This window comes from Marmota monax, unplaced genomic scaffold (assembly GCF_021218885.2).
Source record: "Marmota monax isolate L192 unplaced genomic scaffold, Marmota_monax_Labrador192_F-V1.1 WCK01_AAM20220418_F8-fsc00006, whole genome shotgun sequence".
NCBI classification, from domain to species: Eukaryota; Metazoa; Chordata; class Mammalia; order Rodentia; family Sciuridae; genus Marmota; species Marmota monax.
In genome coordinates, this window is record NW_026693712.1 from 16638997 (window position 1) to 16783175 (window position 144179).

At 39.9% G+C, this 144179-nt stretch overlaps 3 protein-coding genes and 1 non-coding gene across 5 annotated transcripts in view; 2 read left to right on the forward strand and 2 right to left on the reverse strand.

Moving 5' to 3' along the window:
• Positions 1 to 3723: 3723 nt before the first annotated feature.
• On the reverse strand, positions 3724 to 55565 carry Ndfip1 (Nedd4 family interacting protein 1). Its single transcript, XM_046460166.2, has 8 exons — positions 55355 to 55565; positions 31346 to 31433; positions 25257 to 25387; positions 21020 to 21107; positions 19967 to 20091; positions 15800 to 15866; positions 12322 to 12427; positions 3724 to 4708 (listed from the first exon to the last, which is right to left on the reverse strand). Exons 1-7 carry the CDS (start codon positions 55415 to 55417, stop codon positions 12324 to 12326), a joined length of 666 nt encoding a protein of 221 aa, XP_046316122.1. The 5' UTR covers positions 55418 to 55565; the 3' UTR covers positions 3724 to 4708; positions 12322 to 12323.
• LOC131424768 (10 kDa heat shock protein, mitochondrial-like) lies at positions 4715 to 12282 on the reverse strand. Its single transcript, XM_058584262.1, has one exon. The coding sequence runs from the start codon at positions 8623 to 8625 to the stop codon at positions 8329 to 8331; it is 297 nt and encodes a 98-aa protein (XP_058440245.1). The 5' UTR covers positions 8626 to 12282; the 3' UTR covers positions 4715 to 8328.
• On the forward strand, positions 16007 to 16079 carry Trnaa-ugc (transfer RNA alanine (anticodon UGC)). Its single transcript has one exon. It is a non-coding gene; the product is annotated as a tRNA-Ala (tRNA).
• A 79297-nt stretch (positions 55566 to 134862) lies between the features above and the next one.
• The window catches only part of Gnpda1 (glucosamine-6-phosphate deaminase 1), an 11169-nt gene continuing 1852 nt past the window's right edge, over positions 134863 to 144179 (forward strand). The window contains exons 1-6 of one of the 2 annotated variants that reach the window (XM_046460084.1): positions 134863 to 134972; positions 135763 to 135892; positions 138069 to 138170; positions 140093 to 140275; positions 141245 to 141429; positions 143267 to 143441. In XM_046460084.1, coding sequence (XP_046316040.1) covers positions 135769 to 135892; positions 138069 to 138170; positions 140093 to 140275; positions 141245 to 141429; positions 143267 to 143441 — 769 coding nt within the window. In that variant the 5' untranslated portion in view covers positions 134863 to 134972; positions 135763 to 135768. The remainder of the gene's footprint in view (positions 134973 to 135762; positions 135893 to 138068; positions 138171 to 140092; positions 140276 to 141244; positions 141430 to 143266; positions 143442 to 144179) is intronic. The other variant, XM_046460085.2, reaches the window with a different exon arrangement.

The following is a 144179-nucleotide window of genomic DNA, read 5'->3' on the forward strand; positions in this document are numbered from 1 at the left end:
CTAGGAAATGTTCTGTCAAAATAAAGATGTGAAACCAGGAAGCAGATGGCAAAATTCTTTCTAAAACCTTAAGGAACATTTTAGGCACTGCTGACTGTTCTCCAAATAAAAAGAGATGTTTCATCAAGGGTAACTGAAGCTAGTCACCATAATAACTGCTCCAAGCCTCTCTACTTGGCTCACGTGGCTGGCCTGGGAGGGGAAGTGGCCCTCGTCAGGGCGTGAATGCGCACCCTGCAAGGTGAGACTGAGGCAGCTCGCTGGCATTCTGGAGGAACTCCAGAGGCCTGGGCTGGGTTTCAGTCAGAGGCAAGGAATCCTCAACTCTACTTTTTGTAATGATGCTTTGTTAGGCAATCACCTTCTCCATTTGAGATTTCTTTTACGTTCTTGCCCCATTTTCTTGTTTTCTAGGCTGTGTACACATCTGAACCTTTCTAGACAACTGGGGAGTAATAGTGTATACTTGTATGCTGCCTTTTCCCCAGACCTACTACACTGATGTTTAGAAGACTCAAAGGAAACCATTAAATGGGAATATTTCATATTTTATAGACAGGGAAACTGGCTCAGGAGGACAGCTCTTCATTCATATAATTTACATGAAAGCAGTTCTTTCTATAGGTCATAAAGTTGTAGGTGATACGATAAAATGGGCTAGAAAAAAGGATTTTTTAAGAATGGGAATTATATAAGATCGATTTCTGTAACTACCTTTTTATTCCTGAAAACTTTTTATTTTCAACCTAAACCTAACTCTACCTCTGGGGACTTCCCAGTATATTTCTTTATGTCTTCCAGAGGCCACATGTTAACAACACCTTTTGTGATCTACATGAGTACAAACAACTATATACATATGCAAAAGTATACAGGTATATGCCAAAGAGAAAGTTAAACCAAGAGCACTTTTAATTTTAGGTGGGGAGCAGGGGGCGCTTGCTGGCAATTAAACCCTAGCCTTATGCATGCTAGGCAAGTACTCTATCTCTAGCTATACCATCAGCCACAAAAGTACTTTAATACTGGCTTAATAAATGCTCTCTTATCTACCTTACAGACTATAAATAGTATTTAGGCTTAAAAATATGCAAAACAAAATTCTACATTCTGGCTTTTTTTTTGGTGCCGGGGATTAAACTCAGGGCTTCACACATGGCCAGGCAAGCACTTTATCACTGAGCTACAAAATAATTTTTAATATAATCTATAGAAATATTATCCCTTTTCATTCCTCAAATCATCTTCAGAAAGCAGAAAAATGAAAATCTTGTAGCTGAAAGACAGGGACCAGTTAAAAACACCAGAATTATTTTGTCATAAACAATATTCTTCTACTTTATATAAATGTACAGTTCTACATCTAATCTTAGCATAATTTAAAAGTGATTATTGATATTTACAAAAATCATGTCTGTTTTTCTCATTTTGTCTCTATTTAATCTTATGCCAATCCTCAAGAAGGATGGTGTGAAAGTGGGAAGAGAGGATGTAAACGTGGATCCAGAGCTGAGGCCAGGGCTCCATTTGTGGGGGCCTACTTTTGCTGAGTCTCACCCAGAATCTTGTCATTTTAGGCAATCATTCAAAATTGAATTATCACTTCCACTGGCCCTGACACTCCATGTCAATAGTTATTTCTTGACTTATTCCCCTCAGTAAATATAAACAATTTATAGCTAAGCTGAGTGTAAGAAAACAGTTAAGGCCAAAAGAAACTTCATGTGTGCTACTACTGACTCATGATAGGCAGAGCTCAAATCATATACTTAGTCTTAACAAGAAAGAGGGAGGGAGGGAGAGAGGGATGTTATCTTTTGATTAACTAAATATCTTGACTGAGGCTGTAGCTCAGTAACACTTGCCTAGCATGCACAAGGCCCTGGGTTCAATTTCCAGTACCACAATGAAAAAAAAAATTGTTTATTTAGAAAAATTCTAAACAAAATTAGTAAATATATTTATTTTTATAATTTAACAAGCACATTTTAATAATCTTTTTGTTTCCATACAAAGCAATCTAGAGCTTTCTGAAGAAAAAAGAAAAAAAATGGCTACAGAGAAACTACAGAGAACCCTTTAAACATAAACATGCATGGTTCAAATAGCAACCAGAGACAGGGCCTTCGTCATCACTGGTGAGCCAGTTTATTCCAAAACTTTAAGCAAATAACAGTGGTTCTTCTGTATCTTTTCCCCAAAAAACTTTATTATAAAGACCCATCCTTCATCCCAAAGGGTCATTCTTACTAATGAACCATGCCAGGCTCAGTAGCACACACCTGTACTCCCAGCTACTTGGGAGGTTGAGACACAGGGATCATTCGAAGGAGGAAGATCACTTGAGCCCATGAATTCAAGGCCAGCCTGAATAACACAATAAAACCCTGTTCTCAACCACAAAACATATGACAGAGGAGAACCCTATGGAAGAAAGAAAATGAGAGAGAAAAATAAAAAATAACAGAATAGCATAAATATTTTTACCCTGAATAGCAAGGACTTTAGATAACATGTGGTAATACTTTTATGTACCTCAAAGGTACATAAAATTTTAACAATATTTAAAAGAATAAAAAAAAATCATCCTCTTGACTAAGTGTTTCAAGGTATGTCAAACTGCAGGTTTACATATGACAAAGTATTATGGACCACCAAATATGTACAAATAGGAATTACAAGCATTTCAGTTCACTGAATATCCAAACCAAATAAGATGCAAGGACCTACAGAATAAACACAAAGTCAGTCTACAGTGTTTGAGTTAATGGGATTTAAGACCCTTCTATTTTGTTCTGCGAGATAATTTTGAATAGTTCTGTTTTGTGTGTCCACAGTTATTCAGATAGAGATTTTTTTATTCTGGAACTCAGAATATTATAGGCCATAAAAAGTTTCAAACTCTAATGTTGGTATAATATGATTCAAACATTTAAAAATAGATCCACAGCTTTCATAAAAGTCCCTTGTCTATTGCAAAATATAACTTTTAAACAAGAATGTACCATACTAATACTTGTAGTTATCAATAAAACTGACTGAAATAATCACTGAAATGTCAGTCCAGGAGACCCTTGATCTTCCTGTTTGGCTGGCATAACAACCTACATTTCTGTGCATTATATACTGACACCCCTAATAGACTTCCTATGCTGATTCTGGATGTTCGTGGGAGGCAGATGAATGAATTTACAGTTATTTTACTGTGCCAGTGTTGGTTTGTCAATAATTTGACTCTTAAATATTTCATTTGAGTACGTGGAAAATGCAAAACTCAAATGGCTGATGTTAATACAACTAAGACAAGAATAGAGACTAGGAGGAATGAGAAAGCTTTAGCCTTAACTGAGTGCAACACAGGATTTAAAACACAGGCTGTGTTCAACTGAGAAAAGAAGCAAATACAGGGAACATGCAGAAAAAACACTGGTTGAAAGTAAGTAACCTAAGAGTACATCTAAAGAATGAAACATAATTAGAAATTCCAGAATAATTTATGTATGATCTCTAGAACTTTTCCCCATTTTTGTCCATAAAATGCTCACATATATTTTTAGGAATATACTGAGTAGGATATGAAAGAAAGAGATTTCATGTGCTGAAAACTGACCCATGACCAGTTTTTTTTTTTAATATTTACAGAATGAGTCTGTTAAGATTAGAAAAATTTGTTTTAGCAATCAACAAATGCAAGCCAAAAAAATTAAACACTAATCTACAGTAAAAGGTGCTACACAAGAGACATTTATTAATGTTCTGTTGTATTTACAGTTTTAATATAGCAAACCAAGGTGAATTACCACTTGGGCAGAAAGCACACCATTCTACATTTATAACGCATCAGTTTCTGCTAACACTTTGTAAAAGCAAGTAGTACAGTATGTTAGGGATCATCTCAAAAGTTCCAAGCTAATTCTTTCTTTGCTCTTCGTACCTAATCCTCTGGGACTCTAATTATACAGTGTCAAGAATTACATTTTAGTAATTAAGTTGCATTTCTTCTTACACTTTCTATTTTATACAGTGACAATACCTTTAGAATTCCTTAGGTACACACCACATAACAATAAGGTACTGCAAAAATTCAAATACAGACCATAAAAATTAATATTTATTTATCAATTAAGAACATACTTTTTTGACCACACCTTAAATGTATTTTTGTACTATAATTTTGCTTCCAGGTGTTCACACACAGTACAATAAATTTCTAGATTAATTTTAACAGCAAATATGGATTATGTGCAGAAATGCAGTCATAACAAAAAATTTAACTTTTGAGAAAACCCCTTTAAAATAGCCAGCCTTAAACATATCTTACACTAAAATCTTTTAATTCCAAATTTTCTTTGAGATGGAGGATGACTAAAGCAAGACTGCCCCCTACTGACTAAAGGGACAAGGCTCCATGCTATTTAAAATGACTACAAACAATACATAAGGCATTATTAATACATCACAGACTTGATTGCAAGAGCTTTTTCAAACATTAACCACTAATGATTCAATGATTACAGAATTTTGCATTAACTATTAAAATTTTACACCTAGGAACAAATAGAGAGAAATGATCTTTTCAACAGTACTTTATTTTTTAAAGCAGGTGATTATTCCTCTGTGTTCTGCGTCTTGATTCACTTCCTGCAGGTGTTCTCTTGCTTCTTGAGAGAGAATTCATAAATGCAGGAAGGCCTTTGCCAGAAAACATCTGCCAGAGAAGGATATTGAATATTGAAACTCTAGTTAGCTTGTTATTTTGGCTGAGAGAAGGATGTAGTCACAAAAGAAAGCAGGATGTTTGGAGACACGAGAAGTGCATTTTAACATAGTTTTCAGATTACTATATAATGACATCATGGTATTCAATAAACATTCAATTTTTAGTCCTTAACATTATCAAGGCCTCAAAAACTAGAAAGAACTGGTCTGCTTTCTCTAAAAACCTTTGAGGGTAGGGGTTTCTCTCTTCTGTTCTAACAAAAGAACAGAATGAAGTAACAATTCATTCTACCTTTAACCCTGTCAGGAATGACTAAAACTTAGAACAGAATTCACATGCTCAAGTAATCTTCCTAACACACCTGAGCTACTGTTTACCCAGACAATTCTGTCAATCTCACTTCCATTGAGGATGTTGATGATATCATGCTATATTTAAACAGACCAAGGCAAAATTTTAAAAACACACTGTAAACTCACAATTTCCATAAATACTTTTTAAAAATAAATTTTATAAAAAGCCAAAGTATTCTGGGGGTTTCTCTGAAAATAATAAATATATGTAATCCTGAAATATTTTAGGAAAGTTATATGATTGAAATATAGGCTATCAGAATAAAGTCAATAGTGCGCCTCTCACCTTTTTTGGTGGTATTGGGGTTTGAACTCAGGGCCTTGCTTATACTGGGCAAGCACTCTACCATTGAGCAATATCCCCATCCTGTTTATATATTTTGTTAAATGCCTGTTTTAATTTAATACTTTGAGGCAATTCCATACTGGCATAGCAAATTGTTCTGATTCTCATGGAAATAACTTGGGAAAAACTACCAGTTACTCCCTATTTTAATGCTAAAAGACAAAACACTAAAGAGATAACATTGATTAATTTAATAAACATTTATTGAGAAACCACTTCTAGTACCCAGAACCAAGTGACAACTTAATGGGATCAACTGACAATTGGATGGGCTCATACACAGGCCTTTAGTTTACCTTTCTCTCTCCATGTTACTATAAAAGCCACAGGAACTCCACCCCAGGCGCTTTTTAAAATATTTTGCTTAGATTATTGGATACATCTTTAAAAGGCTGTCCAAATGCAGACAAGGTACAATACTGGAGGAAATTAACATAGCTTTTAAAAACCATCAACATTTTTCCAAACTCCAAATTCAGTTAATATTCAGTCAACCAATGATACTGACTACAAGAGCAACTGTTATTTAGATTAAGAGACATAAAAGATTTGAAGATCTCAGAATATACAGAGACATCAGAGACAAGGAATTATAAGGAACTATAAAAACCAAGAAGAAAAAAGAAAATTGGCAGACTGTTACCAAATGGAGGCTTTTGTAACAAGGCCAGACTCATTACAAACCAAAGTGATTTCTGTTTTATCCATTTTGATTAATGATGAAAACTAATGAAACAATGCCTCTTAGGTCAAAACACTAGTTTGCAAGAACATTATGATAGAGTACAGGCAACATTTGTTAGTTCATGCTACTTCATCAATAGCCTCAACTGTTAAACCACTTTAACTCATGCAAAGATAAAGCCTGACACTCAACAATCATTTAAAATCCCTAAGAGGCTGGGAGCAGTGGCTCATGCCTATAATCCAGCTACTGGGAAGGCCAAGGCAAGAGGATCACAAGCTCAAGGCAGTTTGGGCAATTTAGTGAGACCCTGTCTTAAAAAATTAATAAAGTGTTGGGGCTGTGGCTCAGTGGTAGAATACCTACCTTCCTAGCAAGTTCAAGTACTTAAATTTATCCCCAACACCACACACCAAAATAAACAAAAACATCCCCAAAGAGGACCTAGATAGGTTACCATAGGTAATCTCAATGACCGTACAAACTCCAAATGAAAGATTCTTCTAAAAGGCACTGCTGTCTAAGACCCAGAGGCATGTTCACATCCACTTGACTAGCAGTATCACATAAACACTGGTGGACTACATGAGCTGAAGGACAAACAGATCTTGAAGACTGTGGATATCATTATACTAAATTATGATCTGACCACTTTGGAAACAAAAGGGATCCAAAAGCCTATATATCATTTAACTGAAGAAGGAAGACAACCAAACCAGTTCTTACGTATGTTTGTGAATTTTTAAAAATAGAAAATCCACTGTAAACACCATTGGTACTGTCTTGCCACTCAAAACAAGAGTCCATTAAATCAAACTTTACCTTGAGAAGAAATTCCTTTAATAAAATGAGAGGTATTAAAGGAACTGGAAGAGGTGAAGTGTGTGCTATCATATAGAAAAAATTAAAATATTTGTTCCCTCAGGTATAGCTTACCAAGATAAAGGAATCACTTACAAAAGGGCCCTAGCTCATTAATGCCAGGGCTTAAAGACAATTTTCCTTCTATTTCAAAAGACTTCTAAATACATTATACTTCATATGTACAAGTGCTTTTGGTACAACACAAACAGTGTTAGATATAATCAACTAAGTTACTACCTTATAGTTACTGTAGCGTATGCCTCATTTACCTGGCAGCATCAGAGAAGGTAGTGGTCCATAAAAATGTACTTTTCAGTGAACATAGTACATTTATTTTTTATTTTTTAAACAGTGCTAGGGATCAAACTCAGGGAGGTCTCTGCATCCTAGGTAAGAGCTCTACCACTGAGCTACATCCCCAGCCCTGAACAGAGTAAATAAGTGTGAGTAATTTTTATTTTTTACCATATCAAGTACAGATGTTTTTAAAAGGTATGCTTCTTTTTGAACAACAATAAGGAACATTTGCTTCCTCTCAGTCACACAGTAGATGACACTGTGTCCACCTTTAGCAGTTTCTTCTGGTTTTTGTTATCAAGTGGGAAACCAGTTAAACTGAGGTAATTAATGTACCTTCCCTGCCGGCCTTCCAGAGCCTCCATGGGCTCTAATGGGGTACTTGACAGGACTACATGAGTGTCAATAGGCTTTTGTAACATCTGCTTTGGTCTCTGGGGGATCATTTCCAGGTTGGTTTTTTATTTTGGGTAGCCAAAACTGAAAAGTCACTACTCTACTCTCCTCTAGTAAAATGCTGAATCTTAATACAGTGTGGAAGGTGTGTTACTTTTCTGCTATGATTATTTTTAAAATTTTAAATTTCCTTTCTGTGGTCTTTCTGACAAAAAGAAAGCCTATAGTTAGCTTTTTTTTTTTTTCTTTTTTCTTGAGGGGTGGGGATACCAGGGATTGAAGCTAGAGGTGCTTAACCACTGAGCCACATCCCCAGCCCTTTATATTTTGAGACAGGTTCTCACTAAATTGCTTAGAGCCTCACTAAATGGCTGAAGCTGTCTTTGAACTTGTGATCCTCCTATCTCAGCTTCCCCAATCACTGGGATTATAGCATGTGCCACAGCGCCTGGCTATAGTTAGCTTTTTTTTTCCATTTACACATTTTATTTGGAAATGTTTACACAAGTACAGAGAAACTAAATTTTTGAGATAGTGGATGCTATTAGATTATCAGTTTATTATAAAAGAGACATGGAAATTATTTACATGATGAAAGATTTCAGAGCTTGAGTGGAGTGGGCAGCTTCATAGGACGCCATTTCAACAGAGATTCGTTTCAGTCTACCTACTTTCCAAGAATGTCTCCATCTCTAAATAAGAAATAATCCTTGTCATCTAGAATTACTTTGGTGCCTCCATACTTTGGGAGAACTTTACCTCCAACCTTCATGCTAACTGGCTGAATCTCTCTACTCTTTCCTTTAGAGCCTGATCCCACAGCTACTACTGGTGCTTGCAAAACTTTTCCTTGAAATTTTTCTGGAAGCATAATGCCTTCTTTGGTTACAGTTTCAGCTGCACTCCTTTCAACCAATACTCTGTCAAAAAGTGGAAGAAACTTTCTAAATACTTGTCCAGCCATGACTCTGCACCATCGCAGCTCGGACTTCACTCTTGGTTAGCTTTTAACAAGTGATAGTACCATCAAAGAAAGCAGGAGTCAATAAAAGAAAAGCTTTTTCACTTGATGGGTTTCCAGTACATCTTCTAACTAAATTTACTCTGAACTAGAGAAAGAAAGCTATACGCATTTGGATCTGAATGGAAAGTTCTTATCCATCCCCTTCAATGGACAAAGGACATTCAATCCCATGGTATGTTATGGCTTTTCAGGCTCCCTCTGGAGATCCTGAGAATTAATAAGAATATCATTAGAATTCTAAACGCTACTTTAAGTCCCCAAAACTCTTACTTTGAAGTTTTGAATCCTCTAAGTATGTTAAGAATGATTTTCAAATCAACTAGGATGTCAATGCTGGGCAGAAAAAGTAAACAAATGCTATCATGCCCTCTACTGGGGGATATGAATTTACTATACATAAATTTTTTTTCTTGCAGTGCTAGGCATTGAACTCAGGGCCTTGTATATGCTAGGCAAGTATGCTGTACCACTGACCTATTTCCCCAGAGCTGAAGCACTGTCAACAGTCCTGATTTCAAATAAGCTCCTCAACAGTTCTCACAGCATTATTATCAAGGACTGCCTGCTTCATATCATAACCCTAAAGACTTTTATTTTTATTCATTCATTCATTTATTATTTAATTATTTATTTTATAGCCCCAAGGGGCTATATCCCCAGCTCTTTTTTTAATGGTGCTGGGGACTGAACCCAGGGCCTTGTGCATGTGAGGCAAGCACTCTACCAACTGAGCTATATCCTCAGCCCCTCCCCAGCTCTTTTTACTTTTTAAAATTTTGAGATAGGGCCTCACTAAATTTCTGAGGCTGACCTCAAACTTGCTATCCTCCCATCTTAACTTCCTCAGCCTCTGGAGTTGCTGGGATTACAGATGTGTTCACCATGCCTAGCTAGATGTATTGTTTTAAATTTAGAACACTCATAAAACATTTCAAATTTTTAGAAAATAAAAAAATTTTCATTAAAGTCCCTAACAATCTAGGAAATCTGACTATTTCAGGCTTTCTATGCTATTTGTTATAGATAAAAAGCAAGATTAAATGCATGCCCCTATTAAAGATTCAAATTTTTATCCAGCTGATAAAACGTAGAGAACAGAGAACGTAGAGAACAGAGGGGTGATGTCAGTCCACTGAGAAATTCACTGCTGCCTACAGAATTCATTATTTAAAAGAAGAGAGAAATCTATCCCCTCTGGATCTTTTGCACAGCAATGTTTTAGGGGAAATTTGTGGTGATTTCAGCCCTGTTTGTAAAGAACCCTGTAAATGCATTAACTTTTGATCTTTGCTATGTGAGAATTAACCCCAAGGCTAACTGAATATTATAATCAGATATGCAGATGAAAGATGACAACAGTAATTGAATAAAACAGCACAGAACATCTGATAGGCCTCTTAAAGTTAGAATGTCCTAGACACAAAGACACACCACAGGCCTTAGGGCCCAAGCCAGTGTTAATCCATGTCCAGATTTTGTGACCATAATCAAATTCATAACATGCTACACATTTTTAAACATGTAATATTAAGATTGTCCCTTTAAAAAAAAATAAACACAAAGTACATAATCCCTTGGAGAAATAACTTTAACACAGTTTAAGCCATCTGTTACTTACGTACGTATATTTAATTCTACATGTAAAATGTTTAATACAGTATCTGACACATGGAAAACTTTATAATGGTAAGATTATATCACGCTTGAAAAAAATTTTTGTTATATTCAAGAAGGTATAATCATATTATTCTCTTGCTTAAAAGCTTTTAACACTGCCTCATAACCTGGCAAATTAAATACAGTACTTAATTTTCTTGAAGCTTACACCATATACCTGAGACCACCATAAGCCTTTAAAACTGAGAAACCCACTCTTAGTACATCATTACCTACATAAACTATGATACCAGACAGCAAATACAAACTCATGTTCTCATGGGCTTAGCTTGCACCCAGTCAACATGTCAGTAGGTTAAAGGGCAGCTCTATGAACTTGATGCTTCCCTTTGTGCATGTGAGGCAAGCACTCTACCAACTGAACTATATCAGTTGAAAATGGGCTTAATACTCAAGATCGTTAAGAACACTGATTGAACCTGTTTTCTAGTCTCAACTCTTTATACTCCTTTATGTTCCCATTGAGCTGCTATCATTTGTATTTCCTTGCCTCTATTTCTTTTCTTTTTTTTGGCGGGGGTGTGTGGCACTGGGGATTGAACTCAGGGGCACTGGATCACTGAGCCACATCCCCAGCCCTGTTGTGTATTTTATTTAGAGACAGGGTCTCACTGAGTTGCTTAGTGCCTTGCTTTTTCACGGAGACTGGCTTTGAATTCTCGATCCTCCTGCCTCAGCCTCCCAAGCCTCTGGGTCCCTGCCTCTATTTCTGCTCTGTACTCTGCCTTAAGTGACTCTGAAATTCGTTCCCACGCTATCCAAATTTCCACTTGCTAAAACTCTGTCATTTAACATTTGTCACTACTGCTACACACATGTTGTTGTAAACCTTGTGTACTGACCTCTGAGTGGTACTCAACATTCCTCTCTTATCATCCACACAGCTCCCAAAAAACCCAAGGAATAGAGTCACGAGGGCCTAGATTGTCTTACCAGAGAGCTTTATCTGGTATATTCTTTTCCCAAGGTTCCCTATCTCTTCCTTTAGGTAGCTCTGTCTGTCTACCGCTGTAAGATGGAGTCAGCCTCTTGGGAAAACCATGTGTGAATCAAAGAGCTTTGGCAGGGCTTAGTCCTCCTGTTCTAAGCCAGGAGAAAGGTCCTTTCTCCCCTTCCTTCTGTGGGTTTGACTCTCCTCACCACAACAGTGATAATATATGGGTGTGATGCGAAAGAAGGCACCAGGGAAGTTGTAAGATATAAGCCTGTTGGGCATAGTGGCACATGCTTGTAATCCCAACGACTACGGAGGCCGAGGCAGAAAGATCACAAGAACAAAGCCAGCTTCAGCAACTTAATGAGACCCTCAGCAACTTAGAGAGAGCCTGTTTCAAAATTAAAAAAAAAAAAAATTAAAAGGACTGGGGACATAGATCAGTGGTAAAACACCCCTGGGTCTCATCCCCAGTGGGGAGAGAGAGAGAGAGAGAGAGAGAGAGAGAGAGAGAGAGAGAGAGAGAGAGAAAAGCCTTGTTGAGCTTATTAGTAGCCCAGGCAAATGGAATTCCTAAAGTACTCTTATAGTCTCTCCTCCTCCTCTGGCCTTAGGGACTCTACATGATTAGAGAAGAGTGATTAGGCATGAAGGGTTCCTTCTGAATGCTGTCCTCTGGAACTGGAACAACACTAAGAGGATGTGGGATTCAATCAAGCAATGAAGCTTCCTGATGACAGCATTAAGACCATTCCTTCCTTGGTATAATTAAAGCATGAGATGATGTTTTCTCCTATGGCAGTTTGCTCACTTGCCCTTATCAATGTTCTTTTGTAGACCACCCCTTAATAAAGTAGAAACTACAAAAAGACAGGGACTGTGCCTTCCTTACCTTCTATTTACCCCCTACCACCAACACTTACTCTAAAACTGAATAGAAATCTTCAATGTAGCGTGATTACACTGGGATAAGAACACAACCTCCCCAACACCATCCCCACCCCCACCCCACCCCGCCCTCATACCTTTAATAAATAAAGAGAACTCTGGTCCTGGGGAGATTTGAGAAAGTTTCTGGCATCTTCCGGACTTTTGCATAATTGATAAATCCTCTGAGAAACAGGAGAAAGCCTAATTTAAAAAAGAAAAGTCAAGTGAATTTATAATTTCCATGTTAAGTCCCCATCCCAGAAATATCCCTCTTGATAGCAATTCTTTGTCATTTTTCTGCTAAAGGATATTAAAGCATGAGCAATTTCCAGAATCTCCAAAAGATTTTTTTATACCAAATTATCCATTCATCAATGAGAAGGCATAATCTCATGAGCCAAGAGTCTATTTTGCATATTGAGAATCTAATAGGTCTAAAAAGGAAAAAGAAAAGATGAGGCCAGACATTTATATTTGAAGGCCTCACTATCTACTGAGTTTAAAAAAAAAAAAAAGAAAGAAAGAAATCCAAGATAATAAGTTCCAAAACAGGGAGAAGTTAGAACAGAGTTTTTCTCAGGTAAAAAATATTCTAAACTTTCTTGAGATTTTTTTGTTGTTGATGACAGTACATAAAGCTGTCCACTAGATGTCAGGATGCCTCCACCTATTACAGCATTTCTCATATTCTCTGCTATTAAGCTCTTCTTTCTCTACTCTCATTAATGCTGTTTTTGTTTGTTTGTTTGTTTGTTTTTATGACTATACCAGAGTCTACTCATTTACAGAAGTCTGCACTTCTTGAAATGGTTTGTGGGGAGGTGATGCTACCCCTCCAATGGAAACCATACACTCCTGACTCTCCTTCAGAGATGGTCCCTGAGTTTTGAGTACATTTTAAACACTGCTATTGAAAGATACATAAAGTTTACTGTATACAGTAAGCTGGGCTCCAGTTTACTTACTGACTTGTACAACCATAACCACAATCTAATTTTAAAACATGTTTCTTACTCCCCCAAACCCTGTGCCCATTAGCAGTCACTACCCTTTCACCTGTTCCCTCCTCCCTCTTTTTTATTAGTCCATCACTTTCTTTTGGACACATGTTTAAGTATACTCAGAGGTGGAAAACTTTGTACTCAGGAGAAATGATTTGGGCAATAAGCAAGAGTTGTAGTGGCTGGGCTCAGTGAATACGATTCTGTTTGGCATCAAAAGCACACAGTAGGGTTGGAGTTGTGGCTCAGTGGTAGAGCACTTGCCTAGCATGTATGAGGTACTAGGTTTGATTCTCAGCACTGCATATAAATGAATAAAGGTCCAACATCTAAAAAAATTTTTTTTAAAAAAACAAGCACACAACAGTAAATTAAGGGTTACCCTTCCAAATGCTGGGATGGGCGAGGGGGGAGGCAGAGTCCTTCTAAAAGGGAGAGCATGTGACGTGTGTATGGAAGGGATAGCTACAAATCAGCTCAGATCCAACCAAAGGGTGCTGTGTGGGATGAGAATATAGACCAGTTTTGCTGGATACTCCAACTTTTAAGAAAAGTAAAACAAAACAAACAAAAAACTCATGGATGATTTCTATGAAAAATTTTGATTTTTAAATGTTGACAACTACAAGGAAAAAAAAACAAACTGTGGTATAGCTGGACATAGTAACATAATCCCAGCAACTCAGGAGGCTGAGGCAGAAAGACTGCAAGTTCAAGGCCAGCCTGAGTAGCTCAGTAAGTCCCTGTCTCAAAATAAAAAAAATTTAAAAAGAGCTGGGGATATATCTCAGTGGTAGAGTGCCCCCTGGGTTTATTTCCCAGTATTGCAAAAATAAACAAACAAAACAAAGAGTTGAAACAAACCACAACCACAGGCTAGATGTAGTTCATGAGCTTCCAGTCTGAGACCCATGCCAAATCCCTTGCAGAAGAAACTCCATAAAACAAGTTCTTCTCGATAAAAGTTCCAAAAATGACCAAAACATTGGGTGCAAAAGCATATAAGTATAACCAATGTCTTAATATGTTTTGCATATAAGAAAACAGTACACAGCAGGAATGATCAATGATAAAGTATCATAAATCCATCTTCCATGAAACTTTTATATAAAAAGAAAATCTATCCATTAAATTTCTTTAAATAATTTATGCTGCAATCAACGAGTCTGCACACATACTTAAAAACTCTGCTTTGGTTCATTCAGGATTCGATTTAACCTTAGGCTTAGTCAGGCTTTCTTTTGAAAATACAATTTAGAGAATAAGCAAATCAAAGAATTATTCTCCCTAAGTTATTGTCTTATTGGTAATTTTTATTATTAAACTTCTCAGTAATCAATGGAGGGGGAAAAAAAATCACTTTCTCTCTCTTCAATTACTGGAATTCCAATGACCAACAGCACAGTGAATGATGCTGCTTGCAGAAAAGGACAGGGAATAAAGTGATAAATGACTTGTATTTTCTATGTAAAATTTAGGGTCAGCAACACATGACTCTGTCAAACTAAGCAAAGCACGTCCTGAATCTATTAAACCTATTAAGCACCTATTGGGTATAGTCACTAGGTTGTGCCAGGTCCATGAGCAGAATACCACCAAGAATCTTTAATACAGAGGCAACAAGAGAGCCCAAACCTGGAGGTAGGAGAAAATGGTGTCACCAATGGGGAACGTGGCAATCACATCAAACAGCTGCAAACAGCCCAGCTCTTGCTTCTAAGATGTAACAACAGTTATGATGGCCTCTCTTACTGTATCACATACATTTTATTTATGAATAATGAAGAAGCCACATTAAAACAATTCACCCAGTGGGCTTGTCTATTTGTTTGCTTAGTCTTTTTTTTTTTTTACTTCTAAAGGAAATATTTAGAGTAAAAAAATAAAATCTTAAAACTGATAATCTGGGCTGAGGATGTAGCTCCATGGGTGCAGTGCTTGCCTTACATGCACAAGGCCCTGGGTTTAATCCCTAGCACTATACACATAAAACACACACACACACACACACACACACATACCACCACCACCAACAACAAAAACTCATAGTCTGTACTACCTGGATTTTTTTTTTAAAGTTTCCTCCCCACTATAAAATAATTCTTAAATGGTAAACTAAAGAATTCTAGAAAACCAATAACAGTCATTTCAGAAGTTATGTCTAATAAGGCTATCCATTTCTGTTGTCTACTGAGATCTAACCAAAAATGAACTACATACACTCAGGAGTTTAATACACGGCTGAGTTTGTGAACACTTTGTGGCAATAACAGGGAGGAAACTCCACAGATTATCCAGTCTTCTCATGAATAATGCCCTACTGATCAAATGGGGAAGAAGTATCCATAAATGGGTTAAGAAAAACCACTACAGACTCATCATTAACATGCACATTACTCTGATGGTGACAACAGCCTAATCTTTAAGAAAGAAACATTTTTAAAATTATACTTTTAATGGATAATTATTATATTGCTATGTAATAAGTGAGATGATGGTTTACTAAAAGTAATTTTACTTTTAAAATTTAACATAAATTTTTCTCTCCTTTTCTTATATTAGAAGTGCTTACCTAAAACCAGGAACACCCACCAGAGCCAGTACTGACCATCAAAGTATCCAGGGAAATAGGTGGAAAACTAAAAAATAAGGAAAACACTTTATATCAGCTTAACAAATACAATTTTACCCAGTAATTTAATGGCGCATAATATACAAGGCATTTGTTAAACCACTGCTGACATTTAGCCCTTATAAAAGTTTAGAAAGTGCAAGTTGAGGGGATGTAGCTCAGTTGGTAGAGTGTTTGCCTTGCGTGCACAAAGCCCTGGGTTCAATCCCTAGCACTCCCCCACAAAAAAAAAGGCAAGTTGAAGTATGTTAATGTGTTACTGATTTGAAATGATCTGATAAATGTAAATCTATTTCCTTTCATGAAAAGCAGTCCTTTTATAGCTTTAGTTTTATGGCCTCCTTGTTTTTGTTTTTTGTTTCGTATTATTATGGGGCAGGATGTGCAATGACCAAACAGACTTCATTTGATCCTGAGACTCCATATCATGTAAGAAATGCTTCTCCTGTGGGAAAGCCCCACCTCTGTACCCATTAATAGTTACCTAGCAATTCTTATACAATATAAAATTGTTTTCTTTGCTTTCCATCTTTCTTGGGCAATGTCCCTTGTCAGAGATTGATTGTCTAGATGTTAGTAACCATTCTCTTACACTCAATTAAGGTCATTTTGACCCACTTCCTTTCTGCTTGCTTGCTGCTATGCCAATCTGGAAAGTCCTGTGGGAAATACCAATGTACCCATTGCATTGTCTCGTTAACTGCCCAATTCAGCTTCTGTACTTGCTTGCTTACATTGGCTAAACCTCCAAACATCCCTTTTGTGGTTTTTTGGCTTAAATATGAGGCCAGCTGAAGGTGGGCACGTTACTCTGACCATCTTCCTTTTAGAGAGTAGAGTGTCTGCCACTGGCCAGCAATAAAAGCTTAACTGGAATGGCAATGTGTGGTCTGAGAGTTATTTGAGGGTCTTGGTATCAGTTTAACAGTACCAGGGATTGAACTCAGGGGCAGTGGACCACTAAGCCACATCCCCAACCCTATTTTGTATTTTATTTAGAGACAGGGTTTCACTGAGTTGCTTAGTGCCTCACTTTCTCTGAGGGGCTGGCTTTGAACTTGCGAACCTCCCAAGCTGCTGGGATTACAGGCGTGCGCCCCTCCGCCCGACCACCTCCCTTGTTTTTAAAGTATATAAAAATTTGATTTTTAAAAAATACTCCCCCCAACACAGTATTTGCCCTTCTTAAAACATGCTTCAATGAGAGTTTTACTTGATTTATGCAGTGCTAAAACTAATTGTTTTCCTAATATTGCCTCTTTTCTACAAGGCCCAGTTTTGTTCCTACTCCTCCAGCCTTGCCTTCACCTTGGTTAATCCTATGCTTTTGCTAGTAACTGGTTTAGAAATGAACACAGGGTGTCATTCTGGCCAACAGAAATTCAGGATTTCTGAAAACGCTTACTTGCTCTTACAGAAGAATGGGGAAAAAACTACCAACAACAAGAAATACAGATAGGCCAACAAGTTTTTCAACTTAAAAATTTTCAATTTTAAGATGTGTGAAAGCAATAAGAATTCAGTAGAAACCATACTTCAAAGTACTGCTCTTTTCCTGCACTAGTCACATGCAACGTTCTCTGTTGGGCAGCAGCAGTGAACCACAGCTCTCAGTCAGCCATGTAATCATGAGGGGAAACTGGCACTCTACTGTATACTCTGATGCTACTCTACATTTGGTAGGTTAGGTGTTATCAAATGCATTTTTTTACTTAATAATATTTTCAACTTACAAAATAAGTTTATCAGGACATGACTCCATTACAAATGGAGAAACCACCTGTAACTCCCTTTCTCCTGCTGAGTGCCGTTGTGTTTCAATGTAGTATCTGAAACTGCCATCTTTAGTGAGAATGATAGCAACATGCTAAATATCAGCTCTCCCTCATGATGTTCATGAACTACTGATTTAACTAACCTCCATGTCAGGACTCATTTTCATGGAAAATAAACTTTCTCCATTGTTTTTCTGATTTTCTAAGCCACTTGGAGCTGGGTTTTCAGTTATTCACATTCAAAAAGCATCCTAACTGATTTAAGCTGATCATTTGAATCAGTTAAAAATCAGTCAAAAATTTAGTTTCAAAGAAAGATTAGTAACTAATTCTATTTGTTTTGTTTGGAGGTTTTGATATCAAAGAATTTACTGTAGTTTGAGAATTCATATATAGCAATCCCCCACCCGTCCATACAGAATGACTTTCAAGACCCCCCAGTGGATGCTTGAAACTGCAGATAGTGCCAAACCCTACGTATAAAATGTTTTTTTTTCCTATACATACCTACCTCCAATAAGGTTTAATTTATAAATTAGGCACAGGAAGAGATTAACAATAACTAATATTAAAACAATTTTAATATACTGTGAAAAAAAGTTATGTGAGCTTGGTTTTGCTCTCAAAATATCATATTGTATTATAAATCTTAGAAACTTCAGTAAATAGCTAGGTGTGGAGGTATACTCCTGTAATCCCAGAGAGACAGGAAGATTGCAAGTCTGAGGCCAGGCTGGGCATCTTAGTGAGATCCTGTCTCAAAAATAAAATAAAAAAGTGTTGGGGATGTAGCTCAGTGGTAGAGAACTTGCCTAACATTAAAAGGCCCTGGGTTCAATCCTCAGTACTGCCAAAAAGAAAGGAAGAAAAAGGAAGAGGAGGAAGAGGAAGAAGGGAGGAAGGGAGAAAGGAAGAGGAACCCCAGTCTATGATTCTTGCCCATTTATTATCAAGAACTGACCTTTTCACAAAAAGAAAGCACTTTATGGCTTCTTTTTGACATATCCAAATTATGAATTATACTTTGGGGCCATTATTAAGTAAAATAAGGATGACCTGGACCCAAGGGTTTTGATAACCTGATAATCTGATAACTGAGATGGCTACTAAGTGACTACAGTGGAAAGTTTATTCCACATGAGTACACCAGCAGAACAATCCTTCAGGTCTTCAGTAGGATGTTTCATTTCATCACACTGTTCAGGATGGTATGCAATTCAGAATGAACAAATTGTTTATTTCTAAAATTTTCCATTTAATATTTTCAGACTTGGATTGATCACAGGGAACTGAAACCATGGAAAGCAAAACTGAAAATAAGGGAGGCCTATGATATAGTATTTTACTTATTAATAAAGTATAACAAGATTTAGAGAAGGAATGAAAACTTCTTTGTGGCCTAACTAAGTTCTTAACTTAAAGCCGAAGTTTTAGATGAATGTACATTAGCTGCCTAGGGGGAAAGCTCCTGTTTTTTATCAGATTCTTAAAGGATTCTGGAAACCTAAAAATGCTAAAAGTGTTCCAGAATAAATAAAATGGAACTACTTTGAAGAACTGAGTATTTAAGTATGCCAACTTACAATGAGTAAATTGATTTGCTCTATAAGGAAGACAACAACAATAATAAACTTAACGGAAATCAGAGAATATTTTAAAAGTTGGGATGTTTTATAACTTTAAATAACTTCGTATGATTTTAACTGGCAACTCCCAAATCACTGAAGGAACACACATCTCTCTAATTTGATCCCTAATGGAACAATATTGTTAAATATTGTTGTCTCCACAAATATTTTGGCCTAACCAATCCCAGAAGGAAGGAAAACAAACAGAAGAAGAAGAAATTAAGATTAACAATTCAGAAGAATTAATGAGAGGAATGCCTGTTTTTGATGAAACACCAAAGAAGTGATATCCTTTTTATTATACAAATAACTAATTTTGGATTGTACATACACATTACCTTAAGTATTAAAAACAAGAAGGCAGAGCTACGGTGTAGCTCAGTGGTAAAGTGCTTGCCTAGCATGCATGAAGCCTACATTCAATCTTCAGCACCATGAAAAATAAATAAATAAAAACAAAGAAAGCAGCTGGTGAACAACCGGTAGAATAAACCAATATTCATTAGATTTAACTACAAAAATTGGATGCAGGAACCACTTGCAACTGATTTTGGTTCAACTACATTATAAAACCAGAAACAAAGATTAGTATAATTTTAAATGTTGAGATAACTTCGAAAATGCAAATGAAAAAAGTCAAACATTCAAAATAATTCTGATTATTGTCTCTCTGGAGGATCTATCTTTCCTGTTGTACAACTTACCCTGACAATCAGGATCCACTTAATTAGAGAGAGACCAAATCCTGAGATGGCCCCATACCTTCCTGCAGCTGAGGTGGTCAGGCAAAAAGACAGGAAAAACCCAATCCAGTTGAAGAGGAATGCCACTGAAAAAGGAGAAGGGGAAAAAAAAATGCCAACCAGGTCTTATTGGAGAAGAAGCAGGAATGCCCTTTACATCTGCCTCTGCTTTGGTGACTTTCCCAAGGATAAAAGACAGCCTGGCCTTCACAACCCTTACCCCACCTCTCCCAAACAACCATCCTCTTGTCTTCTCCTAAAAGCAATAAAAAAAAATCCTCTTTGAATATCATTTTATACTATTATGTTTATTTCTATTCATGCCCAAAATGCCTTAACAGTCACCAAAACTGCATACGCACGACCTGTGCTCTTCACTGTATGTTATATACTTCAGCAAATAAAATAAATGCTTGGGGCTGGGGTGGTGGCTCAGTGGTAGAGTGCTCGCCTAGTATGCATGAGGCACTGGGTTCGATCCTCGGCACCATATAAAAACAAACTAATGTATCCACCTAAAAATCTAAAGATACATAAATAAATATTTAAATAAATAAATAAATACCTTGGCCATTAAATTGGTGCCCCCAAATAATCTGATTCATGTTACTCATCCTGCTGTGAATTCTAACAGTTTATATAACATTACCTCTAAAAACATTGCATTTTCTTTGTTTTTAATAGAGAGAGGAAAAAAAATAGTTGCTCATTCTAAATGAGACTCATGAAAAGATAAATGAACAATAATATCAAAGGGAAAAAATCAGGTTGATTTTGACTTATCAAAAAATAGACGCTTATAGAAGACAATTTATCAGACAAGGGCATTTAATTCCTACTCTACAGATTAGGTGTGAGTAGGAATAATGTAAAGAGACTCTGTGGACTTGGAAAATGAAGCTTAGCTCATGTAAAAATGCAGCCCTCCCATAACTGCTTTAATTATATTTTCTACATATTAATCCAAAGCACCCTGGTTTGTAAGAAGTGACTCTGCTGTGTGTATATACTTACTGAAAAAAGTTAACATGAAAATCCCATCATTTCCTATCCTCAGCTGGTCAGCATCATCAAAATCATCCCGGCCCACAAAATCTTCATCCTAATTGAAAAGAAAAAGGTAAATGAATAATTTCATTTTGCATCATAAAGTAAAAGATATAATTAGAGTTGAAATAAATCTTTTTTTTAATCTCCATGGTTTTCTAAATAAATTTTTCATTTTATAACCCAAATTCTTGCCTGCCTGCTAAGGACACACTATATCACTTAGCTGCACACCCAGCCCCAGTGGAAAGTCTTTTAACAATATATTTTAATAATTTAAAAGTTCAAAATGAGAAATTATATCCCATCTAATTCAAATGTAAAAAATAATAATAATAATAATAATTTAAAAGTTCACAGGCAGGCGCAGTGATGCCTACCTGTAATCCCAGCAATTTGGAAGGCTGAGAAAGAAGGTTTGAAAGTTCAAGGTCAGCCTCAGCAATTTAATAAGACCCTCACCAACTTAATGCAACCCTGTCTCAAAAAATATAAAAGGCTGGGAATGTAGTTCAGTGGTAAAGTGGGAAAAAATATTTTTTAAAGTTCACAAAGAACTATTTTCTTTTTCAAAATTATCTTAAAAAATTGTTTACACATTTGACTTAAATTCTAGAAAATCAGTAATCAAGGGCCTGTTTAGGGCCTATAATATAATAGTAATCTAGGACCGTACTAAGGGGATAGGAGGAAGACAGCATGATACATGAAGAGTCTCTAGAGCTGCCCACTGCTCAACTTGTCCATAAGCATTTGTTTGTGTTGGTATATAAGTCTGAAACAAATTCACCTACAGTCTTACTTGCATACAGGATCTTTTCTATTCTAACTTGAAAACACAATATTGCAGATTTAAAAGGAACATGATCTTGACCAACACCAACTTATGTGGCTTATCTTTTCAACTGATGTAGGTATGTACTGAGATATTTAAAGGTAATTGAGTATAACTTAAAACTGAAAGTAACAAGCTCTACATAGCTCAAGAAAGACACTAAAATTAAAAAAAAAAAAAATCAAAACTTGTCCTACACAGAAAAGGGTCTGGAGAGGAACATCTATACCAAACTGTTACTGGTGGTTACCCTGGAGAAGGGAACTAAAGAAAGGGAAGTGTCAGTGGCAGCTGTTTTTTCTAACTGAACACACTTCCCCTATCATTTTAAATCTTTATAAGAATGTTTGTTTTACAGTTGTGTTTTGTTTTTTTGGTGGTGCCATGAACTGAACCCAGAGGTACTCTATCACTAAGCTACACCCCCAACCCTTATTAATTTTTTATTTTGAAACAGGGTCTTGCACCTAGTTGCCTAGATTGGCCTTGAATTTGAGATACTCTTGCCTCAGGCTTCCTAGTCACTATGGTTATAGACATGTACCACAATGCCTAGCTTAAAACAAATTTTTCAAAAATATTAAATATCTAAGTTAATATTAGCAGAATAAGATCTTGTCTTTTTTTTTTTTTTTTTTAAAGGAGAGTGGAAGGGTATTGGGAATTAAACCCAGGGGCACTTTACCGCTGAGCTACTTCCTTAGCTCTTTTTATTTTGAAACAGTCTCACAAAGTTACTGAGGGTCAGTAAATTGCTGGGACTGGCCTCAAACTTGCATTCCTCCTGCTCCAGCCTCCAGAGTCACTGGGATTATGCATCATTACACCCAGCTCATCCCCAGCCTTTTAAATTTTATTTTGAGACAGGATCTCACTAAATCCAGGCTGACTTAGAACTCATGATCCTCCTGCCTAAGACTCCTGAGTAGCTGGAATTACAGGTGCGCAAGACTGGCAGAAACAAACTGTTTTTTGCATAGCTGCTCAAAGTTATACACCAAAAATACATGAAGTAACTTATTCTGTATATGCTTTCTAAATGTTCTTCCTGTCCTTGGGATCTTTTCTGTCATGATTTCTCCCATAAATAGTTGCCAGATTAATGTTTCCAAAATATTAGACTATTCCTTCAATACTCCTGATTTGAAAGGACTCCACATGAGCCAGATACAAAATTTAAATGCCTCAGTCTAGCATTCCAAGAATCATACAAATGAGAGCTCTGGTCACATCTTTCTATTTCCCTTTAGAAGGTCCTTGGCTCATGAAAAACCCAATGACTACATCCACAAAACTGCCCCTTATACTGGGTTAAATTTACATCTGCTTTCTGGGCTTTTTCCCTCTGGAATGCTCTTAATTCATCAAAACTCTGGGCTTCCTACAAATCCCATCTTTCGCCATGATAACCTAGTAAAAAGTCAATTCTTGATGCTCATTGCTCATCTCAGAGTAGATATGAATATCTGTGGGCCTTTTAACCTAGCTGGATTTTAAGCTCTGTATCCTAATATATACAAAGCTCTTTACTCATCCACTACAGAATATGTAGCACCTTATACAAAAAAGTGATCTATGCATATCTCCTGAATAAGACAGCATTAAGAAACTCTTAGGCTGGGTATAGAGGTACATGCCTATAATACCAGCTACTAGGAAGAATAAGGCAAGAGGATTCCAAGTTCAAGGACAGCCTGGGAGAGATATCCAGTCTCCAATAAGGGGGTGGGGGTGTAATTCAGTGATAGAGTGCTTTCCTAGCATGTGTGAGGCCCTGGGTTCAATCCCCAATATTATACCCCACCCCCCAAAAAAAGCTCTTAACTATGCATACTTTTCAAATAAAAGAATTCTGAAGTGGACTCCAGATGAGCCAGATACAAATTTTAAATGCCTCAGTCTAGCATTATACCCCCACAAATGGTATTAATCATCTCCAGAGTGCTCTAGTTACCATCTATTCCAACAGGTTTGTAGAGTACACTGAACATACTAGGAAGGACTCTGGAGTCTAGAATATCTAGGGTTGACTTTCACTTCTGCTACTTATTAGCCAAATGACTTCAGGCAAGTTAGTTCATCTCTTTGGACCTAAATTTTTACATCAATACAATGAAGATAATATACTATCTACTTTGAGAGGTTATTTGAGGGTTGAAAACAATATACAAAATATATAAAAGCACCAAGCACAGTACCAAACACATTTTTTGCTTCCAGTAAATACGGCAGGTCAGGACTGTTTTTTGTGTTTAGACAATAAACTCCACAAGGGTTCTTAAGTTTTTCCTTAGCACCAACAAGATCTGAATGCATTTATCATGTAGGATCAGCTTTTACTGGGCTTATAAACTATTTCTTTCAAGCAGTGGTTTTAGGAGCTCCACTCCTTATAGCAGGCACAGCCTATAAACAGCCCACTATCCTAAAGTCAGGGGAACTTCTTTCTCTGCCCCTCCCCCACTACTAGAGATTGAACACACTGGGTGCTCTACCACTGAGCTTCAACCTTCAGCTGTTCCGGGTGTCCACCCCACCCCACCCCTACCCCCAGCCAGAGTTTCGCTAAGTTGTTGAGGCTGGCCTCTAACTTACAGTCCTCCTGCCTCAGCTTCCCAAGTAGCTAGTGTTAAAAGTGTGCACCACTATGCCTAGGGGGACTTTTCTTCTTATTTTACCACTCCCTCCAGTTTCTTGCCAGGCCTAGACCCTGAAACCCTGATTGCCCCAACTTTCCTAATATGAGGCCCAAGGTTCTACATGCATGATCTTGACCTGCATGAATATTTATGAAACTATATGTATACTGCTTACAAAAACATCAAGAGCCAAGAGTACCCTAAAATCTCTGCTGGCTTATCTCATCTCATTCTCATGAATCAACATCAGGCTAGATGAGATCTGAACTCATTATACCCCCACAAATGGTATTATCTGGACTACTAGAGGAAGTTCAATTCTATGAACTTGCACATATTTATTCTTTCTATAGACCTCCCTAGCTACTACCTACCTAACACCAATCTATTAATTGTGCAGAATCAAGGCAGTCGGAGTGTTTCCTAAATCAGCTCCTGCTCCAAGATGTTTCAATCACCCTCAGAGACTTAAGAAAGCTGTGGCAGCAGTTTTAGAGACAGAAAAAATAAGCTGACTTTTGTAGTGATTGATTATCTGCTCATTCATACTTCTATAACTTATTATTTTTCAGGAAGAAATATTTATTATCCCAAAAGAAAACGTACTTGTTTAAAATTAGCTATACTTTTACTAATCAATACTATCCCAAGGAATAACAAAATTGGATAACGAAAATAACAATTCCCATAAAACAGTCCATCATGTGTCAGAATGGCAAACTACACTTACTCTTCCAGGGACCAAAGGGATGGTAGCTTCAGCCTTGGTTCTTTCAGCCTCATCATAACTGGGCAGCGTTGTAGCCACGTTATAAGATGGGGGCTTTGGAAACCCAGATTCATCTTTGTAGTCAAAATAGGCTGCAGGAAAAAAAAAGTCACATTGTCTGATGAGTCGCTGAACTAAAGGAATAAAAGGATTTCCATTAATTGTGGCAAATAAAATCCATTCTTTTCCTAAGATACATATAGAATAACTGAATCAAGAAATACATGTAAGGCTGGGTGGTAGAGCGCTTGACCAGTAAGCCTGAGGCCCTGGGTTCAATCAGTACTGCAAAAAAACAAAACAAAAAAACCCCAAGACTTTTAGAAATGAATGTTAAGAGCTGGGTGCAGCGGTGCACACCTATAATCCCAGCAGCTCAGGAGGCTGGAGGATGGAGGGTTCAAAGCCAGCCTCAGCAACTTAGTGAGGTTCTAAGAAACTTAGCAAGACCCTATCTTTAAATAAAATATAAAAAGGGCTGGGGATATGGCTCAGTGGTAGAGTGCCTCTGGGTTTAATCCCCAGTACCAAAAAAAAAGAATGTAAGAGACTACGGATGATTTTTAAATTTATTCAATTCTCAGTTATTTGAAATCTAGACTCACTTTGGACCCTTATTTCCAAATGCTTTTTTTTTTTTTTTTAAGAGAGAGAGAATTTTTTAATATTTATTTTTTAGTTTTCGGTGGACACAACATCTTTGTTTGTATGAGGTGCTGAGGATCGAACCCCGGCCGCATGCATGCCAGGAGAGCGCACTACCGCTTGAGCCACATCCCTAGCCCCTCCAACTGCTTTTTTTTTTTTTTTTTAATATTTATTTATTTATTTTTTAGTTTCTGGCGGACACAACATCTTTGTTTGTATGTGGTGCTGAGGATCAAACCCGGGCCACACGCATGCCAGGCGAGCGCGCTACCGCTTGAGCCACATCCCCAGCCCCCCCTCCAACTGCTTTTCAAACACTATTTGAGAACGCCATCGTGTAGGTTCTCAAAAGGCACGTAAGTTTAATAGTAGAATAAGGAAAACAGTTCAGCTAAAAATACTTCACATGTGTATATATAAATCTGTATTGTGGTTTCCTCCTATTAACAACGCGTAAATCAACTGGAAAGAAAAAAAAGCCAAAGCTTAAAATTCATTTCTTATTTTGGTACTTTAACTCTTTCACATGATTTTTTACCACATATTATTTCCTTCGGTACGCTTAATTAAGCTAACTAATTCAGTAACAGAACAATTACTTATCTCTATTAAAATTTTCATTTCCTCTTTTTAACACTGCACCTCCATTCTCATTGACCTCTATTATGAAAGATCCAATACAAGCAGAAAATATATAGCTGTAAGTGGATTAAATTTCTACATAATTCTTCCAAAAAATTTAAAAATTTGAAAAAATATTACCATTCATCAAGTTTTAAACATTTTTAATTTAATTATAATTAACTTTCAAAATTTTACTGTAATCTATTACTATAATGGTGAATCAACATAATGCACATCATTAATAAAAAAGGAAAAATATTCTACTATCATGACATAGGCATAAAAGGTATTCGATAAAATTCATCCATAAAACACTTAGTAAAACAAGAAAAAAAAAAAAAAAACTTCATTAATCTGGTCACAAATCTCTACCAAAAAAAAAAAAGTGTGAACATCATAGTTAATGATAAATTATTAAAAGTTTTCTTTCCTAAGATTAGAGAATGAAACAAAATTATGCACTATTACCTCTTCTAACTAAACATTTCTTAAAAGTCCTAGGCTGGTACAATATGACAAGAAAAAGAAAAAAAAAGATTTAAAAATTAAAAAAAAAAAAATCTGTCAATTACAGATGACATTACTGCATATGTAGAATATCCAAAATTATCTATAAACTATTAAAATATGAGAATTTAGCAAAGTCTCTGGATATACAGTTAATATAAAACATGAATCATATTTGTATATACCAGCAACAAATGGAAAATGAAATCATTTACAATAGCACCAATAGATATCAAACACCTAAAAATAAATAGAATAAAAACTTGCAGGACCTTCTACAATGAAACCTACAAAATATGGAAAGAAGTTAAAGGTCTTAATAAATAAATCATGTTCATAAACTCGAAGACAACATTATATATAAAGATGTTAATTCTCTTCAAACTGATCCACAAATACAGTGTAATATGAACTAAAATTCTAGCAGGGCTTTTGTTTTGTCCATTTTATGGAAACTGACAACCTGATTCTAAAATATACATGGAGGCTGGGGATGTGGCTCAAGCAGTAGCATGCTCGCCTGTCATGCGTGGAGTGCTAGATTCGATCCCCAATATCACATAAAAAAAATAAAAAATAAAGATATTGTATCTACCTAAAAAAAAATAAATTGAAAAAAATATATACATGGAAATATAAAAGGTCAAGAATAGTCAAAGCAATTATGAAAAGCTAAAAAACTGAAGGAACCCAGTACAGTGGCTCAAACCTGTAAGCCAAGCTACTCTGGAGGCTGAGGCAGGAGGATCATCAAGTTCGAGGCTGGTCTGGGCAACTTAGCAAACCCGATCTCCAAAGTAAAACATTAAAGGAGTTGGCATTAAATAATAATAATAATAATAATTGAATGGGTGCACAGGGCTGACACTGTGGCTCAGAACACTTGCTAAGCATGCACAAGACCCTGGGTTCAATCCCCAGTAACAAAAAAATAAAAAATAAAAAAAAATTTAAAGCTGAGGGACCCATAATCAGACATCAAATTTATAAAACAGCAGGATACTCAAGGATAAATAAATCAAAGAACACAATAGTGAGGCATAAAGAGATCTACACAAATATGGTCACCTGAATTAGAACAATGGTAATACTACAGAAGAGTGGAGAAAGATGGTCTTTTCAATAACAGTGCTGAAGCCAAATAGATGTCCAAACTAGAACAAAATTAATCTTGCACATTACTTTATACTATATAGAAAAATCAACTGCAGATGGAATGCAGATCTTAATGTGAGAAGCAAAATAATAAAACTTTTAAAAGAAAATGGAGGCTGGTTGTGGTAGCACATGTCTGTAATCCCAGCAACTAAGGAGGCTGAGGCAGGAGGATAGCAAGTTCAAGGCCAGCCTCAGCAACCTAACAAGACCCTGTCTCAAAATAAAAAACAGAAAAGACTAGAGATATAGCTCAGTACCCTGGGCTTAATACCCAGTACCAAAAAAAAAAAAAAAAAAAAAAAGGTCATGAAAATTAAATAGAAACTGCCATGTAATCCAGTTTAAAGAGTTTACTTAAGGAGCTGAGGATGTGGCTCAAGCGGTACCGCGCTCGCCTGGCATGCGTGCGGCCCGGGTTCAATCCTCAACAACACATACAAACAAAGATGTTGTGTCCGCCGAAAACTAAAAAATAAATATTATTAAAAAAAGAGTTTACTTAAAAAAAAAAAGCTCACTTTGTTCCACATTAAAATAACTATTCATGTACATACACACATAACAAAATATAAAAAAACACATGTATGTACATCATTTATTATAAATACTCCATATATAATTTATTTTTCTTCTAACCTAGTTATATGAAGATATTACAAAAACCTATACTTTAATCTGCTGGCATAGTCATTTTTTTAAAATGTCATTTTTTAAAAAATATACTACAAAATAAAGTAACAATAGGTTAAGTGAGTATACCTAATAATGACTTGTGCTTTTTCCCCCATCAACACGTACATATGCCCTCCAGTCTTTAATCATTTTTTCATAAATGGACTAATAGGTATGAATAGTTAACATTCATCTCAAAAAAAAAGAAAGGCCCCTTCAACAAGGAGAGAAAGGTTATGTTAAAGGTCTCCTTTTTTCAAAAAGGAAAACTCTTGCTCAAATCATTAAAAAATTGATATTCTTGTATAATTCACAATCTACAAATAAACACATTTTCTTGACACTTCATTTAATAGGAACTAAAAAGATCTAGAGATGTAGGAAGTAAGTTCCTCCCTCCCTGCTTCCTTCCTTCTCTTTATTTTCAAGGCCTGAATATTAAGCTAGCTCGCTCCCTCCCCGCCTCACCCCTCTCTTTTTTGGTAGTTGGGATGAACCCAGGGGTACTTTAATCACTGAGCCACATCTCCAGTCCTTTATTTTATTTAAATTTTGAGACAAGGTCTCACTAAGTTGTTTAGGGCCTTGATAAGTTACTGAGGCTGGCCTCAAAACTTGTGGTCCTCCTGCCTCAGCCCACTGAGTTGCTGGGATTACAGGTGTGCACTACCATGCTTAGCTTCAAGGCCCGAGTATTAAGATGAAATACCACAAACCCCAAAGACTATATACTTAAGAGAGAGTTCATCAGGCCTGTATTCCAGAAACAGTCTACCTTGACTTTATACCCAGTCTTAAGAAGCTTTGTTATTTACTGTTCAGGCCCACAGTCAGATAAACAAACACATGAGAAAGAGGTGAAAGGACCTCAAGCTGGTGGCAACAAGGTATATCATCTAACAATGGGGTGGGGGAGAGACAAATATGGAGAACCTATTCTTTAATCACAAAGTTCTATAAATCTCAATGAAGTACCTGTATGAATATCTTACAATGAACCCCACTATTTTATATAATGAATCTCCCTCTATAATAATAATAAAAAAAAACCTCATTGAAGCCATCACAATACTAGGACATCTACCAGAGACTGTTTCTAACTGTAATCCCTAAACCATATAGAAAAATTTAAACAAAGAATATAAGATGTAAGTAAGACCGAGAAGTGTTTGAGAGAGTTCTATCTAAAATGGTCTAAAGTTTTACAACACAGAAGACAGAAACTCAGATACTATTCAGGAAAAAAAAAATCACATTCTGATGATTTGGGCTAGCTAAACATAACGGACTTTTATCATTAATAAAAAATTCTTATTAATTTAATGAGCTGTGATTTAATGGAAGACCAGAATTTATGGTCTAGAGAGAAAAAAGGATGATGGCATTATGATTTCTTTTCCAAGTCTTGATGTTCCAGGCTTAACTTGGTTCTAGAAAATAATCTAGAAATTTTCCAAAACCTTATATTAGCAGGATTGGTTTCCAGGTATTTACAAATGAAAGAATCATAACTAGTAAAAGGCAATAGAACTACAAAGAGTTCAGAGACTGAAGACAGAATAGAGAAATGACTGACCTGTTTCGTGTAACTATAATGGCAACCTCAGAGACACAGAGATTATCAATCTTATATCAACTGACAATAACTGCCTAAACTGCTGTATTGAAATGAGGCTGTGTCTGAGCTCTGCAGGTTCAATGATGTCCCAATTCACCTATAGTATCTATCTTGGAAGCAGGCTGAATTCAGTCATGGCACATGGGTCATGTGTATGCCACTCTACCATAGTTCTGTTTTAGAGAATATGGAAGAGTTTCTATCAAAACTGGTCAACTTTGAGAAATTAGAGCAGAACTGGTATTCAGAAACTAGTTACCAAAAGACATCAATTACTGACATTTTCTTTCTCCTTCCCCAACTTGTCCACACATACATAACAGATAATTTGGCATGAGAAGACTAAGCAAAGAAAGTTTAAGCTATGAGAAGCAAAATGGAATGAAAGGGTTTGAAGATTTCTAGTTTTCTTCATTAAGGATTTACTAGCATAAAATACATTTAATACAGTATATTACTATATTATTGGTATTACTGGCTATAAGTATCAGGTATTATTGGCTATAAGTACCAGTACAGCTAATGAAGAATTCAATCCTAAAACTGAAAGTGATCACCCAATTCCTCATTTTCTACTTTTTTAAATTTCAAGAGTCAGCTGGAATAAAATTAAGCTCTATACAAAAGTCACAATGAAATGGGCTTTTATCTGTTTTTCAGTTTGTAAAGTGAATTTTTTTCATCTTTGACTACAAACTAAAAATAAAGCCAAAGATAACTTAAGAAAAGCTGATGCAAAGGCAAATAGCAATAAACATATACTAGACAAGGTCTAAGTGTATTTTATTTAAGAATTCAGTAACCACCTTGCCCCATTACCTACCTGCACTCTCTGCAGAGATGCTGCTATAAGGCGGTGGAGCATCACCTGCAGCCTGTTCAGGTTCCCCAGGCTCTTCTTCATTCTGCAACTATAAAAATTTCAGATATTAATGCACATATAAAAATAATTAGAGAGAAGAGAACCTGAAGATGGGAATAGCCTTTCTGGAAAGCTGGTGGTATGTTTCAAAGCCTTAAAATGTGCAAATCCTTTAAAAAATATATTCTACTCCCAGGAAATTATTTTATGGAATTAATCAAAGAGAAAATGTTAGATAAAAATGTTATTGCAGCAAAAAAATTGAAGCAATCTAAATTCCAATCTTAGAGAATTTACTATAGTACTTTTCACAAAGGACTATTAGGCAGTCATGAAAAATAAAAAAAGATTTGACAACTAAGACAGATATTCAAACCATTGCATGAAAAAAAAAAAAAAAGAAAGAAAAAGAAAAAAGCTAAATTTACCAAAGAGGATACATCAAATAATTTATTTTTTAAAGACAGATATAAACCGGGTATGTGGTGCATGCCTGTAATCTCAGCTTTGAGAGGCTGAGGCCGGGGAATCTCAAGTTTGAGGCCAGTTTGGGCAACTCAGTGAAACACTGTCTCAAAATAAAAAAATTACAAAAGAAATGTTAAAGGTCTGTGGGTGTAGCTTAAGAGTGCTTGCTTAATATGTGCAAGGCCCTGGGATCAATCCTCAGTACTACACACACACAGAAGACTGATTCATAATGCAAAGAATATCTAGAATGCTGGACATCTACAATTCAACACTATTATCTCTAAGCAATGGAAGTACAGCATTTTTTCCTTTTTGTTGTTTATACGTATGTTCTATTTTTCTGATGAACATTTATCACTTATATAATTTTATAGTTAGAAAAATAATTTGTTAGGACAAACACAAATCAAGGAAAACCAACATTTATCATTTTATTCAGTTTACACATAGAAATCAAATCTTAAATAAGAGAGAATTTTAATATTTATTTTTTAGTTATTGGCGGACACAACATCTTTGTTTGTATGTGATGCTGAGGATCAAACCCGGGCTGCACGCATGCCAGGCGAGCGTGCTACCGCTTGAGCCACATCCCCAGCCCAAAAAACATAAAATTCTAACCTCTGTTTAGACATCTCCCTTTTCTCCATCTCAGCAACTTTCTTAATAGCCAAATTTTCTGGTACGTTATTTTAATGTTATTTATATTTTTAGTGTGGGGGTTCGAACTCTGGGCCTTGGGCATGCCAAGCACATGTTCTACCACTAAGTAAATACCCCAGCCCTTCTTCAGTTATTTTAAATAACATACTGAAAGTGTCTGCCTGCTGTTGCTGGTATGGACAGTCTACCCAAGTTACCATCATAGAAAAAAGACTTCTCTTAATTTTTCCAGTGTGATTTGCAGCCCATATTTATTTAAAAGATGAATTTGCTGGAACTGGGAGCCAATCTGTAAAGTACTAACAAATATTCATTGATGTAACTAATTTAGGGGTCTGGCCCTGGCTTCAGTATCATAATGTATAGAGTCAACTGAGATACTTACAAAACACACACCACTTCGAATCAATAGTGTTATACTAACTCTATCACAGACTGAGACAGAACAAGACCTAAGGTGTCATAACATGAAGCAGAGCTCCCTAATCCATTAAATTCTAATTAGCCATCTCAATCTCTACGCCCCATGCTATTAAAAACCAGATTCCCAACAAACTTTTCCAATTACTATTGCAAAGCATTCAACTTCAAATGAATTATCATACTTTGTTCTCATCAGCATATATCATTTGGGCATATTTTTTGAGTCCTAGTAATCTAAATCGAAGGCACTCTCCAAATAATTGTGTTATAACCTAAGATAATTTTTTCTTATAAATGAAAGTGTAAGAGCAAAATAGCTATAGGAAAGTCAAACATTCTTGGGATGCCAAATCAGTGATTATTTGATGAAGTTCCTGAACCATGATTTATCTGTATTAGTGACTTTAATATAATCTGAAGCCCTCAAAAGGGAATTCTCAGCTGCCCTAATAACCACTCTTGTGCCAAGGGAAGGTCACAAAACTCAGCAACAAAAGTACCAGCCACAAGAACAGAAGCAAAAACAGCTTTCCAAAAATGTTACCTTACTGTAAGGCAGCCAGGAATGTCCCTTATTTAAGATTTGTCTGATTTCTGACCTGTTTTATATTTCCTGATCTAGGTCAAAGTAATCATGTTTCCTCTGTATAATTTAGGTTTCAGAAAGGAAACATGGCAATTCTAAGAAATACAGATGTTCAAAGACTAAAGAGGTTTTACATGCCTGTGTCTATAAGATATGCTGCCAGTCTCCTAGCAACCTGGTAATGTGAAATTTGATCACTGGCCATCACAGTAACAGATAACAGATCGAAGAAATTCCAACATTCTCAGAAACCCCAATTTTCTCTTTGGTGAGGAAAAAAGAAAGATTGCTCCATTAAAAATCATTACTTTAAAATCATGTAAAAATATTTCCATCTTTTAAAAAAGGAAAAACAAGCTGGGTATAGTAGCATATGCCTGTAATTCCAATGACTTGGGAGACTGAGGGAGAAGGATTCCAAGTTCAAGGCCAGCTTTAGCAACTTTGGCAAGACCCTCAACACCTTAGTGAGAGCCTATCTCAAAATAAAAAGTTAAAAGGACTGGGGGGGCGGGTGGACTGGCGTAGATGTAGCCCAGTGGAAGAGCACCCTTGGGTTCAATAATCCTCAGCACAAAAAATAAAACATTATGACTCTATGATAATAGTGGAGGCTCTATACCACTGGGGTGATCCCAAGATCTCACCTCACCTTCCCACTCTGGCTTACTTCTATAATGTTGGTGCTAAAATTAGACTTGTTTTTAAAAATAAAACTATAATGTGTGTGTGGGGGGGGAGCAATGACCTTTTTAAAAAAGATACTTAGTGATCCCTATTATGTTCAATGATAACTTGCTGGACATCAAAATTGGTTTGTTTTTGTTTTTATATCGGAAATTGAATTCAGGGGCACTCAACCACTGAGCTATATCCCCAGCCCTATTTTGTATTTTATTTAGAGACAGGGTCTTGCTGAGTTACTTAGGGGCCTCACTTTTGCTGAGGCTGGCTTTGAACTCAGGATCCTCGTGCCTCAGCCTCCCGAACTATTGGGATGAGGTGTGCGCCACAGCGCCCATCCCCTAAAATCTTAAACATACACATTTTTACACTTTGGGAACCACAGGTCAGGTACTCACTAATAAAGGAGAGGGAATGTGTATAGTAAAACTAGAGCGGGCAATGAATTATTTACCTGGTTCCTTTTTTTTTTTTTTTTTTAATGCTACTGGGAGATTGAACCCAAGGCCACTCTAGCTCTAAGCTATACCCCGAGCCCTTTTAATTTTTGAAACAGTCTTGCTAATTTGCTGAGGTTGGACTTGAACTTGCCATTCACATGCCTCAACCTCTCAAGCAACTGGAATTACATGTGTGCACCACCTAAACACAACTCAAAAAATTATTTTTTAAGATTTTCTTTTTCTGTGTCTGGGAACACTTCCAGAGGTCAAGGATCTCTTCAGCCTCTCTTCAGAGCTCTGAGAATTAAGTATATCATTGTCACTTTAGGTTGCAGTTGGAAAGGCTCACAGTCTCATATCAATTAGATCAGTAGGAGCCTACCCCAGTCCATCTTAACAGTCACAGAAGCTGAATTGTAGGTGATCCTCTAAGAGGCAGGTCTAAAAGCAATAGGAATTTCTGTTCTCAGTGCAAAGTGCTACAGGATAACTGTGATACTAGCTGTTGGGGACTGGATTCTTTTCATCATATTTTTGTTAAAATTTGACCAATTTTACTTAACTCTACTTTTAATTAATTAATTAATTTCATTAATTATTTATTGTGGTTCTGGGGCTTGAAATTGATCCATGGCCTAGAGCATGCTAGGCACTAAGCCAAACACTTAGCTTTACCACTAAGCTAAACCTCAGCTCCTCTACTATGATTATGGCACTACTTTTTCCAAACAGAATTATTCAACTGCTTACACATAATAGAAAATACTGAGTTTAATACAAAATTGTCTGTAACTACCTTTGTCTCTATCACTGAAATAAGAACAATAATCATCTTAAAATTCAGGTGGCCTTTCATTTTACTGCACTCTACAGTATTACTTTACTTTCTTTTCTATGTTCCCACTTTAGATATATCATAATCTATAGTTGTACCTCTTGGCCTTGATCACCTTCAAATCCCACCCCCCATACCCAAACCCACACAGTACTGAGGTTCAACCCAGGTGCGCTCTAACACTGAGCTTCATTCTCAACCCTTTTTATTTTTATTTTAAGAGGAAGTTTCATTAAGTTGCCCAGGTTGGCCTTGAACTTGGGATGCTCTTGCCTCAGCCACAGTCTCTGGGATTACAGGATGCACTACCATGCCCAGCTTTACTCTAAATTTTAAAAAATATTTATTTACCAACAAATGCTACTCAAGATTAAGCCTGCAAATAAAATAAAGGATTCTCACCCTTCTCATTTCCTCTGCATCCAACTACTACTGCTATTAAAAATAAATATGATCTTTTAAAGACCCCCCCAAGAGCCAGGGTACAGTGGTACATGTCTGTATTCCCAACAACTCAGGAGGCTGAGGCTAGAGAATCATTTGAGCCCAAGAGATAGAGGCAATTTTGATTAATATAGTGAGATCCTTTCTCAAAAGAAAAAAAAAATCTCCAGTGTGTAGTTCTAGTTCTAAAAGAAACAAACCTGAATTTAACAAGTTTAAAGACATTTATACCACAGGCTTTAATTTGTACTTGAGTTCCCACCCCAGCAAGAAGGTTTTACTACCACCTTCCCCTAAGAAGTTTTAAAGATAATCTTCAGTTTAGAAACAAGCTGTTTTTGAGCAACAGCAGAGCTAAGCCTAGGATTAGTGCTCAATAAGGGGCAACAATTTATAACTGCATCAAATGTCAGTACCTACAGGCACTAAAAAGTCATTCTTCAATTCTCTATATTTACTAAGAATGGGAAAACAACAAAAAAAAATCTTACTAAATACAAGCTGGGCACAGCAGCGCATACCTAAATCCCAGCAACTCAGTAGGCTGAGGCAGGAAGATCTCAAGTTTGAGGCCAGCATGGGCAACATTAGAAGACTCTGTCTCAAAATAAAAAATAAAATAAAAAGAGCTGGGGACGTAGCTTGGTGGTAGAGTACCTGCTTTGCATGTGCAGAGCCCTGGGTTCAAATCCCACTACTGAAAATCAAACAAACAACCCCATAAATAATATGCTCCAAGATAGGTACCAACACATGTTAGTTTTTCATTGCTGTGACCAAAACATCTGACAAGAACAACTTAGAGGAGAAAGCATTTCTTTTGGCTCATGGTTTCACAGGTTCAGTCCATGGTTGGCTGGCTCCAAGACAGAAATAGCACAGCAAAGGGTGTGGCAGAGAAAAGCTGCTGAGGTCATGGCGACCAGGAAGGGGGATGGGTGGTACAGGGAAAAGATAAACCTTCCAGGGTACACTACCACTGAACTATTTCCTTCAGTTGAAGTCCCGCCTCTCTGCAGTTCACTCAGCTATCAATGATCCATCCCTAATGGCTCAGTGGTACAACGCTTCAATCCTCAGTTCTACAAAATAAGTAAATAAATAATTCTTGCAATTTCAAGTCCCTTCTTTAAGTTGCCAACTTAAAATAAATCTCATAAAATCCTGGGTCAATGCCTAAACTCTAGTTTTAAAAGTTAATTACCATTTTAAATTCTACAATTTGTAAAACTTTCACCTTAAAATGTAATTTTTAAACCTTTCATTAGCAACCCACTACTTCTGTATACTCTAAATCCTACCAAAGGAGACGGTATAATTACCAGGAAGTAACAAGCACATTCCTTTAGATAAACAACTGAGTATGCAATTTTACTGTTATTCAAAAAGAGCCACAATGTTTGTGAAGACTATAAATTCTTTATTGTATATAATGTAACTATAAATCGTGTCACCCTAACATCCCCAAATTCTTCCCATTCAAAAACAGTTCTCTGTTAAATGCTTTTCCCCATTCTGGATGGAACCCAGGGCCTTGTGTGTGCCCAGCAAGTGCTCTACCACTGAGTTCCAGCCCGTTTTCTACTAAATTGCTATAAATCAGGGGATTATATTTTATTTAATTTTGACAAAGTAGGTTATACTCAGCAATAAAAAGGCAACCCTATTTAAAAATGGACAAAGAATCAGAATGGATATTTCTCCAAAGAGAATACACAAATGGTCAATAGACATAAAATGCTCAAAATCAGTAAGTAATCAGGGAAATTCAAGTCAAAACCTTATCATTTCACAAGACAGCTCAAATAAAAAAGACCATAAGGATGTTGCTGCCTATATGGAAAAAGTGGAACCTTAATACACTGCTGGTGAGATGTAAATAGTGCAGCTGCTATAGAAAAGTTTGGCAGTTTCTCAAAAAAGTTAAAACAGAGTTACAATAAGACCCAGCAAATCTACTCCTAGGTGCATACACACACACACACACACACACACACACACACACAAGAGAAATGAAAACATGTTCACACAAAATCTTGCACATGAAAATTTACAGCAGCATTATTCATAGTAGCCAAAACGTCAAAGGATAAATAATATGTGGTATATTTCATTTTTTAGCCCAAAAAAGTACAAACTACTAATACATGCTATGAACCCAATACATAAATGAATCTTGAAAACACTGTACTAAGAGAAAGAAGTCACTAGTAAAAAAGACCATATGCTGAACTCTTCCATTTATATAACATTTTCAAAAAATGCAAAAATCCATAGAGAAAGATCAGATGTTGCCAAGTTCTGACAAAGTGGAATAGAAAGAAAGCATCTAACTGCTAATAGATCTGAGTTTCTTTGGGGGTCATCCCAGCTCTTTAATTTTTTTTTTTTTTTAAACAGAGTCTTGCTAAATTGCTGAAGCTGGCCTCAAACTTCTGATCCTCCTGCCTTAGCTTTCCTAGTCACTGGGATTACACATGTTTGTAATTACAACACCCAGTTGGGCTGATAAAAAATGTTTTGAGAGCTGGGTGCTGTGGCTCACACCTATAATCTCAGTTTCCGAGGAGCCTGAGGTAGAAGAATTGAGAGTTCTATGCAACATAGTGAGACCCTGATAAAAACGAAAAAAGTTTTTAAATTAGACAGCTGTAATAACTGTACAACCTTGTGGATATAACAAAAATTACTAAACTGAACTGTACATGCTTTTTTGTTGTTGTTTATTTATTGGAACCAGAGATTGAACCCAGATCCTCCCACACAGTAGGCAAGTACTCTTTACTACTGAGCTACAAGATCTACAAGATCTCCCTAAATCACCCAGGCTGGCTTTAAAATTGTGATCTGCCTCAGCCTCCTGAGTAGTTGGGATTATAAGCATGCAATGCCAAATCTGGCTAACTTTATGCTTCTCTTTTGGTGGTATTGAGGATAAACCCAGGGGCGCTTTACCACTGAGCTACATTCCCAGCCTGTTTTATTTTTTATTTTGAGCCAGGGTCTCACTAAGTTGTTTGGGACCTCACTAAATTGCTAAACTTAAATTTCCTGCCTCAGCCTCCCAAATTGCTGGAATTACAGGCACATGCCACTACACCAGGCCCAGTTAACTTTACACTTTTAAAAGATTATTTCAGGGGGCTGGGGTTGTAGCTCAGTGGTAGAACACACGCCTCACATGTGTGAGGTACTGGGTTCAATCCTCTGCACCACATAAACCACATGCAACTAAAAAAAAAAAAATTAAAAAACAAAAGAATATTTCAGGGTTGGGGATGTAGCTGAGTGGTAGAATACTTTTATGGTATGTGAATTTTATGCCCCCCAAAACAGGGTAAGAGTATTTCTTAATTTTGAAAAAGGAAAACTATATTATATAAATTTTACTTAAAACAAAACCCAAAATTAACTACTCCAAATTATGATATCTTGCTAAGTTAATAACTATGCCCCTCAACAAAAAGGAAAGGATTTTGATCCCATCAACATCCCAGTGGCTAAGGCAGAAGGATAACAAGTTCAAGGGCAGCCTGTCTCAAAAGATAAAAAGGGCTATGGATGTAGCTCAGTGAGCAGCCTGGGTTCAATTCCCGTACTAGGGGGGAAAAAATACACTGAATTTAGACAATCCCTAATAGTGTCACTCATGTTAGAAAGAAAAGATAAATACGAATTTTCTTAATGCCAAAATGAAAATAAGAAAATATTAAAATTCACCCAAACAGAGGAAAATCAAGTAATTAGAATGATTTTTAAATCAACACAACATATGAAAAAAACAATATTGCAGTAAATCCTCTTAGAAAACCCATTAGTTTGTAAAGCTTTCTATTTAAAGATTTTTGTGGTTGTCACTATTAACATAAATACAACTGATGAACACTTGGTTTGGCAGGAGAGAAAATATTCTCAGTATTTATATAAGTCCTTAGAGATGAGAAAGCAAATCCTGTGAACTATGATCATCATTCTGATTGTCTTCCTTAACTTTCTAATCCTTATTTTAGGTTCAAATTAACAAGAAAGAAAAGAAGGTAACAACATAGTAGGCATGCATCTCCTCCAACCTCAACTTTCCTTAGCCAAGGCATTTGGAGAAATGACTCCACATCCATGAAGATAATAAATTAGCCAACTATGGCTATGGTATTAGCACTGTGAGATGTTTGAGCAGCATTAGAAATTTGTTAACCTGCCAACCTTTGGGATCTGTACCTTACATCCAAGTATTTCTATCACTGATAGCTCCACCAAAATACCTTCAAGGAAATGGTCCCCAATGTTTCCTGGCACCAAGCTTCAGTAAAACCTGCAATCAAGAGCCTTCCAGGTTAATGGTTTGACCTCAGTGGGTCATGATTTTCCAAAAACTGAGGAAATAAAGAGACACTTGCCCGAATGTTTTAAATAGGAAATAGCAGATCTCTCTGCCACTGAACATAGCATCTTTTAATAGCATTCAAGCTAATAACCAGACTGTGTCCTTGAGTCCATCCTTTTCTAATTGGTTCCATTAAAAAAAAAAAAAAAAATCAGGCTTACTTCAGACCTCAAGGGCTACTTGGGAAAAAAAAAAAAATTTAAAAGTCCTAAAGCAAGAAAGGTTGAAATGGAGACTCGTCACTGGTTTGTTCCCCTGAATTTGACAAGATAGCAGAAACTGTACATCTTTTGTTTACAAAGTAAATAATATTAAAAATAGTAGCTATGTAAAATCTAGTCTATAAGGTAAATTTGAAGGTGGTAAATACAATCTATTTTTTAAAACTCTATAAAATCTTCAACTAAGATACATTAAACTCTAAAACAGAAACATGAAAGCAAACCAAGCTCCTAATTAGTCACCATTTAAAATGATACATGAGCAACCCATTTCCAACCCTTTTGTTGGACAAATAAATTTTCACAATAAAGCATGAACTATAAATGGCATTCAAGAATTCAAGAATTCTTTTAGATTTTAAGAACAATATTAAAAATTATTTGTTTCTACTTATAAATTCAAAATAGAGCAAAAATGATCCTGGGCTTGACTAAAGGACATTTCTAGCCCACATCAAGATTTTATACAAGCATAGCCAAATAGGATGGTGCACACCTGTTAACCAAGCTACTTGGAAGGCTGATGCAGGAGGATCGCTGGTTAGTCTGAGTAGCTCAGTGAGATCCTCCCTCAAAATAAAAAATAAAAAGGGATGAGGGTGTAGCTCAATGGCAGAGCACTTGCCTAGCATACATGGAGCCCTGGGTTCATACCCTATACCACACGTACCCACAAAAGAAAGTTTAAAAAAATCATACAAGATGTTCAAAGAAACACTATCCATAAAACTGGAAATCACTCAAGTGCCTGTCAATAGTAGAATGGGTAACTAAATTGTTATAACTTCACAGAATGGAATAGTATCCAATGATGTAAATTAATAAATTGTAACTACATACAAACATAATGTTGATCAAACTAGTCAAAGTATAAATGTTTATATTTATAAAAAAAGATTAAAACACACATACACACACAGACAAACCTAACACACCAGTTAGTGGTTACCCTGGAGAAGTGGATAACTAGAAGAGCATTGAAAGGAGCCCTTGGAGGGGTGGTAATGTTCTTTGTTGACCTAAGCCTTCTGCCGAATGGAAACTTAGCATGGTTTATTGGTGTATTCACCCCACATTACACAGTGAGTAGCACATCATTAATACATTACTAGCACATATTAACCAAAAGAGGCATGGAGATACAGTTCTACCAAAAACCTACTCAGAAAAGGCAGCTAGATTGGGATTGGCAGCAGCTCAGCAGGCTGAGGCAGGAGGATCTCAAGTTCAAAACCAGCTTCAGCAAATTAGTGAGGCCCTAAGCAACTAAGTGAGACCCTGACTCCAAATAAAAAAATAAAAAGGCTAGGGATATGGCTCAGTGGATAAGTCTATCTGGGTTTGATCCCTGGTATAAAAAAAAGAAAGAAAGAGGAGAAACAGACATCTCCAATCTTTATCTCTTAAAAATACAAAACATATAACATTTAGTATTCAACCTATAACACTTAGCATAGCATACTGTGTTCAAATAGACTTTATGGCTTAATTAAAGAAAAAATGATATTTGATCACACTAAAATTCCTAAAATGTTTTTCCTTATTAAAATAACCAATTGGCACAAATAGAATAGTCCAACAAATAGAATATTCTACATTGAAAAGACAGTGGAATACACTGAAAAGACAATCAGAGCCATGCCTAGGACCCAAATACAAACACTGACTGCAGCATGTGCTACCAGAGCTAGCCCTATAGCTGAGAAGTTATGCTTGCTTATTAGCCTGGTATAATAGTACACTCAGGCAGAAATCATGGGTGAAAAAAGGTCCACATGGACACAGGCCTGCACATGAGGTCCTCTTCTCTGGCAAGAACACTAAGAGCAAAGAAATGGATGCAGACATTTCCACAATCCCTATTATCAAAGAACATTTCATTTTTCCATGCTTATTACTAGATTAATTTAACCCTACTGTACAAGTATGTAGAAAAAAATTTAAAAAGGAAAAAAAAATATGGAGCTAGAGACCAGTTCAGAAGTTGCTATAGTAATTGAATAAAGATTATCGAGGCCAAAAAAAAAAAAAAAAGTGCCAGGCCTTGACTGATATTGGTTTGGCCAAGGTGAATGTGGCTGATGTTTTTTACCTCATCAACCCTACAGTTTAGTGAATAAAAAAGACAAAGAAACAGTTGCACACACATTTGCCACTAATAATAAAGGTTAAACACACACATTTGCCACTAATCCTTCCAAAGCCCTCTTAAATGTAGACATTAGTAAAATGTTGTTCATTTAAAGGCAAATATCTACAAAGATAAGCAAAGGGAGAGGAAGCAATAAAATTCTGAAAGCCAAAAGTTGGATGACAAGTGGTAATTGACTCATGAGACCCAAGAAAGCAGAATCCTAGAAAAAGAAAGCAGAAAAACAGCCTGTTGTCACCAAAATAAGGTCAGAAATCTGTGGCAGCAGTTAAGTAGGAGTGAAAATGGGCTTTAAAAACAGGAAGTTTGGAGGAGCAATTAAACATATACAGCTCTCAGGATTTCCATTAGAAGAATACAGATTTATTCTCAGGAGACGTAAAGCTGAGCGCTCTTGACCTAAGACACTGGAGTTTAAGGGAAAGGGTAACATACAGAAAACAGTGAGAGATTTCTACACTAAATGTTGAGAGCTCCCTGCCTTCTTTTTCTAGTCACTCCCAAACTCCTAGCAGCCAGACCTATTCTTGAAGAAACTGACCAGTCCATGAGAAAAGATCCAAAGACAATGACACAAAGAACAGCCTAGTGGGTACAGGCCACAGTGAGAAGCTCCATCAAACATACTGAGCTTCCAAACTGCTTTCCTGGTGGAGCACTCTGTTAATGTGCAGTCAAAGGATTACCACAGAAAGCTTCTAACACAAAGGGTTCATAAAAGACCAACCAGGGAGAAAAAAGCAATGAGGAGCAAACAACCACACCGGCAAATGGAAAGTTAATGGGGAAAAGGAGCTAGGAGCGTAGCTCCCTGGTAGAGCATGTGCTTATTAGCAGGTACAAGACCCTGGGTTCAAAGCCCAGCACCAAAAGGGAAAAAGATACGGATAGGGAAGAGGAAGAAGAGGGTGAAAAGGAAGCAGAAGAAGGGAAAGAGAAGGAAGAAAGGAAGAACTGCTTATTAAGGCAAAAATACAAAAGTCTGAATCCTATAACATACAGTGCCTAAAACCAAAGCTTCAAAATACTAAGACTACTATTGCTCATTTCCCTAGTCCACAAAATTTCATCAAAATTTTAGAAGGGTAGGGCAGGGGATGTAGCTCAGTGGTATAGTGCTAGTAGGCATGAGGTCCTTGGTTCAATCCCTGGCACCACAAAAAAATAAAAAAGGTAAGGGCAAAGTAAAAAAGTTTTGTGAAAAAAAGTATATAAATTATATATATATATATACATACATATATATTACATATAAATATATAAATATATATCTCCCCCCCAAAAATGCCTGTAATCAGTGGTGCATGAAGGTCCGTAAGTTCAAAACCAGCCTCAGCAATGTTATAGAATACTATAACATTCAGTATTTAACCTATAACAATTAGCATATTGTGTTCAAATAGTCTTTGTGGCTTAATTAAAGAAAAATTGTTATTTTGATCACACTAAAATTCCTAAAATGTTTTAGCAACTTGGTGAGACCCTGTCTCTAAATAAAACACAAAATAGGGCTGGGGATGTGGCTCAGTGGTTGAGTGCCCCTGAGTTCAATCCACAGTACCAAAAAAAAAAAAAAAAAAAAAAAAGAAAAAGAAAAGCATACTGTTTTCCTTAAGATGTATTGTTTAGTTAAAAAGCAGGGGAAAATAAGGATAAAGTCAAAACTTATAGAACTTTGCAGGAGAGTGAATTTAATGTATGCAAATGTTATAAATTCATTTAGGTGACCAGGAAGACCCAGCATAGTATGCAGAATGTGAGAAAACTATATAAATGTATGGAAGAATATAATCAAGAGTATGGGAGAGGGGCTGGAGTTGTGGCTCAGTGGCATGTGTGAGGCCCTGGGTTCGATTCTCAGCACCGCATTTAATATATGAATAAAATAAAGATCCATCAACATCTTAAAAAAAAAAAGAGTACGGGGAAAATGTAGGGTGAAGGGGAAGGGAGAGGGTATAGGGGTAGAAATGACAGTGTTAGAATAAGATAGACATCATTACCCTAAGTACATGTATGAAGACACGAATGGTGTGAATATACTTTGTATACAACCAAAGATATGAAAAATTGTACTCTATATGTGTAATGTGAATTGTAATAAGCATTCTGCTGTCATATATAACAAACTAGAATTTTTTAAAAAAGAGTATAGGAGAAAGGTGCTGACCTAAGTAACTCTGGAAATGAGTAGTCTGCAACCAAATATATATCCTGTCCTCTAGTGAATAAGACTGTTTCCCACACAGGCATGGGTTAACAAGTCTAATGCCACTCTACATGCATATCAGAACTGAAGAATTAAGTAAATGAATGCCAGATGGTGGGAGCCAAATTTATCACTGTTGGAAAGGGAGTTTATAGATAAGGGAAATAGGCTAGATTGATTCATGTGGTAATGGATTAGAGCAGAGATATTAGTATGAACTTATGTTTAGCTTCATATAGACAGATGGTAACATACAGAAATATTTATAGGGCTGGGGGTATAGTTAAATGGTAGTATTCATACTTAACAGACTTAATTTTTTTAACAATAAAAAAAGCAAAAAAATATTTATAGATGGATATAACCACAGGGTAATATATACACATATATTTCCTTGCTTTGTCAGCTTACAAGGCCTGGAAGAAACAACAGCCCAGTAGAAATGAATGTAGATATGGCTTCTAGTATTATTCTCCAATAAAAGGAATTTTCCCTGGAGAAATGCCCAATTCTAGGAATTGAGGAAATACATAAGATGAGTCTGGTACCAAAAAGCAAATGAGTGCTTTAAAAAGAAAAAAAAAAAAAAGGAAAGAAAGAAACAAAAGCACAATGATGGTCAAGGGGACACAGGCACTACCTCAAGAGTTCCCACTAGCCAAAGCTGGAATAATTTTTTAGTGACAAAATAAATTGCTATTGAATTATGACCCAAATAATTATAAGTATTTGAGTACATACAGATATAAATTTTTATGAATCTATTCAGATATAAACCAAAATTTAGAAATTAATAGAGAAAAGACATCTCATACAGATAAATTCTGCATTATTTATGCAAATACCCTGCCTTTTGTGTTAAGTCCCCACTCCTTATGTATGGGATGTTGCATATTGACTTCCTCACAAACAGTATAGTATGGGAAGAGGGTAAAAGAGTATTTTTATGAGAAAGAAACCTGCCGAACATTACGACAGCAATAAGTCATATTGATAGCATGTGTTTTAGTCAGTGTTTTGCTGCTGAGACTAAAAGACTGACAAGGATAATTTTAGAGAAGGAAAAGTTTATTTGGGGCTCATGGTTTCAGAGGTCTCAGTCCACAGAAAACTAGCTCCACTAGCTCCATTCTTCAGGGCTCAAGGTGAGGCAAAACATCCTGGCGGAAGAGTGTGGTGGAGAGAAGGGGCTCATAGGATGATCAGCAAGCAGAGACAGACTAAGCTCAGCTCACCAAATATATACTCCAAAAGCACCCCCAGTGTGACTCACCTCCAGCTATTAACCTCCAGTTAATCCCTGTCAGGGAATTAATTCACTGATTGAGTTAAGGTTCTCACAATCCAATCATTTCACCTTTAAACCTTCTTGCACTGTCTCACACATGAGCTTTTGGGGGACACCTAAAATCTAAACAATAACAGCAGATATTCTTGATAGAATGTAATGAGAATGGCACTTTACCTCTGTGGTCTTACTCCTCAAAATCCACAACTCCAGTCTAACATTAAGAAAAACATTAAAACAATCTAAATTTAGGAATACTCTACAAATATCTAACCTGTACTAATTTAACTGTCTAGATTATCAAAAACAAGGGAAGTTGGGCTACCACAGACAAGAATCATGAGGACTACATGTAATGTAGTATATGAGAGGGGACCTGGGGTGGGGGGGTGGGGAACAAAACTTAGAAAATCTGAGCTAGGCACAGTGGTGCACATCTGTGATCCCAGCTACTCACAGGGCTGAGACAGAAGGACTACAAATTCAAGGGTAGCCTGTGCAACTTGGTGCCACTTTGTTTCAAAATAAAAAGTAAAAAAGGGGGGGGGAGGGAATGTAGTTCAATGGTAGATGGCCCCTGGGTTCAACCCCTGGTACTGCAAATAGTGTTATCAATATTTTATCATTAATTATGAAAGTTTTATCATACTAATGTAAAATATTAACAGAAGAAAGTAGGTGTGGGTATATGGAAACTGAGTATTGTCTTCTTACTGTTTCCATAAACATAAAAATGTTCTAAAAAGCACACTTAAAAGTATGAAATGGAGGGGCTGCAGTTATAGCTCAGTGGTAGAACACTTGCTTGAGGCACTGGGTTCGATCCTCAGCCCCACATAAAAATAAAAAAATCAAATAAAGTTATTGTGTCCATCTACAACTAAAAAAGAAAAAAAAATACTAACTAGAACTGCACGTGATAATGCACAGCTGTAATTCCAGGTATTCAGGGAGCTAAAGCAAGAAAATCACAATGTTCAAAGAACAACCTCAGCAACTTCGCAAGACTTTGTCTCAAAATTAAATGAAAGGACTAAGGATGTTGCAGTTCAGTGTCAAGAGTATGTGTGAGGCCTCAGGTTCAAGTCTCAATGCCACCAAAAAAGAAAAAAAAAGAAAGAAAACAAAAACAAAAGAAGAAGGGGTAGGAGAGTAACTCAATGGTAAAATGAATGTTTAGCACACCCAAAGCTCTGGGTCCAATATCCAACACGTGTGCATACACGCTCACATTTGCACGCATACACATGAATAAAAAAATAAAAACTTTTCAACAGCAAAGGAAAGGTAAGAAAGTCTAAAGAATACATACCAAACTTGAGAAGTTAATACTTCTGGATAGGGACTGGAAGAAAAAGGAAAATGAAATTTTCCTTTAGAAATTTACTGCTTGAATCTAGCACTTGAAGAATTTATCTATGTATTATTGTATAAATTGAAAAGTTTTAATTTCTTATTTTTATTATTACTATTATTTGCAGTACTTGGGATTGAACACAGGGAGACCTACCACCGAGCTACATCCCCAGCCCTTTTTAAAAATTTTCTATTTTGATTACAGGCTGGGTTCAAACTTACAATCCTCCTGCCTCATTCTTCCAAGTAGCTAGGATTAAAAGCATAACCCACTCTGGTGACATGTTTAACTTTAAATGTCACATTTAAACACTGAATGTTAAGTTATTATTAAAAAAAAAGCCAATCTCTGAATACTTTTTTTGGGGGGAGGGGGGTATCAGGGATTAAACTCAGGGGCACTCAACCACTGAGCCACGTCCCCAGACCTTTTTGTATTTTATTTAGAGACCCGGTCTCACTGAGTTGCTTAGCACCTTTACCAAGTTGCTGAAGCTGGCTTTGAACTCACAATCCTCCTGCCTCAGCCTCCTGAGCCACTGGAATTAGAGGCGTCCCTAAACACTTCTATTTCTATTCATAAACTGTCCAATCTTCAGAATCACCTCCAAATTGCATTCAAGCCTCTACTTATGGTAACTACTACTTGATCATTCTCATACATTAAAGGCAAAGTAGAAAAATTGTCAAAAGAATATGCTAAATTGCCAAGGGAGATAAGAAATTAATATTACTATTAAAATTATACATGTGAAGGGAACTGCTATAAGCACTAAGATAATGCTTCATTAAAAATATTGTTAAACTTGGGACTTTTAATATAAACTATGTTATTCAGAACAATAAGAGCCTAACTGTAACAGCAGAATGTGTTAAGTGGTGTCTGACAATACTTGGCTTTGTATTACTACACTTGATGAAGTTAACAATACATACTATACTTCCACCTAGCCAGTCCCTCCAAGCAATTACAAATGGAAAGTTCATAAAGCCCAAAAAATTTAATATGATGTTTACCAACGGCTTAGGTTACCGGCAACAGTAACTTGAGAAAAAAGGACTATCAACATGATTTTCAACATAAATCTGTAAGATAACAATCTTCATCTAAATGGGCACTGTTCACCATTACAAGAATATGGTTCTGCTAAGCAGTTGTACTTATTCAAAAGTAACATAAAAATAAATTAAGGAACCAAAGCATTTATTTTGAAGCCCTAAGAACAAATAAATCAGAGGATGTAACTTGAATCTCTTCAAGCCCTTTTTTTTCCATAAAAAATTCAAAGTCATCTTCATGATAGGATTTTTAAATAATATAATTTACTATAATGTACTATAATTGATGTCTAGGATAAAGTAATTTGGAGTTATGTAGAGAATAAGTGGGTGGCACATCCTTAAGAGCAGGATTCCCTAGAGCAGCTCACTTGGATCTTGGTTTCAGCCCAAAGCAGGAAATCCTGCCCTGTTTCCAAGGGACAGACAAAATGAGTAAACCAAACAAATTTCCTCTAACAAAGAATCATCAGTGAGATCAGGCAAGAAAATAAAGATGGATCGATAAGAATCCACCACTGCTACAAAACAACATGAGGAACAAGGTTTACCAAGAGTGAGTCAAATCAAATACAAACGACAGTTACAGATCTGCAACTCCTGACTTTGACAAATCCTGCTTCCATATCCCTAACATTACAAAAGAGCTTTCATGATATATTCATCAGTGGTAATATCTGCTTTAAGTATCATACCACTTGTTATTTTTAGATAGTTAACCCAGAAATATTTATAAATAAAATGATATTATTTCTAGGATTTGCTTCAAAATACAAGGAACAGCATAAATGAAACAAGATTGACTGTCATGATAATTACTGAACTTGGGGTGATGGGTTCATAATGTTTACTACACTATGTTTTTTAACTTCTTTTTATTTTTAGTTACATATGACAGTAGAATGTATTTTGGCAGAATATACATAACATAGAATATAACTTATTCTATGTAGGATCCCACTCTTGTGATTGTACATGATGTGGTGTTACCCTGGTCGTATTTACAAATACAAGGCTAGAAAAGTTATGATCAATTAATTCTACTGTCTTTTCTATTCCCCTCCCCCTAATCTATTTTTGTATGTCTGAAATCCTGATAGTAAAAAGTTGAAAATATAAATATCATTAAGAAATAACTCTATCCCTACAACTTAAGAAAACAAAAACCCAATTCAAAACTGAGCTAAGGACTTGAATAGACATTTCTTCAGAGAAGATATACAATGGTCAATGCAATGAAAACATGTTCAACATCACTTATCATTAGGGAAATGGAAATCAGTACTGCAAGGAGATACTACTTCACACCCATTAAATGATCACTATCAAAAAAAAAAAAAAAAGAACAGGAACAAGAGTTTCCAAGGATATGCAGAAACTGCAACCCTCGTGCACCATTGATGGGAATGTAAAATGGTGCAGCGCTATGAAAAACAGTATGGCAATTCCTCAAATAATTTAAAATAGAATTATCATATCACCCAGGAATTGCACTACTGGGTATAAAGAATTAAAAGCATAAACTCAGAGTACACCCATGTTCATAGCAGCATTATGCATAACAGCCAAAAGGTGAAGGCAAAGCCAGGTCCATCAACAGATGACTAGATAAAAGCAAATTTAGTATACACATACAACAGGAAATCATTCAGCTTTAAAGAAGAAATTCTGACACCTGCTACAATATGGATGAAACTTTAAGACATTATGGTAAATGAAATAAGCCACTCAACAAAAGTACAAATATTGATTGTATTTATAAGAGATACCTAGAGTAGAATGGTAGTTGAAAGGAGCTAGGGCAGGAATAATGGAAAGTTACTGTTTAATGAGTACAGATTTTCAGTTTTGTAAAGATAGAGACTGGTTGCATAAATGTGAAGGTACTTTATGCCACTGAACTATATACTATGGTTCAGGGTAGAGGACGTGCTGAGCATGTATGAGGCCCTGGGTTCAATCAATAGCATCAAGAAAAATAAGTTAACAGTATATTTTGTATGTATTTTACCACATTTTTTAAAAGTTTTCAAAGAAACAATTTACTCATCTTCTCAATCTTTTGCAAAAAATATTTTACAAAAGTTTTTTGAAAAAGTTTTCTTTGATCACTGACAATTGTAGGCCACTTATATAGAAGTAACCTTAAAAATCTTGATAAAACATTGTATAGGGTATTCCATGATACAATTATGACTTATAAAACTAAAAAAAATAAAAAATAAAACAAATCACATGGGCACTATTCAGTCCATCCTCCAAGATCATGACTTCATCTAATACTTTAATGCAAATGATTCAACCTGTTAAAATATGAGACTCCCTGGGTACAGTGGTGCATGCCTATAATCCCAGAAGCTTGGAAAGCTGAAGCAAGAGGATCATGAGCTCAAAACCAGCCTCAAGCAACTGAGCAAGGCCCTAAGCAACTCAGCAAGACCCTATCTCTAAATAAAATATTTAAAAAGGGGCTGGGGATGTGGCTCAGTGGTTAATTGCCCCTGAGTTCAATCTCAGGTGCCAAAAAATATATGTGTATGTGCACATGTATGACTCATTTCCTGACCTATCAAACTGTTCCTCCAAAATCTTAAGAGAACTTACCTCAAAAGGTGTCATTCCTGAAACTGCTCTACATTCTTATCAGACAACAATATAAACTTACCAGTGATGCTCTCAATGCACACGCTCACTAGTAGGCCATGAGTTAAGTATGAAATCGAACATTCTGCAGTTTATTTTTCAACCTATATGGCAGTATCATCATCACCCACTGGATTCTCAAAACATCTGGCATGAAGACTAAAATTCACGACATAAGCAAAGACCTATTTCTGTAAAGCAGAGGGTTTGGAATAGATAAACAGGAGTTAACGATCTCAGAAAGCTACACACAGCAAACTTCTCAACACTAGGTATGGGTCCACTTAGAACTTTTCAAAATAATGCATTCGCATGGTTGGACGCATAGCTGCAGTTTCAAAATGTAAAAAGGAAAAAAAATAAAATAAATTATGTCACAGGAAACCTATTAGCCAAGTGTTTCTTTATGGTCTGTCACTATGCTAAATTCCAGTTGTGCACATATTAAAATACTGATTTAGGGGCTGGGGATGTGGCTCAAGCGGTAGCGCGCTCGCCTGGCATGCGCGCGGCCCAGGTTCAATCCTCAGCACCACGTACAAACAAAGATGTTGTGTCTGCCGAAAACTAAAAAATAAATATTAAAAAATTAAAAAAAAAAAAAAGACAAAGGAGGTCTGAGGATGTAGCTCAGTGGAAGAGTGCCTGCCTACCATATGTAAAGCGCTGGATTCAATCCCCAGTATCGAGGGGGGGAAAAAAAGACTGATCCTAAAACAACCATAAAGGGGCTGGCAGTGTAGCTCAATGGTAGAACACTTGCCTAGCTTGTGTGAGACCAGAATTTGATTCCCAGCCCTGCAAACAAACAAACACCATAAAGGCAAATAAAACAGTTTGCGATTATGAATATCACATCATTTCCTGTTACATTTACTTTGCTTGAGATCATCTCATTTTGATTAACCAGATCAAATAGAAGAGAGAACACCTCTGTGACAACCCAGGGCATGTTCTTATCAAGTTGCTGGGACAATTCACCAACATTCTATAATTAAAAAGCCCTTTTAAGTATGTATATTCTTTGATCAAGCATCGTGACACCTAGAAATTTACATAGTTGAAGATATATGTATGGAAGCTTCAGTGGATGAAAAAATTTATAAATTCTCAGTGGCTACCAACGGACAATTGATTACATTATGGTGAGCATATAATTACATGCCATGCAGACATTAAAAACATTTAATACAGCCAGACACAATGGTGCAAACCTATAATCCCAACAGCTCAAAAGACTGAGACAGGAGGATCAAGAGTTCAAAGCCAGCCTGAGCAATTTAGCAAGGCCCTAAGCAACTCAGTGAGACCCTGTCTCTACATAAAATATAAAAAAGGGCTGGGGATGTGGCTTAGTGGTTAAGTGCTTCTGGGTTAAATTCCCAGTACCAAAAAAAATAAAATAGTTGATGCAGGAATGTATTCATACTAAGCAATTATGTGAAAACGCACATTACAAAATAGTACTAAAATATGAACCCATTTTAATATATTCTTTGTACACACATACAAATTTATAAATGTATATGCCTGAAAACATGATAAACATGGACACATGCAAAAGTGAGCACAAATACTATCAGAAGTGGACAGAATCAAACATTAACACATGAGGATGTGCTTGTATATATATGTATGGATATAAAAGAGTACACATGTATACATCTATCTGCTAATGCCTGTGCCTATGATTGAATCATAAGCCTGTTGTTTTTTAGTTTTATATATTTATTTTATGGTACTGGGATTGAACCCAGGGATGCTTTACTGCTGAGCTACATCCTCGGTACTTTCTAGTTTTTATTTTGAGACAGGGTGTCACTAAGTTACTGAGGCAGGCCTCAAACTTTCAATCATCCTGACTCAACCTCTCGCATCACTGGGATTACAGGCAAGCACCACCATACCTAGTCCCTTTCTCTTTTTTGAGACAGAGTCTTCCTAAATTGCTTAAACTGGCCTTGAACTTCCTATACTCCAGTCTCAGTCTTCCAAGTAGCAGGATTATAGACTGAGATTATAGGCATGCACTGCCACACCCAACAAGCCCTGTGTTTTAAGTAGGTATGTGTTTATTCTTGTAATCATAATTTAGCAGCTTTGTGACCTTGAAAAAGTTACTGAGCCTCCCTGAGACTGCTTTATCTATACAATGAGAACAACCCCTGACACATAAGGATTTTGTAAGAATTAAATGAAAAAAATGGATGTAAACCACTTAGTGCTGTTATTGGTGCAGAGTAAATCAATATTAGCTTTCCTTATCTGCACACATGTATTCTGATCTATACTTGTGTATATTTACATGACTATAAGTCCACAAAAATACACAGTAAAGTAATAGCTCTGGTTATCTATGAGTGATAGATTAATGTTTGGGGAGGTATTTTTGGCTTTCATATTTGATAAATTTTCTAGATTATGTTTTCATTTTTTTAAAAGATTATTTCTTGAAAATAATTATTTTCAAAAGAATGAAATAAAGATAGCCTACCCCTGACATAGCTCAATTCTGCAGAATTGAAAGCTATTAAATACTTCACCACAGAATCCATAATTGTGACACTCCAACAAATTCTCTATTCTAGCAGTACATCAGCATTAACCAATAGCTCAGAAGATGGCAGTACAAAGAAAACAGCTCTTTTGCTTGTTTTCCTTAGCCAAGACAGGATGAAAAAAAATGAATCAGATGACCCTGCAGGGTACAAGTGATTTGCAAACACCTTGGTGACAGTTAAGTGACATCTGTGATTCGCATTTTATTAAAGCAGGTAAGATCTCAAGAGTCTTGTCCAAGGTCATACAGAAAAACATGGGCTACACCCCAGGCTGTTAAGAGATTCGAGAATTAGACTGCACTGCCACAATCTGGGGTGTGTTTATGGAACCAAGAGGCTAAATTCTTAACCAGTCATTTCAGGAGTCCAAGCTGGAGGCGGGGGCGGAAGGCGGCGGGGCGGGGGGATGGGGGAGGCGGATTACAACACTGGGCTGAAGACAGCAAAACAGAACAGTAACTGGCTGCGCCAATGTTAATCTACACGTTTTAATCACGCCTGTTTTCCTTAGTTCTAAAACATAAAGTTGCAAATCATCTAAGAAAGAATCTTCTATTTCATAGAACCAGAACATCGTATGCGAATTATAACCGAAAGCGTTTGAACCGAGACAAAACACGAGGAATTATTTGAGGTTCCAATCAACATCAGTCACTACCTGGCTCAATTCCCAAAATTACGAGGTGTTAGATTCATACCTCGTAGAAGGTCTCTAAATTTCCGAGGGAAAGCCAGTGCAGACCGTGTGTAAGACTAGCAGCTCTTTTCCCTGGGGCCTCAATTTACAAATCACACCCGCGAGATAATAATCCAATCATCTCTTATACACGTCCTCCCTAGCTATGCTGTTAAATTTCTTTAAACGTCACTTCCAAGCGTTTAAAATACACCCAGGCACACGCCCTGTGGCTCCACTGTAGCTCTACATTGGGGGCATCACCCCAGTAAAACATCGCCTCTGCCAAATGTACTGCAAACTGCGGGGCTGTCTCTCGCTGCGTTTTTTACTTTTGTCTTAAAACCGAGGCGAGGGGGATGGGTTTCGACCAACAGACGAGGCTCTGAAACCCTGAGTAATCGCATCCCGCTGCGGGGAGCAGTCGGCGGCAGCACCAGCGATTTTATCTTTCTCTTCACCCCGTTTCCCTTTCCACTTCACGTCTTCCCCCACCCCTTACTTTTTTTTTTTTTCCAATGACATCAAACCAAAAGGTGAAAAGGGGGAAAATGTCCCCAGATCGATGCCACCTCAAAGTCGCGAGTTCTGACTCCGAGATCCGCCCGCCAGGGAAAATGCGGGCGACAAGACAGGCGTCGGGTTTTTCACCGCCAGGTTCCGCCCCGGCCCGCGGCGGCCTCGAACCGAGACCAGGGCCCGCGGACCCGCCCCAGGCCCAGCGCGGCCTGCCAAGCCCCGGCGTCGAGTAGACCAGGCCGGGAGAGGCCTGAAGCAACCGGCGGGTACAGCCGGACCGGGGTCCCGGATCCCGAATCCGGGATCCGGGGTCTGGGGTCCAGGATCTGGGGCTAGACTCGGGTGCTGCTCACCTGCTGGTATCGGCTGCCGCAGGCCGGCTCCACCGCCGCCAGCGCCGCCAACGCCAACGCCATGGCGCAGCCGGCCGCAGGGAAGGAAGGCAAGCGAGCGAGCTGAAGGGGCGCGGGCGCTGCGGCCTGGGAGCGCTGCGAGGCCGAGGGGGACGCGCCTCGCGTGGGTCTCGATGGTCGCCGCTCCCGCAGAGACGCTCTGCTCAGGTTGTGAGCGCCGCCGCCGCCAAGGCTCCGCCGCGGCCCCTGGGGAGGAGGCGGGGACCAAGACGACGACGCGGCGCCGCCGCCCCGCCCCCGACTCGCGCCGCCCTGCCCGGCCGGGCCTCGCCCTGCGCCGCCGCTGCCTCATCGCCACCGGGGGCGGAGAGGCCACAGCCCGGTCCTAGAGGCCGTTGGCCCAGCCGAGGCTGACCGTCTTACACAGCGGTGGTCCGGTGCCCGGTATCGGGCAGCAGCATTTCTTATCCACTCCCGGTACTTATCCCCTTAGGTCCGGGGGCAGCCAGCCACAGGGCGGCCGCTAAATCAAGTCATTGTGACCCTGATGAAAAGTACATGAAATGAAAATGTCACTGTCCATAAATAAAGTTTTATTGGAACACTGCAGCTCTCTTTTGATTGGTATAGCCTTGCAAATCCTAAACTACTTGCCATCTGCTTTTACAGAAAAAGTTTGCTGATCCTAAACCCTACTTGAGAGGGGGTTATTTATAAGGGCAGCCTAATGTCTATGCAGTCCTTTACCTGTGGATACAGAAATCATATTTTCTGAAACAAAGATCTCAGAACATGAAAGTCAGAACTTGAAGGATTTAGCCTCGCTAGGAGTTTTCCAAGGAACAGGAACATGTGCAAGGCCAGTAAGGAGAGAGCTTGCATCGTGGGAGAACTGAAAGGAGTCTGGCGTAGCTGCCAAATAGGAGATAAATTATCAGTGGTGCACAGATGAGGAAATTATGCCTGAAGAGATTAAATATTTTACCCAGTGACACAGAGCTAGTAAAGGATAAAGTTGGAATGCAAGCTCATTAAGCCAGCTCTCTTAGCCATAATCAAGCAACTAAATTATAAGGTTTGTGAAGAAAGAATATTTTTCTTTCCAGTCTTTAATGGTCCACAACATCTAGTACACTACAGTTATGCAGGCATTCAGGGTCTGTTTCCTCTTATCACATCCAGCCATCTGGAATTGCTTCTAACCACATGTCCAACACAGAGGGGAATATCAAAAACAAAAACCACCCTTAGTCTTTGAAGCTTGTTGCACTTCCCATTTCTTCTTGATTGCCTTTCCAAATTGCAAGTCTAGAGTTGATATTAATATGATTATCTTAACTTCTAATTTTCAAGTTTAGTTAACCACATAAAACATAACTGTGATTTGTATTGCCCTGAGGTTTATGTAGCAGCAAATTGCAATCATTAAAAGTTCTAGACACTTACCTTCCTTACTTAGAAGTTACTGTTAGCATCCACACTCCTCCATATTTGTCCCTACTTCCAAGTGTTAGCCTTATACTTCATTAAGTATATGTGTGTGTGTGTGTGTGTGTACACACTGGGAGAGTAACAAATTCAAAAACATGCTAAATGGTAAGGTCTCCTTATCTCAGAGGCTCCTCACTCCTTTTTTATTTTTGTTTTTTTAACCCAGAGAAACAACATTTAAATGTAATAAGGTACAGTGAATTGAACAAAGATAATGTCCTTCCCCTGGTCTTATATAAGGGGGGAAAGACTAACTTGAAATTAAAAAAAAAAAAATCATCAGTAGAAAATAGAAATCCAGGCTTCTTTGTCCAGATTGTCTAAATTTATATACAAGAAGGAATAAAAAAGAATATGTCTGTCTTGCTACATATGGCTATTGGAGCAACAACTGCCATCTTTATGCATGTCTGCAGTGCTGTGGCTTTTTTTGGAAAAGGAATTGCTGCCCTTCCATCTATTTCTTTCCTAAATTACTTTCTTCCTCCGTATCTATAAACTTCTTGCATGTGGACCCAAGTCTTTACCACAGTATAACTAATAGGCTTTCTCATGGGAATATTTTCTCCCAAAAGCAAAAGAAAGTTGATTTCTAACTTCCAATTTCCCTTTCCTGCTCCTTTTCTGATGTCCTCAAATTAAAATCTTTTGCAGTAACAATAAAGACCTTGGGTGTGTTCACCCCTCTTTTTCCTCTGAATTCCCCAAAGTTTGTAATAATAAGTAAGTTGATATTTTTTTTTGCCTTGATTCAATGGGTGGAAAAACTGGAGAATTGAGAAATTAAATCACCACTGTATAAGGCCTTCAGTTGGCAAGCAAACTGTAAAATGAAGGGGAAAACTGAATTTCTTATACCCGGGATCCATGCCTGGTACAAGCGAAGCAGACAGAGAAGATAATCCAAGGCTGTAAAAATTGTACCCTGGCTTCATCTCTAGATGTTGTCAAGAGAGTTTCCACAGAGAAAGTTATTAATTTCAGATTGCTGCACTTAGAAACTTATTTCCCCACAGAATAACAGTAATACTTTCCATGTGCAGTATTTTTATGTGAGAATTGCTGATTCTGAATCATCCATCCTAAGAGAGAGGAAACATTATGGACAAGTAAGAGCACAGCCTGTGTCTGTATTGCTTTTTTTCTGCAAGTTTAGATAAAAATCTCCAGAATAGATTGGCCATCTTTCTTTCACATCCACACAAGGCTTGACCTAGGCAGTGCTCAGTTTAGTAATTAAACAAGAAGTGTTTGTTCAATTTGTTCAAAGCCTCACTAGTGTAACTTCTCATCTGAGCCCTTGAACTTTTCCAGCTAATCATAACAGGGCTCCAGTGGAACCATGCAGTTTCATTTCTACTCACTTACCACTTCTTTCAATTCTCATTGCACTACCAGGAGCTTCATTAAGAGCAATAGGTAATTTCTTCGTATTACCAATAAAACTTTTCCACTGATAATCACTGCTGTGTGGAACACCTCCTGGGGCTTGTACTCTATCACTAACTCCATAATCCTCATAACAAACCATTTGCAGATAAAGTGATTGAGGAAATTGACAACACTTGCTCAGCTAGGGAGTGGTGGAAATGCAAATCTTCCTGACTCCAAAATGTGAGAACTGCTCTGTTCTTGGAAAGAAATAGAGGACATGGAAGGACCACTCCCAACCTTTGGGTCTTCACAATGAAATAGAGAAAATAGTAATCAGGTATTCAAGACATCTTGAAATATAATAATTGCAAATGGGAGCTGGGAGCAGTGGCACATGCCTAAAATCCCAGTGACTCCAGAGGCTGAGACAGGAGGATCATAAGTTTGAGGACAGTATCAATAACTAAGAGAGACCCTAAGCAACTAAGCAAGACCTGTCTCAAAAAGCAGGGTGTACTGTGTGTTTGTGTGTATGTGTGTGTGTGTGTGTGTGTGTGCGCGCGCGCTGGGGATGTAATTCAGTGGTAAAGCATCCTGGTTTCAATCCCTAGTATAAAAATTACAAAACAAAACCAAAAAAACAAAAATTGTGGGTTGGAGCTGGGAAAATAGCAGTGGCAGAGTACTTGCCTACATGGGTGAGGTGCTTGGTTTTGTGTTTGTAAAAAGCAAGTCAACTGCAGCTGTGTTGAGCTTTATTAACAAATACTGAGAGATATGGAGAGAATGACAGGTCAGGTGGGGTAATCAGGTAAGGATTGGGGAGAGAGGATTTAATATTAGAAAAAGATTTTATTCTGATGGGAAGATGAGAAGGTCTACCAAGTCGTGAGTATTGCTTGTACAAAAGCTTTACCAAAAGTTCACAGAGAGGGTTAGATAGTAAATATTTTAGGCTGTAAGTTGTCACAGACAACAGCAAACAAATTGGGCAAGGCTGTTGCTGTGGAATTGTTCACCCAAACTTCATTCCCAAAGCAACAGAGTTGGAAGGTGGAGCCGAATAAGAGGTGATTAAGTCATGAATGGATTAAGGTTATCTCAGGAGCCAGTTAGTTATTGCAAGAGCAAGTTGTTATAAAAGAAAATTGCCCACTCTTGCTTGCTTGTCCTCTCTTGCCCTCTCTATTCTGCCATGGAATGACGCAGCAAGAAGAGAGGATGCCGGCACCTTAATATAGGACTTTTCAGCCTCCAGAACTGTGATAAATTCCTCTTCTATATAAGTTACCCAGACTCTATTATTCTGTCACAGCAGCACAAAATGGACTAAGACAGATGTGTTTCAGGGAAATTTTATCTTATGGACATTGAAATGTGAATGCCACATGATTTTCATAAATTTTGAAATGTTATTCTTTCCATTTTTTTTCAACTATATAAAAATGTAAAACCCTTCTTAATTCTTAGGCCACACAAAATTAGGCCATGAGGTACATCTGCCCACCCCCGCCCCCATAGTTTGCCAACCCCTGGCTTAGTAGCAAGACAAAGGAAATTATTTGCTAAGAGTTTGAGAAGGAAGTTTAAGCCAGAGAGTAATGTAGAAGACCTATTGGAAAGGGAAGGGGTGCCAATGTCTGGCTGGGCACAAATGCCGCAGTCTGGCTGGGCACACAATCACGAGCCACCACACAGCTTGTAAATTCAAACAGCAACTCTTTATTCCCGAACTCACACCAGCCGTCTACAATCACGTTCTGGGGAAATCCACGTTCTCTTCCCAAATCCACGTTCTCTGCCCAAATCCACGTTCTCTGTCCAAATCCACGTTCTCTGCCCAAATCCACGTTCTCTGCCCAAATCCACCTCCACTGGGCTTCTATCTCCAAAATATACTGTCTAAATCCCGTGAGAACTCAAGGGGAACTCAGGCAGCAGGATACGCCCTATTCCCAGCAGGAATAATCTTAAACCTTAAACCTGGAACCTAAACTGGGAACGCCCTAAACAAGATTATCTTAAAACCGGGAACACCCTAATCTGCCTTGGTCCTTGAGCAAGGTTAAGTACATTCAATGTCACTGCAACATGGGGTACGCTGGCAAGGAAATTGTCATACCTACTTGGCTAATGGCTCCCAGCATCTCCCCCCTTCTGATTAATTAAACAACAAGCAATGTGGCTTAAGGACCGTGCCTGGTAGGTTGTCCAATTCAACATATGGTTCTTACCCGTCATCGGAAAACTGACCTTTAGGCGTCAGCCTCCTGTCTTAGGTTGATACCACTGCAATTGAATCATACCCGTCACTGACTACCGGTCCAGCATACAGCCATACTTGTGGATAGGTCTATGCACCAGTGGGGGGGTGAGGTTCTTTGCCTCACCTCTGTTGGCCCCCAAATTTGGCCTTGGTGCCAGTGGGGGAGTGAGGTTAATGTGGCTTATGGACCGTGCCTGGTAGGTTGTCCAATTCAACATATGGTTCTTACCCGTCATCGGAAAACTGACCTTTAGGCGTCAGCCTCCTGTCTTAGGTTGATACCACTGCAATTGGATCATACCCGTCACTGACTACTGGTCCAGCATAAGCCATTGGCCCCCAAATTTTAGACCATCACTAGCAGAAGGGAGGAGGATACAGAAATGCCACGACACCAAGCCAATTGACGGCTCCTTGGGAAAAATTGCATCACTGGTGACACCTTCAGCAAAGATATGCCAGCATTACCACAATTCGCTGCACCAAACGATAGTTACATAGTCCAGGCAAGTTCTGCAAGCAGTTCAAAGCAGAGGAATCTATCAATATGTCCATTTCCTCCCAAAATCCGTTTCCTCCCAAAGTAAGTTAACTCCTTGATTGAGCATTACTTGTTGAGTTCTTCACCGGCACTGGGATGGAGATAGGAATTCTGGCAATGATGCTAAAGAGACATTATCCTGGGTGAAATCTCCATTGCAATGTTTAAAAACTCCACAGTCAAAAAATAAAACTGATCAGAAAAACATTAACCTAGGTTTGTATGAGCTCAAAAAATAAAAATAGAACCTTATGATGTGGAAAAATGCAATAATAAAATAGCTATTGAAAAAAGCATCCTGGTTAATCACTGTCGCAGATGTAAGAATGGCCAAGCTGGAGCTCTGGATATCAGCTGTTATGGATTTGAGTCAAATCATCTTTTTTTCGATCTGTAGAAACTGTTTTAGTTAATCTCTCTGGAATCCAAATGGGCTGCTGTTTTCCCTGTGGAAAAACACAAACAGACCCCGACTCCAGACAATCACTGGGTCAGGACCTTTCCATTGTCGTGTTAGAATACTTTCCAAAGTACCTTAGGCTCATGTACATTTTTTGGATACATGTGTCTTTCCGCAGCACTAAGTCCTGATGAATCCAAATTTAAAAATTTTAGAGTAAAAAGCGTTATTTTAAGTTTATCTTTGGGGGATATATACCCCCTTCCAATTCCCTCTTTTTGCTTTAATAAGTATATGTCTGTATCTAATAGTTGTCTTAGCTTTTTGCATTTTCTATCTGTGTAATACCTTACTTGACATTTTCAACCATTTTCTATCTTATTTACTATAATACTATAATTGAAACCCAACTGAAAATTTTTCTACTCTTTGTATATAAATTACACGATAGAATCTTAACTCTTAGTAACCTTGTTTCAGCAAAGACACAGACCAAAGCAATATTAAACTTTTTTCCATTTACCAATTTATGAAAACACACATAATGTTTAAATATATTACCTTATGGAACTTAATAAGTAAAGAGTACTTGATCTTATATTTAGTGGTTGATATTTTAACACTTTAGCTTTGTAAATTAATCAGATGTCTGTAAAAACCAAGATCTTAGACAAATGTAGTAAACAGAATTAGCCATCTCTTGTTGAAGAAAAATCCTTCTACAGGATACCATGATGGTCCCATTGGTATACTTAATAACTCGTCTTTAAAAGGCCATGTGCTACATTTTTGTATTGTATCAACATATGCCCTAACTGTTGTTGGTCTTACTGGGGTGCCTCCTTCCTCTAACAATTTCTCTTCCTCGGAGGCGAACAACTTCAAATCTTGAGTCAACCATTTTCCCCAGTTTGCCTGAGAAAGTTCTAAGAACAGGCAGCTCAAAACAAAAACAAAATAAATCAAAACAATAACACATTGTTTTTTGAATTGGTCACCCATTCTTTCGCTCTTCCTCAGGGGCGAGCAATTTCACTTACCTCCAGGCTTCAGAAGTTCCCCGTACGGGCCACCAAATGCCAATGTCTGGCTGGGCACAAATGCCGCAGTCTGGCTGGGCACACAATCACGAGCCACCACACAGCTTGTAAATTCAAACAGCAACTCTTTATTCCCGAACTCACACCAGCCGTCTACAATCACGTTCTGGGGAAATCCACGTTCTCTTCCCAAATCCACGTTCTCTGCCCAAATCCACGTTCTCTGTCCAAATCCACGTTCTCTGCCCAAATCCACGTTCTCTGCCCAAATCCACCTCCACTGGGCTTCTATCTCCAAAATATACTGTCTAAATCCCGTGAGAACTCAAGGGGAACTCAGGCAGCAGGATACGCCCTATTCCCAGCAGGAATAATCTTAAACCTTAAACCTGGAACCTAAACTGGGAACGCCCTAAACAAGATTATCTTAAAACCGGGAACACCCTAATCTGCCTTGGTCCTTGAGCAAGGTTAAGTACATTCAATGTCACTGCAACATGGGGTACGCTGGCAAGGAAATTGTCATACCTACTTGGCTAATGGCTCCCAGCAAAGGGGATAAGAGAGGAGAATAAGAATGAATAAAAGATCCTAAAATACAGGCAGATAAATGGTTTCTGGGGAAAAAGAAAAAAAAAACATGAAAGAAATCAAATAGAAATCCAACATGGGACTCTGAATTCTTTGTCTTACCTTTCTGCCACTAGAATCCAACTGATTCATTCATTCAAACAAATATTAAGTTAGCACCACTGTGAAGGGAGATCAAAAAAGACCACCACGCCTCAAATTTTTTAATAAGTGGGAGGAGCTGGGTGGGGATGGAGCTCAGAGGTAGAGCCATAATGGATTCTATCTTCAACAACACACACACACACTCACACACACACACACACACCTACACACACACACATCTGCATGCTGACTTTATTTTTTCTGGTTCCCTTTCCATAATTTACCTCCCTAATCCTCTCTTTCTACAGCCGAAGATGGTAGTTAAGCCCAAGTCCTAAACCACCTCTTTGAGAGTTACTGATTTCCCTTGATGTCTACCATATGTATATGAGTTATATGTCAGCAAGCTTCTGTTTGTTTTTCTCTTGTTAATCTGTCTTTTGTTACAGGTGCTTAGCCAAGAATTTAGAAGAGTGAAGGGGAAATTGTTTTTCCCTTCCCTCCAAGGTGCTATGGGTGGCCAAGAAATGAGGAACAGCACAAATGTCCATCCACAAGGAAATCAAGTCTCTGTGCCTCATCTTTGGATGCAATGTTCCAATCAGTTAACTAAGCTCCTTGAATAAAGTAAACAGGAGTAGGGAAAATGCTCAACTCCTCCAGTCCTCCAGCTCATCCATGAGGTGATCAAGGGCTTCTCGCATTTCCCAAGGTGACAGTTTTTTCACTGTTTAGGGAGCATCATAAGAAACAAAATTACACAAGGGAAATGCTAAACTTAGAGCTCTGTACTGCCTGGGGTGTGGCAAGGGAAAAGCAATATGTGCTAATTATGACACACAAGAGAAGTCACCTGCAGGGGCCCCCACTGGAAGAAGCTGGTGCTGGCTGGTGGAAACAGCAGAGCCTGTGGGCATGCAGATTGGTTCACACAGGTCTGTAGCCAACTCTGCCCAAGTGACTTAGAGCAGGTCTCAGGCAACATGTAAAAGCAGATCTCCAGTCTAAATAAGATTACCCTAGAGCCAGGGGACAAGACCATACTTTTAAAGGAAGATTGAAATCCTGGCCAAATTATTCAGGAATATATATATATATATATACAACTTCCATAAATCTACTAATAATTTCTTGAGTTCATACTATTTTTTTTATTTTTTAGTATTTATTTTTTAGTATTTATTTTTTTAGTTGTAGTTGAACACAATACTTTTTATTTTATTTTATTTATTTATTTCTATTTGGTGCTGAGGATCAAACCCAGGGCCTCACACGTGCTAGGCGAGCTTTCAACTGTTGAGCCACAACCCCAGCCCCAGGACTTCTCTTTTAACAGGAGGGACTATCCTTCATCCCGCATCTTTAATAACAAAGCCCACAGATAAGGACACGCTCCGTTTGATGCCAAATTCCTCCTTTATTCCACCATAAAGTTTATGACATATTTCTAATTGTCCAATGTCCTAACCAAAGGTGATATCGCTGGCCCCAAGAACACTGCTTTAAAAACAACATGTGCAAGGCGCACTTTCTTTACATCACAGGCTGCTGGGCAATTTAAATTTATTATCTTTTTCACCACTCACAATACACACAAGAGGTAGAGTCAATATCTCATTTTATAGATAAGGGAACAAATAATATGAAGGTTAATTACTGTGTACATGTGTGTACGTGTGTGAAAAAGAGAGATTAGGGCTAAAAGAAATTCATAAATCAATTAGTTTGAGATTTAATTTTGTTGATGAGGAAACTGAGCTCAGAGAGGTTAAGCCACGTGCTCATGATCACACAGCCAAGAACTGGCTTTGGGTTAACCTATATCACCATGTCCTCCTGTTCTCTGTGAGTCTGTACCCTAGCCTGTCATGATTTGAGGATTTGTACCATCCTCAGGTGTGTTGGTACAACCAAGCTATGATTTAAAAAAAAAAAATGGTGGTGTGTTTTCTCTGTATCAGACTGGTAACTTGGAGTAAAGTCAAAATAGGCAACTCTTCCCCTTAATCCCCTCCCCTCAGGACCTGCCTGGTGCTTGGTTATCTTTTGAATTCCTCACCAGCGTCAGGAAACATATCTAAAAATATGTGGGTCCCCAGCTTTCCCAGAAGAGGCTTGTAACCTAAAAATGTCACTCCTTCCAAAACACAGCCTTTGCGCCGGGCGTGGTGGCAAACACCTGTAACCCCAGCAGACTCTGGAGACTGAGACAAGAGGATTGCAAGTTCAAGACCATCCTCAGCAACTTAGCAAGACCCTGTCTCAGAAATCAAATGTAAAAAGCGGGGCCTGGGAATATAGCTAGGGGGTAGAATTCCCTTGGGTTCAATTCCCAGTACCTAAAATAAAAAAAAAATAAATAAATAAAAGATGCAAAACACAGTCTTGTGTGTGTGTTCTCCTTCCCACTCCAGGGAGCATGCTTTCCTCTACCTGGAGACTGGGTTACCTTCTTGTGGAAGGGAGAAGAATGTCTCCTGCCAGGGAGAAAAGACTTTTTCTAGGAACTTTGGCAAAAATGGCTTTCTCTAAAGCAGGATGACTTCAAGGAGGAAGAGAGGTGTGAGTCTCTGGCCTCCTCTTACACCTCCTGAAGAGCATCTAAATGGGACAATGTATGTAAAAGTGCTTTGTAATCTGCAAATACCAGAACCTAGCACATACTCTGCTCACATTTCCTGCCTCTTCAAAATCTCAGTGGGTGGGAGGGATTTCACTAGTGGATACCTCCAGGTTTTCCAGCCAAACAACCCAGGGAGACTTCCTGTCCAGGCTGTTTGAGGGTAACATTTTGTGTGCTGTGCTGAGATTAGAACCACTGCAGAAAGCAGGCATGAGGCTGGGTTTATGCCAGATAAAATCGAGTTTTGAGCAAGCCAACAGAGTTGGGCAGACAGGGAAAGGTTTTTGCTCCGTCTGGGATGATCTGGCAATGGATTCGGTCGCCGCATCAGCCTGGAGTTGGTCTTCATACAAAGACTGGTCTGCAGGCTACTTGCCAGAGCCAGGCGGTGCTTGATTTCCGTGGAACCTTGTCCTGTTAGAAATGTTTTCAGTTCTTTTATTCACGCATTCACTCTTCTAACAGATATTTAATTCTTACACCACAGGCAGCTTTCTCTGTTTAAAAAAACGCCTCCACTTGCTGCCCACATACAGGGAGTATAGTTTGAAGATAAGCAGTTTACACACAAAAGGTAAAAATGTGCCTATTACCATTGCGTCCACTCCTTACCATTTTTGTTACCCTGACTATAAACCAGAGGTCCCTTTGGGGATATTTTCTATTTCTGGAAACCATCATGCTCTAGAAAGTACTATTTTCACAAGGCCATCATACGGTTTATAATTTTTGAATGGCATTTTTACAGTATTTATTGAGTACTTCTATGCCTAGCTTATGCCAGAGTAGGAAGGAACGTGAAAGGAATAACATAAATCATTAAGAAGAACATGATCAGCGCTTCTTGCTTGGTTGACAAAAACAAACAACCAAACTAAAAGATGAACAAGCCATATAACACGTCTTGTCATCTAACTCAAGTGAGGGTGGGTATAAGAAATGTCAATGCCTAATCCTGGCAAGGAAAATGCAAGTGATTCCTAGTTCCCACACTCACGACAAACATCAGTAATCAATCATGATGCTCTCGATGAGGTCAGATGCAGACAAGAACCTGCTCATCACTGTGCTCTGAGTGGCCACTGCCAGTCATCTAGAGTGGGCAGGTAAACTACAATCAACCCAACCACCAACAGAAGTTCACGAAAGGAAAAATATGGCCCTATGTGCTGAAGCGGCTACAAAAGAAGCCATAGGGGAGGGCAATTTTAGCCCCGTCCTGTAGGCTTTGATCATATTTGGGTAGAATGAGTAAATAGGGAAGAAAAGGGAGGAAGAATGAGCTCAGTGCCCTGCTATGGCCCATCAGAGTCAAAAAAGGAGAGTAACCTGTCCCTGAATGGATGTTTCTGTTTTTGTTTTGGTAGTGAGGACTACTACTCAGGGGTGCTCTACCACTGAGCTACATCCCCAGACATTTTCTTATTTTTTTATTTTGAGACAGGTTCTTGCTAAATTGCTGAGGCTGGCCTCAAACTTGTGATCCTCCTGTATCAGCCTCCTGAGTCACTGGGATTACAGGCATGCACCACCACATCTGGCAGAGTGGATGCTTTAAAAGACCATATTATGAATGGATAATGAAACTGTGATATATATATATATATATATATATATATATATATATATATACACAATGAAATACTACTCAGCCTTAAAGAAGAATGAAATTATGACATTTACAGGTAAATGGATAGATTGGAGAATATTATGCTAAGCGATGTAAGCCAATCCCAAAAAACCAAAGGCCAAATGTTTTCTCTGATAAGTGGATACTGATACATAATGGGTTGGGGGGCAAGGGAAGAATGGAGGAACTTTGAATGGAGCAGAACCTCAAAATGGGGGGAGAAGATGATAGTATGAGATGGACATTATTACCCCTATAGATGGGTAAGACTGCACAAATGGCGGGACTCTACCTCATGTACAACCAGAGAAATGAAAAGTTGTGCTCCATGTGTGTAAAAAGTAAAATGAATAAATAAAAAAAGGCTATCTCATGGCTAGGGATGGTGCTGCACACATGTAATCCCATCTGGGAAGCTAAGGTAGTATGACCCTAAGCTCAAGGCCACCTGGGCAACAGGGCAAGACTCTGATTCAAAATCAAAAGAATGAAAAAGGGCTGGAAATGTAATTCAGAGGTAGAACAATCCTGGGTTCAATCTCCAATACTGGGGAATGAGGGGGAACCATGCACTTTTCTATCATTGTTTCAAAATTTATTTTTATTTATTTATACTATTTTTTATTTTTCTTTATTTTTATCTTATTCCATTCTAAATACTTATTACACAAGCTTTGGGGCCATCATGAACACTGTGCATATTGTTCTGGTACAAAGGTATCCACTTGAAGGGGCAAATGGAAGAATTCCAGTTGGGGGGCTGGGGATGTGGCTCAAGCGGTAGCGCGCTCGCCTGGCATGCGTGCGGCCCAGGTTCAATCCTCAGCACCACATACAAACAAAAATGTTGTGTCGGCCGAAAACTAAAAATAAATAAATAAATATTTAAAAAAAAAAAAAAGAATTCCAGTTGGCACCCCAGTGGCCAGACATTTCCCCTGGTATAGTGCTGCACCCTTAGCAAGAGAGACACCCATTCCTATTCTGCGCAGTCTCCACAGGAGCTAGCAGTAGGCCTCCGAGTAACCAATACTGATTGTAGAAAAATTAGAAAACACAGCTGGTTGTAATGAAAAAGAAAATAAAACCAACCTGAAATTCCACTATTAAAATATAAACACCTTTAATATTTCCAAGATTTTTTTATGTCCAGATGGTTTTTTTTATGCATATACACACACTTTTTGGTTGTGGTGGTGGTGGTGCTGCAGATCAAACCCAGGGCCTTGCGCATGCTAGGTAGGCTCTTCACCCCCAGCCTAGTTTCAATTTATGTATTTATTTGGTACTGGGGATTGAACCCAGGAGCACATAACCACCGAGTCACATCCCCAGCCCTTTTCAAAATATTTAGAGGCAGAGTCTCTCTGGATTGCATAGGGCCTGGCTAAATTGCTGAGGTTGGCTTTGAACTCACGATCCTCCTGCCTCAGTCTCTTGAGCCGCTGGGATTGCAGGCTTGCACCACCATGCCTGGCCAGTTCAATTTTTAAAAAACTTTAATGTTTTTATATTCTTTCTATTATTATAGCTTTATTGACATAATTTCCACACCATATAATTCACCCATTTAAAATGTTTGATTTGATGGCTTTCAATATATTCTCCATTGTGCAACATTTACTACAATCAATTTTAGAACTGTGATAGAAAAGACAGCAGGTGCAACATGGTATCATTTATGTTTCTTGTCACCAAACCAAAACCTGAATTGTTTATTTGTGAAATCTGACCTTCCAAAAATTCAGGAGAGAGATGATTACCAAATCCCATTGAGCCAACAGATTTTTTTTCACACTACTATAAGGAAAATATTCTTGAAACAACCCAGTTGTTCATTGTTCCTGCTGTAGGGGAGGGGGGGGAAAGCATCCTTCTACCTTTCTAGGTTTTTGTTTATTTATTTATTTTGTGCTGGGGATTAAACCCAGAGCTTTGTGCAAATTACACAAATACTCTACCACTGAGTTACACCCCCAGCCTTCTAGGCTCTTTGGTCTACAAATTAAATGGAATGAGACAAATTAACAGGAGAAAAAAATCTAATTTCATATATATATGAAATTTCATATATATGAATTTGGGGGGAATATATACATACATATATATACATATATATTCCCCCAAACGTGAGACTTTTAAAGAAAGTCAGATGGTTAGAGTTTATTTATGTTCATGTATGGGGATGGTGACAAAAATTATGGGATGGTGAGGAGAGGGAAACATGGTGAGTAACAACAGTTGTCTTGTTCTGCAGAAAAATCTCTCAGGTAATTAAAGTTGTCTCAGAGCAGCCCACAGAGGATGATGGATATGGAGTCAACCTCCAGTCTCTCTCCTGTGATTGAGTTAGTCTTTCCTGGTTGATGAGATTCCTGGGAAGGGAATTCATGGCACCTGAGTTCCTTTTGGAGGATGTATCTTTAGGCAGATAAAGGGGGCTCAGAGAAAGCCTGTACCCCTCTTCCCCAAAAGTCCTCAATTTAATGTAATAAGCACATGAGAGCAAGCATGGTTTGGGGGGTCTTTGGGGGTGGTGTTTTCTCTATTCCTTCATCGCTTTCCTCCACCTCATTTTTTTTTTAATAGTGCTGAGAATTGAATCCAGGGGCGCTCTATCACTGAGCCACATCCCCAGCCCTTTTTTTTTTTTATTTTGAGACAGGGTCTCAGTAAATTGTTTAGAGCCTTGATAAATTGCTGAGGCTGGCCATAAACTTGCAATCTTCCTGCCTCAGGCTTTTAAATCACTGGGATTAGAGGTGAGGGCCATGGTGCCAGCTCTTCTATATTACTCTACTAGTAAAACTCACCAGCTCTTCCTATCTCATCAGAGCTCCCCTGTATCTTTAAATGCTGCCCTGTTTATGAATCACTAATAAAAACAATTTGATCTTTGAAACTAGGGAATGTAACTCAGTGGTAGAGCCCTTGCCTAGCACGTGTACAACCCTGGATTTGATTCCCAGCAACACACACACACACATATACACGGGTGTGCACACACTCACATGACCTTTGAAATCAAATTTTTTGAAATTTGCTCTTTAACAGAACCTTTCCATGACCTCACAAGAGAGTCTGTACCAATAAACAATCACTCCCCATTTCCTCCTGACCCTTCCAGCTGGAGGCAACCACAAAACTCCTTTCTGCCTCTATAGATTTGCCTGTTATAGAGAGAGACTATGTGATCTTTTGTATCTGGATTCTTTCACTGAGCATATTTTCAAAGTTCATCCATAGTATTTTTTTATTGGAGTAAAATTCATATGGCATGAAATTAACCATTTTAAAGCATACAACTCAGTGACATTTACTATGTTATGTTGTCCAGCCATCACCTCTAACTACTCACCTAGCAGTCCCTCCCCACTCCTCTCTGCCAGCCCCTGGCCACCACTAATCAATTCTCTGTCTCTATGGATTTTCCTGTTATGCATGTTTCATGTAAATGGAATCATACAATATGTGACCTTTTGTGACTGGCTTCATTTACTTAGCATAATGTTTTCAAAACGGTTCCATAATTTCATTGCATGTATCTACAATTAATTTCCTTTTATTGTCAAATATTCCCTTGTATGGATATGCCACACTTTGTGTATCCATTCATCAGTTGCTGGACATTTTGGTCATTTCCACTTTTTGCTATTATGAATAATGCTGCTACAAAGTTTGTGTATAAGTTCTTGAGTGTACTATATACTTGTTTCAAAAGGAACTTTATCAGGGCTGAGGGTGTAGGTCAGTGGTAGAACACTTGCCTTTATATCCCCAGGACCACCCAAAACAAATAAACAAAAGCATTAACTTTTGCATGTAGTTATATACTTTATGCAAATACCAGTTATATCCTTATGTAAGAACCAGCTCTTTAAAATGATTAAGAAGTTTATTTGCTCACAGCCTTGTTTCTTTAAATCCAAATGCAACTGCATTTGTACGTTCTTTAATCCGTTAGTCTATGCTATTCAAACCACCAATACAAAAATTAAATGAAGAAATTACTTAAGAAAACAGCAATCTGGTGAGGGTCATGACTAGGTGGGCATTCAAAAGGATCCAGTGATAATGAAGGTGAAGGGAAGTTTAAATTTTCCCTCTGAAAGTTCTGTGATTGAGCCTGATGAAATAACCTCACAGAGGACAGATTAAAAGGAAAAAAGGTATACAAATTTATTAACATGAACATGTGCATGAGAGCCATGCAAAATATAAAACTCAAAGGAGGGGTCAGCTAGGGGTGTGGCTCAGTGGTAGGACACATGCTGTGTGAGTCCTGGATTCAATCCCAGCACCACACAAAGGAGGAGGAGGAAGAGGAAGAGGAGGAGAGGGAGGGAGGGAGGGAGAGAGGAAGGAAGGAAGGAAGGAAGGAAAAAAGTTAGATGTTGAATCTTAAATACCCTCTCTACAGTGGAAAAGGGAAAAGCAAATGTGGGGTAAGTGATTTTAGAGGGGTAGTAAAAGAGTTTTAGGAGAGGGCTGGGATTGTGGCTCAGTAGTAGAGCGCTTGCCTCACACGTGTGAGGCACTGGATTCAATCCTGAGCACCATATAAAATTAAATAAAGATATTGTGTCCATCTACAAGTAAAATACACACACACACACACACACACACACACACACACTGGGTTGGAGCTCATTGGTAGAGTGCTCGCCTAGCATGTGCCAGGCCCTGGGTTCAATCCCCAGTACTGTAAAAAGAAAAAAGAAGTACTCAATAAATAGCAATATTTAAAAAATATTTAGGAGAAATGAATGAGCCTAGTGGACAAATAATGGGCTGGGACAAAGTTCCTCTGGGTTCTAGGTGTAATGTTTGATTTTCAATCTCTTCCTCTGTGATATGAATTTAATCTTCCTTGATTAATGAAATTTCAGTAAGAAGAGTTGGAGAAAATCGTGCTCCTTGGCAGATCCCATCTTTTGGTAGATAAGGGAAATTCAGAGAAAGCCCTTTTCTATACTTCAGGAGAGAAAAGGAGTCAAAGATAATTGAAAGGCTGGGCATGGCATCACAAGTACTAAGGAGACTGAGGCAGGAGAATTGAAAATTCAAGGCCAGCCTTGACAACTTAGCAAGACCCTGTTCCAAAATGGAATGCAAGCCTCCGCAGTGGCATACTCCTGTAATTCCAGCAGCTCTGGAGGCGAAGGCAGGAAGATCAAGAGTTCAAAGCTAGCCTCAGCAATTTAGTGAGGTCCTAAGCAACTCAGCAAGACCCTGTCTCTAAATAAAATACAAAATAGGGAATCTTAAATACCCTCTCTACAGTGGATGTGACTCAGTGGTCAAGTGCCCCTGAGTTCAATCCCTGGTACCAAAAAAAAAAAAAAAAAAGAGGCAAGATAGACACCCTATTTCAAAATAGAATAAAATAAAGTACTGGGTTGGAGCTCATTGGTAGAGTACTCGCCTAGCATGTGCCAGGCCCTGGGTTCAATCCCCAGTACTGTAAAAAGAAAAAAGAAAGAAGTACTCAATAAATAGCAATATTGATATCCAAAAAAAAAAAAAGAAAGAAAAAGAAAGAAAGAAAAAATTGAAAGGCAGGGATCTGAGACTATTTTTCCAGCTCAGCATGTCCAAGTGCATTCTGAGTCCCAACATTGGCAGTGGTGCTAAAGTAACTCCATTCATCTGTTTATATACTTTTGAGATTTAATGTTTAAATTGGCATAAACACTTGATGGGTTTTTCCTATGAATTCTGCCATTAACAAGATTGCTACAGATAAGGTTCAATAAAAACCAAAGAAGCAAAACATAGGACAGTTTTTAAAGAACTTGATTTCCTCATTAGACCGAGTTCTTTTTTAAATTTACTATACTAGCTTTATTGTTATTTCAGAGTTTACTCCTTCAAATTACATTTTTAAATTTTTTTATTTGTTCTTTTTAGTTATACGTGACAGTAGAAAGTGTTTTGACATATCATACATTGTATACCTTCCCATTCCTGGGGTTGTACCTGATGTGGAGTTTCACTGGTGGTATATTCATATATGAACATAGGAAAGTTATGACTGATTCATTAGACTCTGAGTTCTTGAAAACAAAGACTGTCTGTTGTTTGTGATAAGGTGGGTGGTGCACCATAAATATACTGTACTCACTAAAAAAAGAATGAAGGACCACACAGTGGTACACACCTGTAATCCCAGCAATTCTAGAGGCTGAGGCAAGAGGATCGTGAGTTCAAAGCCAGCCTCAGCAAAAGCAAAGTGCTAAGCAACTCAGTGAGACCCTGTCTCTAAATAAAATACAAAATAAGGCTGGGGATGTGGTTCAGTTGTTGAGGGCCCCTGAGTTCATTCCCTGGTACCCTCTCCATCAAAAAAAGGATTGGGGATGTAGCTCAGTGGTGAAGTGTGGGTTCAATATCCAGTATCAAAAAGAAGAAGGAGGAGGAGGAGGGGAAAGAGGAGGGGGAGAAAGGAAGAGGGGGAGAGGGGGAAAGGGGGAGTATAGGCGAGGGGGAGAGGGACAGGGAGGAGAGGGGGAGTATGGGAGAGGGGGAGGGAGATAGGGAGAGAGGGAAAGATGGGGAAGGGGAAAGGGGAAGGGGGGGAAGTGGGAGAGGGAGCAGAAGAAGGGGAAGGAAAGGAGTATGTGTTCAGGTTCAAAATCAGATTTTCTAACCTTTGTCTTTTCCTCTTCCCCTACTGTTTACTCCTCCCAACCCCCAGCCACATCCAGTTCTGAGGCTGTGCCCCTGTAATCCCAGTACTCAGGAGGCTAAAGCAAGAGGATCACTTGAGGCCGGGAATTAGAGGCCAGCATAATGAGACTCCTATCTCAGAAAGAAAAAAGGGCAGGGGCATATTCCAAAGTCTCAATTTACCCGTGTATTTATCAGTGTGGGGAAGGGAGGGGCGTAGCGTCGACAATAGAAAACCTAACGCTCCTGTCAGTCATTCTACCTCATCTGCCAATTTTGGAAGAAGAGTAATTTCTTCATACTTTGAAATTTGTACTAAGAAGCAAAAGGGAGCAGGGGAGGGCAAGGAAAACATGCACTTTAATACTGAATCCAAATGATTTACCTGTTCAAAGGTGGCCATGAAGGATCCAGCCCTCCACCCAAGGCTCCCTGACCCCTCAGGATCATGTAATTGCAGCTGTTTTCAGCTCCAAGGAGAAAGAGAATAAGCAGACAGGTCAATGCCACCATTTCTGGCAAACCATCTGCTTAGTCAGTGCAGATAGCATTGGGCTTGGCGTAAGAAGCACCTTTCCTACCAGGCAGCCTTGTACTCCGTCAGACACACTGAAGACAAACTGCCTGCAGGTTCCAAAAACTCTTTACAGAAAAAGGCCTCTTTTCCCTTAGTTAGTTCAGCCTTGGTGGACACATCAGGTCAGAGATGATATAGTTGGTTGCCAAGTGCCTGAAAAATCCCACAGTGTTCCAAAGACCCACCCCCACTGGAAGTGTTATTTGGGGATCTGCCGTGCTGGCTTCTTTGTAACCCTTGGTAATCACTTCAGATGTTACCCCCTACCCAAGAAGTACCTTCCCTGGAACCTCAAAACATCTTGAGATGCCTAGGTTAAAAGACCAAGCCAGCCTGGCCTAACATGGAGGCAGTAGGATTATAAATTCAATGGGCCCCTTGATCCACTGTCTTCCTGTTGGTGACACAGGAGGACACTACGGGTGACCCATGGTAGCGATACCACCTGAAAGGTATCCATTAGTTGGTACTCAGTTTTTCCCTGTTTTTAGCTTCTAGTCTGATGGAATTGTGACTCTGGTACCCCAGTGTTCACTGCCAATTTCACACACTGTTAGGTTTCCTGTTCTTTCCTGCTTCCATCAGACTTTGCTTCCCCTCTGGGAAGCTGGAACGGAGTGGAAAGCACAGTGTGATGTGGCAGCATGCTGGGGTGGGAGAGGCTGTAATTGCCTGGGGAGACCATGTCCCTTGGTGACTCCCACCCACAGAAAGCTTGCTCTGCAGACTGGAGAAATCGACTCACTCCATCCTCACCATCAGGCCCATGGCAGCCTGGCTCACCCATCATAGCTAAGCTCAAGATGGCCTCCGGGTTCTTCACACAGCCACTCCAGGCAGCTGCCACCAATGGAACTTAACTGCAGTAGTTGGCAGTCCTACCTGATTTATTATAATAATGGAAAAAGAAAAGATGAATCTGTTTCCTGAACTGGATTTGGTTGTGCTATTGCTCAGAGCCTTTGTATCATTCAGAACCCTGTAGGTATAGTGCAGTTTTATAAATTTCTCCTAACACCAAAAGTCTATAAGATGAAAGGTCTCCTTGTTTCTGTAAAGAAAAAGAAAATCTCTCCAAAATCATCTTTTAAAAGCAAAATTTAAGTCAGGTGTGATGCCACCTGCCTGTAATCCCAGCAGCTCTGAATGATAAGGCAGGAGGACCGAAAGTTTCAGGCCAGCTTCAGCAACTTAACAAGAACCTGTCTCAAAAAAATAAAAAGCCTGGGAATGTAACTCAGTGGTAGAGCATGTGCTTAGCATGTGCTTAGCAATGCCCCTCCCAAAAATTAAAATAAGATAATAAATGATATTTAGTGGGTTTTTAAAATATTTTTTTTAGTTGTAGTTGGACACAATACTTTTATTTATTTATTTTTTGTGGTATTGAGGATCGAACCCAGAGCCTCACACATGCTAGGATAGTACCCTACCGCTGAGCCACAACCCCAGCCCTGATATTTAATGTTTTTTAAGCATGGATAATTACAAAGAAGAAAATAATTAATGGCTACATTCTCATTGCTCAGATTATTCCTGTCAGTGTCAGATAATTTTGACATCACAGTAATAATAAATACAGTTAAAATTTAAAGTGTGAAAAATAACAACTGATATCTTTTATTCTTGCCCTTCCTATAGTAATAATATTAATTATTAATAGTTTTTTATGGATTGTTCTAGAAAAGTATATGTATTATTAAATAAAACTTATAGGAGTTTTGGATCAGTCTCTTTTACTGAACTCCAACAGATCAGTCCAAATGAAGTCACCCAGGAATGGGATATAGCTCAGTGGTAGAGAACTTGCCTAGTATGAGCAAGGCCCTGGGTTCAATCCCTAGGACCACCAAAAAAAAAATAGTCACTCTTTTTAGATTCCTCATCACTGAACCAAATCAGCTGGCCAGCCTTTCAAGAAACCAGGACAAATGAGAGATAACTACCAAATTTCCCAAATAGGCTCACTTCAACTGGCATAATAATGAAATTTCCTCTGCCTTAATCGTTACACACACACATACACACACACACAAAGGTAACCTGAAGTAACCTGATGTTAACCAATCAGTTATTTCTCAATTGTTAACCAACCAGTTGTTTCTCATTTTTTTCCTTATAAGGAAAAGTAACTGAAATGACCAATGTGTCTTGTGTTCTCAGTTACTGCCTTTCAGGCTTTCTTGTCTACAAAACCAACCTCCACTGCTCAGCTGGTGGGAACACTTATTCTATTATATGTAATATAATGAAGTGCTACACTATTCTAGAATAAAAATAAAGCAATTAAGATCAAAATAAATTGTTGTGATTTTGTCCTTTGACAGACCATACATATATTTTTTTAAATGTACCAAAAAGGAGGGGAAGGGAGAAACATGCTCTACAATTTGTTCTGTACCTTGGCATTTTCTCTTCTTACTAAATAATAGTTTTGGGCATTCCTTCCTGATCCACCTCATTCATTCATTCACATGATTTTCCAAAATTATGGATGCACCATAATTTATTTAATTAGTGTACTATTAATAGTAAAACCTCTTTTCAAAACTTCAGTGGGCCCCTTGACCCATTTGAAATGCTACTCATCAATATGGGAGAAGGGATCCTATTTTTTTCATTTGTTCAAAATCCTGCCTCTCTGAAGATCAGCTCAATCCTCAATATCTAGCAAATCAACTATAAAGCAAACCATCAGCAGAGCTGGGGTAGGGCGGGGGCCATTTGAACAAAGTCATTTGTAATGCACCAGAATGTAGACCTCTTGCAAGTATCCTGAGGAGTGACCACTGACAGTCCTTGAAGACTCATCATATGATGGGGCCAAGTGGCCTTGTCCTGGGAAAAATCAATGCATCATTGCTTCACACAGAAGCTTCAGACTCACAATGTTTCCCACAAGACTTGCAACCCTGAAGATGCTTTATTTTATTCATGATGGGTATTCCACTACAGCTGCTGAATTTACTGGTTTCCTATTTCCAAGATGCCTTAATAGGCAGGCCATCTTAATACCTGTATTTTAAAAAATTCTCTAAGGAAAGAAATCTTCACTGATACAATTCTGCAGGGGAACTGGGGTGGTCAGTTCAGATCAAATGGAAACTAGCCTCATTTGACCCCTCTGTTAGCTGTGTATCCTGGGGCCTGTCACCAAACCATTCCAAGCCCATAAAATGAAGATAACAATACCTACTCCTCAGTGTTGTTGGGGTGATTGGCTAGGACAGCTTATGTCTTTAAAAAACCCTGTATATGGTATTCTCTCACCTCTATAGTTAAACATGTATCCATGTGTTTATGTATAAAGAAATATTTGAAAAGATGTTTACCAAAATATTAACTTTGTGGTTTTTTTTTACCCCTAGGGGTGATACTATTAGGATTTTTACTTATTTATTTTTTCCTAGTTAATTTCCATATGGCTTGTATTTGTTTTTTTTTTTTTTTATACAATGATTAGGCATGATACTTATAAAAAATACAAAGCCATTTTCAAGATGAGTTAATGTATGAATATGAAGAAAATCTCACACAGTAAATGCGGTGGTAAATGTTATCACTGTGAAAAGCTATCAGGAAAGAATGACTCATTTGATCCCCCCAAAATTCCATCTAACTATATTTAAGACCCACCAAAACTCAATCCTTAGGAATATGGGCTTTGGAATTAGACAATCCTGGGTTTGAATTACAGTTTTTTTCTGTATTTTTCGTCCCTTCATCTGCAAAAATGCTACACCTTAAGGAAAACACTTTACCACTTGTAATCTGAGTCCCTCCTCTATAAACTATGATGTTTTCCCCTCTATTCAATTGCCTAAATTTTATATAACCTTCAGAATTTTTCATATTTCCATCTGCCCTGAACACATGGTATTCCTAGGGTACTGACAGTCTTGGTCATTCTTCAGAACCCTGTATGTATCACTTTTCAGCCTTTTGGCTAAAATCAAATGCAGAACCCTGGATGTAAAAACAAAACCTACTTGTGGCCAACACAACTATTTCCACATGCAATATCAATCTTCCCTTTCTTTGTACCAAAAGAACTTGGATTCCATGCAGGGCAGCAATATGTCTATTTAAAAATAATCACCTCCCAGACTTCTTTGCAGCTAGGAGTGGCCATATGGCCCAGTTGGATCAAGGAACTATAGCCATATTCTTATATAATAGACTTCCAGGAAAACAGCTGTATCCCTGAACAGAAGGGAGCTATTCAGCTGATACTCTTTACCCTCCACTCTTTTCCCTGTTCCTGTCTAAAGAAAGGAAATGACACCTAGAGTCACAGTAGCTGTCTTAGCAACTGAGAATATAAGATCTCCACACTAAGAATGACAGAGCAGGAACACAGAAGAAACCAGGTCTTTGATGGCTTCATAAGGGCGTTTACAAATCCAAGACCCTAGACTTCTTGCTACCTGACAAAAATAAATCCTTAGTGGGTCAAGCTATTATGCTCGGACTCAATTCCATGCAGCTGAACCCAGACCCAAATGGAAACACTGCCTTAAGATGTTGCTGTGAGGATTCACTTGTAATAATGGTTATGTGTTTGTTTTCAGTTTCAGTTTTTGTTTTTGTTGCTAAGGATTGAACCCAGGGCCTCTCAAATGCTAAGCATGTACACTACCATCCAGTTATATCCCGGGTCACAATTTCAATGCTTGGCAAACACTTAGTCCAATGCCTGAATACAGAGAGAGATTAATAAATGTTTATAGATGAGTTCCAACTAGGAATTGAAATTTTGTCAGAGTACAGGCTATCATAGTACCTTGGGAACTTGAACTCTATTTATTCATTCATCAAGGTCTTAGAGAATTATGCCCAACATATAAGAATATTTGTAAATATTATCCTAACAAATGTTCCTTGAGTACCTATAGTGTACCAGACATTGTTCTAGATGGGGCTACTGCATTGAATAAGACAGATAGAAGCTGGGTACAGTGGTGCATGCTTGTAATCCAGCAACTGGGAAGGCTGAGGCAGGAGGATCATGAGTTCAAAGACTGCCTCAGCAATTTAGAGAGGTTCTAAGCAATTTAGAGAGGCCCTGTCTCAAAATAGAAACATTATGTATATAAATAAATAAATAGACAATTTAAATTTAATTTGTTTATTTAAATAAACAAATGTGTGTGTGTGTATTCCTAAGAAAGTATCAATTGTGCAAAGATCTGGGGCAAAACATTACAGACAGAGGAAGGCTCATCAAGGCTTTAAAATGACTATGCATTTAGTGTTATTTCCCTGTTATCTCCAAAGGAATTCAGAGGCAAGGAAATCCACATTTTATGTGTCCTAGAAGTATACAATTTGGGTGACCCTCTTTAAGAAAAAGAATACAAAATTATAAATACAAAATGGAGCTTTGAAAGAGGTCTTTGCAAGTGAGAGGCCTTGAAGTTTAAGCTTCAGGAACTTCATAGAAAATCTATTCTTGTTTAGATGTGAGGTGATAAAGACAAGGAGATTTGAAATATGAATTACTCAGACTCTTTGGGTAGCTTGAGACTGGAACCACTACGATGTGTACATGTAGCAGCATTAACCAGATCTTAGTCAAGAAATTTAGACCTGCAGTTTCACTATATGTACCTATGGAGCATTTGAAATGTGCTTAATCTAAACTGAGACATGCTATAAGAAAGGGGAAAAAAGTTGACATTTATAACAAGGATCCACAAAGGGTCACGAAATTGAAGGAAGAGAATTTAGCTGGATCAAATACATATAGCACCACAGACTTAAATACCCCAACTTCCATCTCAACCTCTCTAAACTCACACATGTGCTCCGTTTTTATCTTTCTCGTTGCAGATCAGCTCCATCTGCTTTTCTGAGCCATGGGGCAGAAAACTACAACAACCTGAAGCACTGCAGTTTGACACTGCAGATTCAACCACCAATTTCGGGTGCAAATTCCCAGGGAAGCATCTGATTGACAGGCTTGAGTCACTGTCCATTCTCGGGTCAGATACCTGCACCATGGCAACTAGAAGACCGATCAACGCTGGGATCAGGACAAAAGCAGTCACCTGAAAATGAGAAATCACTCAGCTCTGTCTAAAAGAAATACAGAGCAAGCTGCAGATGTCATTTTAAATTTTCTGACAAACACACTAAAGAAATACAAAGAAACTGGTGAGATTAATTTTAATGATATATTTAATTATTCCCACCACATCCAAAATATCTTTACTTTAACATGAAATCAATACAAAAACAAGATAGTTTATATTCTTTTCTACATACTGTCTTTAAAATGCATTGTGCAGGGCTGGAGATGTAGTTCAGTAGTAGAGTGCTTTCCTAGTATGTGCGAGGACCTGGATTTTGTCCCCTACCACTGAAAAAAATAATGATCTTTAAAAATTCAGTATGTGTCTTATAGCATGTCTCAGTTTAGATTAGTCACATTTCAAATGCTCCGTAGGTACATATAGTGGACCTGCAGGTCTAAATTTCTTGACTAAGATCTGGGTAATGCTGCTACATGTACACATCGTAGTAGTTCCAGTACGCAGTAATCAAATAAAAGAACTGTCCTGCCTAATGCAGTTATCATTATTGTGTGTCTCCTTTTGAGCTCAGATAAATATGCAGGATTAATCATCTTTGGCTTTCATAGTGCACACAGCAGAAGCACATTTGCTGCCAAATTGCAATTATACAGTTTTTTCTTTGATGGACTCAGAGTTAATGTCTTTGTACTTCCTTTATTCGAGAAATGAAATTAAAGCCACACACACACAAGGCCCATAGAAAACTGCAGCTCCATCAGCAAATTGTTCAGGCTCAGAGAGAAGGTCATTAGACTGGTTTTATATGGAGCCCATAAAGCATCGGGAAAACAGATAAATGTCAAAATATTAGTTGCTCAGTTGCACTTGAGCGCAGCCTCCCAAAGGTAATAAATACACTTCTCCAAAGTATGTCTGCTTTCTTTTCCATTTGTTATATTCAGGTAAATAGATCCTAAAAGGCATTCTCCTTTCTCATATGGAGAAAAGAGTATATACACACACCCCAAGTTAGACAACATGAATTTATACGGGTCCATCTTAGTTTGAGAAACTGATCAACATTCTGTGTCTACAGATTTTTAAGGTGAGTTTATTGCAAAAACCAAATGTAACTGGTTTAGAAGTCTCTTGTTTTTCCTTCTGGAAGCAATTTGTAAAAATAATTTGATAGCTGGTATACATTAAGTGATTATTATGTGCCCGCATTGTGCCAAGCAATTACAGATATTAAATCACTTAACTGTTGCAATAATGCCATAGGTAAGTATTATTAACACCCCCATTTTACAGGGAAGGAAACTGAGGTTTGAGAAAGATTAAGTGATTTGCTTAAAGTCACATGATTACTAAACAATGAAGCTAAGAATCCAAGATTTGCATGACTCCAAAGTCTTACTTGCTGAAGTCCGTGTGAAATCTGGGATACTTTCTAAAATATAAGGCCATTGAACCTTGCTTCACAGGGCCAGAGCTTCTACTAGAGGACTTCTTGGGGTGGAGGGAAGGGTGTCTGAAAAGAAAGGATAGTGGGAATGAGGTCACCAGTGAGCAAAGCTATAAGGTGGCATAATGGGGCTCCTTTTAACATCACAAAAATAAAGACAGATGTTTAAGTGCCTGGGAGAAGGCAATTGACCAATCCTGGCACAGAAGGGCTGGACTCTAGTTCATTGCAAACCAGCTCTGATCTAGCTCAGCGGCCCTGAGCAAGCCACCTGTCTTCCAGCTTGTCAGAGATAATGGCTCTGCCAGGCCTCCCCGAGGGCCTATTTGGATTAACTAGTTAATGGTTATATACTAGTATGAAAAGGCAAAGGGCCCAATAAAATTTCTACCTAGGCCTTTTTATAAGGGAACTGAACCCCTGTGAATATAAACGATGAAGGAAGATCAAGCCCTCTTCAGTTTTATTGTCTTAATTGAGCCATTTGGTAGTACTAGACCAGATAAGAAAATAGCATGCCAATGTTGATTAGTCAACTTGACTTTGAGAGAAAACACCAGTAATGTTCTTAGAACCTAATTTAATTTTGGTAACCTCAGGCAATAGGTAGGCATTAAATAAGTGTTTGTTGAATGATAAAATGCAAGAATTTGATGTTTGCTCAAGCACCTATTACATATCAGACAGTGGATTTCAAATCTCAAGTGTTCAAAAGCCACCTCTCTGATGTCAATATTTGTCCTGGAGGTTGAGAATGTTATCACATACTCTAACTGTGGATTTCTCCCAACAGCAAATGCAGAAGTATCATATTAACAAACAATCCTGCTCGATAGCAAAGTTTCAAACTATTCCTCATACAAAGAGGAATTAAAACTCTCCCAACCCCTCCCTTGACAGGATGACCCTAGAAGACAGACATCTTCATTTGTCAAATGTAGCATAAATAACAGAAATATAGGAGTTTTTTTTGTTTTGTTTTTTCCATGGTGCTGGGTTTTGAACCCAGGGCCTTGTGTATGTGAGGCAAGCACTCTACCAACTGAGCTATATCCCCAGCCCTCAGGAGTTATTTTGTTAACAGATGTAAGTAGAAAAAGTATGCAGAATATTTTCACCTTTAAAGGACCATAGCTACTCAAGTTTTCACAAGGCAAGACTAAGTAAATTCCCAGTTAGGGATCAAAATCACATCCCTGCACCCCCCTATCAACATAAGGGGGTTGGAGGAGGTCTCTCCAGAGACAGGAGAAAACACCAACTCCATCCTTCCAGACTCTTGATGGGCCATAGAAAAGAATTTAAGAGTCAAGTGTAGTGGCACACACCTGTAATCCCAGCAGCTTGGGAGGCTGAAGCAGGAGGGCCAGAGTTTAAAATCAGCCTCAGCAACTTAGTGAGGCCCTAAGCAACTCAGTGAGAACCTGTCTCTAAATAAAAATATAAAAAAGGGCTGGGGATGTGGCTCAGGGGTTTAAGACCGCTGGTCTTAAACCAGCGTTTAGTCCCCAGTACCAGGAAAAAAATAAGAGAGAGAGAGAGAGAGAGAGAGAATTATTTAAGGACACATCAGGTTTTAGCAAAGAGGAAACGCTTTATTAAAGAATGAAAGGTAAAGTTATCTTGAGAGTAAGAAGCATTTTCTGGGTCTTGGGCTTTTTTTTTTAAGTTGTAGATAGTCACAATACCTTAATTTTATTTATTTTTTTTATATGATGCTGAGGATCTAAGCCAGTGCCTCAAATGTGCTAGGCAAGCACTCTGCCACTACAACTCCAATCCTTGGGCTCTTCTTTTAAAGGAAATTTTGGGAGGAGTGGGCATGTGAAGGGATGATGGGCATGTTGTTAGTCTGGTGAACTCAGTTCTTTGATCATGGATCACCAAATGTTAGGGTGGTCTGCTCCTCTCCACAATTTCATGTTGACATTGCCTCCTCCATCTAGATAATGTTTGGGTTGTGTCAATATTACATGTTTCTTAAAATATATCTCCTTTGTTTTATCTAATCTGAAAATACATTGTGTAGGCAAATAGTGCATGTGAGCTTTAATCTAAATTAGACAATTTTCATAAATGAGTGAACTTATAGTAACTAAGATTCGTAGATTCCTCAAAAATTTTGAGATTGATGGGCCTGGAAGAAAAACAGGCCTTGGAATTGAGTCTGATTGTGGGGCTTTTAGATTTATAGCTAGTCTTTTTTTTCCTTTTCTTTTGTCTCCTTTCTACCTGTCTTTATTTTATCTTACCTCACCCCTAACTCTTAACTAGAAAAACGTAACATGTGCAGGTTTTCATAGAAATCACCAGGCTGCTGGGTGTGGTGGCACAGGCCTGTAATTCCAGTAACTTGAGAGGTTGAGGGAGTAGATTCTCAAGTTGAGGCAAGCCTGGGCAATTTAGCCATAACCTGTCTCAAAAATAAAATAAAAATGGCTGGGGATATAGCTCAGAGCTAGTGTATTTACCTAACATGCACAAGGTCATGGGTTCAATCCCCAATATTGCATGATAAACAAACAGATAAATAAAATTGAGGGCCTTGCATATGCCAGGGATTGTTCTAGGCATCACAGGGATCACCTGCTCTCCTAGAACTTACATAGTAACAACGCCTTTTAATTAGTCAATAAAACCAACAGAGCTGAGTGCCCTTAGGTTTGTAGCTTAACAAAATGAAATAGCCTTCCGCACTAGTACATTTGATTATGTTGATTCATTCTTTCAGCAAATATTTACTATGTAACTACTGGGCTACTTTGGAGCAATCAAATATATTGGGTATCATGTCTTCCCTGGGTAGATAGAAATGTAGGAGAGGAAAAGAGAGTCTTCTCTTCATCCTCCTGAGGTCACTGTCTAGGTCCCCCTGATAAAAAACAGATTAAGGACTGAGGTTATGGTTCAGTGGCAGAGTGCCTGCCTAGTATGTATGAGGAACTAGGTTTGATCCTCAGCACTGCATACAAATAAATGAATAAAATAAAGGTCCATCAACAACTTTAAAAAAATTTAAAACGACTAACGAGAAAAATAAACACAAGTTTAATAACATGTGCATATCCATGGGAGCACTTGGTGATGAGGGCCTTAAAGAGGTGGAGAGGGGTTAAGAACCTGGGATTTGTCAGGTACACTGGTGCAGGCCTGTAATACCAGTGGCTAGAGAGGCTAAGAAGGAGGATTGCAAGTTCAAAGCCAGCCTCAGCTACTGGGCAACTCAGCGAGAGACTCTGTCTCAAAATAAAAAATAAAATGGGCTGGGGATTGGCTCAGTGGTTACGTGTCCCTGGGTTCAATCCATGGTACAAAAAAAAAAAAAAAAAAAAAAAGAAGCTGGTTTATAGAGCACGTTAACAAAAACAGAATACATTTTTGGAAAAGTAACAAGGGAAAGGGAAAGGATTTGAGTTTCTTGGGCAGCAAATTGAAAGGATATGTCAGGCATGGTAGCACATGCCTGTGATCCCAGTGACTTTGGAGGCTGAGGCAGGAGGGTCACAAGTTCCAGACTAGCCTCAGCAACTTAGTGAGATCCTGTATTGAAATAAAACATAAAAATGTCTGGGGATGTAGCTCAGTGATGAAGTGCCCCTGGGTGCAATTCTGAGTACCTGCCCCTACCCCCACCCATAATGAAGGGAGGTCAATTTTGAGGGAAATAAAGGAAGAGAAGGGCTAGTTAATAAGGTTTGTTAGGTAGATTCCTCTAGGGTCTTTCTGGGCTAAGAGTCTAGAGCTTTCTGGTGATGAGCTTCTGTCCTTCCTGGTAGAGAGGGACTAGGAATATCTTTACAAATTTATGTCCTGCTTTTAGGTAAATAGGAGAGGGCAGAGAGTTTTTCTTGTGTCTACTTCTCAGTTACCTTCAGTTCCCAAATAATCCTTATGCCAGAGTGGTATATTTTGGGGTAGTACATTTTGCTACTCTTCCAAAATATAAAGCATTTATAGAAAACAAACAACAAACAAAACCCCACAATAATAGAAGTTATTAAATGCCATGGGCAAAGCAGATAAAATGCTGTGAATTCAGAGAAGAAAATTCAGCTTCTTGGAAGAAGTAACGAGATGGTGCTCAAGTTGGCATTTGAAGGATGAGAATGATTTGCACATGTCAAATGGGAGCAGGGCAGGGCACATTAAGATGAAGGACAGTCTGTAACTGACCAAAAAGAACCAATATTATTTTCTAATATATACAGGTTAAATAAGACAGGTTTGTGAATTCAGACTTCAAACGAATTTCGTTTATCCAAATGAAGGTTTAAATCTGCTATTGTCCTCAATTCTCCTGAATGCTCAAGGTCAACCTACAATGAAAATCAAAAGAGTAGAAAATTGGTTTTATCTCACATGCCCACTGTGGATCTAGCTACTGGAAGTATTGTGTTGCTAATAATGCTGAGATTATTAAGGTGTAGCCTGTGATGGATTAGTGATGTCTCTCACAGGCACAGGATGTGACCATTGATCTGTGTGCCATCCGTGGGTTAAGATCAAATAGCTGAATTGCCCAGTGAGAAATGCTCTGTAACAAAGTTTTCCAGACTGTTTCAGCAGCAGAACCATTTGTTCACATGAAACTTACTCAGAATTCAATCTATTAAAGAGCGGAGCTGTTCTTGTCGAAGCAGGGAATTGAGGGATCTAGCATCCCACCTACGCACTCTCCTCTCTCACTACAGGGCACTCAGCATTGCCTAAAAAATCACTGCTTTACAGGATTGTTGCTTTCCATGTGATAAGAGGGACAACATGTGATATATTTTTCATATTAAATTTTTTAAGAGGGATGTTAATCTCCATTTTATAGATGCAGAAACTGAGGTCTAAAGAGGTGAAGTGATAAGTCCCAGGTTCATCATGACAAATGGTAGTCATAAAATCAAGAAATAGGAGCCAGCCAGGCATAATGGCAGATGCTTGTCATCCTAGCAGCTCAGGAGGCTGAGGCAGGAGGATGGCAAGTTCAAAGCCAGCTTCGGCAACTTAGTGAGGCCCTAAGCAACTCAGCAAGACTCTGTCTCAGAATAAAAAATAAAAACAGACTGGGGATGTGGCTCAGTGGTTAAGTGCCCTGGGTTCAATTCCTGGTACCAAAAAAATAAAAAAAGAAGAACTAGGAGCCAGGTGTCTCCCCTCTTACTTGGGCTAGGATGCCACTGGTCTCTGGCTCTGCAGCTCTACAGAGCTTATTATTGGGCAACGAGAGGCTTCAGAAGAAGAAAGCTGAATTTGGTTTGAAATAAATGCAAGGGGAAAGGAGATAGTCCTACCTCTTTGTCTGAAATTCTGCCTCACTCTGCCTTCACCTACATATCATTTCCAACAAGCTCCTTTGTCCCTGACACATTAGAGGTCTGCAATCCAGAGCAGGGCAGGGCTCCAGCAAAGGTTTAAGTTTCTTTGTCACTTCATGCCACTTGCAGGAGCTGTGGCAACCTGAACATGATCCTTTTCTTCTTTTTCCTCCTCTATTACTAAGGAGAACCTGTCATCTCTGCCTGGACCAGTTCACAGGGAGGAACTGCACAGGGCTGACTCAGGGCAGAGGGAGGTCACAGTAAGTCCACAAGTAACGCATTTTAAAATGTCAAAACACATTTTTTTTTTCATTTTTCTTTTCTTTTTTGGTACCGGGGATTGAATTCGGGGGCACTCAACCACTAAGCCACATCCCCAGCCCTATGTTGTATTGTTTTTTTTAGAGACAAGGTCTCACTGAGTTGCCTAGTGTCTTGCTTTTGCTGAAGTTGGCTTTGAATTAGTGATCCTCCTGCCTCAGCCTCCTGAGCTGCTGGGATTAAAGGCATGTGTCACCATGCCCAGCTCAAAGCATATTTATTTTCCACCAAACCCACCCTGTTTATCATCACCATCACCATGTCTAGCCAGGACCTCTGTGGCAGCCTCTCCCTTCTCCTTACTCACTGTAGCCTCAGGAAGATTTCTTCTATTTCCCACACTGCAGGCAGAGAGACCTTTTAATAATGCAAATCTCAGTGGGGCACTCCTTCACTAAAAACCTTTCAAGAGGGTTCTCATTGTTCTTAGTACCATAGAAGAGTACTTACTTGTGAAAATGTGTGTGTGTGTGTGTGCGTGTGTGCGCGCATGCACATATACTCTCTTAAAAGAGGCTGGTTTGCAATATTTAAAATGGAATTCGACATTAGGATGGGCTCCACTTGCTACACGGCATGGTGTATTTATTTATTCATGTATATTTATTTAAGTCCTGACTCATCCACAAAGGAATTGGAGTGGATGGGTTTATAATATTCTGTTTTTCTGAGCAGTCAACACCAGGAAGCTTTCTCAGCCACATTTTGGAAATGTCAGTCCTGTGCTATGAAATAACTACAGAGCAAAATAATAATAAATTAGTGTTCCATGATCCTAAAAGTCCTGAAAGGAAACAAAGATGAGCTACCTGCAGAGATGTTGGCTCACATCTTAAGTATGAGTTCTGAGTCACCAAATGGGAATTCCAAGTGCATTAGGGGAAACAGAGTCACTACCTAATTCAGTAGCTTCAGATATCAATATCATCCTACAAGTGTTCCCTTGTCCCCAAGGCATCGGGTCTTCCACCATCCATGTCTCTACAATTTAAAAGGCCCTTTCTGACAGTTTCGCCTTGGTGGACATATATTTAATTTTTAAAGTTACTTATTTTTAAAATAACAAAATAGGAAAAATAATTTACCTGTTTTAAATTATGTAGCAAAACATGTTGAAATTCCAAAGGTATAGAATGCCTATAACAAAGGCTCCTTGCTACCCTGTGGTCCTCTCCAGAAATAGTGGCAGTTACTAGTTTCTAGAAATAGTCTGTGCATACTCAGGCCTATATTTATATTTTCATTCAAATAGTGGAATTCTATTCACATGTCCTGTATCTGGCTTTTCTCCCCCACCTTTTTCCACTTAACAGTTTATCTTGAAGCTCGGCTTCATCATACGTGCCTGTTATGTACCATGACAGGGCTGTGTGCTTGGGACTCTTAAAGGGCATGGGGGATTTGGTTCGGGCTAAACTGAAATTGTCTGACTTGGGCTACAGAGTAGGGTCCACATCTACTCAGGCTGACCCACAAGTGCATCATCTGTATAGTGGGAAAATCTGGGGTCAATTAGCTTTAGCCTTCTATACATCACTCAGGGACACTTGCTCATTTAAAAAAAATTTTTTTTTTCTTAAATTTTTGGTACTGGGGATTGAACCCAGAGGCACTCTACCACTGAGCTATATCACCAGCTCTTATTATTGTTTTCTTTTGAAACAAGATCTCACTAAATTGCCCAGTCTGGCCTCAAACTTCCAATTCTCCTGCCTCAGTCTCCCAAGTAGCTGGGATTACAGGTGTGCACCACCACACCTGTCCTACAAGAAACCATATTCTGTATTCTACAACTTTCTCTCCACCTACCCTCTGTTTCTAGGGATTTAAACTTGGGTGCTCTACCACTGAGCAACATCCCAAGCCCTATTTTTTTTTTTTTTTGAGACAGGGTCTTGCTACATTTCCCAGACTATCTTCAAACTTGATCTTCTTACCTCAGCTTCCCAAGTCTCGGGGGTTACAGGCATGTGCTACCACATCTGGTTACAAGTTGCTTTTTTCAATGACATTGATTTGCCTTTTTCATTCAATGTATGTAGATCTACATAAGTTCTTTGTAACTATCACATTAATATTCTATTTTATATATGTTCTTTAGTTGAAGGATTTTCCTCTTAATGAATATTTGAGTTGTTTCTAATTTTTTGTTATTACATACTATGCTGTGTATAAAAACAACATTGAGGGGCTGGGGTTGTAGCTCAATAGTAGAGCACTTGCCTAGCATGCATGAGGCACTGGGTTCGATCCTGGCACTATATAAAAATATAAACAAATAAAATAAAGACAATGTGTCCATCTACAACTAAAAATATGTTTTAAAAAAAGACATAGAAGGAAAATAATTTCTATAAAACATAGGAGTTTTTTGTTATTGTTTTTTGGCACTGGGCATTGAACTGAGTGAGGGGTGCTCTACCACTGAGCTATCTTTTCAAAAATTCCCAGCCCTTTTTCAAAAATTTCATTTGAGACAGGGCCTGGCTAAGTTGCCTAGGCTGGCTTCAAACCTTTGTTCTCCTGCCTCATCAGCCTCCTGAGTGGCGGGATTACAGGTATGTGCCATTGTGGTCAGATGAGAAGAGGAATTTCTGAGGTGGGGGGTATGCTCATTTAAATTTTTAAGAGATGATCTCAAATTACCCTCCACAAAGGGAGCTTCGGGTCTCTACTAGGCAAGTGCATAGTAAGTAATAAAGGACTGTGATTTTGTTTGCCTTTGGAGATTGTGCTCAAGAACTGATATTAATGTTCACAAGCAAAAAGAGACCTGAAGATCTCCTGGTTAATGCAAACCCTAAGCATTAACGTGCCATCTTTGCTGTCATTGGGGATAGAAGCAGAGAAGAGCACACAGAAGACAGAAGGCTCCTCCTTGGTTGGGCCTCCTCCTGGCTGGCCCCCCCTTCCACTCCCCACCCAGCCCGTGTTTGGATAAAGCCTTGCTTGCACATGGCAGAGACCAGGGGTTTGAGGAGAAGCAGTGCTGTGCAAAAATGAATGTTTGCTCCACCTCGGATGTCAGGAGCCCCCATTGTCCCCATTTGAGCAAACTGCTAATGCTGAATTGCACTGACTCAGACTGAGCCTGTTTCTGAAATGAGCTTTGCTTCTTGATTTGTGATGTAATTTTTAAAAAAGCCATGATCTGATTTTCCCAAGTCCTCCAGCCTTCATGAACTACCCTTTCCTTCCACATCCAAATAAATGGGCTTCTTTTCACATTTTACAACTGTCAGCAAGGCCAGATCATTCCCCATGATAACTGTGGATTCCAAGGTTGCTGATGTATTCCTGGTCACTTTCTGCCCCTACTTCTCATTTTTTTTTTTTTTTTGGTACTGGGAATTGAACCCAGGAATGTTTAACCACTGAGTCACATTCCCAGCCCTTTTTATTTTTTATTTGGAGACAAGCTCTGGCAAAGATGCTTAGGGCCTCACTAAATTGCTGAGGCTGGCCTAAAATTCATGATCCTCCTGCCTCAGCCTCCCAAGTAGCTGAGATTACAGGCATGCAACACTGTGACCTGGCTACTTCCTACTCTTGAATCTGCTGTTGGCTTCTTCGTTCTCTATGCTCACCATAGTCACTATCCCATTCTTTATTGTTCAAATACCAATGGTTTAATTGAGGCTTAAGGGTAAAGGAAAGGGGTTATGGCATTGTCCCCCACAGGAAACATTACAACATTTCTCTCTTCTGGAAAACTCCTCAGCCATTAAACCCTGGATTGAACTGGTGGATGAACTTCCCAAGCCTGTCCTATGGCAACTTGCTGGGTTACCACCTGTCTCCCAAGAGCTCTCTACCATCTCCCACATCGCTTCCCATTCAACTGTCCAGGGAACAGTTCCTAAATTCCTGTTGCTTCATTTCGTTGAACCATTTAACAAGTTCCATCCCTTTTTATTTTATTTCAAGGTAGGCTGTTGCCCAATTGCCCAGGCTGGCCCTGTTGAACTTGTGATCCTCCTGCCTCCAGCTCCTAATACACCTTTTTCTCTTTCTCTTAAAACCATGAGACTGCTGTGGTCTTGGGCTTGCTCTTCCCCAATCACTCTCCACACCTGTTGATGAATAAATGAAAGAATCAATGAGGACAATGAAGAGGACATCCCCAGGTGAACATGTTGTCTGAGGAAATATTCCAAGGTAAGGGGTTCCAAAGGAGCTGCTTCTCCACGTAGGAGCCTGGTTCCTCACACTGTGAGGCAGGTGTAGATCCGAGCCCCAGGGCCTTCCTGAGATGGCAAAGGCTACATCTCCCTCCACTCCCACCCCTGTCAGAAATGCCTCGACTGCTGCAAAAGGGCACAGCTACTGCCTCCCATGCTGATTTCCGTGCTGCTGTTGCTGCCTTCTCCCCACCTCCAGTGAGCCCACCAAGTTACCATAGCAACAGAGGACTGCACCAGAGTCCAAATGGGGATGTCTGCATCTCCTAGTACCATTGGCTGGGAAGGGAAGGGGTGGTCAGTCCACAGCTGTGCCCTTGCCCTGTCTGCCTCTGGCCTGGCCTGATCTGGTCACTGAGCAAAGTTCCCTCCTCTGGCCCTCCACCCCCTCCTCACTTCCTCCCTTGAAAGTCTGAGGAAGAATTCACTTCAGGGTCTTGTCCTCTGTATTCCCTCTCCCACTGTGGAAGGAGAGGGGAGGGATGGCCTCATCTCTGAATCCTATCCAGGCTCACAAATTGGGCAGAAGAACAAAGGCACAGGAGTCTCTGATCACTCAAGTTCTCAAGACTGCCTTGAGAAGATTTTCTTTCTAAATACTACTTTGTTATTCTAACTAGTCACCTCTTGGAGTTTTCCAGTCTCTGTTGATAGGCTTTTTGGTAACACAAAAGAAGCCAAACCTGGGTTTTACTCCCCAGAAGCCAAGAGCCTTTTAGGAAATCTGCTGTCCTTTGTCAAAGTAATGACAATCGCATCTACCACTCATTGCAAAAAAAAAAAAAAAAAAAAAAAAAAATATATATATATATATATATATATATATTAGTAATCTCTCGTTGCAGGTGAGGAAACTGAGGCTTGATCTTTCCTCAGGTCGCACAGTTGCTAGGAGGCCCTGCTGTGATCTGAGCCCTGGAAGCCCAGACTCTGAAACCCAAGCTACTGGCCACTGCTGCATATGGGGAGGCACAAATAGCCACATGGAATGACATATTTAGCTTCCCCATCTCCAGCCCCAGCCAGTCCCAAGGGCCCTCACGTGGCTCTCCCGGCCACAGTAGCCAGCAGTTGTTGGCTCTGTCCCCATGCTGCATCACCCCCACACCCGCTCAAAGTAGGAACAAAGGCAGCATTTTTAGCCCCTTCTTTAGAAACCTTGACTCCTGGCCACGAGAGCAGCCCCTTGGATTGGCTGTTGCCATAGCAACTGGCTGCCGATCTCTGTCCAATTATGTCAGCCCTGAACTGCAGGACCTCCATGCCCATTTCCTGCCCAGCCTCCCCAGCCCTTTAGCCCAGCCCCTCTGACCTCAGGGCAGCTTTGAATGCCTACATTTTCTAATTTCAGCTGCCTTTCAGTTCCCTGGTCCTTTCTGAAACCTTTGTGATCTGCATTGAACTTCTCCCAGCAGCCAATTTGCCACACGGGCGTCTGGCTCTTTATCTGTGGTTTATGAAGCACTGATTGTGCATCCAGCCTTGCACTCAGCACACCCACACGCCCCAATGGGCAGACAGCTTAGACACACAAACTTCAAATATCCCAGACTCAGTGTCTGGCGCTGAGATGTTTCTGCAGCAACTGCGACTCGCAGGGGGTCTGGGTCTGCAGTGGCCTGATTTCCAGTCGGCTTCTTTGAAGATTCATTTATTCATTTGATGATTCATGAGCATGCATTATGTCGTAGGCACTGGGGATGCCAGGTTAAACAAGCCACAACAGAACTTTACATTTTCCTGGAGGTAAAGGGGAGATGAAAGTAAACAGGTAAACAAATAATTAAAAATTTTAATTGGGGCCTGGGGATATAGCTCAATTGGTAGAGTGCTTGCCTCACATGCACAAGGCCCTGGGTTCAATCCCCAGCACCAAAAAAAAAAAAAAAAAAATTAACTTGGGATCATGGTAAGTATGGAAAAGGGGAAGGGACTGAGGAGCTCTGATTTTAGGACAGGGGCTTGTCTCTGCTCCCCACTTCCATCCAGTGAGGCACCCCCCTGATAAAGAGGGTGAGGAGGAGGCACTTAGAAGCTACTTGGTGTCTTAGATCCAAATGGCAGAGACCAAGCTTCAGCTGGTTTTTGCTGCTCTAGGGACCAAGGCAGCTCTGAGGCCTGAAGTCTCTGGAACTTTGTCATGGTCTCTTCTAATTCCAGCTTCCTTCCCTCTCCTGTGGTGGCCCTCCTCACAAAACAGCGTGGTTCTGATAGAGCTTGTTTAGGGTGTTGATTTAACATTCCAGCAGCCATCTAATGTTAACCGCCATTTTATGAGATAAGTTTCTCGCTTTCCTGTACTTCCTCTTACCTCCATTAGTGACCTACCCCATGGCACCATAACCCTAAGCTGTTAGGGTCTGTAAACAAGTCAAGATGGCGCCTGGCATTTTGCCAGAGGGAGTGGTTTGTGAAGTAACGAGCCATTAAGTGTGGAGATTCCTTATTGGTTGACTGCTGTATCGAGTTTATGTTAATTAAGATAAGCTGTGTGGAATGTATATATACCCCTCCTGTCCTACAATAAACGGCTCCCACTCCTGCTGCATCAATGTACACAAGTTGCTTGTCCCCCCCGCCCCCGTTATTTTGCTGCAGCCGGACTACGGCACTAAGACAATCCCAGAAGGACAGGATCCCTTTGCTCAGGGAGGGAAAGCCCCATGGTGCCACAACTACAGCTCCAAACCCCCACCCCACAAAAGCTGAACACCCCAACATCTCGGGGCCTCTCTCCTCTCTATAGAGAGATGGTCTTTGTTTGTCAGATTTGACAAATAAACTTTCGTGTGGATCTCTGCCTGGTCTCCGTGCGTTATTTCTCGCTTGCTTTCTCACTTTCCTTTCAGCCTGTGAGTTTTATTTTTCAGTCATGGGAGACAGCCTGACCTCAAGAATTCTCCACTCCAACACCAAAACTCTTAATGGAAGAGACTGATTGGCCTGAGCCAGAGGTCCCCCTCCCTGGACTAATCAGCGATGCCTAAGGATGGGGTCACAGGATACAGACAAGCAGGTTCCCTGGTTCCCAGTTAGCTGTCTGTGGTTGGGGATGGCTGGCAGTCCCAAGCACTCAGAACACCCTTACAAAATGACCCCAGTTTAGTATGCGTTCCCTCTCCCTCACCTCACTCCACCCTACTCCCACTTTATTTTTACAGACTCCCTTCTGATCCTGAGAGGCAAGTTTGTGACCTGTGCTCCAGCTCAGGCCCCACTCTGAGGGTCCCTCTGCTGCAGAGGCTCCCTTGCCTACATCACCTGTCTCCCTCCTGTGCAGCCCCATCAACTTCATGTATAACTCCCATCCCCACCAGATTTTACAGCAGATTTTACTGAAGGTCTGGGGGTGACAGATGGGGAACACCCCACAGCTCATAAGACCAATTTAGGTTCCTCCCACAGAATAACTTCTCACTGGCTTCTATCCTTAGACCTCAGACTCGGGATGCTGCCTTGTGTTCTCCTAGGCTCCTTCTCTGGATCTCCCAGCATGCATCCCCAGATTCCTCCTTACTTTCTAATGCAGAGGTATTCAGCTTTTAGCTAACACTCAAGTCAAGTTCCTGAGCCTAAGCTGGCATCTTCTAAAAACACATCATGGTGCTTTGCTAAACGAGTGACTCTTCATTTTGAGGCCACAACAGATGGGAGAAGCTTTGGAACTGTAGTGATTTGTTTAACTTACCTACTATTAAATTCTTAGAGCTGGACATGACATACATGCCTATAATCCCAGTGGCTCAGGAGGCTGAGGCAGGAGGATCGCGAGTTCAAAGCAATCCTCAGCAAAAGCAAGGCACTAAGTAACTCTAAATAAAATACAAAATAGGGCTGGGGATGTGGCTTAGTGATTGAGTATTCCTGAGTTCAATCCCTAGGACGCCCCCTCCATTCTTTGGGGTCCCATTCTCAGTCACCAGTGTGGGGACAGGAGGAGGTACTCATTCATAGACTTTGGTTTGGGCCCAGGATAAATAAGGTGCTGTCTTCTTCAATGCTGAACTCTTGTAAATTTGATGGGGAAAATTTACACGTGGCATAGCTACTATGTCTCCTTTGAGGTTAGATTGGGGCCGCATTCTCAGATCCTGGAGACTTCCTTTGAGGGAACGTTCAGCCAAATGTCCTGATGGTAAAACACAGTGGAAAAATGAATGGCTCCCGGATTGTGAAGGTTGGGACTGCCTCAGCAAAAGAAGCACTGATCCTGCTCAGGGAAGAGAAAGAGCTACAGGGGGCAGGGGAAGACAACTCCCTGTTGGATATATTTTCCTGCTGAAGAGGTTCAAGTCCATGCTTGTATCTCCAATCCCTGCCCTTCACACTCTCAGTGCTGTGGGGATCAGCAAATGCTTACATTCTGACAGAGTTACCGCCTCCACTCCCTGGTGGATTTGTGAAGATTCAAAGATGACAGTCATCCAAGAAGCTGTGCTCTTACCTGTTTCCAGCTGCCTGAAGCAATTTCTGTGAATAATCATGGCCCTGTTTGTGGCCTTGTGCAGGATTAGATGGCCCACGTGGGCACTCCTGCACAGGTCTGCAGCTTTGTCAGAGAGGCCATTTGTAATCTTCTGGAGGGAGGGGAACTAGGAGTGAGAAAACCAGCTGCAATTCTGCTTCTGTCCTCTTTCCCAGTTTTTTTTTTTTTTTTTTTTTTTGATACTGGGGATTGAACTCTGGGGGCACTCAACCACTGAGCCACATCCCCAGTCCTATTGGGGTTTTTTAATATATTTATTTTTTAGTTATAGTTGAACACAATACCTTTATTGGATGGATGAGGATGGAACTATGCTAGGCGACATGCTAGGTAAGCATTATACCACTAGGCGAGCCACAACCCCAGTCCCTCCCCAGCCCTATTTTGTTTTTTATTTAGAGACAGGGTCTTGCTGAGTTACTTGGGACCTCACTAAATTGCTGGGGCTGGCTTTGAACTTGCTATCCCTCCTGCCTCAGCCTCCCAAGCCCCTGAAATTACTGGCATGTACCACCCGACCCAGCTCCTACTAGCTTTATATGCTGAGAACTAGCAAGATGTTGGGGGTTCATATCCTAGAACAGTTCCTTCTCTTCATCTTCTTTTTATTATTGTTGTTGTTGTTGTTATTATTATTATTATTACTGCTGCTGAGGGGGGGATCAAACCCAGGGCTTTATACATGCCAGACAATTACCGTACAACTGAGCTACATCCCAGCCCCTACTTCCTTATTAACTCAGCTTTTCTTGCATTCAGCAAAACCATGCACCTCAGAAAGCAGACAACTTGGACACACAAACTTCAAACATCCTGGACTCGGTGTCTGGCACTGAGATGTTTCTGCGGCAATTGAGCTGCACCAAGGTTCCCTGAGATGTTTTGATGGCACAGCCCAGCTCATACCTACTATGGACTCCTTCTGACTTTTTGTGATTTAATCTGAGTGAACTGTAGGCTCTTTCTGTGAATGCTGTTGACTTTGAATCTGGGGACTAGGCTGTATGACTGTTGAGAACTCTCCGCCTCTTACAAGAGTAAAGAAACAGACTGGAATAAGTCCTGGACCAGGAACCAGGTAAATTTAGGAATCTGGTCTTATCTCCAATGAGGTTTGACTTTGAACAAGTCACTTGCATTTCAGGGCTTAGTTTTCTCTTCAGTTAAATGTATGGTTTGACTGAGGCAGTTGTGTAAAACCCCAGTCATTTATTTATTTATTTTAAGGAATACTAGGGATTGAACCCCAAGGCATTCTACCCTTGAGCAACATCTCCAGCCTGTTTCTATTTTTATTATTTAATTTTATTTATACTGGGGATAGAACCCGGGAGTGTTTACCACTGAACTATATACCAAGCCCTTTTTAATTTTTATTTTGAGACAGGATCCTACTAAGTTGCCCAGGCTGGCCTCAAACTTGTGAGCCTCCTTTCTCAGTCTCTTGAGCCGCTGGGATTATAGGCATGCACCACTGCACCCGGCCACCTTCATACTTTTTCTTTTTCTTTTTTTTCTTTCTTTTTTGTGTGTGCTTGGGATAGAAATCAGAGGCTCACACATGCTAGGCAAGTGCTCTACCCCTGAACTACACCTGCAGTGCTCCTGTATATTACCTATACTATTATACAATTATTTTCTGAAAATTGTATTACCTTTTTAACTTGGCTTCTTGCTAAACAATGTTTCCAGGAAATCACATACTTATTGCATTTTTTCTACTGTGCACTAAAACATAATATTTTTGATCATATTCATCCACATGACCCCTGAAACCAAGCTGAGTACAGTGCACACAAAGCACTTTGTTTCTCTTTGGGAAACACTAAATTAGAGGATCACTTCACTTTTCAACGTCTTTGCTCCTACTGTGGATTCTAATAGTGCTGAAAAGGAAAAACCATTTCAAAAAGAAAAAAAAAATGTTTATTCCTAAGTCAACAGCCAACATAACCTATGGAACAAAATGGTTGTATTCTGACAGTTTTTTCCTTCCATTCTCAACACAATTACAGAACTTGACTCCAACTGCCATGTCCTGAGACTGAAGCGGGCCCTGACCCCTGTGCCCTTACCCATGGAATACCTAGGATCCGACCCATAGTAGGGTTACTATGGCCCAGGGGGAAAGGGCTGACCTCCACTCTACCCACTGACTGCAGGGTTGGCCTCCTTCATCTTACTAACTAATACCAAGTGTTTTGGTCAGCGTTTTTATTGCTGTGACTAAAAGACCCGACCAGAGCAACTTTAGAGAAAGAAAAGTTTAATTGAGGGCTCACGGTTTCAGAGGTTATGTAGACAGCGGGCTCCATTCCTCCGGACTTGAGGTGAGGCCGCACATCATGGTGGAAGAGTGTGGCAGAGGGAAGCAGCTCACATGGTGATCAGGAAGCAGAGAGAGAGACTCCACTCCCCAGATACAAAATATATATTCCAAAGCCACGCCCCCAATGCCCCACCTCCTCCAGCCACGCCCCACCTCCTCCAGCCACACCCCACCTGCCTTCAGTTACCACTCTATTAATTCCATCAGGTGATTAATTCACTGGTTGGGTTAAGGCTCTCCTAACCCAATCACTTCTTCTCTGAACCTTCTTGCATTGTCTCATGTGTGAAGTTTTAGGGAGCACCTTACACTCAACCATAACACCAAGGTTAAAGCAAGCCTTCCTCAGGTTGGCAGCCTCTTTGGGTCCTTCTTGCCTCCCCACTGATTCCTGGCCCACTCTGATAACATAACCCAATAGACTCATGGGAATTTTTGGCTGGGAACTCTCTTCTCTACTAAGAATAGGCTAGCAAGAGAGGGGAATTGGAGTCCCCAGCTGGGGAGGGAAAGAGCAGAAGGTACCGTCCTAGTGAGAGAACTTGTCTCTGACACTTGCACAGCCAAATAGTGAGCCAAAAATCATCTCTGGCATTGCCAACGTTGCTCTTTTACTATCTCACAAATCTCCAAAGCTGGCTGATCATTTGGGTCATTTGAAGGGTTTTTAAAATAAAGTTAACAAACCCCATGGTATTACCCGGTAATTCCGTTCCTAGATATTTACTCACAATAAATGAAAACATGTTTATAGCAGCTTTGTTCATATTAGCCAAAAACAACCCTTTAAGACTCACATATGCAAACAAATTGAGGTATAGCCATATGGTGGAATACTTCTGAGCAATAAAAAGGGTTGAAATGTTATAACCAACATGGATGAATCTTTTTTTTCCCTTAAAATGTATATATTTAGTTGTTGATGGACCTTCATTCTATTTATTTATTTATACGCGGTGCTGCAAATCAAACCCTGTAGATGCTAGGCAAGTGCTCTATCACTGAGCCACAACCCCAGCCCTCAACATGGATGAATCTTAAAAACATCATAAGAAGCAAAAGAGACAAGTCACACAAAACGTGATCTTGTATGATTCCATTGACACATGTTCAGGAACAAGCAAAACTTTTGGGTGCAATGGTGCACACCTGTCATTCCAGCAACTTGGAAGACTGAGGCAGGAGGATAGCAACTTTGAGGCCAGTCTGGCCTGAGAATTTTAGGAGACTATGTCTCAAAATTAAAAATAAAAGGGATGCAATGCTGGGAATGTAGTTCAGTGGTAAAGCACCCCAAAAGCATACTTTTTAAATTGGGTTCAATTCAGTTGGGTTCAATTCCCAGTATCAAAAAAGGGGGAGGGTTTAAAATCAATATTGGATTATGAATAATTCACCAGGCACCCCTATTACCCATTACATTTTGTTCTACCTAATTGCATCCAGGAAGTCTGCTTTCAGTGCAGGGAATTGGGAGTACCCATGAAATTGAATATTTCTGCCTTTGACAAGTAAATTAAACAAAATTGTAAATTAGTTTCAGTCTACTGCTGCCTGTCCTCCTTGAGTTGCTAAAACTGATCCTTTAGCCAGGCACAGAGGCACACTCCTGTAATCCTAGCTACATTGGAGGCAAAAGCAGGATTACAAGTTCAAGGCCATTCTCAGCAATTTAGCTAGACCCTGACTCAAAATTTAAAAGATAAAGGACTGGGAATGTAGCTCAGTGGAAGAGAAACCTCAGGTTCAATCCCAGTATCACAAAGCAAAAAACAAAAAAATATTGGTCCTTTGCCCTCGAAAAACACATGAGCAAGTGAAAAAAGGTATAGCTCCTTTGAAAGGGAGATCAGCCCCCAATCCCATTCATATCAGGCAGTATACCAAGAATTCTAAGTATTGTGGGGACTCAGGGTGGGTTGGGGCAGGGATGCTTGATGGAGAATCAGAGTAAGACCACAAAATGTATTCTTCATAGTATGATATTAAAATGGGATGGTCAAGATAAGAGCAATCATGTCTTTTTTTTTTTTTAATTTTAGATGTAATTTATATGCCAAAAATTCACTCTTTTAAAGTATACATGCCAGAAAATTTTGGTATGTTCACAAGATTGGGCAAATGTTTTAGTCAGCTTTTGCATAGCTGTGATCAAAATGCCTGATAAGAACAATCTAGAGGATGGGGCTGGGGATGGGGCTCAGTGGTAGTACACTTGCCTAGCATGTGTGAGGCACAGGGTTCAATCCTCAGCACCACATTAAAAATAAACAAATAAAATAAAGGTATTGTGTCCACTTATTAAAAAAAAAAGAACAACCTAGAGGAGTTTATTTGGGGATCACAGTTTCAGAGATCTCAGTCCATAAATGGCCAACTCCATTGCTCTTGACCCAAGGTGAGGCAGCTCATCATGGCAGAAGGACCAGTGGAGGAAAGCTACTTGGATCACGATGGGGTCAGGAAGCAGACAGAGAGGAAAGGGGACCACAGGGAAGATGCACTTCTGGGGCACACTCCTAGTGTCCCACCTCCTCTGGTCATACCTCACCTGCCTACAGTTACCACCCACTCTAGTCCATTCAAACCAGAATGGACTGATTAGGTTACAGCTCTCATATTCCAATCATTTTACCTCTGAAGATTCCTGCATTAACATAGGAACTATTGGGGGACATTTCATATTCAAACCATAACATAAATTTCAGCTTCTCCAGAAAATCACTTGAGTCAGGAGTTTGAAATCAGCCTGGGCAACATAGTGAGAACTCTGACTCTTAAAATAAATAAATAAAATAAAAGATTGTGCATGATTCCAAGTATCTAACTGCAGAATATTTTCATTTCCCAAAAGAGACTTCATATCCATCAGTGGTCACTCCCAGGACCTCACGCTTTCCATCTCCTGGCAACCAATAATCTTTCTGTTTCAATGAATTTAACTATTATGGACATTTCATATAAATAAACTCATGCAATATATTGCCTTGTATGACTGGCTCCTTTTGCTTAGATAATACAGGCAAAATTGTAGCATATATTGGCATTTCATTCCTTTTTATTATTGAATAATATTGCATTGTATAGATGGATTATCTTTTGTTAACCCATTCAGTTATTGGATAAATGTGTAATTTCTACTTTTTGGTTCTTATGTGTGATGTTGCTAGGAACATTCATGTGCAGGTTTTTGTGTGAACAAAATCTTGGGTACAACCTAAAGAAGAGAATTGCTGGGTCATTGAGTCACATGTGCTTTATTTTTGATATACAATATGCAATGCTTCCTTTCTCTGGCAATACCCTTACTTTATCTTCCTTGCCAAAACTTAACCTATTCTATGCACCATTCACAGCTTATGTGAAAACCTACTCAACACCACCAGATCAGTGTGCCATTCCTTCTCATTAATACATTCACAGTTTAAGAAGAACTTCCTGGAAATACAATAGTATCTGAATCATTTTCCAGTTTCACATATTCTGAAATCATTTATTTGTAAACCTCCTTTTAATATGATAAACCAATAATTGTGAAATAAAATTGACACTTTCCATAGAAATAGGTTTATTTCCATTTTTAGTTATTATCATGAAAATATACATTTGTCATCAATATCATTCGTTAGATGTCTTAAGGAACACAAACAAATTCCAAATGGTCTAAAGCAAAAAGAGGACTTATTTACTTACGTAGGTGGCAGGATAGCTTATAGACTCTGAGGGTGAGTTACAGGAACCCAAGATTTCAGGGGGAATCTCTCTTGCCCTTGTTCTTGCTGTTTTTCTCTCCTTCTCTCCATCTCTCATCTCTGTTACCTATACTTGACCTCATTCCATAGTCAGTTTCTTTCCAGGTGCAAGAATGATGTCTGGCAGAAGCTTCAGACTTACTCCCTCTCGGTTTATTAACCCAGAACAGGGGCCCTCTCTCCTCCAGCATTGTGTAAGCCTGCTCAACCCTGAATCAATTAGGTGTCCAGAAAAATAAAATCCAATGTTTGGTCCACAATGACTCCCATGCCCATATCTGTGGCCAGCTCAGAAGAAGGGAAAAAGAAAAAAAAAAAAAAAATATATATATATATATATATATGAGGGTAGGTGGTAGGAGACACATACCGAGCACCCCAAAATAATTGCTGCCAAAGGCTTTAATCAAAGGAGAAGCACCAGTGTTAGGAACTACAGAGTCCATGCCAGACTGGTAGAAAGATATTTTGAGACATGAGGGACTTGAAATCAACCGTTCAGCTTCGTCCATCTGTGTCTAGAGCCAGCCCTGCTCTCAAGAGCCTCGTGGGGAAACACAGGATTCAGAGTCCCTGGAAACCTGACAGGCACTTTTCAAATTATAGGGCAGCACGCATCCCACAGCAAACTAAGGCCAGGCAGACCTTCACTTAACCTCTCTCCGCCTCCTCCACCATTTCACTGAGTACAATTGTACTTTTGCTAAATGAGCAGAGCAGAATCTGTTTTGGAAAATGGAGGAACAGCTTCAATAATTGGAAGCATTTTCTTTACTCTTCCTAGGTTCCACAGTCTAAGAAAGGATCTTACAGGGCTTAAAAACACTGTTTAAATAAGGTTGCACCAGAAACTCGAGCCCACATTGTAAAAAGAAGAAATAAGCCGAATCCTCGAATGTCAGAGCTGAGGGAGCCCCCAATTCTCCCACCTGTTTTGCAGAGGGCGAAACTGAGGTCCAGAGCTGCAAGAGACTGTCTGGTCATGGGGATGGTAAATGGCAGAGCTGACTCGAAATCAAGCTCTCCTAGCCCCTCCTCTCCCTCCTGAGCACAATCGAAGAGGGGGAAAAAAAAAAAAAAAAAACAGCTTCAGGTACATCGTAAAGACCTAAGAATGAGGTGCCGAATGAATGCAGAGACTTTCCAGTTTTAATTCCCTCTTTGGGCACGGCAGGAATGCCATCTATACCTTGGGGAGGGCTTCTTGCTGAAATAGGCGCTGCTGGAGCCATAATCCAACTGTGAGTCACAGCCTGCGCAGGAAGCATCTTAATGAGATCTCTCTGAGAGGAGTACCTGAGGGCGAGCAACACAGACAGGTGCAGACATTTTTGGAAATGAGCTCAAGAGCTGAAATCTACAGACTCAATAGGAGCACTGACATGCAACGTTCTGTGGGCAGCACAGAGTCATTCCAGATGCCATCCTCTACCTGTGCCTTTTACCATCTAGGTACCTAGAAAGGAGGTGCTGCTGGGACACATTTTGTCGTCTTTTTTTTTGTTGTTTTTTCCATGTAATTGAGAAAGCTCTTTTCTTAAGGGCTTAGATCTTATCTGTTTTACAGGTTACAAACATTTATCTTAAAGCTTTCATTTGTGTTGTTTTGCTTTTCCAAAGTATTTAACTTTTATACACGATCATATCTGTCAATCTTTGATGTTGCTTAAGCTCTGGTGTCATGGTAATACCTGTCAGTACCTTCCCCTTGTGTTATTTGTGCCATCTGAGAATTCAATATCCTTTTCTACTTCATTTTCCTTATCTGAATTTCCTCCAATACTTTTTTTTTTAAGAGAGAGAGAGAGAGAAAGAGAGAATTTTAATATTTTATTTTTTAGCTTTTGGCGGACACAACATCTTTGTTTGTATGTGGTGCTGAGGATCGAACCTGGGCCGCATGCATGCCAGGCGAGCGAGCTACCGCTTGAGCCACATCCCCAGCCCCCTCCAATACTTTTGAATATGTAAATGTTTCAACTGTCTGGAATTTATTTTGGTGTACAATGTAAGACGGAGGTATACATTTTTGTTATTTTGATTTTTTTACCACAATGGTTAGTTTTTTATCACAATAACATTTATTGAATATGATTTGGATATGAGGGGTTTCCCCAAAGCTCTTGCTAATGCAGAGATGAAATCATTAGATTATGAGAGCTGTGACCTAATCAGTCCATCCTCCTTTGAATGGACTGACTGGGTGGTAACTGTATGCGGTGGGGTGTGGCTGGAGGAGGTGGATCACTGGGGATTTTCCCTGGAACAGCATCTTCCCGGTAGCCCCTTCTCCCTTCTCTCTTCCTTTCTCTGCTTCCTGACCCTGCCATGAGCTGAGCAGTTTTTCTCTGTTGGCGCTTCTTCTATGATGAGCTGTCTTACCTTGGGTCTAGAGCAATGGAGTTGGCCATCTATGGGCTGAGGTCTCTGAAACTGTGATCCCCAAATAAATTTTTCTTCCTCTAAGTTGTTCTGGTTGGGTATTTTGATCACAGGGACACAAAAGCTTACTAAAACATTGACTAATAATTCTCCATTAATAATGTTTGATAGAGGTACAGACTGACAGAATGTATGTGTAGTTGTTTTTTAAAAAAATATGTGTACAAATTCTATGATACCACTCCCTTCAAAAGGTGGGATTTAATATCCCTTCTCAGAGTCAACTGGGTTTAGTAGCTGCTAATGAATAAAATATAATACATGAGGCCACGTGTGGTGGTGCATGCCTGTAATCCCAGTGGTTCAGGAGGCTGAGACAGGGGGATCAGGAGTTCAAAGCAAGCCTCAGCAACTTAGTGAGACCCTAAGCAACTTAATGAGACACTGTTTCAACAAAATATAAAAGGGCTGTGGCTCAGTGGTTAAGTGCCTCTGTGTGTGTGTGTGTGTGTGTGCAATTGTATGAATGCTCTGTTAATATAAAAAAAAGTTGTTAAAAAAATAATGTGTGTAGGGCTGGGGATGTGGCTCAAGCGGTAGCGCGCTCGCCTGGCATGCGTGCGGCCCGGGTTCGATCCTCAGCACCACATACAAAAAAAAAAACAAAGATGTTGTGTCCGCCGAGAACTAAAAAATAAATATTAAAAAATAATAAATATTCTCTCTCTCTCTCTCTCTCTCTCTCTCTCTCTCTCTCTCTCTTTAAAAAAAAAAAAAAATAATGTGTGAGAGAGAGAAAGAGAGTTGGGCATATAAGTGATGATAAATGACTTCGTTAGGTAGGAGTTCAGGGACTCCAAGATGGTAGAGGCAGGATGCAAGAAAATTGCTGGTGGAGGACAAGACAGGAAGATGAGTCATCCTGTCCCTGTTTACACTAAGTCCATTTACCATGACAACTCCTACAGTGAGGACTTATCACCCACAGGTTGGTATTCTGAAATAATCAATGGGGGCAAAGTGGACAGTATTCTAAATATAAGATAACCAATGGGAGCCAACGGGGTAAGGCTTTCCATCAGGTTTGTATAGGGAAGAGAGCCCCTCACAGCTTGGCATAGAAGACCCTGGGCCTTGTGCCACTCTTCCTTAGCCCACTCTGCTCTACTTTACCAAGTGCTACTTTTACCTTCACCTTCAATAAATCTGTACTTTGCTTGTTACTTATGCGTCCTGTTCAATTCTTTGTCCAGGCCACCAAGGATCTGGACCCCAACTGGACATCCCAATAATAACAACTGCTGAGACAAGGTCAGAAAGAGCTACTTCTTGTGCTCTCTTTCTCTCTTTCCCTCTCTCTCTCTTTTGGTACTGGGTATTAAACCTAGGGGCCCTCTACCATTGAGCTATATTCCCCACCCTTTTTATTTTTTATTTTGAGAGAGGGTCTCACTAAGTTGCTGAGGCTGGTCTTGAACTTGAGATCCTCCTGCTTCAGTCTCCTACTTGGATTACAGGTGTGTGCCACTATGCCCAGCTATTTCTGGCTCTCTCTGAATCACCCTGGGAGAAGGTGGCTATCATACTATAAGGATACTCAGGCAGCCCTGAGGGAAAGATCCATATGGGGAAGACCTGAGGCCTCCAGCCAATAGCCATGGGGATAAGATCTTTTAGCACTATCAAACCTTCAGATGGGGCTGGGGCCGTGGCTCAGGGGTAGAGCGCTTACCTTGCATATATGAGGCTCTGGGTTTGATCCTCAGCACCACATAAAATAAATAAATAAGTAAAACAAAGATATTGTGTCCATGTTCAACTAAAACAAACAAACAAAAAACTCCTTCCGTTGACTGCAGCCCAGTCAATGCCTTGAGTTTCTACTCACTAGAGACTATGGGGCATAATCATATAACTAAGCCACTCCTGAATTCCTGGCCCACAAAAATTACAAGATAATACATTTTTTGTTGTTGTTGTTTTAAGCTGCTAAGTTTAGGGGTAATTTACTATGGAATAATAGGAAATTAGTACAATGGCTACAGGGTATTTGTTGAATAAATCAATTAGCTTGTTGTGTGGTTCCCAATTCCAACACTTCTCCTTCACCTTGTACCTTTCATTTCATTCCTTTTGTGATATTTAGACTATTTTGCAAAATATCCCTGATTTGCATGCAGGCATTGTGTTGGTTGAGGCATTCATTTGGCTGTTCTAACAAAGAATAACAACAGCAGTCAAAACAAGATAGACATTTATATTTCAACCACATAAGAGTCTGTGCTTACAAAGTCTGGAAGAAAGGAATCCTCTGTTTCATGATGATGAACAATAAAATGGAAGATACAATTCCTCAATTGCACCAGCTATAGTTAAAGTGCTTCATATTCACATGTGCTAGTGGTTCCCGTCGGGGGCAGTGCAGATATGTAATGTTTCCATCACCATCTGTCTTAGGGTGGTATCTTCATCCCCAAGGTAGAAGATTCAGCCTATATTGTTTGGATGTGGTTGGCCCTCTCACCTTAATTTATCAGAGAAAGAAAATTCAGTTTCCTTTAAGTGACATGTTCCAGAGAATGAGTGTATCTCTTCAGTTCAAATTACATTGGCCAAATTTTTGTCAATGGCCACATCTAGCTACAGGGGAAGCAGAAAAATATTGTCTTATGGAAAGTGGCTAACTTCAAAGTGATATGTAGCCCGTTATTAAAAGGAAGATTGGAGACCTTTTAGTAAAGTCTGTAAGCAGGGTCTTCTCCAGCCATGTTCCTCGAGGACCAACATATCCTTTCAAGTAGCATCCATGGCTCTTTCTGGTTTTTTGTTTGTTTGTTTGTTTGTTCGTTCGTTCGTTTTTTCTTTTTGGTACCCGGGATTGAACCCAGAGGAGCTTAACCTCTGAGCCACATCTGTGCTCCTAAATCCCTTGGAAGGGCATCGCCTCTTTCTCAACCTTCATGAAAGACTGGTGGCTCTTCTAGGCCCCAGGGCAGAGCATTTCCTGCAGGGTTGGGACTGGATTGGCTCCTTTTGAGCCATACCAGGTCACCTGGGCCCTTGAGCAGCTCTATTTTTCCCTGAATCTTGGAAAGTCCATCTTGAATTGACCCATCTTCTTCTTGCTGTGGCCCCTCTCTCTAGAAAGTGCTCAAGTCCAGTACAGAGGTGTGGGTAGGGGTCCTTCCATTTACTCCCAGACATTACTTCTCCCTCCCACAGTAAAACTTCCTGCATGAATGGATAGAGCTCAATAGCAGCTGTTAGGAATATGGATTGTCAAAACCATGGCAGCAGAATCACAATGCTGTTATTTCCTGATCCTTTTTTTATCGACTTCAACTGAGAAATCCTTGATTAGTATTTGCCTGCTCACAGATCCACATTCCATATCTGGTCTTTGGATAATCCAACAGCTCCCCCTCTGCCCCAGAAAAACCCAAGGGCCTGTGCTTTCATGTTATAGATTATCAAGCAGGCCTAGGGAAACAGTGCCTCCTGCACTTCAGATCCAGGAAGGACCAACCCTAGGTCCTCGAGAGGATTCTCTGGCTCTCTGTCCTCTTGCTTCAATGTGAGGGGGAGCTCCTGGGGTGACAGTTTGACAGCCTTCAAATCATGAAAACCAGCCTTTAACAAGCAACTCCACTGTTGGGAACTTTTAAAGGAATGAGCCAAGATTGAATGGCAAGGGTGCTCTTTATAACATTGCTTATATTAATGAAGAATTGGCAACAGCACAAGAGCAAGGGAACTGATTAAATTATGGCAGGTCCAAACAATGAAATATTATTTAGTTTTTAAAAACTATGCTAGGGTAAGTTTCCAGAGACAGGGAAAGATGGTCATACTAAATTGTTAAAAAAAAAACTCTTTTATTATGTTGTCATTTTTATCAATACTGAATGGATAAACGTATGGATGGATATATATCAAATGTTCATAGTGGTTGATTGGAGATAATGGGTATTTTTATATTCTTTTTTGTCTACATGTATCTTCTACGTGGCTATCTGTTATCTTATATAACAGATAAGAGAACAAAACAAGAGTTAGTTTCAGTTCAAATCTAGACTGCCTCCTTATTAGACTAGCTAAAAATCAAAAGAACTGGGGTGAAGCTCACTGGAAGAGCTCAGTGGTACGACACTTGCCTAGTATGCACGAAGCACTGGATTTAATCCATAGTACTTCCCCACAAGAAAGGACTGACAATGTCAAGTGTTGGTGAGGATGTGGAACAACTGGGACTCTGACCCATGACTGCTGGGAATGTGGGTCATAACAACTATTTTGAAAACTGTTTGCCAGTGTTGTTAAAGCAAAATGTATGTTTAACTCATGACCCAGTGATTCCTTTCCTAGGTACATACTCATTGAAATGAGTGTTTATACAGAAGCTCATTGACTTATGATGGGGTTACACTCCTGTAAGCCCTCTGTAAATTGAAAATATTCTAAATTGATAATGCACTGAATGCATTTTCATAGTGCACCATAGACAAATTATATTCTGTCTGGCTGACTCAGAGCGCTGCTTTGCTGCTGCAGTCTAGCATGATCAGAGAATATCATACTGCATATCCACTAGCTTGGGAAGGAGTTCAAAATTCAAAATTCAAAGTCTAGTTTCTGCTGAATGTGTGCTACTTTTGTACTATCGTAAAGTTGAAAGTCCAGGACTATCTATACACCAAGATACATATATGAAAATTTTCATTATACTTTATTAAAAATAGCACCAAACTAGAAATGACCCCTATGTTAATCATCAATGGAATAGGCAAAATAAATTGTTGCCCATTCATATCACAGAATATTACAGAACAGTGAAAAATAACAAATCCCTATAACATGAATGGATTCCATAGATTTAATGTTGAGTGATAAAAACCTGATACAAAAGAGTATTTCATCTATATGAAAGTCAAAAACACCCTACTATGAATATAGGGTGGTAGAGATCAGAGATTCTCTTTCATGATAGCACTGATGAGGAAGGACCATGAGTTCTAGGGTGCTGGAACTCTTCCATGTCAGGGCTTTCCAAAAGAAATACAGTGCAATTTGCAAATAAAATTTCAAATTTTCTATTAGCTACATTTAAAAAGATAAAAAAAATTGGTGACATTAATTTTAATGATATATTTTTATTTAATGCAATATACAAAAAATATTGTCATTTGGACATTAATCAATAGCAGAAAATTATCACTTACACACACACACACACACACACACACAACTCTAAGATGTTGAAGCTGTATTTTATATTATTTTTTGGTACTGGAGATTGAACCAGGGGCACTCAACCACTGATAAATATCCCCAGCCTTTTTAATTTTTTATTTTGAGGCAGGCAGGGTCTCACTAAATTGCTAAAGCTGATCTCTAACTTGCAATCCTCCTTCTTCCTGTCTCGGCTTCCTGAGTCATGGGGATTACAGGCATGTGCCACTATGCCTGGCTCAAAGGTGTATATTATACTTGCAGTGCATCTTAACTGCAACTAGCCACACTTAAATTGCTCAATAGCCACATGTGCAGCTGGTGATTACTGTACTGAATGGCACAAGACTATATTTTGCTCTGAGTGGTGGTTTCATGAATATATACTTCAATAAAAGTTAATCAAGCTATATAATTCAGATGTAAAAGTTATGCCTCAATAAAATGAAAGAAAATATAAAAAATATACCTTTTTAAAAAGAGATTTGATTCCTATCAAGCCTGAGAGCAGCCTGTAGCTTGGCTGCTCTGCTGATCAAACATTTCTGAGGCTCAGGACACACAGTTGGGTATTTCAAGGGCAGCTCCTAAAGTCAGATGATTTGCCTTCAGAATAGAGAACTGACCCATGTGAGGGACAGGAGGGTGAATCCAGTTCCACTAAAAGGAGGAAGAATAGGAACTTGGGAGAATGTCCTGCTGTAAACAGGAATGTGGACAGATTCTAAAGGTTTGTACCCAGTGCCTTATAACTGTTTGCTCTGAGTCCCTAGAACACTCTGAGGCTCCTGCAGAAGATAGGAAGGTGACATCCCACACCCACTGGCTGAGAAGGCCCCCTGGGGCACGTTGGTCCTTATTCCACTTAAGCTTGAGAGAATCCACCTACATAGATCTACCCTGAGCATCAAAATCTGAACCAATGTTCCTGAGACAGACACACATACTAGATGATTTTAGTGGCACACCAGTAAATTTTATTTTTAATAGCTATGTATTTATTTAGAATTGTGTGTATGTGTATATAATGGAACATAAAATCCACGTAGGTAACAATCTCTTTAAAGATGACTTTAAAGAGAAATACTAAGAAAATAATAACACAAATGGTTCATGGATACAGGAGAGAAAAATAGAGAAAGGATCAGTATACAAATCTTTCAAGCTTAAAAAATGGTGGTGTATACCACCCTCCCTCTGTGAATTGATCCTGGATACAGGTTTTGGGAATGGAAAAGAGAGAGGTCCACACTGGTAAATCAGGAATGTGTTCAGAATCTCTCCAACATCCATCAGAAAAGGCCTGGTTGGGCCAAACATGGTAGTGCATACTTGTAATCCTAGCTACTAGGTAAGCTGAGGCAGGAGGATCTCAAGTTCGACAAGACCAGCCAGGGCAACTTGTGAGACCTTGTCTCAAAATAAAAATATTTTTTAAAAGGGTTGTGCATGTACTTCAGTGATAGGGTACTTGCCTAGCATGTGTGAGTCTCTGAGTTCAATCCCCAATACCACCCACACACAAAAAAAGAAAAGGGAAGAAAAGAAAAGAAGAAAAAGAAACTGGAAGCCATTTGCTAAAATAACCCAGACTTAGAAGAAAACAAATAGTGCAGGTTTCTCAAGAGGAGTTTATGTTGTAGTCACAATAGAGACTCTTCTTCCTTCTAGGACAAATGGAAAGGGCTCCCACTCTTCAAGCAGGTGACGTCCCTGGAGCAGGCACTTTCAGGTTTTTTCATGTGGGTACTTCCTGTTTGTCTGGTCCATTGACAAAATGGCCGCCTATAGGATTGACCAAAGCTGGCGCAGGCAAGCTGATGGCCTGACAAAGGGGAAAGCCAGGCAAAAGGGCACATCTGTGAATACTGAATTTATTGAACAAATAGAAACATAGAGCAGTAGCCTGTTTTGTGGTGGCCAGTCTCTTATCAGTAGATCCATTTAGTTTTCTGATCAGTCTTCTGAAAGTTTTTCTTTTCTTCCTATTTTTGACTGGAATACTCCCCAACTTGGCTAAAACTACCTTGAGATTCCAGAACTAGCTGTCAAGATCATGGAGACCTAGCATTTGTCCTAGTCTTAAATACTCCTGGGAGTCTTAGAACCCACTAAGAAGAGAATCCCCCCTCTCTCACCTCAGAAAATACTTTGGTGTCACCAGTATCTTCCCAGGGTGCTTTATGTCTAAATCCCTATGTATAGCAGGCACAGAAGGACACAAGAAACAACTGTTCAGGTATTGAACCTTAGGCCTTGTATATGCAAGGCAAACACCCTACCAACTGAGCTGTATCCCCAGCCCTAACACTTTTTCTTCTTCTCCTTCTTCTTTTCTTCTTCTTTTTTCTTTTCTTTTCTTTTTTTTTTTTTTTTTTTAGTTATAGTTGCACACAATCTTTATTTATTTTTATGTGGTGCCAAGGATCAAATCCAGCACCCCACATGTGCGAGGCGGGCGCTCTACCGCTGAGCTCCAGCCCCAGCCCTAACACTTGTTCTTGATAGTGCTTAATCCAATTGATGGTAGAGAACATAAGCAATTAAAAACACACACACACAAGAAAGGGCTGGGTTGTGGCTCAGTGGTAGAGCACTTGCCCAGCATGCGTGAGGCACTGGGTTTAATTCCCAGCACCACATAAAAAAACTGAAAAAACAAAATAAAGGTATTGTGTTTTATAATTAAAACTATTTTTGAAAGAAATAAAGAGAGAGAGAGAAAGCTGAGAAAGAGGAAAGTGTAGGATTGGGCTGCAAATGAATCCAGACACTATTAAGATCCTGTGCCAGGTCAAGGACAAGGCTGGGAGGAGGTGACTTTTACATCCCTCCTCAGAGTTGCCTGCCACATGGATGGGCTCAGAACAGCAATGACAGCTACTGTGTATGTATCCGTGATTTATAATGGGCCAAGCATTTAGTGCTTTCATGCATTATTTCATTTGGCAGAGAAAACAGTTTCTGGAGTTACTCCAGTCAGCAAACTGTAAGAGCCTACTATGTGCTGAGCCCTGTTCTAGGTATGACTCCAATAGCAGTGCCAAGGTGAAGTCCCTCCTCTATAAATCACACCACAGGCTTCACTCAGACTCACTTGAACTGCCTTCTACTAATTCTTTTTCTTCTTTCTCTCCTCCTGCCCCCACACACATACACTTTCCCTCCCTTCTCTGCTTCTTTCTTTCTTCTTCTTCTTTTGATACTGGGGACTGAACCCAGGGGCACTTAACCAACCCTTTTTATATTTTGAGACAGGGTCTTGCTAAGTTGTTTAGGGCCTCAGTTGTTGAAGCTGGCTTTGAACTCGCAATCCTCCTGCCTCAGCCTCCCGAGCTACTGGGACTACAGGTGTATGTCATCCCTTCTTTCCCTTTCCTTTCCTTTCTTTTTTCTTCTCTCTCTCTCTCTCTTTTAGTCCTGGGAATTGAACACAGGGCCTAGCACATGCAAGGCAATTGCTCTACTCCTGACCTACACATTGAGCCTTTCTTTTTACCAATTCCATGTCCTATTTTTAAAGGAACTAGCACGCTGTTTTCCAGTGGCTACACAATTTCACAACAGTGCACACGAAGTCCAGTTTTTCCACATCTATGACAATGGTTGCTATTTTCTGCATTTTTGACAGTAGCCATCATAATGAGTATGCAGTGGCATCATTGCAGTTTTGATTTGCACTTCCCTAAGAGTTAGGGATGTTGAAAATCTTTTCATGTGCTTGCAGACTGCTGCATAGCTTCTCTAGAGAAATGTCTATTCAAGTTCTTCACCCATTTTAAAAGTTTGTTGTGTGTTGCTGTTGTTGAGTTGTAGCAAGGCGTTTCACATGCATTTCTTCCTTTCTTCCCACATACCCCTAGAGTCTCCTATTAATTCCCTACCCAAGCCACAGGCCCTGCCTCCTCTGTAGTCCTCTAGAGGGAGCAACATCAGCCTAGACAAAGATCAGACCTAAATGCAGTCTGCAAGGGTAACAAGAGACAGGAAATAAACACAGGAAGAAGGGAAGGGATGGCCCTCCAGAGAGAGAAAACAAACAGGTTCCAATTCTGTCAGTTCAGTCCATATTAAATTAGATACAAAATATCAGTGCCTCAAATCCAAATACCAACTGATTCCTGTAAGTTTCATCTCTTAGCTTCACAAGGGGAATGGGTCTTTGTACACTTTAGGGGTGCCCTCCTTGCCTACCCCACAATGGAACAGCAGCAGCAAAGACCAGAATAATGAAAAAAAGGGTGAGGGGTCTAGAAAGATGTTATGTCCTGTGCAAGAAGCTGTGGGGGAAAAACAGAGTGATTGCTGCCCACACACAGAGGTGAAGTCTTAAAAGAATAGTGCAGCGGGGCGCGCCGACACACACCTATAATCTCAGGGGCTCAGCAGGCTGAGGCAAGAAGATTGCAAGTTCAAAGCCAGCCTCAGCAATAGCGAGGCACTAAGCAACTCAGTGAGACCCTGTCCCTAAATAAAATTCAAAATAGGGCTGGGGATGTGGCTCAGTGGTCGGGTGTCCCTGAGTTCAATCCCCAGTACCCCTCCCCCAAAAAACCAATAGTGTAATAAGGGATGAGGTAGTGAGGCTAAGATGAAAAGTTGTGCAGGTGTTGCAGAGGAGATACCCCCCTCCCCAGGGAGCCCAAGTGAGGTAACCATGGAGGTTTCCACCCCCAGATTCTTGTGTCCTTCTCCTCTGCACCCACCCCCAACCATGGTGCTGGGGATTGAACCCAGGGCCTTATGCATGCAAGGCAAGCACTGTACCAACAGAGCTATATCCCCAGCCCCTTGTGTCCTTTCTTTTTTTTAAATTTATATTTTAGTTGTAGGTGGACACGATATCTTTATTTCATTTTTATGTGGTGCTGAGGATTGAACCCAGTGCCTCACAAGTGCTAGGTGAACATTCTACCACTGAGCCACAACCCCAGCCTCCTTTGTGTCCTTTCTTGAAAGGATTCCAGGCAAGACATGAGACTTAGTAAAAGAATAGCAAAGTTTATTAGTAGGGTTAAGAAAAGGGAAAAGGGGACACCCTCAACGGAGAGAGTGGGTTCTTTTAGAGAGGAGAAGAACATGTGCTCCTCCTGCCCTCCACTTCTTTTTTAAATTTTTTATTGTTGGTTGTTCAAAACATTACAAATTTCTTGATATATCATATTTCACACTTTGATTCAAGTGGGTTATGAACTCCCATTTTTACCCCATATACAGATTGCAGAATCACATCAGTTACACATCCATTGATTTACATATTGCCATACTAGTGTCTGTTGTGTTCTGCTGCCTTTCCTATCCTCTACTATCCCCCCTCCCCTCCCCTCCCCTCCCCTCTTCTCTCTCTACCCCCTCTACTGTCATTCATTTCTCCCCCTTGTATTATTTTTCCCTTTCCCCTCACTTCCTCTTGTATGTACTTTTGTATAACCCTGAGGGTCTCCTTCCATTTCCATGCAATTTCCCTTCTCTCTCCCTTTCCCTCCCACCTCTCATCCCTGTTTAATGTTAATCTTCTTCTCCTGCTCTTCGTCCCTACTCTGTTCTTAGTTACTCTCCTTATATCAAAGAAGACATTTGGCATTTGTTTTTTAGGGATTGGCTAGCTTCACTTAGCATAATCTGCTCTAATGCCATCCATTTCCCTGCAAATTCTATGATTTGTCATTTTTTAATGCAGAGTAATACTCCATTGTGTATAAATGCCACATTTTTTTATCCATTCGTCTATTGAAGGGCATCTAGGTTGGTTCCACAGTCTTGCTATTGTGAATTGTGCTGCTATGAACATTGATGTAGCAGTGTCCCTGTAGCATGCTCTTTTTAGGTCTTTAGGGAATAGACAGAGAAGGGGAATAGCTGGGTCAAATGGTGGCTCCATTCCCAGCTTTCCAAGAAATCTCCATACTGCTTTCCAAATTGGCTGCACCAATTTGCAGTCCCACCAGTAATGTACAAGTGTACCCTTTTCCCCACATCCTTGCCAGCACTTATTGTTGTTTGACTTCCTAATGGCTGCCAATCTTACTGGAGTGAGATGGTATCTTAGGGTGGTTTTGATTTGCATTTCTCTGACTGCTAGAGATGGTGAGCATTTTTTCATGTACTTGTTGATTGACTGTATGTCCTCCTCTGAGAAGTGTCTGTTCAGGTCCTTGGCCCATTTGTTGATTGGGTTGTTTGTTATCTTATTGTCTAATTTTTTGAGTTCTTTCTATACTCTGGATATTAGGGCTCTATCTGAAGTGTGAGGAGTAAAGATTTGTTCCCAGGATGTAGGCTCCCTATTTACCTCTCTTATTGTTTCTTTTGCTGAGAAAAAACTTTTTAGTTTGAGTAAGTCCCATTTGTTGATTCTAGTTATTAACTTTTGTGCTATGGGTGTCCTATTGAGGAATTTGGAGCCCGACCCCACCATATGTAGATCGTAACCAACTTTTTCTTCTATCAGACGGCGTGTCTCTGATTTGATATCAAGCTCCTTGATCCATTTTGAATTAACTTTTATGCATGGCGAGAGAAAGGGATTCAGTTTCATTTTGTTGCATATGGATTTCCAGTTTTCCCAGCACCATTTGTTGAAGATGCTATCCTTCCTCCATTGCATGCTTTTAGCCCCTTTATCAAATATAAGATAGTTGTAGTTTTGTGGATTGGTTTCTGTGTCCTCTATTCTGTACCATTGGTCCACCCGCCTGTTTTGGTACCAGTACCATGCTGTTTTTGTTACTATTGCTCTGTAGTATAGTTTGAAGTCTGGTATCGCTATACTGCCTGATTCACACTTCCTGCTTAGCATTGTTTTTGCTATTCTGGGTCTTTTATTTTTCCATATGAATTTCATGATTGCTTTCTCTATTTCTACAAGAAATGCCGTTGGGATTTTGATTGGCATTGCATTAAACCTATAGAGAACTTTTGGTAATATCGCCATTTTGATGATGTTAGTTCTGCCTATCCATGAACAGGGTATATTTTTCCATCTTCTAAGATCTTCTTCTATTTCTCTCTTTAGGGTTCTGTAGTTTTCATTGTATAAGTCTTTCACCTCTTTTGTTAGGTCGATTCCCAAGTATTTTTGCCCTCCACTTTTATTGGGGGTCTCAGGGAAGTTTCCAGAGAGTCCCACCCAGGTCCACCTCTTGACTTTTGACTGACAGCAGGATTGCATCAAATTTTCAAGTTCCCATTGTACATGGAAAAGATCAAGGGCAACCCTAGGTGGCTTTGGCCCATGCCAACTGGTTCTAATTGGAACTTATTCTTTAAAAAAAAAAATTATATTTTTAGTTGTAGGTGGACACAATATCTTTATTTTATTTTTATGTGGTGCTGAGAATCGAACCCAGTGCCTCATACATGCTAGGTAAGCACTCTACCACGGAGTCACAACTCCGGCCCTCTTACAGATTTTATGGTTAAGAAAATTATTCTTATCTCTCTAAGTTCTGGGATCTGGTCTGTGTAAAGGTCACAAAAGTCCCTCCCTTCAGGTAACTTGTGTTCTTCTTATTGGTATTTCAGCCCTGACATTCGCCTGCAGATAACAGGTTATTTGCTAAGGAATGTAACATATCCTATTTGACGTAAGCCAGGCAGAGCAACAGGTAAATTTCTTTTTAGAAGAAAGTATGTCGGGGTCAGCACAGTGGGCCCACTTTATAGAATTATTTCCTTCACCTCCCGTTCCTGTCACTCCCATCTGTCTGTCCCCTATCAGAGGAAAGTGAAGTCAAGAGATCCCCTAGGAAGGCAGCCATCAGTGAGTCACTCTAACATACTTGCTCCTGAGCAGTGACTCCAGCCCTGCCCCAGGCCTCTTCCCCCGGTACTGGAATAAGAAAGTAGCTCAGGAATGTAGGGACTTACTAGTGTCATAGGCACACCACGCCTCCCCTCCCCCAGCCACGGGTCTGGGCTGGCCCAGGAACCTGCTGTTTTTCACCCAGCTGTGCATAAGGAAGGTGATGCTGGTGGCAGAGCCCATGCTAGAGGCACCCGGCTGGAGACTCTCCTGGGCTTTCCTCAGCCTGCGGATCAAGGGGCATAGTTTCGTTTCTGTTCCCTCATTCCCTCCCAAATCCCTAGAAGGATACATGAGATAATGAACAGAAAAAAATAGGAGGTGATGACTTACCTCTCCCTCCACCACAGGATTCTTCCCTTTCCAAAAGAACTGGCTAAGAAGTGCTTGGGCCTTTCAGGTGTTTGCCTTGTAAGTGTGATTGCCACATCAGGATCATGAGGGAGAAGCTGAGCAGCTGGGGTCCAGGACAGAGAGCACAGAGCCTTTAAGAGTTGTAGCAAACCATATGTCAATGAGCACTGAAGAGCCCTAAGCTAAGTCACAGAGAAAATAAGATTTGATTTTCATAGTGGTCAGGAGCACATTACTTTGTTGAGTGCAATAATCAGTCTCTGAGCCAGGCTCTGTGCTAACTGTGTTTTAAACACTAATGTATGAAAATATATTTGTTTATGAATGAGCACACAAACAAATTGGCTCCATAAGGAATCTGCATTTACAGATGGTCACAGGTCACCAAGCAATGACTTCCAGACAGCCTCTGGTTCATGTCCTGACTTGGTAAACTAAGTAAGGTTCCGAAGCCTCAGTTTCCTCACATTTTAAGAGTACAGTGCCGATGTGTAATAAAACCACACTTCTGAGTGTGGTTTTTTGGTTTCATCTCTGGTAACTGAACCCAGGCCTTGGGCATGCTAGGCAAGTGTTCCACAGCTGAGTCATATATCTGGCTTCTTTTATTTTGTTTGAGATAGGGTCTTACTAAATTGTCTAGGCTGGCCTTGAACTTGTGATCCTCCTGCCTCAGCCTCCTAAGTCACTGGGATGGCAGGTGTGGACCACTGTGTCCAGCAGAGTGGTTTTATAATGGGGGCCCACTGGCATGGAGCCCTGTTACAAAATGACATTTCATTGTTGTTTTCTTGTCTTCTCCCTCTTCCCCTCCCTAATCACTGGAGAAGAAGATTAACATTCTTTCCATCCTAGGCCAAGTCATCTATCCTTCAGCTCCTGGACCACAGGAATGAAGGAATCCAGACTTTGGGGCTGGTACTGGAGGATCCAAGACACTGCTATCTCTCAAGGCTACAGATGAGTGATGATTCCTGATAGGACAGAGCTGGAGTGTAGCCTTTGCATTCCCTCAGTAAAAGTGCACTGTTCCCCGCTGGCAGTTAGAATCACAGCCCCTGGGACAGGAGTCTGCTGTGTTTCTTCGTTGCTAGGAAAGCAATAAAACTTCTTTTCCATTTTCTCAAAACCTTGTCCTCATTTTTGGATTGGCATGGGGAAAAGGATTGAGCTTTTGATATCAGTTTTAATGTTGTTTATTGTTATCATTAGTGCTGCTAGAGCAGGAGGGGGGAGTCCCTGAATTTAAATAGAGAAAGTTGGGTCTGCAGCCATTTTTCTTTTTAGAACTGAAGATTTAACAGAGGGCTTCACACATGCTAAGCAAGTGTTCTACCACTGAGCTATACACCCAGCTTTTTATTTTTTACTTTGAGACAGGGTCTTGCTAAGTTGCTCAGGCTGGCCTTGAATTTGCAATCCTCCTGCTTCAGCCTCCCCAATAGCTGTTACTATAGGCATGGGCCTGTGCACTGCCTGTAGCCACCTTTGAATTTTTACTTATCTCCAGAAAGATCCAGAGGGATTCAGAGGGTGCTGTAAGGCTGGCATATAGCTGGGTGGTATCCAGAGAAGGACATCCTGCCCTTTTGTGCTTGTGTTCCTATGACAGGTAAGACAGTATGGCCGGCATATTGGAGGACCCTCCCTATGCAGAAACCATGTCCTAGAAACTGGGTACCTATTAAATCCATGTGAAGTCACCTTAAAAGTCAAGTGAAGAGCCAGGCATGGTGGCACACACCTGTAAACCCAACTACTCCACAGGCTAAGGCAGGAGGATGGCAAGTTCAAGGCCAGCCTGGGCAATTTAGTGAGACCCTATTTCAAAATAAAAGTGGCTGAGGATGTAGCTCCATGGTACAGCATTTGCCTAGCATGCACGAAGCCCTGGTTCCTGTCCCTAGTACAAATAAATAAATAAAAGTATTAGATATATAGTATCTTACACACAGCAAATAAGTAAATAAAAGTAGTAGATAGTGCCTGGCGCACAGCAAATATCAATTATCCATAGGCATCATTATTATCTATTATCTATAATTTTTATAAAATTTGCTCTAGTGTCTCTAGAAACATGACCTCGTTAATAATAATTAGCATCAATTGAACACCAACTTTAAGAGCCATCTTTTGGGTCTGGATGCCAGTACCTTTTCCTTTTCCTGGTGATAACACACCGTTTTACTTTGGGGAACTGCCTACTCCTTCATCCCATAGACCTGGTGGGGCTGCCAATCACAGACCTCCATTCTAGGCCCTGAGAGTTCTTTTAAAACCTAATCAATTAGAAACCACGTAACAAGCTGGTAGTCTGAAAGAATCTGATTTCTTGACTCTGTAGTGAGGCAGGGCTCTCCAGAGAACTTCTGGAAGGAGGGCAGCTCTCTGACTAGCCCAAAGTGTATCTTAGGGATTCCAAGGAAGCTCTAAGGGAAGCAGGAGTCAGTCCAGGATGGGTTGCTGTTTGGGATATGCTATTAAGAAAAGCAGAGATTAACTAGGGATCAACTGCTGTCATGAGGCTAGGGTTGCTGAGCTGTTGGCTACTCCCGGTAACAAACTCCTTTGCTTTTGTCTTTCGTCATATGTAACAGAGCAGTGGTCACTTAAAGAGGAGGCCTGATAACTCCTCACAGCTGTGCCTGACTCTGGGTGGAACAGGGTTTCCTGCTGGCTTTGGGGCTGGTTTCATAACCTCTATCCTCCTAGCCAGCTTTTTTCTTTTTTAGTCCAAGCCGAGTTCCATTTTTAGTCTCAGGGTTTTACTCTTTCTGCTCCAACTGTGACTTTGTACAAACACCTCCATCCTCAGGACACTTTACTGCAATCTTCCAGAAAATTGTTGTAATGAGCCGTTAAGCCTCTGCTGCCTATGGTGGCAACCCTGGGTTATATAGCCCCACTGCAGTGACAGGCAGCAACCCTGAGCCATGTGCCCTGAGTTGAGGCAGGTAGACATCCAGGGCTGGGGCTGGCACTCCCAGCTGGGGAAAAAGGTTAGAGCAGGTCATTAATGCAGAGCCCTAAGGGAGGCTGAGCTACAAGCTGCTGTTTCTGAGTATCCTGTAGCTGCCTGGGCTCTGCTGGAACTCTCTGAGGACTGTTGAACTCTTTTTTTGATCCTGAAACTATTTCAGTCTTTCCTAAGTAATGCTTTAAAAAAATTATTATTATTTTATTAGAGCATTATAGCTCTACATAGTAGATGGATCATTTTCACAAAAATCACACATGTATGGAGTTGATTTCAACCTCTGTTTTAGGTGGACACGATATCTTTATTTTATTTTTTTGTGATGCTAAGGATTGAACCCAGTGCCTCATGTGTGCTAGGTGAGTGCTCTACCACTTCAGTCACAAACCCAGCCTCTCTTGTTTTTTTTTTTTAATAATTTTTTATTTGAGATGGACAAAATACCTTTATTTTATTTATTTTTACATGATGCTGAGGATCAAACCCAGTGGCTCACGTACACTAGGCAAGTGCTCCACCACTAAGCTACAACCCCAGCCCCTGTTGTTCAATTTTGATTGGTATTGTCTACATGTACCTAAAGGTGAATTTCCCTGCGGTACATTTATATATGCACATAACATGATTTTGTTAAATTTATTCCATATTTCCTACTCTTTCCTGCCCTTCCCTTCCTCTCAATCACCTTCTTCTACTTCACTCATCTTCCCTATATATCTTCCCTATATATCTGATATTATATATATTACATATTATATATATTATATATTATATATTATATATTATATATTATATAACCCCACTGCCACCTTGGGTTCTTTCCTTTATTTTCCACATATGAGACAAAACACTCTCCTCTTGATTTTCTGAGTCTGACTTATTTCACTCAGTATGATGTTCTCCATTTACATCCATTTACTGGCAAATGCCATCATTTCTTTCTTTATGGTCAATAAAACTCCATTGTGTATATATGAAGCCAGAATTAGACAGTAAGTATAGATAGGTAAATAGAGTTAGGTCTGATCTAGAAGGCCAATTTCAGTGAGTCAGAGAAATTGGAGACTGCCCCCTGAGGGACTGAAATGCTTCAAGTCATCAAGGCAGAACCCTAAGGGAGGATGAGCTATAAGCCCTTCCTCTATCCTATCAAGATAATCTGCCCCAGCACCAACCTGTTGCTAAGGTAACCAGTCCCAGGAATTGCCCCTCCCTACAGGGAGTTATAAAGTTGTTAAAGTGTCCTGGGCTGCTCCATCCTGCCTTCCCCCTTCAGTCCGCCTGGTTCCCACCTTTTGGCCATCCCACCAAACGTTTCCTGGGCCTAGTCACATTCACAGGAAGGAGAAAGATAAGGAGAAGAGGGCAAGAAGCCTAAGACATATAAAAAGGCAGAACACCTTGCTTCTTGGGATACCAGGATACCAGCTATGCCCCCTTCTCCCTCCCGTGAGAAGTCTATGTTACCCTTTTTTAAATAACCCTGCTTTTTTTGTGTGTGGAAATCAAGGGGTTTTTTTTTATTAGAAAAAAAAACAGTCAGTTTTCCTATATCTCAAAAGGGGGAATGAAGATATTGACACATCATTTATCATCTCAAGGAGAGAACAGAGAAACCAGCATTTCTCCATTTCAAAGGCTGGTAACCCATCTCCTTTCTCTCAATGATAAATAACCCTGCTTTATAGCTTGCCCAGGTGTCATAATGGGCAGAAGGTGCGACCTATGCCGTCCAGGGGGAGAAATAAAGAATGTCTACAAGCTTCTTCCCTTTTCAATGCTTTATTCACTCAAATCACTCAATACAATTTCACGCTATAGGTTCTTAATCAAGAAAATGACAATCCTTAATGCTAGGCACTGCAATAGACACAATCAATTATCAGCAAACAATTCTAGGTTAATTCTAAGCATTGCAAACACACTTAATCATGACAGGCTCATAAAAGACATTCCCTCTGCATGTTAAGCTCTAGTGTCAGATCAAAAGTCTCAGCCTTAGACTTCAAGTCCAGCTGATGCAAACTTACTCAGACCACGGTGATCAGATCAGGAACCAAGGCAGGTGTCTCCTGGGGTGGCCAGTTGAGGAGAGGATCCTAGGAAGAAGTTGTGGCTCTCACCAGGACCAAGATGTGGCTGTAGAGTTTGAGAGTGGTGAGAAAGATGCAGAGGATCAGCAAAGGATGAGAAGAGTTGGAATGTCAGTCCAGGTCCTCATCAGGCTCTCAGGCTTGTGTGCGTCAGTGTCGGCTGGCTGAATGTCTGTTCATTTGCTCCATCATTTATACTAAATTTGGGGGCTTGTGACCACCCTTTAAATCCCTATCAGCTGCCACGGGATTTCTCAGTGACTTCATTTGCCCTGGGGTTAAAGCATCTGGTCTGGTGGTCCCCAACCTGATTTTCTTGCCTTTCCCCTTTATCAGGGCAAGGACAACCTGACAGAGACTTCACTCTGAGCTTGTTAGGGTAGGGAGAAGTCACTTGTTTGTGCCTGAGGGTCATACTGGAGGGCTCCATTAGGCGTGCCCAGAGAGACTGCAGGTTTCAAACTGGAGTTTTAAAATGGAGTTGCCTAGGCTCAGGCCTAAGGCCATCCTTACACAGGGCTTGCTTTTCTACTGTTCAAACCTCAACATGTGAGGGAGCAGAACTCGCCACTGATAACCGGGGGTATCATATATACCACAGTTTCTGGATCCATTCATCTACTAATGGGCATCTAGGCCTAGATTCCATAATTTGGCTATGTGGACTGTGCTGTGGTAAACATTGAAGTGGCCATATCGCTGAATGCTGATTTTAGGTTTTTTTTTTTTGTTTTTTTTTTTTATAAATACCAAGGAATGAGATAGCTGGGTTATGTGGTAGGTAGTTCCAGTCCTAGTTTTTTGAGGAATCCCAGTAATCCTTTTTTTTTTTTTCTTCTGTACTGGAGATTAAGTCCAGGGGACCACTGAGCCACATCACCAGCTCTTTTTATGTTTAATTTTGAGACAGGGTCTCGCTAAGTTTCATAAGGTCTTGCTAATTTGCTGAGGCTGGCTTTGAACTCGCTGTGCCTGGCGGATTTTTTGTTTGTTTGTTTATTTATTTATCTGGTACTAAAGATTTAACTCAGGGGCCCTTTGCCACTGAGTTATATCCCCAGGCCTTTCATTTATTTATCTATTTATTTTTTGGTTGTTTGTTTGTTTAAAGATAGAGTCTTGCTAAGTTGTCCAGGCTGGCCTGGAACTTGAGATTCTCCTGCCTCAGTCTCAAAGTGCCACCAAATGAAAAAAAGTGTTCTTCCTTTCATAAAGTAATTCGCCTCTGAGTCCTCCCTTTATTGCCCCAACTCATTCTATAAACTCCATGATTTCACTATATCCCCAGTGTGTAGCCCACAGAAAGCCCTCAACAGATTCACTGAATGAAAGGATGAGTGAATGGCGTAGTTAACCATTTCTACAGATAAGGAAACTGAACTTGGAAGAGGCTCATGACTGAGCATATGAAAATGCTGTTAACAAGTGGTAGAGCAGGGATTTAGAACCAGGCCAGAAGGCCTCTTCTCTGCACTCCACTACATTATGTTTTTCTTATTCATCCAGAAGGAAGTTATCTACTTTTCCTATACAGAAGAAAGACAAGGAAATATTCTGATGTTAAAAATATCACATTCTGCTGGGAGCGGTGGCGCAAGCCTGTAATCCCGCGGCTCAGGGGATTGAGGCAGGAGGATCTCGAATTCAAAGACAGCCTCAGCAAAAGCAAGACGCTAAGCAACTCAGGGAGACCCTGTCTCTAAATAAAATTGAGGCAGCCCAGAGACCCCCACCCAAAAGACCCTTGCCATAATTAAGCTTCTCCTCTCAGATCAGCAGGATGTCTGCAAGGTTATTATGGTTGAAGCTTCCTCTTTCATGTAAATGCCAGGTTTGCACACAAAAGGTGTGAGTTAGTCTGCAGGCTTGTTGTGCACAAAGGTATTATCTCTCCTTTCTTGGTAATAATTTGTGAAACCTGTGTCTGGTCTAGAGGATGGAACAGAGAGCACTTGTCATGTGAATCTCCAAGCCCCTCCTCTGACTGGTTATAAAGTTCAAAGAATTCCAAAATCTTTGTTCAGAGGAAGAATTAATTCTTAGGCAAGAGCCACCTCTGAACCCTGAAGTCAATATACCTGCTTCCTGAAAATTCCTCAGGTGTTCAGCTTCTTCTGTCCTACTTCAGTGTAACTCACATTATATGAAATACCTGAAATAGGTAAATCCATAGAGATGGAACCCAGAGCAGTGGAGACCAGGGCAGGAAGAAGAAGGGAATGAGAATGTACTTTGCTTATCAGGCACAGAATTTCTTTTCAGGGTGATAGAAATATTTGGAATAAAAGAGACAGTGACTGTACAACATTGTGAATGTCCTAAATGCTTCTAAAATGTTCACTTTAAAAGGACTAATTTTGGTATGTGAATTTCGCCTTGTTAATAAATAATGTTGAAACTTCTGAATCTGTTAAAAATGATTAAAATGGTAAATTTTATATTACATATATTTTACACCAAAAAAAAAAAATTCTTATTGCAATCCTGGCCCTCGGGAACACAAATGTTTCTCACAACACCACTCTCCTAGTACTGGGGATGCTCAGTGAATGTTCTATGGTTTAACTATTGTTAAGGCTGTGCTGAGGAAGTCCTCTTCTGGAGGCAGTATGGTCAAATGGCCCGGGCTTAACCTGGGATCAGCCACTGACCAGCTAGGTGAAGTTGGGTGAACTTACAAACCTGTCTCTACAAGTTTACTTATCAATAAAATTGGAGCAAACATGCCTCCCTCATAAGGTTGTTCTAAGGACTAAGCAAAAAGATAATGTGTACAAAGTACTTGGGAACAGTCCCTAGGACACAGTATGTGCTGAAAATAGCTGCTGTGATGAGGGTGATTATCTGCTCAGTGGGTTCCCAGGCTCCCAACTCCTCCCCTTTCACAATTGTTTACCATAGTCTCTCTTGGTCACACATCTTGGGCTTCAGGTATTTCGTTTTTTTTTTTGTATGAAAGGAGCTATTGCCCTCAAAGCAGGCTGAATCCCAAATGAGAGGCTTCTTGTGATGAAATTCAAAGGAAGGCTCCTTGTTTTTTATCTCCATCAGCAGTAGAGAGTTCCCAGGAAGTGAATGTTACACAAAATAATTAGAATGGTTTCTGTTCCCTTTGGCTGCTTGTGTGATTTAGCACGTTTGTTATGAGCTCCGTTTTTCAGTTCATTCACTGTGTTGGATGACCCCTGCCCCCAACAAGACTCCCCGTTTCATACACAGGCTATTTTCTTGCTCTGATATATAACAGACTTGGAGACATGGGAGACCTCCCACATGGCTAATGGCCAGGCTTACAGGTCCACCCGGATGCAGAGAGGTCACCGGTCTCAGACCTATCCATACCCTGAAACTTATCTGTGCCTCTTGCTTATGCCATAATTTTTATTATTTAAATAATAAAATAAAATTTTTAGTACAGGCAATGCATCTCAACGGAAAAGGAAATCAAACAGTACCAAAATAATATTCCATAAAAAGTAAGATGCCCTCTGCTCTCTGCTTTTACTTCCCCTTTTAGTACCTTTCTTTAATAACTTTCTAGAAAGAGTTTATGAATATATTTATTTTTTTAATTGTTTTTATTTTTTTAAATACATGACAGCAGAATGCATCACAATTCTTATTACACATATAGAACACAATTTTTTATATCTCTGTTTGTATATAAAGTATGTTCACCACATATTTATTCTTACCTCCTTGACTTTCATGGATATTTTAGCACAAACGACACCATATACATGGAGTTCTGCATCTTTGCATCTTGCTCTTATTTGAGACTTAAGTATTGTGGTTGTCTTCACATAAGTTTATGGAGCTGTGTCCTTTTTGATTTATTCTATTTTACAGGTTCACAAAATTGTATTCAACTAGTTTCTGACTGATGGTTTAGATTGTTATAATATTTTCCTTTAACAGGCAGAGACACGAGGAATTTTCTTCTAGAAGAATTCAATTTGTTATGAATTAAGCCTTGTGATACATGATAATTCAATTTCCTTCTATTGGGGATGGGGCTTCCTCTCTCTTCCCCTGTCATTTTTCCCATGCAGTTGCCTATATGTACAGGACATACTCTGTATTTTGTTGCATGACCTATATTGACTTTGATGGGACGCCCCGAATGTCTTGTGTTCAGCATTTTTCAATGTACATAAAATTTTGCCAGAGCTATTTTTCCTCCACAGCAACTGGCACTTAAATCATTTAAATATCACTTCATTGAAAAAAAAAAACATATCTCCACAAATACAATCCCTTACGGCCTCCTGCAGATTGGGCTAGGGAAGAACAGAAGAGTGTGAGAATTAAAGTTACTGTTTTCATTTTCAGGAAAGGAAAACACTGTTCTTGGCAGAAGTCCCGAGTCAGGAACAACACCCACCGTTAATTAGAAAACTTGCCGTCAGTGCAAACATTCTGAAAACCCACCAGTCAGCGACAGCCTCACTCCGGTAACTAGGCTCCTGGTGGCAAGCGGACTCCCAAAGGCAGCCAATCAGTGGCAAACCCCTCCTAACACCAGCCAATCAGCAGGTGCCTCACTTTGGGGACGGCCCTTCCAAAGGGAGTCAAAGGCCCTTACCCTGATGTGCTAACACAGCGGAAAGCCCTCTGGTCCCTCAGTACTTTCTCTTGTGAAAACTCTAGTACCCGAGCGCCACGCTTCCTGAAACCCTGAAACCTACAAAAAATCAGTCTGGGGGTGTTGGGGCGATTTTGCCATACAAAACAGGAGGCAAAACAGGATATCTCTCTCCCTCTCTCTCTCTCTCTCATATCAGATGCCAAGGTCATTTTAACGCAATTTTTTTTAAACTGGGAAACCTCCTCCTACACCTGTTTGTGGTTTGTTATGAATTAAGCCTTGTGATACATGCCTAAGAGTCTGTGAGCTTAGCAAATTCAGTACCTTCCATTCTTGTGTGGTTTCTGTTATCTATTTGGGTATAACTGAACTCCAAGTGCCGAAAAAGCAGGTGTAAATTTTTTGAGCAATGGACATTTATTAAAAGAGGAAAAGGTCCTTTTCAAGCTCTTTGTGCAGTATGCAATTGTTTATTTAATATAAAAAATAGCAGAAAGTCAAATACTAGCATATACTAACTAGTAAGCATAAAAAAGGTATGATTTCCTCAACTAGTTCTAAGAGAATTGATAAAAATTTTTGGTCAAGAGAAATTAAGATGATAACCATGGTAAAGAAATTGGTCAGATTACGTTGTGTGCATGTATGAATATGTAACAACAAATCCCACTAATGTATGATTAGAATGCGCTAATAAAATTTTTTAAATAAGGTAATCACAGCAGAAGTTGTAATGGTTTTCCACACTGCATCATCAACAGTCTTTTAGCTCAAATAACTGTACCAACAGAAGCATTTTCTAGTTCTAAAATTACACTTATGTTTTCAAATTCTAGAGTAAATAGAATCTATTGCCAAAATAAAAATGGTGATAGTTTTATTCGTTATTTCATACATTATCAAATATTTGAATGCCTCACTTTGGTCATAGCCATGATACAAATAATGACAATACAGAAACAATTTTTTCCTTTGTCTAATATTTTTCTCATGAAAAAAGCTTACTTATAAGGCAACTGCAAACAGAATCCTTTCCAGATGAGATTTGCAGTGACTCTTATTGAGTTGATAGTTAGTGAGAAAATTTTTACTGCTTTTGTTGGAGATAACAAATAAAACTTTTGGTAGTTGTTTGCATAAAGGTTCAAACAATGCTTATTCAAAGTTGAAGTAAAGCATGAATGATTTTTTGGAAGATGTCAGCTGTCTTGCCATATTCTGCATAATGCTGCTCAAATAGCCAAATGTCTTCCATTGAGATTGAAGTAATTGTCATTAATTGCCTACTTCAGCATTCATAGTGTTCTAACTGAGCAATTATAGGATTTTAATGATTTTGTTGGCATTCATAATTTTTCATTCCTCTCACATTCAAAAATCCATTAACAATCTTTAACAAAGGCAGTTGAGAGAAACCTCTGTTTACTTGAAGCACTGTTTTCTGAAGAAAATCTCCCCCAAATTCTTGATTTTTAAAAATAATCCATTGAATGAAGCCTGATTATTTCTTTGTTATGTTTTCAATGTCAATTTAGCAGCAGGATTATGCAAATTGAAAAAGCAAGAATGTTATCGTAGTACTCTATATCAAGTTTTTTTTTTTTTTTTTGATCAGTGGCAACATTTCTAAAAGTTGTTGATCAAAGATGCAATGTAACCTTGAGGAATTAAAAAGCAGTTATGCTATGAGAGATGTTATTATGGGCTTCAACCAATCAAATTTGAAGAGCAAGTCTCAAGAGTTGTTAATTTTATGCCAGTACATGTCCAGAATACTGACTCATAATACAAATCTTGAGCATGATTTCTCATTAATGCCTGTTCATTGGCAAAAGAACAAAATAAATTTGATGTGACCCATGCAGAAGTCATGTTAAAATGTAAATGGAACACAGACCAGAATTGCAAGGACTTTTATAAGGAAAGTCTGCAAAATAATGAGGAAGTATTAAGAAGAAACAAATCACCAAGGACATTTAATGAAAGAGAGAGGTATGTGATTTAGATATTTGTAATTTTGTTCAGACTAAAAATGATTATGTTTTTAGTATAGGTATATCCCTTGCAATAGTGCTCTTTTATCTCAACATATGTATGAATGACAATTAGAAATTATTCAAATTTTACTGGGTGTCCTATACATTCACTTATTAAATCTGGAAACGATTTCCCCAGCCCCTGTGCCTCTGTGCTTTATTTTATGTCTGTCTGCAAAGCCTTCCTCTTTGAGATCAAATCCTAACTGAAAACCTTAGCAATAATAATAGTGAACCCTTAGTGAGGGGTCACTCTGTGCTGGGCACTGTCTTAAGTGCCTTAGTCATGTTAAATGAATAGTTTACTCTTCCCTAGGGCGATACTCTAGATAATAATAGTAAAACTATAAGATATTATTTTTCCTATTTTATAGATTAAGCAATTAGTGCACAAAGAAACTAAGTAACCTCCAGAGGTTACACAATCCCTAAGTAGTGGTGTAGTGGCACCCCCACTCCTCCACAGAAAAACTAAGCTTCTCCAGAAATCTTCACCATAATTGATTTTAGGACTATCAGCAAAAGAGTCTCTACAAAAGAGTTTGATGTAAGTAAACTTCCTATTTTCCTGTTGCTTTATTACTTGGCCCCTGGCCTGGAAGAAATCAGCACTCCAACTGCTGAATGCCAGTTTACTAGTTTTTCACAAACATTTATCCAATATAGTAGTTTGCAGAAGTGTGTTTGCAAATGCAAAATGTGATTAAAAAAAAAAAAAAGATTCTTTAACAAGGCTCTGGCCTTGAGCTGGGCTTCACAGAGATGCCTACATTTCTAAGATAAGAGAAGTTACCAATTGGGCCCAATGGTAACAGCTGGCAGAAAAGAAAGGGGAAAAAAGCTCTCCCCTTCTCAGGCGTTGGCCTTGAAGGGTTAACTTGCCCAAAACAGTGAAAGAAAAAGCTGCTTTTATGTGAAATTCTGCAGACAGTGATCTTCTGAGCCACTTCCCTTACACACTGGGTATAAAGTTCTGAAACTACCTGAACTTGGGGTTCAGGGGATTAATTGATTACAGCAAAAGCTGTGCCCTATGAACCTGGCTGCAGCCAAAAACAAAAGGTTTCCTGATATCTTCGGTGCCCTGCCTTATCTGTCTCCTATAACAGTGGCGCTGGGATTCAAAGCTAGGCCATGTGGCTCTAGAGTTCTTTCCCCAGCACACCACCTGTATCTGTCCTGTCCTGCCCCATGTGGCTCTCCGTAGCTCTGACCTACTTTCCCATGTAATGTTAGAACCACTCAATAAGGCAGTGTTATATTGTCTGTCCCTTGTGGTGGAGCCTAAGATAACTAAATTTGTTCTTGTTTCCCCCTTTAAAAGAAATTCTGCAATACCCAAGTGCTGGAAGCAACTTGAACATCCATCTACAGGTGAAAGGATGAACATGATAGGAAGAGGTAAAACTATAGTGATGATAAAAAGTTCAGTGGTTGCCAGGAGTTCAGAAAATTCATTAGGTGCAGAATGGATTTTTTTTTTTTTTTGGCATTGAAATTATTCTAGATGATACTGTAATTGTAGACACATGACACTATGCATTTATCAAAAATCTTCAGAGTTTTATAGCACAAAAAGCAAATCTTTTTTCCCCCACTTCCAAGACTAGAGATTGAACCCAGGGCCTCACTCATGCTAGGCAAGTGCTCTACCACTGAGTTTAAGTCTCCAGCCCAAAGAGTGAATCTTGATGTATACTAATTTAAAAAAAAAATGTAGGAGATTGGGGGAACCTAGGATAGTGCTATAATTCAGACCCTTATACTTTATTTTGTGGTATAAAGTATAAAGGGCATGCATGCTAGGTAAGTATACTCTACCATTCAGCTATATCCCTTGTTTGGGTTGTCAATGTTCCTGAGAATCCCATGATATTGAAGGCTTACTCCTCAGCCTTGTGCTATTGGGAGATGGAAACTGTTTTTTTGTTTTGTTTTGTTTTGTTTTTGTTTTTTTTGAGACCGAGGATTGAACCCAGGATCATTTTACCGCTGAGCTACATTCCCAGCCCTTTTATTTTATTTTGGTACAAAAGATTGAACCCAGAAGCACTTTTTCACTGAGTTTTTAAATAAACATCCTCAGTCCTCTTTATTTTTTATTTTGAATTATGCTCTCACTAAGTTGCTGAGGGTCCTGCTAAATTACAGAGACTGTTCTGGAACCTACAATCCTCCTGCCTCAGACTCCCAAGTAACTGGGATTACAGGCCATCAGGCCTGGCTCAGGAAGTGAGAACTTTTTTTTTTCTTTTGGACATCATTATCTTTTATTTTTTTTTATTTTATTATTTTTTTTATTGGTTGTTCAAAACATTACAAAGCTCTTGACATATCATATTTCATACATTTGATTCAAGTGGGTTATGAACTCCCATTTTTACCCCGTATACAGATTGCAGAATCACATTGGTTACACATCCACGTTTTTACATATTGCCATACTAGTGACTGTTGCAGGAAGTGAGAACTTTTTAAGAGACGGGGCTTTTCTTGGAAAGATCTGGAAGCAGCCGCAGACAGGCCTGTGTTACCTGGTGTGTTTGGGGATTGGGGCTGGTACTTCATTGTGAAACATCTGCAATCCTCATGCTGAGATGGGATTTTTTTTTGTACTGGTGATTGAACTCAGGGATACTGAGCCACATCCCCAGCCCTATTTCGAATTTTATTTAGAGACAGGGTCTCAGTGAGTCCCCGAGTGTCTTGCAGTTGATGAGGCTGGCTTTGAACTGGCGATTGTCCTGTCTCAGTCTCCCAAGCCGCTGGTATTATAGGCCTGCACCACAGCACCCGGACTGAGATGAGATTTGGCTGACTTTTTAAATAAACAAATAAAAACTATACCAATAATGAGGCCAAAAAACAAGTTCCTCAATCTATAAAGGTATCAGTTCCACCATCTCTGGTCTCATCAAGGTCTACAGGTTCTCAGCAGCTGAAACCTACCCCTATCAGCTAGCCTAGCGCTGCAGCTGGGCCCAGGAGCAAGTTGACCCCTGGGGCTGTCCACAGTAAGCAGAGTCAAGAGAAATGCAGAATGTGGCTCCTCCACTGAGGAAAGAAGATGCAGTCATCAGGGATGCAAAGCCAGGATTCCTTTGGCCTTTGACTACTGGAGGAGGCCTAAGCTGACTCAGGAGGTGTGGCTACAGCTCCTAAGAGCTGCTCATGGTCTAGAGTGTCCCAGACTGTGAGACCATATACCTCCTCTGAGCCCCGTTTTCCACATCTATGAAATGATTGTGATCATATCTGCCTATTGAGAGGGATCATATGAAACCATGGGCACCAAAGTTCTTGGCAAAGCCCTACATAATGGCAGGTGTTACTAATGACCACTTATTCTTTCATCCTGATCTCTGTATGGAGGATTCCCAAATGCCCTCAGAAGTCTGGTACACTCAAATGTTAACTTGAAAGAATAAGATGACTCTCTTGTTGGCACATACGGTGTACAAAATCTGCTGTCACAGAAGTTGGGAGGCAATGCAGGCTAGTGGTGAAAAGCAAGGCTTCAGCGTCCGGAAGATCTGCCTGATCTCAAATCTTAGCAAGTCATTTGTGCCCTGACCAAGTGAATGTCTCTAAGCCTCAGTTTCCTCATCTATAAGAGAGTAATAGCAAACCTACCTCACTGGAAGTCAATGAGAGTTAAGTGCAGGTCAAATACCTTACCCTTGGTGTACACACACATATTACTGTGTGCACATAGTAAAATAAATGTAAACATATTTTTAGAAAAACAGTTTAGAACGTCCTCTACCTGTTAGCAACGGTTACTTTGGTGTGGGTAGTTAGAGCAAGGTCCTGCTTTTTTCTTTCTTTTTGCATTTGTTTTTTGTTGTTCCTCGGATTTTCTTTTCTGTTAGGATTGAAACCAGGGGTGTTTTACCCCTGAGCTACATCCTCAGTCTCTTTTATTTTGAGGCAAGGTCTTGCTAAGTTGTTAAGACTGGCCTCGAACTTGCAATCCTCTTGCTTCAGGTGCTTGGATAACAAGTGCTGATAGACCCAACCTGATTTTCTCTTAAAATTGGGAGCCATCTCATCACAAAGCCATGAAAAGATAATTTCGGCTTTATTATAAACTACTGCAAATTCTGAACCTGCTTGGAATGCCTGCCCGTGCCTTGAACTCACCCATGCCTGGCTCTCTGACCAGATAGCAGCCCTCTCTGAAACTTTTGTGAGGCCTCATAAATCTTGGCCTCCCCTGGCCAGATACCGACCCTCTCTGAGGCTCTGATGACCTTCATAAGTTCTGATATCAGGGCCAACAAAAATGTAAACTAGCCTTTTTTTTGTTATCTGTAATCCCACTTTTCTGTAAAGTTGGGCTGCAAGAAAGCTGCCCTGCTGTCTTATTCCGGAGGTTTTTGTGGGAAGAGGCAGCCCTGCAGGTGCAAATAATAAGCTTGCTTTAATTTGATTTTAATTGGAGTCAGTGGTCTTTTCTTGCCTCCTGGTCTAACAATGCCACCCTTCATGCCACCCCTCCTGCTCCTGCCCCTTTGTCTAGTATATATTGTTGCAAAGTTTGATCTTAAAGGGAACAAAAAAACAACACAAAAAAAGCCCAGTTATATTTAAAACAAAAATGCAGCACCTAGCTCAACAGATCCCACCTACACTAAAAGCGGGCAGCACCAGGGCAGCATCAGGCCAACCCCGGGGCCTCCCATCCCCGCACTAAGGGGGGGGGGGGCGGCACGGGGCCAAGAGACTCCTACTAGCCAGGGACCTGGCGCCTCCAAGTCTCTCCTCCTGTGCAAAATCAGGCCCTGACCCCGCAAGTGTGTTTCCCACAGCCCATTTCGGCTTGGCTCGCTCCAGGCCCACGTTAGCTGGTGGTGGTGGAGGTCCTGGGCTGGCCAAAGTCGAGCCTGGGGGCCGGCCCGCTGAGTCAGCCCGCGGGGCGGCGCGCACACCGCGTGACCGCGGCCACGTGACCAAAGCGAGGCCCCGCGGCCGGCGCAGTCGCCTCAGCAGCCTCTGGAGGCGTGTGCGTAAGTGGGGAGCGGGGAGGGCGGGACCCTCCTGGTGGGCAGGGGTCCCGGCGTTGTCCCAGTTCCCCCGCGTCCAGGCGCGGCCCGGCGAACCGCTTCCACCCCTTCCAGGAGGGCTGGAGGGAGAGACGAAGTCGTAACCTGGGTGGGGGGGACACTGAACCCCACCACCTCCGCGCGGGCGACCCCCCTCTCCGGCCTCCCCACTCCCCACCATTGATTGTCGTGCTGGGGGTGCCTTCCTTCCGGAGTGATACCTTTACCCGATTGTGCTTTGGGGGAAACTGAGGACCCAACAGTGTTCCCCAAGCAAGGCGGTCGATGAGAGTACCCCTTTTCGAGTGCTGAACAAGAACACACCTCCCCAGGCAAAGCATCACCCTCACCTGTTCCATTGGCCCAAGATGATCCTAGGGCTCCTCTAGTTCTTGAGCAAGACTATGGGGTGGAGTATCCAGCCTGTAGGGCTGTGGGAGGGGAACTGAGTCAAGCTAGAAGAGAATAATCGCCAACATACTGTGGGGTTTACCAGCATTTTCTCATTTGTTATTCCCTGTCTGAAGTCGGCGAGTAGATACTGCTGTGCCCATTTTTACATAGGAAATGCCTTCATAGAATGCGGGCGCTTTATGAGTTCCTACCATTGGTAAATGGAGCTGAGATGAGAACCCTGGTCTACCCTCATAATAGCGCCTCCTGGTGGGTGGAAGAGGTGCCCAGCCCAGCCTATTCCTCTGAACTCAAAGTGAGGGCCATTGGTTCTTTTTCTCATCTCATCTACCCATTGCAGGACAAGATGAAGCTCATCATCCTGGAGCACTATTCACAGGCCAGTGAGTGGGCGGCCAAATACATCAGGAACCGCATCATCCAGTTTAACCCAGGACCAGACAAGTACTTCACCATGGGACTCCCCACTGGTGTGTTGTGGAATGGAGACGGTGGGATCAGAGGGTTTTAAGGGGCCAGGTTCTGGGCTCCTTCAGCCCAGGGACTTACAGGAGGACTTAAGGTATTGGTGCTATGAGAGAACACCAGAGCCCACTCTACATACAGAACAGAGGACCTGGCTTTCTTTATGGGTTGGTTTGGTTGTTGCCTATAGTTCCTATAGAATCTTGGAACAGTTAGACAGGAAGAACTTGATTTTAGGCTACATCCTAAGTCAGCTCTATTAAGGCATTCAGGGTGCCTTAGCAGAATTAAGTCCTGATTCCTTAAAGCATGCATTTTAAGAAAAGAATTAGTTTCTCTTACGTGTATTTGGGGGATGCTAGCTAAGTACCATTCCTGAGAGAATTGAGAAGATAGTTATTCAAATAATTTTCTGTAAGGTTTAATTATGCACAAGATCTAAGTGGAAAAAGTCCTAGTTTCTTTTGAAAAAGGTCAGAATGTTGCCTTTATAGGAAGATAATTTGACTCCAGCTTCTCAAGCTGAATGTCCTAATTATTTCTTTCACAGGTGGGTGGATTTGCCCCATGGGTCTTACCTGACTCATCCACTGGAGTAGGGTCTGTGAAACTTTTTCTGTAAATGACTAAACAGTAAATTACTTTAGACTTCCCTGTTGCAACTACACAACTCTGTCACTGGAATATGAAAGCTACCAATAATAGGTTGGTGACTTTTATTGGCTGTGTGCCAGTAAAACTTTACTTATAGACACTGAAGTTTTCATATGTTGCAAAACATTCTTTTGATTTTTTTTTTTTTTTTTTTTTTTTTTTTTGGTACTGGGACTTGAACCCAGGGGTGCTTAACCACTGAGCCACCTTCCCAGCCCTTTATTATAATTAACTTAGAGACAGGGTCTTGTTGAGTTGCTGAGGCTGGCTTTGAACTTGCAATCTCCTGCCTCAGCCTCCTGAGCTGGAATTACAGGCATGCACCATTCTTTTGATTTTTAAAATGTAAAAACTATTCCTTCTTAATTTTTTTTTTCCTTTTTGTATTGGGGATTGAACCCAGTGGCATGTTAACACTGAGTTCCATCCCCTATCCTTATTTTTTTTTTTTTAATTTTAAGACAGGGTTTCACTAAATTGCTTAGGTCCTTGCTAAGTTGCTGAAGCTGGCCTTGATCTTGTGATTCTCCTGCCTCAGCCTCCTGAATTGCTGGGTTTACAGGTGTGTGTCACTGCACCTGACTAAGAACCATAGTTAACTCATGAACTCATACAAATAGGCAGCAGGCCCAATTTGGCCTGTGGACCAAAGTTTGCTGAACTCTGCATTGGAGCCCTGTGAGAGTGGTATCTGCCTGCACCTTGTGAAACCACCTGTGGCTCAACCCTGTTGGAGTTGTATTAACATCCTGTCTCCTATCTAGAGTGAGCCAGCCTCCACCTGATCAGTCTGGCTTCTGTGTCAGGCAACTCATTGCTAATTCCGGTTATCACACAGTCAGATCCAAGCTCTGCAGAGTGGCATTGAAGGCCCTTCAGAACCAGACCCCTTGCTGCCTGTCACATTTTAAACAGCACAGCATTTCCAAGTGGGTTCCTTGTCATAGGGACCAGTCGATTATTTTTGGTGGGACTGGGGGAGTTTCCATTGTCATTCATTCAGCAGATGTTTATTAAGTGTCTCTGTTAGCCAAGCAGTTCTTAGCTCTGGGGATGCAGCAACAAACAAAAGGGTTTGTTATTAATTCCTGTCTTCCAAAGCTTAAATTATAGTGGGAGAGATAGACAAGTTAATTAGCAAAGTGTGGAGTATGTTAGACAGCAATAAGAAGGAGGGAGAAAAATGAAGCAGGGAAGAAGGTTAGGGAGTATTTAGATGGAGGTTTGCCATGTTGGATATATTGGCAGGGAAATCCATTCTGAGAAAGTAACAGAGGAGAGGCCTGAAGAAGTGAGTTAGCCGTACAGATACCTGAAGAGTATTCCCATTAGAATAGCATGTGCACAGGCCGTGAGGTAAAGTGACTCGTGCAAGATAAGGTATGCAGAGGGGTAGCCAAGGGCCCAATAATGTGGAGCCTTTGTAAGGACGGGTTACCACTGATAGTGAAATGAGAAGCTGTTGATGGATTTTGAAAATATGAATGACTATCTGATTTGGATAGGTTTTTAATTTTCCTCTTGCAGGGAGCACCCCACTTGGCTGCTATAAGAAACTGATTGAGTACTACAAGAATGGAGACCTGTCCTTTAAATATGTGAAGACCTTCAACATGGATGAGTATGTGGGTAAGTCTTTCTCTTTCAGGGTTCTAACCTGATTCCAGGAGTCATGCTCTTCTTTCAGAGGCTCACCTCTGGAGAGAAATGGGAGCATCTCAAGGAACCAGTGACATTTGGTGATAGGCTCAGTTATTGATAACCTCTCACTTTCAGCCTTGGTTTAGTTGAGTTATAAAATGAAGTTAATAAAGATGACCTCATGGGTTGTAAGCATTATGATACTCACAGATATGGAAGCTTCTAGCACATAGTAAACATTTAATGAATACTTAATATTAGGGTACTTCCTTCCCCTTTGTCTGCTTCCCAGCTCAGTGCTATTTCTTTCTGGAACAAATGCATGCAAGTAGAATCTTGGCTGGGGTGGTTCGAAGATTCTTTGTCTATATTTTCTCTCTAGTGTGCATCCTCTACTTCCCTTTTTTCTTTCTTTCTTTTTTTTTTTTTTGGTGTGTATGAGACTGCAGATTGAACCTCAGGATTGCTTTACCACTGAGCTATGTCCCCAGCCCTTTTAATTTTGGGGATGGGGGTCTCATTAAATTCCAAGGCTGGCCTTGAATTTGCAGTCCTCCTGCCTTAGCCTCCCAAGTCCCTGGGATTTTGGGTGTGCGTCACCATGCCTGGCTCCTTTAGCTCTCCTTTCTGCCGGGTACACTTGGAGGGGAGCTGAGGCTTGGTCTTCTATTACCTTTCTGTTCCCCACTTCCCCATATTATAGTAGCTTCACTTTAAATGTTCTTTTAAAAAGGATTGTAATAAAATATATACAACATAAAATTTGCCATCTCAAATGCCAGGTTGATGTTTGAGTCTGTAGTCCCAGCTATTTAGGGGCTAAGGCAGGAGGATCACTTGAGCCAGCCTGGGCAACATAGCAAGACCCCATTGCAAAAAAAAAAATATATATATATATACACACACACACACACACACACACACACACACACACCATCTTAAGCACTTTTATGTGTACACTATGATAGTGGTAAGTACATTCACATAGTTGTGCAACCAATCTCAGAATTCTTTTCATCTCATAAAACTGAGACTCTGTTTCCATTAAACAACTCCCTGTTTCCTGTTTTCCCCAGGCTCTGGGAACCACCATTTTATTTTCTGCTTTCGTGAATTTGATTTCCCTAGATACCTCATATAAGTAGATTCATAAAGTATTTGACATCTTATGTCTGGCTTCTTTCACCTAGGAGAATGTCTTCAAGATTCATCCCATGTTGTAGCACTGTGTTGGATTTTCTCATGTTTAAGGCTGATTTTAATTTTTTTTTGTACTGGGGTACTCTACCACTGGGCTACATCCCCAGCCCTTTCTTTTTATTTTGAGATAGTTTTGATAAGTTGCTGAGTCTGGCCTGGAACTTACCATCCTCCTGTCTCAGTCTATTGAATTACGGGGATTATAGACACAGGCCACCACAGCTGGCTTGAATTTAAATATTCTTAATGCTCAACATTAACCATTTATTTTAAACATTAGTTTTCTTTCTGGATAAAAAAAAAAAAAAAAAACAAATACATTTTGAGAAGCCCTGAGATAATTTTCTCCAGCCACTTGGTATTTAAGTTGGGGTTTAAGTCGAGCAGGGTATAAATGGTGGGGTATGTTTGCTTCCTTTCCCAGATGAGCCCAGTCCTACCCCAGGTGACCAGGCTACCTCCAGAAGCCCAGAGTATTCCCACCCTCCAGCCTATGGTCATTCCCTTGTGAATGAGGGGATTTCCCAGGCCCAGCTCCATAGTCAGTGGATACCTAATGGACACCAGCTCAGCCTGTCCCAGGAGGATGGGAGGCAGGGGGCTGGTATCCAGGGCTTTCTGATGGACAGTCCCCTAAGTGTTCTGGCATCTTCCTTGGGAGGAGAACTCTAGCGCAGCCTGGGTATGACTAAATGTCTATGACCCCACAGGCCTTCCTCGGGACCACCCAGAGAGTTACCACTCCTTTATGTGGAACAACTTCTTCAAGCACATTGATATCCATCCAGAGAACACCCACATTCTGGATGGGAATGCAGCTGACCTGCAGGCTGAGTGTGATGCCTTTGAGCAGAAGATCAAGGCTGCAGGCGGGATCGAGCTGTTTGTCGGAGGTGAGCTTAGCACTCCTCAGCACACATCCAGGCTCAGGCCCAGGCCGGCTGGATCGTATGGCAAGGACATGATGCCAAGCCTGTCCCTATGAAGCCCTCTTTGTGCTTGTGACACTGGGGTCATCTATCACCATGTGGATGCAGGGAAGGCATAGAGAAAGTGGGAGTCTTGGGTCCTAGCCCTGGCTCTGTTGCTCAGAATGGAACCGTGATCATGGAACCTCCTGTTTCTACACTTTGATGCTTTATGTAAACTGAGAGGTTTGAGATTTGGACACAGATCTTTTATCCCCAATCTTTAGGCTTTATGGATCAGTCATGTAATTTACCTAAACATTAAAATCATGGACTCATGTAGTTTCAGAAGATTCCATATGGCCCTTGCATGCTCTCCATAGGACCTGAACCCAAGAGAAGTTGTGTGACTTATCAAGGTCAGCCAGTGAGGAGCAGTGAGAAGGTGGGACCCTGGGGAATCTACCTCTGAGGCTTAGGCTCTTATTCCTACGTAGGTTCTTATTCCTATTCTACATGTTACTACCTTGGGCATCACCCACAGGGGTATAAAATTGGGCTAACTTTTTCTGGGTCTAACTTCTATAAGAATAGGGAGGAAAAACCTTGCATATTCTGAGGTTTAGGAACTCGGCAGCCGCTGTCTAGGTGCTGGGTGTGTTTTCCCTGTAGACAGGAGACAGAGAAGTCATACTTCTCAATAATCTGGGGGGTCAGGAGCTATTTGGAGTGCCCCTTACTGAGCTTCCTGAAGGTGGAAGCAAATTAACAGTGTCTGTGCCTCAGATAGAAATGGTGAGGAGGGGGCAGAGTTGTACCTCAAGAGTACAAATGAGGAGATAGTTTTCAAGGATTTTTTTTTCCAGACCCTAGTTAGAGAAGGAGAGATTGTCCAGTTTTGAAATTGTGGATTCCTAGGACTCACAGAGCTGTTGTGGCTGTCTCTTTCTCTAGGCATCGGCCCTGATGGACATATTGCCTTCAATGAGCCAGGTTCCAGCCTGGTGTCCAGGACTCGTGTGAAGACATTGGCCATGGACACCATTCTGGCCAATGCTAGGTTCTTTGATGGTGATCTTGCCAAGGTGCCCACCATGGCCCTGACAGTGGGTGTAGGCACTGTCATGGATGCTAGAGAGGTAAGGGTGCAGGGGTCCACCAGCCTTTGTCAGAGTTGGGGCCAGTAGGCTTGTCTTTTTGTTGTTAATTGTAGCTATACAGCTGAACATATTCTTATGTAATAAATAAGGCTAAAATCCGAGCTGGTCCTGTTTCTCTCCCTTCTTTGGAGGTAATCATTGTTCCCAGTGCGGGTAAATCCAGTAAGCAGTTTTTGTGTGTCTTTGGCTAATTGACCAGGGGCTGCTACCTGATCTTGGCCTCTGCTGATGTTCCACTTCCATGCTTCTCACAGGCAGAGAGAACCCCAGCACAACTAATGTGGGAATGTGAATTTGTACTTGCCTAGGCACTGAGAAGGGTGGAAGGTGTCCCTGAAGTTGGTCACTATTTGAAAGAATGCTTCTCCTGCAATCCAAGGATGTGATGATTATGGCCCTGTGCCCAGGAATAATAAATGGAGTGAAGTGTGATTAAAAGATAAGTCTTTAAGGCTTTGGGGATATAGCCAGTGGCAGAGCAATTGCCTAGCATGCACAAAGCCTTGGGTTCAATCCCTAGTACCACCAAAAAAAAAAAAAAAAAAAAGTGTCTTGAACTGAATTTAGGGAGTTTTTCTCCTAGAAAATTGGTTATCATTTGGGGTGTGTGTGTGTGTGTGTGTGTGTCTGTGTCTGTCTCTGTGTGGTTCCAGTGTCCTTACTGCTTTCATTAGAATTTTAGAAATATTTTCTATTCCTTTGTGAGATATATTCAGTGAGTGACTGGAGACATTTTAGCTTCAAATTTCTTTTCCAAGATCTATAAGCAAACATCTAAGTCAGTGGAAAAGTTTTCTAATTATACAGTGAATTTCTGTGAAATGAATGATGTCTCCTAGATTTCCACTGGGTAACCCTGAATCAGTAGCTAGGGGGTCGCTCTGTTTGGGGGCCATCCTTATTTAGTGAAGGTATATGGTCTGGGGAATGATCTGGGCTGGAAATCAGGAAAATCTCTTCTAAAATGAGCTTAGAGTTGCTGAGGGGTTCTGAACTTCAGTCGGGTTCTCTCTATGCTTCTTTTAAGAGAGGGAGAGTTGCGGCAGGGGCTGTAGCTCAGTGGTGGAGCACTTGCCTCACACTGTGAGGCACTGGGTTTGATCCTCAGCACCACATAAAAATAAACATATTGTGTCCATCTACAACTAAAAAAATATTAAAAAGGGGGAGAGGGAGAGAGCGAGCGAGAGGGAGAAGTAGAGAGAGGAACGAACAGAAAATTCTATTCACAACTCCGTGGCACAAGTATATTAAAATGGAAAGATATCTGTAGAGCTGAATTCTTTAGGATCACTTTCTGGCACTTATGCTCTTAATAATTGAACTGTTAGGTGGAGTCTCATATCTTTTATATGAACAAGAAGTATCACTTCAAGTCAGGTTAAATGCTATGAACTGAAAGAGATCAAATTAAGGGAATCCCTTTTTGGGATTCAACCTTAAGGGACCCACAGGTAACTCCTGGAATTGTTTCCAAAACCACAGGGTAGCTGGTGCAGGCAGGGGCCTCTTTCACACACTGCGAAAGCTGATCTAGCTATTGGAATGACCCGTGTGGGCCTGTGCACGGCACATGGCACCTTCAGAGTTATCATTAAAATTGTCTGGAGGCACTGTCATGTGGTGGTGGTCAAGAGCATAGACTCAAGTCACAAATGACCCTGGGCAAGTTACTTAACTTCCTGGAGCCTTATTTCCTTTTCCTAAAAGGTAGGAGTTTGTGTGATAAGACATAGAGAGCTAGCAATAAAAAAATTATCTTTTTAGCATTTGTTGTCTGGGCTGCTCCATCATGGGCTTGCTTTCTCATCCCCAGGTGATGATCCTCATCACAGGCGCTCACAAGGCTTTTGCTTTGTACAAGGCCATTGAGGAGGGGGTGAACCATATGTGGACTGTGTCTGCCTTCCAGCAGCATCCCTGCACCGTGTTTGTGTGTGATGAAGATGCCACCTTGGAGCTGAAAGTGAAGACTGTCAAGTATTTCAAAGGTGAGGGAAGGTGGATATGGGAGTAGGTAGTCAAGCCCAAGCATGCTAGGAATGAGGAATAGATTTTGTTTTCATTATGGCCATTTTATTTTTTTATTTTTGTGTACTGGGGATTGAACCAGGCACACTCTATAACCGAGCTGTACATCCCCAGCCCTTTTTATTTTTTGAATCAAGGTCTCACCAAGTTGCTAAGGCTGGCCTCAAACTTATGATCCTCCTGCCTCAGCTTCCTGAGTTGCTGAGATTACAGGTGTGTGCCACCACACCTAGCTCATTCAATCCCCCGACCCCCTCTCCTGTGCTGGGGATGGAACTCAGTTTCTCCACATGCTAGACAAGTGTTCCACCACTGAATTACATTCCTAGCCCTCACTTTGGCCATTTTAATGGACACCTAGAATCTCAAAAATCAGACTCTACTGCCTCACAATACAGTCATTTCTCTACCATCCATGACTGCAAGGGTCAACTTCTGGAGATGTTTGCTCTGAGGAGGCAAAAAAAAAAAAAAAAAAAAAAAAAACCCCAAAGTTTTAGTCAAAGAGCTGTGTGTGATCTCCTTGTGATGACATTGAGTCTTGGGTGTTCTCAGTCTAGATCTCATACACATCTTTCCCCTTAAGTCAAGGTCCTGAAGTGCCTTGAAGTGATGATCTACAGGATCTTTCTTTTACTTTAAAAGGATATTTACTAGAGGGTTGGGTGTAGCTCAGTGGGAGTTTGCCAAGCACATGT

Bases quoted from the DNA above. Each gene is read 5' to 3' on its own strand.
- LOC131424768 (XM_058584262.1), bottom strand. From the start codon at position 8,625: ATGGCTGGACAAGTATTTAGAAAGTTTCTTCCACTTTTTGACAGAGTA.
- Ndfip1 (XM_046460166.2), bottom strand. From the start codon at position 55,417: ATGGCGTTGGCGTTGGCGGCGCTGGCGGCGGTGGAGCCGGCCTGCGGC. The intron at 20,092-21,019 runs GTAAGTATATAC...CTCCTTTTTCAG, and splicing joins TTTCATGTTAACTTTTTTCA to TGGCATTCCTCTTCAACTGG. The intron at 12,428-15,799 runs GTAAGCACTTCT...TTTTTAAATTAG, and splicing joins GTGGGTGTTCCTGGTTTTAG to GCTTTCTCCTGTTTCTCAGA.